At 41.8% G+C, this 144,179-nt stretch overlaps 1 protein-coding gene and 1 pseudogene across 1 annotated transcript; one reads left to right on the top strand and one right to left on the bottom strand.

Moving 5' to 3' along the window:
- Window positions 1-16,469: 16,469 nt before the first annotated feature.
- Window positions 16,470-17,777, top strand: LOC110196081 (histone-binding protein RBBP4 pseudogene; annotated as a pseudogene).
- Window positions 17,778-29,505: 11,728 nt separating this feature from the next.
- HTR4 (5-hydroxytryptamine receptor 4) lies at window positions 29,506-93,816 on the bottom strand. The gene is made up of 6 exons (XM_020969133.2): window positions 93,733-93,816; window positions 49,978-50,103; window positions 48,644-48,844; window positions 41,296-41,449; window positions 37,123-37,694; window positions 29,506-30,465 (listed from the first exon to the last, which is right to left on the bottom strand). Exons 1-6 carry the CDS (start codon window positions 93,756-93,758, stop codon window positions 30,354-30,356), a joined length of 1,191 nt encoding a protein of 396 aa, XP_020824792.1. The 5' UTR covers window positions 93,759-93,816; the 3' UTR covers window positions 29,506-30,353.
- Window positions 93,817-144,179: the final 50,363 nt, after the last annotated feature.

The following is a 144,179-nucleotide window of genomic DNA, read 5'->3' as shown; positions in this document are numbered from 1 at the left end:
GCTTGAGCCCACTTCCCCCAGATGGTATGTATTTGTGGGAGGGTGTGTCCCCAGTTTGGGGCAATTATTGTTACTAGCCACCTATTCTCACTATACTACCTTAGCAAATAGCCATTTTAAAGCTAATTAACTCTGGATAATTAATAACTGGGGCATCGAGGTGGTGCAGTGGTTCGAGTGCCAGTCCTGGAGTCAGGAAGATCTGAAATCAAATCTGAACTCAGACACTTACTAGCTATGTGACACTGAGCAAGTCACTTAACACCTGTTTGCCTCAGTTCCTCAGCTGTAAAATGGGGACACATTGGAGAAGGAAATGGCAAATGATTCTAGTATCTTTGCCAAGAAAACCCCATAGACAAAGTCCGTGAAGTTGGACACATCTGAACAACAACAACAAAAATTGATAATCAGTTGGGGGTGGTTGGAAGTTTATTAGTGACACAACTCCACAACTGAAACTAGGTAGCGTTACCTTTAAAATCTGGGAGGGGAGAAGTAGTAACCACTTTCTAGAGACTTGACCTGCCAGTGGCAATAGGAGAGTGAGCCTGGTTGTTAGGCTTACTGTGGGGGCTTTATCTAGGATAAATTTTGGGCCTTTTTCATTTGAGGGAACACAGTACAGAGATTTTCTACCCAAGACTGTTATTCTTGGACAGCCAAGAATTTGGAATCCAGCAACAAAACATTCACGTTCCTGTTCTTCTTGTTCTTCTTGTTCTTGTTCTTGTTCTTGTTCTTGTTCTTGTTCTTGTTCTTGTTCTTGTTCTTGTTCTTGTTCTTGTTCTTCTTGTTCTTGTTCTTGTTCTTCTTGTTCTTCTTGTTCTTGTTCTTCTTCTTCTTCTTCTTCTTCTTCTTCTTCTTCTTCTTCTTCTCCTTCTCCTCCTCCTCCTCCTTCTTCTTCTCCTCCTCCTTCTTCTCCTCCTTCTTCTCCTCCTTCTTCTTCTCCTTCTTCTTCTTCTTCCCCTTCATCTTCTCCTTCTTCTCCTTTTTCTTCTCCTTCTTCTTCTCCTTCTCCTTCTCCTCCTCCTCCTCCTCCTCCTCCTTCTTCTTCTCCTCCTTCTTCTCCTCCTTCTTCTCCTTCTTCTCCTCCTTCTTCTTCTCCTCCTCCTTCTTCTTCTCCTTCTTCTTCTCCTTCTTCTTCTTCTTCCCCTTCATCTTCTCCTTCTTCTCCTTTTTCTTCTCCTTCTTCTTCTCCTTCTCCTTCTCCTCCTCCTCCTCCTCCTCCTCCTTCTTCTTCTCCTCCTTCTTCTCCTCCTTCTCCTTCTTCTTCTTCTCTTCTTCTTCTTCTTCTTCTTCTTCTTCTTCTTCTTCTTCTTCTTCTTCTTCTTCTTCTCCTTCATCTTCTCCTTCTTCTCCTTTTTCTTCTCCTCCTCCTCCTCCTCCTTCTCCTCCTCCTTCTCCTTCCCCTTCTTCTTCTTGTTCTTCTTCTTCTTGTTCTTTTTTGTTTAAGACTATAGCTGTTGTATGGTCAGTTTTTCAGCATGTTTCCTTATGATTCAAATGAGTTTCTTTGTCTTAAGTGTTGCTTGTTTTAAAGCTCAAGTATTAATATCTGTAGTATTGTTGTAGTCATTTATATCAAGACCACCCAACTTCTCAGTCACATATTGCAGCTACTAGGAACAGAAAGAATTTCGCATTACAGATTTTTGCATCCCTAAAATGCTGATGATTGCCTACATAACATTATAATTGTTCATAAAAGTTCTCTGCTACCTTTGAGAACTTCGTAAAATGATGCTTGTTAAGTTGTATCACTACATATTTGGGAGTAGGCTAGAATGTTAATTTCTGTATGTATGCCACATAGAGTTTTCCCAAGAGTCTTTAGCACAAGGTACTGGGCCATAAGGTACAAGCTCATTAGGGTAAGCTAGCCAAGATTTGGTACTATGGACTTTGCCAGGCTCACTCCAGTTGATTTGCTGAGGACAGAAGATTGTAAACTCTGGGGTATACAATGTAGAATGAAAGTGGGGTGTGTCTCATACCTCCCAACCTTAATTAAATTAGCAAGATGCTCTATGTTCTGATACCTTTGTCAGATAAGAATGCCTCTTTGGCTACAGAATCAGTCAATCAAAAATGTAATCTAGGTGTGAGCGAATCCTCAAAAAATTGGGGAGAAATGTAGTGCATTAAGCTTTTGGATGAAATCAGGAAATTATTGGGATTGGTTGAAAGAATTGGACACCCCTGCTACCTCAGATGTGCATAGAGAGTGTATCCCAGACTTTTTTTTTGAGGGAAGGTTTTTTAGCAATCGTTCCTGCTATACTACCTTAGGGATTCAGACAGGATGAAGCCAAGTTTCAGGAGCACCTTGAGGAGGCAGGTTCCTTGCACTTGTACCAAAGAGCTTGGAGAGGGGATTGGCAGCGAGCCCAGAGGGACTATTACATTCACTTTCTCTGCCCCCAGGCCCCTCTCTTGAAGACCAGAGGACACCTTTGTGAACTTTGAAAGGTCAGAAGACGTAGCCTTCCTTGTGTGTTGGTAGCAGTGTCTCTTGAAGATTAATGTCTCAGGCCAATTTCTGAATTGGGATGTGTGGGTCACACCAAGGACAGACTAGACCCACCAAGGAAAGACAACTTTGAGACTCTGCAAGGGCACTGACCCGGGATGTCCAGCAGATTTAAGGGGAACTTAATGGGGACTTCTGTGAAGGGGGAACAAGGACTCCAATCTGATAAGAAGCTGGAAGAGACTCCTTTGCCACATGAGCCCGCTAGACTTGGGGCTACTTCCTCCTTGGACTCTATACATGTGCTTTCTGATCTCGAGCCCAATCTCCCCTGCTACCTCAGATGTGCATAGAGAGTGTATCCCAGACTTTTTTTTTTGAGGGAAGGTTTTTTAGCAATCGTTCCTGCTATACTACCTTAGCAAACATCACTTTGTGGAAGCTAATTGATATCAACCGGTTGGTCAATTTTGGGGAGCACACAGGATGGGTGCTTATACGCAACAGTACTGAAAAACCAATGCTAACCTCTCAGAGTCCCTAGAGCATTGAGAAGGAAAGTATTCAGCTGCCCTTTGGGGGCCCAAGATGCCAGTGCTAGTGGGAATTGGAAGAGTGAGTCTAGAAGGGATGTGTGTGTATATGTATGTTTATGTATGTGTGTATGTATACATGTATACATTGATACAAAGGTTCTCTATGGAGTCATACTTCTAAGAAAGCTATAGCTTTTAACCTTTCCTGAACCCCCATTACTCCAGGTGACCATACCTTTAATAATCAGACAGTAGCCTATGTATATGTACACATATATACACATGTGTGTATATATACACATGTGTGTACACACATATTATGTTATATATGTATACATTCACATTGTGTATGTGCACTTATCTATATGCATACACATGCATGCACAAAGTAATGTATTTGCATATATACATGTGTGTATATTTATGTATATATATGCACATGTATGGACACTATACACATGTAGATGCATATATGTGCATTGTGACATTCAAGATTGATTTTTAATTCTATTTTGGTTAAAACAATCAAGCTAGATTTAATATTCCCTCTTTACCCTTATAAGTTTTTTCATTTAATCTCAGGTCACCTGGGTCATGATTTTAGCCCTGGGTCTTGTATCTCCCTCCCTTCTCTTTTGACGTGTACCCTTACTCTAGTAACTTCACCCCTCACCCACATTCCAGAGAAACTTGCTTAACCTCAAGGTCAAGCCAATGCAATCCAAGCTGTTGTGTCAACTCCCAAATTCCCTGCATCCCGTATCTTGTTTGTGGCTCGGGGGGGGGGGGGGTTTCAGATAGGGAGGTCCAAATGTTACAACATCAAGCTCATGTGAAAGATGTTTACTTTCTAGCCAATCGGAAGACACACTGATGCTGCTCAAGATTTTGCTCTGTAATCTTGTCGATCTCTGTAAGAGGCCTTAGCCCTCATTCGAGGTCCTTGGTCATTGAGAGTCCATTGATCCCATTTATTGGCAGTTGCTAGCCTTACTAATAAATGGATCATCCTCAGAATTTTGTTTCTCAGAATTACTCTCATGACAGTATTAAACATGTATATGCGCATGTACATATACATACATCACCTCTGGACTCACTCTAGACAAAATATTAGATCTAGGGAGAACCTTGGAATCTTAGGAGGTATCTAATTCAATTCTCTAATTTTCAGATGAGAAAAATGGAGTCAACATATGAAATGATATGAAAAATTAGGTGTATTAGGAAGATTTATATATAAACTAATGCAGAACGAAGTAAACAGTATTAACAAAATAATGTTGCGTATTAACCACAATAATGTAAATAAAAACAAAAGTAAAATATGTCAGAATTCTGATCAATGCCATAGTCAGTTTTGATTTCAGAGTACTGTCAATGAGGCATGCCCCCTTCCTCCTATCAGAAAGGTGCTGGACTATAGAGGCAGAGCAAAGTTTATGCTGTCAGCTATGCCCAGTGTATTGGTTTGTTTTATTTGATTCTTGCTATAAGGGAGTTTATGTAGGGGTTAAGGTGGGTGATATTGTTGAGAAGTGACAATAATAAAAATATTTATATTTTTAAAGTAATAAAGAAAATGAAACCGAGAGAGGTAAAACGAATTTGTTTTCCATCATGCAGAGAATCAGCAGGCAGCTGAAAGTTTAAGATTGGACCTAGAAAAGAAATGTTGGTGGTGTTGATCTAGAATGGAGATGTGTCTTGGTTAAAGTGACAGATGAAGTTGTGAGATTTGTTGGGATCTCCGAGAAGCTAGTCTATGTATGGAAACGTGGAAGGCTGAGGAGGGGACCTTGGGAAAACATTTCAGGGACATATGGCGAGAAGAGGAGATAACAAATGAAAAAAAGAAAAGACAATCAGAAGTGAGGAGAGAGCCAGAAGAAAGAAATGTCAGAGAAGGGAAAGAGAATCCAGAAAGAAATGGGGGAGCCAGTAGAATCAAAGTGTGCAGGAAAGGCAAGGGTGAGGTCTGAAAAAAAAAAGTTACCAAATTAAGCTATCAAAGGTCATTAGTGACTTTCCTGAATGAGTGAGAAAATGAATAAATGAGAAAGTGTGAGTGTATTTCTTATTTATCCTATATATGGCATGTTTGTATGTGTTTTGTTTACATGTCTTCTCCGTTAGATTGTAAGCTTCTGAGGGCAAGGACTGGTTTTTGGCTTTTTGTATCCCCAGTGCTTAGCATAGTGCCTGGCATGTAATAGGTGCTTAATACATATTTATTGATCGAGCGAATAAATGAGAATGAATAAGTGAATGAATGAATGATTGTATGAATGAACATTACTTCTTCTTCCCTGAGATTCTTTCATCTTTGTTGATATATGTATCTATTCCCATTTTTCCTCTACTCAATTTAAAAAACAAAAAGCAAAAAACAAATTTTCTTCTATATTTATTTGTTCATTAGTTAAACAGTATGGAAACTTTCAGGGGAGAAAATCATATGGAAACTCTCCCCATGGTGCTCGAGAGAGAAGGCGCATTGACGTGTTTGCTTGATGCATTTATTTATGCTAGAATTGAAAGCCTCTGTGAGCACATTTTTCTTTGATGTCTACACAGGGCTTTTGCCACATGCCCGAGTAGGTCAAAACGAAGAGAAATGGGCTGCACATCACTCTGGGATCCCCTCTCCCTGCAGTGAAGAATTGTCACACCCTGGGAAATCTGAATTGTAGGTGCTCAGAGCAGGAAGGAACCTCCCAGGTTATCTAGTTCCAACCCAAATCTAAAGCCAAATCCTCCTAGATAGAGACGTATGTCATTGACAGACTCTAAAGGTCAGAAGAACAAAGAAATTAACACTTGTATGTCTTCTTTTACATTAGGTCCTGCATATTTCCATTGAAGTCCTGCTCTAATTCCTCCCTATGTTGTAGGGATGACCTTAGACTCTCAAAGACTGTGCCAATGGAATGAAAACACTGTCAAGTTGTACCGTGCTGGAAAGGCATGCATTGGCCCAGGTGTCTGCATGTTTTCTAAGGTACAACTAAGTGTGGAGACGCTCGTCACCTCAAGGGCAACCATCTAGGATGGACTTTGCAAGTCATAGCACCTCATGGAAACATTTACTGGGGCGTAAAGGGGCTGTGACCTGTGTTGGTGGAAGCGTAGGTTGCTTTCAAAGAATGGTAGATCTCTGGGGTGTTGAAATTGAAATAAGATCTTTTCCCTGTCCACTTGGCATGCCTGTTTGTAGATTTTGTAGACCTATGCAAATGTAAGTTAGTAGTAGCAGCAATAGCAGGGGCTAAATTAAACTTTTTCGGTTCAGTTACTTCCTATTGTAGCACCCTCTCTGGACTACTTGGCACTCACAGACATGTGTGTTTGGGCCCTGGGGGACAATTGCTCACAGCTTCCAAAGGTTCTCTGTGGATTTGCACTCCTGAAGCTATAGCTATTAACCTTTCTGTCTTCACTGCCCCCCCCACCAGGTGACAATATCTTTAATAACTATTAAGTAGAAACAATTGGCTCAAAACCCTAGACATTTACTAAGATGAAATGTAAGGATAGTAGCTACGAAACATTCTCTTAGAACAGGGGTATGCTTGCATACAAATACTCCTAACATTTGTGAGAAAATTGGTTATATACAGTGCACTGGTAGTGAGGGACACTCGTACAGATAATAATAACAATAATAATAATAATAAAATCTATATAGCACTTTAAGATTTGCAAAGCACTTTGTAAATATCTCATTTATCTTATTATTTCATCTATATTATACAAATATCATCTCATATTAACCTACAACAACCCTGGGAGGGAGGTGCTATTATTAGCCCCATTTTACAGATGAGGAAATTGAGGCTGAGAGAGGTTAAGTGACTTGCTCAGGGTCACATAGCTAGTAAGTATCTGAAGCTGGATTTGAACTCAGGTCTTCTGGATTCTTGGTTCAATGTTTTATCAACAGTGCCAGCTAGTTGTCTAGCACTTGGGACTAAGGCGACTCATGCCTTCAGTATTGCAAGGTCCCCATGTCCTTTCTTATTTCATGGTATCTTTATGCTATGCCCGTCTGGGCACAGTCACTCAGCTGTGTTCCCTGGGTCTGCCCCTCTCTGCAACTCAACTCAACTTCCAGGACAAGTTCTCTTTTAAATAAAAATTGAACTCTCTTCTTTGCTGCCAGAGGCTTTGTTCCTTGAAGCTACTTCCTGCCTTCAAGTACACTGCTTTTCTATGTCCGTCTGGAGGATATGTATCCCTGCTCCCTGTCTTGAACTGTTCAATGCTCTGAACTATATGACTGCCGGATGGGCATGTAACTTTATTGCAGTATGCCATGGCCAGGAAGAGGGAGAAGAGGAAATATCCCTGTCTCTGCGATCCTCTGGCAGAGGTGCGGGAGTCCCAGCTCCAGCTCTGCTCCCCAACTAGAATTCCTAGCACTGTTCTCTCCAGGGCTTCACAGGCTTACTTTATAAAAGACCTCCAGGGGCGGGGTCAATTTTCACCCCACCAATGACCAGTTTCCCTTCCAATTCAATCAGAGTGAAGGGATAACAGGGTATCATTGTATTTCACTAGCATATCAATACTACCTGGTTCTATTGGCCATGCATAGCTAGGTGGTGCAGTGGATAGAGAGCAAGGCCTAGAGTCAGGAAGACCTGAATTCAGATCTGACCTCAGACACTTAATAGCTGCATGACCCCGGGCAGGTCACTTAACCTCTCTCAGCCTCAGTTTCCTCATCTGTACAAAGAGCTGGAAAGGGAAGTGGCAAGCCAATCCAGTATTTTTGCCAAGAAAACCCCAAAAAGGGTCACACAGAGTGGGACACAACTGGGAAAAAAAATCAGTAACTCTATCTGCTGTCTGCCCGTTACCTTCTGTGATCAGCACTTGGCACGGTGCCTGGCATATAGTAGGCACTTAACAAATGTTTATTGATTAATTGATCCATCAATTAGGTGACAGGTAGGGTAAGGAGGGCACGATATCCTCACTCTTTACCGTCCCTCCTTTTTTTTTTTTTTAAGTGACTTGCCCAGAGTCTCACAGCCAGTGAGTGTTATGTGTCTGAGGCCGCATTTGAACTCAGGTCCTCCTGACTTCAGGACCAGTGCTCTATCCACTGTGCCACCTAGCTGCCCCCTACCCTCCCTTTCTTCCCCTTACCTGTCACTCTCTGCCTAAACTATAAAGAATTGAGATAATTTGGTATTGGGAAAAGAGCAATGAATTGGGAGTCAGAAGAGCTGGGTTCAAATTCCAGGTCTGCATCTCATTACCTGTGTGACTGTGAGCAAGTCACTCTCCCTTAGTTTCCCCATCTGTAAAATGGAGGATTTTGACTCGACTGCTTCTAAATTCCTTTCAGCTCTAAATCGCATGAAACTTACTAGAACGATGTCAGTGTTTCACTCAGTTATTATTGGTGCACTCCTGGGAGATGCAGAAATGTGTCTCTGCCTAAAGCATTAGGATGTTAGTGCATTCTTTTCTATCTGGCATTACTCTGACATTTCAAAAAAAATACATGTGATTTCATCAGCGTACGGGTTCCCTCCACTGAGACAAACAGTAGCCCCCTCTTCTAATAACCACCGATCCCATTTCTAGAGCAAAACACTTTCTTCCTAATATCCCTGAGAAGGAGATGATACAATTATTCTTATCTCTATTTTACATGTCAGTAAACTGAGCACTAGAGCTGGAAGAGGGTCAGGACCTTTGGTTTCGTCAGGATGGGAAAATCAGTCCCTAGAAGGAAATTCCCCCTGCCAAGGCTGAGCAGTATCTGTTTGGCCACTTAGAGTCTTGGGAAGCTGCCAGGAAGCATGGAGATGCTAAATGACTTGTCCGTGGTTATATATCCCATGATGCTCACAGCTGACCTTGAACTGAGCTCTTCCTGACTTGGAAGCTAGTTCTCGGTCCATTGCCTCAGAAACTGGAAAGGTGGATTTACTTGGGGCCATGCAGTTGACAAAAGTGAGAGCTGAGAGTTTTCTCTGTTGCCCTTTGACTCTTGAGTTAGTGCTCCTTCCCTCGTGCCATTCTGTCTCTAATAGAAGACTGCTTTGTGACAATACCTTGATGGGGAGACAGGGAAGCTATAGCCTAATAGCAGTTTATTGTTTAAGGGCCTACACCACCTGATAACCACCCAAAGATCTCAGGACCCAGATTCATGAAGGTATTGACCATTTAAGATACTGGAAGAAGCAGCATGGCCGCAATGTTGATTCTATCCAATTAGAAGAAGTATGCAAATATAAATGTTCTGCCACCAAAAGAACTCTTCTCCGTTGTTACTGACCATGTGCTGCCCTCTCTTTAGTTTCACAATGAGGAAACTGAGTTAAATGATTTGCACAAGTCACACAGCTAGTAAATATCTGAGGCTGAATTTGAACTTAGGTCTTCTGGCCTCTAGGCCTGTCACTCTATCCACTGCACCATCTAGCTGCCCTCTTTCTACCTACCCATACTACTAAACATATCATTTAATTGAAGGGTCTAACAAACCAAATTTTAAAAAAGATCTCCCATGGCAGCCTAAGCAATTTACTTCCCAGATGACACCAGATCTTTTCCTGATTCTGCAGCTGCGAGGGTCCTCTCCACCAAAATCACCTTTTATCTATTTTCTATCTCTAGATGCACTCGTGGTCTTTCTGATGGAATGCAAGGCCCTTGAGGGCAAGGACTGTTTGACTTTGGTTTTTGTATCCTGTGTATTAGGCACTTAATAAATGTTTGTCAGTTGTTTGTTTGATTGATTGAGATATGAAGCCCTTGCCCAGGGAAACTTCGGAACTCAGTGAGATGCTATGTTCTATATACTACGAAGAATAGGTTAGGAGTCAGAAGACCTGGTTTCCAACTCTAACTCTCCTACTTACTATTAGTGTGACTTTGAATAAGTCACCTCTCTGAGCCATGATTTCTCTCTCTTTCTTTCTTTCTTTCTTTCTTTCTTTCTTTCTTTCTTTCTTTCTTTCTCTCTCTCTCTCTTTCTCTCTCTCTCTCTCTCTCTCTCTCTTCTCTCTCTCTCTCTCTCTCTCTCTCTCTCTTCCTTTCTTTCTTCCTTTCTTTCTTTCCTTTTCTTTGTCTATAAAATGAGGGCATTGGAATAGATTATCTCTGTAGTTGCTTTGTTGTTATTATTCAGTCATGTCTGACTCTTTGTGATGCCATTTGGAGTTTTCTTGGCAAAGATGCCAATTCCTTCTCCAGCTTATTTCACAGATGAGGAAACCGAAGCAAACAAATTTAAGTGACTTGCCCAGGGTCACACAGCTAGTAAGTGCCCGAGGCCAGATTTGAACTTGGGAAGATGTTTTCTGTGCACCATGGCACCACCTAGTGGTCCTCATGGTTGCTTACGATATGTTATGATGGGGAAAATAGTAGATTTGGAATCATAAGAGCTCCAGACCCAATCGATGCCCCCGCTCTTCCACTAACTAGCTGTGGTGACCCCAGGAAAGGGAAGAGGAGAAAGGGAAGAGAAGGAATAAATGCATTTACATAGCACCTGCCTTGCGTCAGGGCAGCTAGGTGACATAGTAGATAGAATGCCTAGCCCTGGAATGAGGAACATTGGAGTTCAAATCCAGCCTCAGATACTTTCTAGCTGTGTGACCCTGGGCAAGTCAATTCACCCTGTTTGCCTCAGTTTCCTGATATGTAAAATGAGCTGGAGAAGGAAATAGCAAACTACTGTAGTATTTTTGCCAAGAAAATCCCAAATGGGGTCATGAAGAGTTAGACTCAACTAACTGAGGGGAAGAAAAAAGTACTATATGTCAGGAACTGACACTTTTTCCCCCCTAAACAAATATTATCTTCTTTGGTCCTCACAATAATCCTGGAAGGGAAGTATCTTATTATCCCCATCTTACACATGAGGAAACTGAGGAAAAAATAGAGGTTAAGTGGCTTCCCCAGTCTCACACAGCTCATGTCTGAGACTGGATTTGAACTCAGGTCTTCCTGTCTCCAGGCCCAGCATTCTATCAACTGCTCTGAAGTCATTTAATTTCTCTGGGCTTTGCATCTCTCATTCGTAAAAACAAATAAATAAATAAATGAACAGAAAGGGAGGAGGTGGACTAAATGATCTCTAAGGTCCCTCCCCTTACTCAAAAGAGCAAGAGGATATTCTTCAAACATTTCTGACATTTCCCCCTGTGCTCTTAAGCTCGCTGAGGATGAGCAGCACAGACCTTGGAAGCCAGAGGTACGCAGAAAGACAGTTGGCGCGTGGACAGACACAGGAAGCAGCAAGTGACTACAGAAAGGCTTACGGAGCAGGCCGCGATTACACAGGAGCAGGTCTGCTGCAGAGGAGCACGAAGAACGTGGAGGCAGAGGGGCAGCCACTGAGAGGGCATCAGGGAGGACAGGGAAGCAGCCAAGGAGGAGCAGACGCGGTCCCAGAGGAAGGGCGGGAGGACGGGAGAAAAACACACACGCTCAGGGACGTTCGTGGGACACGCCATCTGGAAGTGATGGTGTGCAGACCTACCAGAGCTGGAAGAGGACTTAGGGTTACACAGGGAGAGAGAAGCAAAGGTACAATGGGATGACCGATGCGTTTGAGGCCAAGGACTAGGGTTTGAATCTCATCTTTGCCTCACACTACATAACCCTGGGTAAGTGACTAGAAGTAGGAAGGGATCTTAGAAATCAGCCAGTTCAATGCCCTGATTTTACTGGTGACGAAATCAGGCCCAGAGAAGGGAATTAGCTTTCCTCAGAAAATATAATAACATTAGAAGTAATAGAGCGGCTAGGTGGCACAGTGAATAGAGCAACCTGCCTAGAATAAGGAAGACCTGAGTTTGAATCTGTCCTCAGACACTTACTATAGCTGTGTGACCCTGGGCAAGTCACTTAACCTCATTTACCTCAGTTTCTTTATCTGTAAAATGAGCTGGAGAAGGAAATGACAAACCACTTCAGTGTCATTGCCAAGAAGACCCCCAATGGGGTCACAAAGAGTCAGACATCACTGAAACACTTGAACAACGACAATCTTAACTGATGTCCTTTCGTGACATTAAAAGGAATGCTCTTCACACAGCTCTTTGAGGTTTACAAAGCAATATATATGCACACACATGTATATACATATACACAAACACACATACATACATACATATATATATATATATATATATATATATATATATATATATATATATCCCTTTGGTCCTCAGAAAAGCCATGTGAATTGGCAGTATTATAATCCCCATTTTATAAATGAAAAAACTAAGTCAGAGAGAGATGAAGACAGTGAGTCATTGAGCCAGAAGTTAAACCCAGGCCCTCTGACTCCCAATCCAGAGATCTTTCTGATCCACTCCATTACCTTCTTGAGCTGCAGTTTCCTTCTCACCTGTAAAATGGATCTGATCCTAACACTTGCATTGTCTACCTGTCATAAAGAGAATGCTTTGTCGACTCTAAAAAGCTAAAGAAGTGTGAGCTGTTATTAAGCAAATAAATATGTGTGTTTGCATCCCTATCACCTAGCACATGGTAGGCATTTGACAAAATATTCATTCATTTAGTCAGTCAGTCACCCATCCATAAATCCTGTCCCCATCTCCTGTGTGATCTTGAGCAAGCAGCCCAGTCGGCCTGGGTCTCAGTTTCATCTGTTAAAATGAGGGAGGTCATACTACTTGGCTTTTATGTTCCCTTTAAGGAATGATTGTATGATTCTAGGTTACTTACTCTCCCTGGGTCTTACCTTCTTTACCAGTAAGTGAGGAAGGGTCGGACAAGATGATGTCTGAGGTCCTTTCCAGCTCTAACTCTCTGATGCTATGATCCTATGTTGAGTTAATTTCTTTTACAACCATTTAGAAGGAAGGAAGGATTATGAAAGTTAGAGTTGAAAAAACCCTGAACTTGGGAGTGAGAAGGTATGGTGTTTGTTTTTTAGCTCTGACACCTGCTACATGTACATCTGCGGGCAAGTCCTTTTACCTCAGACCCTCAGCTTCCTGCTCTGAAGAAATCATCCCTGCACTACCCATCTCACAAGAGGGGTTCAAATGAGGTATGCATGGGAAGATCTTTGTCAAGTGCTATTGAAATTTGAGCTTTTTATTATCTTTCTCATGAGTCAGCCTGTTTACCAAATATCCTGGGGCCTTCATTTATGACTTCCACTGTGATGATCCACTCACTAGACAAGGGGGCCAAAGAGGTTTTATGATTTCATCCCAGATAAATATTGACTTTGTCCCAAGACACTGTCCCACCCTGAAGTGTTAAAGTTTGGGTATTCATGTCACAGCCAGAGTGAGGGAATGAACCTAAGATGAAAGTCTCTAGGCTGCCTGTACTTGTTTCAAATTCTCCAGATGTGGCTGTTGATCCAGTGTTCCTATGCCACTGCCCAGATGCTCACTTGGCACCCTTACCACAATGGCATAATGAACCATTCATGCTTCTGGCTGTGTGTCCTCAGTTGGGGGACTCATCCATCTCCCAGTCAGCCAAGTTGCCTTCTTCGCCATCTGTCGGGGCCCAGGTGGTGGCAGAATTCTCTAAAGAAGTTCTTTTCCTGCCATCTTTAATTCAGAAGTAAAGTACCAGCCTCAACACAGGCCTTCAAATGTCTAAGGAGTTTGGGGATGGGAACGGTGGGAGGGGAGAGACAGAATGTCAGACCTGGAAGAGACTTTAAAACATAGAAAATTGAATGTTGAAAGAAGTCTTAGAACATAGAAGGCAAAATATTAGCACTGGAAGGGACCTTAGGACATAGAATATCAAGGATACCAGAGATTCTTCAGAACATAGAAGATAGAATATTAGCACTAGAGGAGATCTTAGAAAACAACTGGTCCAATATTATCATTCTAGAAAATGCACCGAAGCCCAGAAAAGGTGACTTGTACAACTCACTGTGTGTCCTTGGGCAAATTACTTCTCCCTCTCTATGCCCTAATTTCTTCATCTTTAAGATCAGTGATCTCTAAGGTGAACTATGGCTTTGATATTCTGTGGCACTATAATTCTTTCAACAAATATTTAGCAAGTGCCTATTAGAAGCATATACCATTAGAGCTGGAAGGGACCTTTGAGATCATTTACTCCAACTTCATCATGTATTTATTCACTTTAAATTTTTATTGACATTTTTTGTTTTTTACAACATCTTTATTTCCAGGTGTATCTCTTCCTCCTCCCCTCTCCAGTGATCCATTCTTGTAAGAAAGAATGGAAAAAAAAGAGTAAAAAAAGCTCAACAATACTATCACAATTCAGTCTGATATGCAGTGTTCCATACCTACACTCCTCCATCTGTTCAAAAAAGGTAGGGGAGTATGTTTTCTCCTTTCTGCATCGGGGTCATTATATAATGTTTGATCATTATAATTACACAGAATTCAGTTTCAGGGTTTTATTGGTACCTTTTATTTTAACCTCATTTAACAAAGAGGAAACTGAGGCTCAATGAGAGGATAGGTTAATGTGATGAGATAGATGAATTACATTCTTCACTGGACAGGGAAAAAATTGAGTTTCAGAGGAATGGAGTGACTTCCCTAGATGGCTTAACACAACACATTATGGAGCCGTGTCTTAAAGCCAGGACTTCCTACCTGACAGCTAGCTTTCCTTCCCCTTTCCCAGTCTGCTGTGGAGAACAGCATTTTGGGTCTTCCTCTGGTTAGTGGTTCTTTTACTGGGATGCAGGAAGCTTATTCACAGCATTAGGAGGGAATGGTTCACACTCCCCCTACAGCCTGTGAGGGGAAGACAGCCATGAATTTCCACTCCACTCAAGGAAATGAAGGGAATGAGGCAAGGAGCAGGCTGAGTGAGAGTGTGAGTGTTGGCTGAGAGCCTCCTCCTTGGCAAATATCTAATAGGAATTATTGACAGGAGACAATATGTTTTAATGATTCCTGGACTAATCCAGGGGCCAGGGAGTAGAATGCAATTAGTCAGCTCCACTAATACATTCACCATGAGCAAAGGCTCACCCAAATCAGATTATAAGATCCCAACCAAGCTATCCTGATAGTGTCTGCTTTTTTAACCAAGACTCCAGACCAATGAAAAGGACCATTCATTCTGCTTTTCTAGGCTCTCTCTCAAGAACATACATATGTGTTGGGAAATATCTTCCTCTGTCTGGCAGGGCTGTCTCTGCAGACTAGTGTTCTGAGGCTCTGTTGGGTTCTTCATGGAAAGCCAGTGGGTGAAACAACAAAAGCAGTGGGCTTTAGAATCAGGAGGCCCAAGTTTGAGTTCTGGTTTCACCACTGTGTGACCATGGGCAAATAATTTCCTTTCCTTGAGACTTTGTTTTCTCATCAATGAAATGGGGATAATAATACTTATTTATACTACCTACTTCACAGAGCTGTTGCTTTGAATGATCTAATGGACATATAAGCACTTTATAAGCAATTAGAAAACTATATAAACATCAGCTAGCATTACCCTTTATAATGTTAACACTAGATGTCCCTGGGTTCTTAAAGCGAAGCCAGATAAACAAAAATTGGCATGTTCTATTGAGTTGGAAAGATTGAATATAGGTTCAGCTGTACAGTGCATGAATGTGGACTGAGAACCAGCCTGGAAAAGTGCTGAAAGCTTCATACCCAGACAGCTGGCTGGCGGGCAATAAATGGCTCCAGCAATTTGAAAAACCCCAACAAAACCCAACATTTACTAAGGCATGAAGGGGTATGACCTATAGGAGTGGAAAGGATATCCACACCAATGGAATTATGACTCTTTGGAAGTACTGTATTACTGTCATTGTTATCAATGAGAGATAAGGTGATAGTGCATAGTGAACATGGGCTTGCAGTCAGGATGACCCCAGTTCAACTCTTTCTTCTGACACATGTGGACTGCATGCTCCTGGGTAATTTGCTTAACTTCTCAGTACACCAGGCAACTGTCTAAGACTCACAAGTCACAGAGAAGGTATAGATTTGTACAGGGAGGGGAAATTCTTTACTAGTAAATCCATATGCTGATGAAATTACATCTCTGGTCCATATTTGATAATAATACCATCCCCTCTAGGACCTAGTGCATAAACACTGGCACTCAAGGAGAGGGCACTGTTTTCTTTCTTAAGTTCTTCCCTTGATAGTAAACACACATGTAGCCTCAGGGGCAACACTCAGACAAGAAACTAATTTGTCTAGCTTGGACCTAGCTCTCATCTGCGGCCCCCCAGCTCAGTCCACTTCCCTAGTTCCCTCTGTGCCTTACACAGGATGGATTCAGACTAGTGGCACTGACCTCACTCTTTCAGGACATGAGAACAGGACATGTCTCCTCATCAGTACTGTAGAGGCTGATCCAGAAAGACACATAAACACATAAAGTACTACTTTTTCTCTCTGGACCTTGGCTTCCTCCTTTGTTAAATGTTGACCTTCACTGTGCTGCAACCCTGAAAGCCCCCGGCCCTCCACCTGTCATTCCATCTATCAGCTTCTCCTCTCGCCATGGCCAACAAGGAAGCAGCCTTTGATGATGCTGTATAAGAGTGAGCGATCAACAAAGAGTATGAAATATGAGAAAAAATGCTCGTTTTCTGTGCAACTTAGTGATGACCCATGCCCTAGAGTGGCTCATCCTGACTGCACAGTGGCTTCCAGATGTAACCAGACCTGAAGGGAAAGATTTCAGTATTCATTGACTTAGTCCTGGGTACACACATATTAGATGAGCAGAGCCATCTTGTGATAGCCAGTGTGCAACTGCCCAGTGCTGATGCTCAATTTGATGCCTCTCACTATGACAGTGAGAAAGGAGAATTTGGAGGCTTTGGCTCAGTTAGTGGGGAAATTGACATTGAAATCGATTAACCGTGAAGGTGGAGTGAGCAAGGCCCATTATATGCCCTAGAATCCTTGCATCAGTTCGACAAAGACTTTATCCAGTGATGTCCTTGTTTTTGACTACACCACACAACCTTCAAAACCAGACCCTTCTGGGGAGTCTAACCCAGACTTGCATCTCCGTGGACATCAAAAGGAGGGCTGTGGACTGTTGTGGAACCCAAATCTCAGTGGACACTCACTTAGTGCATCAGATGCTCATGCCATCTGCTTGTGGGACATTAGTGAAGTTCCAAAGAAAGGTAAAGGAGTAGATGCATATTCACTGGACACACAGCAGTAGTCAAAGATGTTTCTTGGCACCTGCTCAATGAATCTGTCTTTGGATCAGTTGCTGATGATCAGAAGCTTATGATCTGTAACACACTGTCAAATAATACTTCTAAACCAAGAGACTCAGTGGATGGTCACACTGCTGAAGGAAATTGTTTCCCTTTTAATTCTTATAATGAGTTCATTTGTGCCACAGGATCAGCTGATAAGACAGTTGCCTTGTGGGATCTTAGAAATCTGAAACTGAAGTTGCTTTCCTTTGAGTCACATAATGATGAAATATTCCAGGTTCAATGCTCTCCCCACAGTGAAACTATCTTTGCTTCCAGTGGCACTGACCTCAGCCTAAATATCTGGGACTTGAGTAAAACTGGAGAAGAGCAGTCCCCTGAAGATGCAGAAGACGGGCCATGAGAATTATTGTTTATTTGTGGTGGTCACACTGCCAAGTTATCTGATTTCTTCTGGAACCCCGATGAACTTTTGGTCATTTGTTCTGTATCAGAAAACAATATCATGCAAGTCTGGCAGATGGCTGAGAAGATATACAATAATGAAGACCCTGAAGGAAGTGTGAATCCAGCTAGACATGTCTGCACTATTGTTGATTTTTAGACTCTGCTTTCTTCTCAACCTGAGATTGATTTAACTCTGGTTTTGAGACAGTCTTTTTTTTTTTTTTGTCTGGACATTCTTCTATAGGCACCTGTTAACCCAGAGAGTGAATGATTTCTAACTATTAACTGTGGTGGGGCTTGACTCAGCAAAGCCACAGGCCCTTTAATTTTTTTTCGAAAAACTTTTTATGAGCAAATCCAGCTCTAAAATCTGATTTAGACACAAGAAATGGACCATGGGTGTTTTAATTTTTCTCCCTGTGCTATAATTGCAAGTTTTCCAGCCTAATTTAAGTAAAATTAGAATGGGGTAGGATTTATATGCAAGTGAGGAGTCTGAGCCACTGAGGTATTAGCATTGTAAGGTATCTGATCTGTTTCCCTTGTTGATAGAGATCCAAAGACTACAATTGGCATGGCTAACCTTCTAGGGTACAGATCATCCCTGCTGTAGACTGGCCTCCCCCTGCCAGTTTCCTCTGTAACCAGTCAAAATTCCTTATTAATTTTTTTTTGTTTTAATGTTTTTTTTTTCTTTCCTAGTAACTGTTTACTCCCTCCTTCCACTTCTCATTTGGTGGGGTAATTGTTATTCTCAAAGAGATTGGCTCATCTGGTGAAATGTGAACTGTATCTTTGTTTACCTCATGTAGTTTTGCTTGCTAGTATATTTCTTGAGCTATATTTTTATATTATTTCTTTCCTTTCTGTGAATTTTTTTTTAACTTGGAATATAGGACAATAGTTATTACGGGAAAAAAAGGGTTTTTTCAATATGTGAAAAACATAGTTTTTTTCATACTGTGTTGTAAGGTCCTGTCCTGCTCTGGCATTCTCTGATCCTATTGCCTAAGAAATATATGTTACTAGTATTACCTGATTCAGCCTTCGTTGCCAGTGACCTTGGGATCGCTCAGCAATGGGTGGAAAATGCAGTTCCTCCAACCGTTGCTACTTCTTCCCTCATAGCCAAAAGGAGCTATCCGTGCATTACAAACTTGGGCATGTTTGTAGGCAGTAGGGAATGAGCTAGCAGACAGGGAGAAATTGAAAATAAGTGATAGAGCAGGGATGACAGAGGGGACGATCTGTTGGAGGAGATGGGATGGAATAAGATCGCATGAACAATTAGAAGGTTTGGCCTTAAAAAGGAATAAGACCACTTCATCATGTGATACAGGGGCACCAGGCACTGTACCAACAAGCATTTATTTATATGCAAGGCAATGGAAAGGAATGTGTTATAAAAACAACAGGTGTTAATCAAACTTAAAAATACAGAAATAAATTACACACACACCACACACACACACACACACACACCCCTATACATATATATTCCCTTCCAGTTCCTACATTCTGTATTCTAAGGTGCCACCCAGTTCTGACATTCTCTGATCCTATTGCCTCTGAAACAAGTGTTACTAACATCACCTGGTTCAGCATTCATTCCCAGTGATCTAGAATCTAGATGCTCAGCAGGGGGTGGAAAATCTACTTCTTCCAACCATTGCTTCTGCTCCCTCCCTCATAACTAAAAGGGGCTGCCCATGTATTACAGGCCAAAGCTAAAGGCAGATGGACCTGTTGCTTCATGACATTACAAAGGCAGCAATTTTCAACAGCCAAAGAGATAGCACCTGCTCCAGCCAGCGTGCAGGTGGGTAGGCTGCCATAGTGTTCCATGAGAATAGATGTAAAGAGTCCCCATCAGACCTACTTTTCTCATCAGCTGGCACTCAGCCCACACAAACACCATACAAACAGTAAGGGAAAGGTTTCCCAACAACATAAAGGAGTTTTGAAGTTACATTTCGTGAGGATCAGAGAGTTATGGAATATTAGAGCTATAGGGGACCCAGGAATATAGGATAGAGGATTTGGAAGGAACCTTATGATAGAGAATCTTGAATGTTGGAGCTAGAAGAAGAGTGGCAGGGTTGGAAGAGACCTGAGGATACAGAATGTCAGAGTGAAAATCTGAGAACATAGAACTTAGACTTAGAGTTTTTTCTAGTCCAACCCTATCAGTGTAGAGAAGGAAACTGAGGCTCTTAGAAAGGAAGTGACTTGCTCAAGATCATTCAGCTTGGTTATCTCTGAGCTCAAACTAGAACACAGGTGTCTGATGATTGGGTGTTCTCTTTTCCCATTCTAGAATGTTACAGCTTTTGTTGTTGTTGTTTTTTAGCTGAAAACATTTTTGCATTGTAGATGCATATTAGAAAACTTTAAGGATTTCCATATCTGTGAAATCACATTGCAAAGCTGTTAATTATACTTGGGTGGGGGTGGGGGTGGGAGATTAAGGGGGCGGAGATGCCAAAACTTAAAATGCAGTGAGATCACAACTGTCTTTGCGAGAACATATGCTTGATCACAAATATTGGCACAGCCGGTCCAAGAAACTGACAGGCAGAATCATTTAGAAAGCAGTGGGCTCTTAGTGAAAGAGCAATGGGTTTGGAGTTAGAAGATGTGGATTCGAAATTAGACTCTACTCCTTACTTACGGGAACATCTCTAAGCCAGAGTTTCCCCATCTGTAAAATAAAGATGTTGGATTATGATCTCTATAGTTCCTTCAGACTATGAAAACCATGGTGGGGGGGGGAGGGGAAATCCTCTATATCTTAAACTTTTTATTTTTTTATTAATTGCTACTTCTTTACAGGGGTAGGAATAATTAATGCTTCTTTATCTGGTAATGCTTTCCCACTCCTCTCATTTGTTCTTCGGAACAGCCCTTAGACATATAAATGACGGCACAGTGAACATTGTAGGCACTTAATAAATATTGATTGATTGAATATATCATCCCCTTTGTAGAAAGGAGGCTTTGAGGCAAGAAGGGAAATGACCTGCTTAGGGCCATGCAGCAAGTGAGTGACACAATGGGGTGCTAAAAAGAGGGTCTTCTGTCTCCTTGTCCAATGTTGTTTTTACTATAGCCTGTTGCTTCTCTTAAAATATTCACATGAGTTCTGAAAGGCTTATTCCTCAAGGAACTGTTTAGTTCATACGTACCCAGAAAGGGGAGAATGTAAGAAGGCTTGGTGATAAATCATGAAAATGAGAATTCATAATTATGTGAAAAAAAATCAGGTAAGAAACATTATTTCCTCCTTGCACTGGTCATGAAGATAAATGATGCTAGAACATGGCATCTTATAAAAATCAGATTAGGAGCATGTGACCCATGCTATTATTTAAACAGAGATTCTTCTTATTGAAGGAAAGATAGGATCAAGAAGTTAGTTATTCAAATAAAAATGTCTTACCCCTAAGAGAGAAGAGGGATTTAGATAGGAGAGATAGAAAAGTGATGTAAAATGGAGAGAGACTGAGAGCTGGAAAGAGCCTTAGAACAAAGAATGTTAGCTAGAGAGCACCTGATCTGGAAGGGTCCTTAAAATACAGAACATAGAATGAGAGATCCAGAAGGGACGTTAGAAAGTAAAATATTGGAGTTGTAAGGAACCTCAAAAATTATCTATCTTAATTTACAGTGGAACAGACTGAGGCTCAGAGGTGGGAACCAATGTGCTCAGAGGCAAACACAGAAAGTGTGGGAGATGAGACTTTTGCCTGGTCTAGAAGTTAGAGTGGCCTACACGGTTCTTTGCTGAACTACATTTATTCCAATGTGGAATCACCATGTCTTAAGAATAAAAACCTTCCCTTGAACAAGTCTATCAATAAAGAATTCCTTCAGGACTCCTTAGAAAGAACTCATAGATGCCCAAGAGAGAACGAGAAATGAGAGGGTTTTAGTATTAATAGTAACAACAGTGATAAATAAAATGAGCTGACTAGGTGCCAGACACTGCTAAGTACTTTACAATTATTACTCCATTTGTTGTCACAACCCTGGGAGGTAGGTATCCTCACTATGCTCATTTTACAAATAAGGAAACTGAAGTAAATAGCAATTAAGGAACTTGCCCAAGGTCACACAGCTAGTAAGTGAAGCCAGATTTGAACTCGGGTCTTCCTGACTCCAGGCATAATGCCGATTGAGATCTTTCATTGGAAAGCCTCTAATCCACATGTTCTACCCACTGGCTGTGCCTCTTTTGCTGGGGGTGAGTTTTCCTTCAAAATGTCAAAGATTTGTGATTTCATCAGTGGCAGTCGTTCATCCTTCATTTTTGAAGAGGACTGATGACATCACTGGTGATGTCTTGACTTGTGCGTGAATTGGATTTAAGTGAGGCAGAGTTACACAGAGTCATCAGCCTCACTCTCTCTTCCAGAGTGGCCAAAGGTCCAGTGGTAAAACAAAAGTCACGATGACCGGCAATGTCCCGGCATGCAGTGGATGACCTTGGGATCTTCGATACCTAACCAAGCTTTAAACACCACCTTTATGGCCATTGGAACACATTGTCCTCATCTGCCCATTCCACAGGAGTAAGACTTCACATGCTTGAGATAGACATCCCCCTAGCTCACCTACAGGTTTGAGGCCTACCAGTTGCCCTTAACCTGGTTTAGCCTGCCTGCCAAGATGGCTTTACCAAGGGGTGGCCACTGTAGATGCTATTGCTTCTTGGAACAACATCAGTGGTAGTACTCCTTCCACTGATGTATATTGCAACTCCTCCATTTCTTAGGGGACAGACTCTGTTTTGGTCAATAAAATCATCAAAGGGTAACTAGCCTTCTGGTGTTGAGCATCTCTACACTTCATTAGACTAGTACTTGGACAATGGACAACCAGTCTGTCACTCATCTTGAAGCCTTTCCAGCTCAGAAGAGCTCAAATGTACCTCCACAGGTACAGCCTTCCAACACCCAGTGTTGTTACCTCCAGGTTGCCACAGGGCATCCTAGGTGGTCGTCAGTGAAGGCCTGTCAGTATCACTAGAGAGAAATATCTGGAAGTTGGAGATGATTTCACATATAGACCTGGGAATTCATAGAATTTCAAGCTGGAAGGGACTCCAGAGATTGTCCAATCCAACCCTTATATTGGATATATGAAGAAGTGAAGGTCCCAAAAGGAAAAATGACTTGTCCAAAGTCCCTCACATAGCAGAGTCATGATTTGAACTCATATTCTGAATACAAATCCAGTGTTCTTTCTACTAGGCTAATCCTATCAGAAGAAGATAGGGCTCAGTATACCCTTGACTGAAGAAGAGTATTCCTTCCAAGGGGACATGCTCTTTCTAGATGTGATCACAAAGACTGAGCAGTCTTAGGCATGAGTTTTAGCAAGGTCATACAGAGACAATTTTTATTAGTAGTTGCTCCCAGTACACTGACATCTCAGATTACCTCACGTCCACCATATTTTCTCCTGCCACCGGCAAGTCAGTGTAGATGAATGGAGCTCCAGTGCAAATCCTTGTTGTTTTCCAAATCCAAAAGTAGGAGCTACCTACTTTGAATCAGTGCCAGAAGCACTTATTGACCCAGGTGAAAATACATATATGCACACACACACACACACACACACACACACACACACACACACACACTCTCACTCACACAAACAGAAAGCCAAATATATTCACAATGATTCTGATGATGAGGATTATGACCAGGGGTATGCCAGTCTGAACAGGCTCAGAGAGCTAATTGTTAAAATTTCAATTTGAGCGTTTACACCCTGGACACTGACAAATGCTGCAGATCAGGACTGGATTTATTATTTTATTGATTGTCTAGACTTAAGAAGGTGACAGAGAAAATGTTACTAAAATGCAGATTAAGTTTAAAAATATCTCCTGAATACATTCTTTGTAGTTCTCAGAGAGCCAGTTGTTAAACATTTACTAATAAACTTCTGAATTAATAGGTCACATTTCTATAGAATTTTAAGCTTTACCAAATGTTTTCCTGGCAAGTGGAATGGGGAGGAAGAGAATAAGTGATACTTTCTCAAACTTAGAGTTAAGGAACTTGAGGCTTAGTGAGAGGAGAGGCCTTGATCACACTCACACAAGAAGTGTCAGAGCTGGGGCTCAACCCCACATCTTCTGAGTGCAAACTTTGGTGTGACCGTGTGTGTTGTGTACGTCGATCCGAAATCTGCATCCCTGTAATTCTTTTCCCTCCCCTTTAATGGGACTCCCCTGGAACCACACAAGTCTGTTTCATCATCCATCGGGCAATCCTTCTGATATGAGGAGACGGCGGTCAAGTTTCTCCTGGGTCTTTTGTTTAATGACTTCAGAATTCAGAAGCTAACTTATTTTATTGTGGTGGAAAGCTGAGGCACAGAGAGGTTCAATGATTTACTCAAGGAGACCCAGAGAGTCAGGAGCAGAGATTAGACTAGAACATGGGGATTCTTTTCATCCTTCTTTAGCTTTCCTCTCACTTGCAGGTTCTAAAACTCCAGTTTTCCTTTAGAGGTGTTTGGTGAAATATTTCTTAGCATAGACACCAAGAAGGACAGACCTTCAGGCTGACAGAAGGAGATAGGGGAGCCACTAATACACAAACAAATGAGTAAGTGTCTCCTTGGAGTCAAGCGGCCCAAAGAGCTAGAGAGAGGGTTACAATTTATTCTCTTTAAATTTCTTAATGTATTGGGATTGACAGAAACTGGGGGGGGGGTGGTTCATATGTGAGAACTGCTTATGGGCATTTCTAAAACTAGAAAACCTATTCAAAATATCCGTTCTAATTATCTAACACGTCATGCTCAGGAAACATAGCTGGCCTTATATTAATTAAAGAATTATTTATAAACAGTGTAATTAATTTAGAGCAGTTCACTTCATCTCAGCAGTTCCTCTTAACAGAGGGGCATCCGCATTCCTGATAGACAGGGACAACAGGAACCAGAGAGATGAATAAGAGGGGACTAGTGGTTAATTTCTTAGGAGAGTTTCATGAATGATCTCAGAAAGCAATTCACTTTAGCTATCCCTCATCCTCACTTTTCTCTGTAAAATGAAGTCGTTGGGCTTGCTTATCCCAAAGGTTCCTTCTGTATTCCAGAGTCCCTTCTTGCTCTGACATTCTAAGTTCTAAGGACCTTCCCAGTATGATAAAATATATGTTGTGTTCTACAGTCTCTTCCAACTCATATGGCCTAAGATCCTCTCTAGCTCTGAAGGTCCATATTCTAAGCTCTGCTAGCCTAATGTTCTTTGTTCTAAGAGCCTTTCTAATTACAACATTCCATTATTCACCTGTGACTCTCCTTTTCTGAGAAGACATGGGCGCCCATCTGGTCTCCTGATGCAACGATTTGCACTGGGGCCCCATTAATCTGCATTGACTTGCTGGTGGCAGGAGAAAACCTGGAGAACTTTCTTAAGTCTAGACGATCAACAAAATACTAACTTAGCCCATACTTGGTCTTGTTGGGCACCCAGGTAACTGAGTAAGCTATCCCTCCAGAGATGCCCAGCCTTGGGGTCAGAGACACATGGGCTTAAGTCCTGCCTCTGAAATATGCCAGCTACGTGACCACGGATGACAATTTAACATTCTGAGACTAGAAGTTAAACAGGAGTTACTCCCTCTAAATTAGTGTAGAAAGTTTCCACACAGAGAAGTCCAACCACTCTGATGAAATCAGAAGCCTAGATAGCAGGACCACCCTCCCTCCCCCAAATAAAAAAGGCATACTCATGCAGATAGAAAACAAGCACAAACCTTAACCCTCTCCTCCTTCTTGCCCTTTGTCAGGGTGCTTGATTAGAGGAGAAATTGGCTATGACCTGTTAGAGTCACAGTGGTTCCCAGGGCCTTCTCTAATGCCAGCTTCCTAAAATCTCACTGCTTGGTGCAGGAATCACAGGACAGGGAAAACCGAAGCTCATGTTGCTGGACTCTTGTGATTTGTGCTGGCTTCCCTAATCAGTGTGTGATCTCCTTGAGAGGAAAAACTACGTTGATTTTCCATTTGTATCCCTAGTGCTTAGCACAGTTCTTGACCCATAAGAAGTGCTTAATTAATGCTTTTTCTTTTATTCCTCCTACTTGAGTCAGTTGGCAGGTAACAGCTCCTACGGGGCTCAAACTATTTAAAAGTCTATTACAATTCTTAATGCGGCCCTCTAGAGAGATGCCAATTACCTTTCCAGGATGGGAGTTTCTTGACAATCGCTGTCAAAGGGACAGGCATTTGAGTATTATAACATTTGTTGCTCTCTCCCACTCCCCCTACTGGCATGCCTAAAGAGCCAGGCTTGGGCCAGAGATCTCTTTGGGGAGGCATCAAGATGGGCCTTCCCTTCAATGTTTCTTCCATAGCTTTTCTCTTTCAAGATGCCTCCCTCCTCCCTCAGCAGAGGATCGTAACAGATACTTCACTGAAAAAACCCCCAGAGACTGTTTGTTATGAATTTCTTCTCCCTGGCTTCATATTTCAAATCACCTCATCACTGCCTCTATTCCAGTCTGATGAAGAGGTGATCTTGCACCTTGTAGCTACTGATCCCTCTGTCTGTATCCCTGATCCCCTTCCCTCTCATCTCCTCTGGTAGCCTACCCCTGAGATTATCATCTCTTTCTCCCTAATATTCAGCCTCTCCTTGTCTACTAGCTCCTTAACTACTGCTTATAGACATGCCCAGATTTTCTCCCTCCTTAAAAACACCTTCGCGTGATCTGAGTCCCTGAAGTTATCATCCTGTACCTCTTCTTCCTTTCACGTTTTTTAACACCAGCTCCCTCTATTTTCTTATCTCAGTCTCTTCTTAGACCTTTGTAACCTGGCTTATGACCTCATCACTCAACTGAAATTGCTCTCTCCAGGGTTACCAATGAGCTCTTAATAGCCAAATCCTGTGGCCATTTCTCAGTCCTCATCCCTTCTGACCTCCGCAGCATTTAATACTGTTGCCCATCCCCTCCTCCTAGACTGCCTTCATTCTCCTGGCTTTTGGTTACCTTCTGGACTGTCTGGATGCTTCTTCCAGTCTTGTTTCTAGGATCATCATCCTTGTCCCACCTTCTTTACATAAGTCTCTCTCTCTCTCTCTCTCTCTCTCTCTCTCTCTCTCTCTCTCTCTCTCTCTCTCACACACACACACACACACACACACACACACACACACACCCACACACACTTTCTTGGTAGTCCCATCAGCTTGCACAGGTTCAGTGATTCCTTCCATACATATGACTTACAGATATATATGTCCAGACTCAATCTTTCCCTTAAACTCTAATCCCACATAACCAACTGCCTACTGGACATCTCTAACTGGATATCCCAGAGACATCTTAACCTCATTGTGTCCAAAGCAGAAGTCATTGTCTTTTCCTCCAATCTTATCCCTCCTCCCGACTTCTCTTTTTCACATGAGGATACCACCATACTTCTATAGAGTTTATTATCTTTTTTCTCAAACTCATCTGTCATCTTAATTTCTCTTCTTCTGTTAAGGACACCACCAGTCTTCTAGTCACTCAGGTGCATAACCTTGGAGTCATTCCTGACACTTCCCTCCCCTCCCCCATCCAATCAGTTGCCAAGATTTTTCAGGTCTACCTCCACGGTATATCTCTCATTCATCCCCTTCTCTCTTCTCACATGGTCAACCCCCTAGGTCAGGCCCTTATTACCTCTCCTCCAGACTATTATGAGAACTTTCTATTTGGCTTCCTAACTCATCTTATCTTTCTTTAATCCGTTCTCAATAAGGCTACCAAACTAATAGTTTTAAAGCACTGATCTGATCATGTCATTCTCTTGCTTCTAGGATGAAATACAAAATCATCTTTGGCTTTTAAAGGTCTTCATTCTATGGTACCAGGCTACCTTCCTAGCAATGCTACCTATTATTCTTTTTCACAGACACCACACTAGACTGTTAACCATTCCCCATACATGATGTTTTATCTCCTGTGTCCATGTCTTTTCACAGGCTAAGCACCATGCCTGGAACCTTTCCTTGGCTCCACCTCACAGAATTCCAAAGTTCCTTCAAAGCTCAGCTCATGTACCATTCCCTACAAGTGCCTAATACCTTACCACAAAGAGAGTCAGTCAGGTGTCTCAGCAGATAGACAGCTGGATTTGGAATCAGGAAGACCTGAATTCAAATACTAGGTTGTGATTTGGGGCAACCTCTTAACCTCTCTGTGCCTCAGTTTCCTCATCTCTAAAATGAGGTTCATAAGAGCACCTACCTCTCTGGGCTGTTGTGATGATCAAATGAATGCTATTTATAAAGTGCTTTGAAAACCAGACAGCATTATATAAATGCTAGTTACTATTTGCTTAGAAATTACTGTGTGTGTGTGTGTGTGTGTGTGTGTGTGCGTTAACCAGACCTGTGATTTTAATGTTACATACAAAGTGAGAAAAATCCTTTTACTAATGAAGATTAGGACCTTCTCTGCAACTTAGAATCTTATAGATTTGTCCACAGGACCAAGGTGTAAAGGGGCTTACCAGGGTCACAGTCAGTATTCAGCAAAGAAAAGACTTGAATCCAGGTCGTCTTTACTATGATGCCAGCTCTCCATCTATCACTAAATTTAGCCTCTCTCTTTGTGCCACACACACACACACACACACACACACACACACACACACACACACACACACACACACGTATATGCACACATTTACACACATGCATGTATGTATACATATATGTATGTATGTAGTTCTGTGAAAACCCTTTTTCGCCCCAGTTGAATGTGAGCTCATTGAAATCAAGGAGTGTTTTATTTTTCTCAGGTCCTATCATATAGTAGAAGCATAAGGAATACTTTTTGAATTTAATTACATTTTCTGAGAGGGAGTTTATCATTTCTGAAAAAAGTTCACTCCTCTCCTGGACAACTGTTTTCTGGAAGTTTCTTCCTTACATTAAGCCCAAATCCGCCCTTTTAGCGACTTAAACAATTGCCTTCCAGTTCTGCCCTCTAGGGCTAAGCAGAACAAGTTGAATACATGTTTCACACGACCATCTTTCAGATAGAGGCAGTGTGGTACAGAGGAAAGAGTTCTGGACTTGGAGGCCAATGACCTGGATTCAGGCACTGCTCTGACACTTGGTAGCTGAGTGACCTTTCAGCAAGGCTCTTGGATCTTCCAAGCCTCATTTTACTTAGCTGAAAGGGGTGGGGGAAGGGAGGGAGGGAAGGAGGTGAGGAGGGAAGGAAGGAGAAGGGAGGGAAGGAGTGGGGAGAAGGGAGGGAGGAAGAAAAGAGAGTTAAGACTAAATGATCTTTGTGATCCCTTCCAGCTTCCATGTTTCATTATTTGGGGAATTATTTGAAGACATTTCCCCCTTGTGTCTTCTCTTTTCTAGGAGAGTCCCCAGTTTCTTCACCTGATCCTCATTTGGCCTGGTTTTCAGTCTTCTTACCACCCTGGTTGTCTTACACTAGCCATAGTTAGTACCCTTCCACTCCTTCACTTTCTTCTCCCCCCTTCTCTCCCTTTCTTTTCCCCCTCCCCTGACTCTACCTCCACAATCAAACACAACACTAGTAGCAAAAGAAGGGGGCATCATGGTACAGTAGAAAGAGCCTGGCCCTAGAGTCAGAAGACCACCTGTGACACTTCCTGCCTGTGTGACCTTAGGTGAAGTGCATGGGCCTCAGTCTTCTGCTCTGTAAAATGAGGAGGCTGGCTTAGAGGGCCTCCGAGGATCCTTCCAGCCCTCGGTCTATGATTCTGAGAAAGGCAGCCACCACATGAATCAATGCATTTGGCATCTTTCCATCACTGGTCAGAAAGAGAAATCACGTCCAGAATACTGGACATTTTAAGATCAAAGACCAGAAGAGTGACAGACTTCCCACCCCAAAGGCTCAGGCAAAGGAGACCTGAGGCATTTCAGTTCCCTACCCGTAGCAAGTGTAAGGGAGAAGAGAGAAACTCTCCCATGGTTGCTTTATTTTGCCTTTGTGGGGCTACAGGAGAGAGACATATTGAGAAACAATCACAACAACTAGAGAAGCAAAAGAAAACAACAACCCCCCCCAACTACAACTTTAAAAAGCCAGAAAACACTAATGCAGAAGACCTGAGGGAAGAGAGACAACAGGTCTGCTTGCACGAATGTCACTGAACGTCAGACAGCCAAAAATCGTGCATGACATTTGGATGGTCTCTCGTGTTCCCCTTCGGACCGAAGCTTCTGTCGAGGCTGTGGCTGCTCCTGAAAATTGGGTTCGCTTTGTCTATTCACAGTTCCAGCCAGAATTGCTCCTCAGAATGTTTTCCAGGGAGATGGAGCCAGCCTGTGACTTTCTTGGAGGAAGTTAGCAGCCTCTGAAGATGAACAGAGCCCAAACTGTCCTCTGAAGGAGGAAGCAGTGCATGCCATTCTCATGAAGTGGAATCTGATCAGATCTTCCTCTGAAGAAGGAATCAGCAACCCGAGCTGCCCTTTGGTTTCGCTGGCCTCACAGCACAAACAACTGAGGACTCAAAGGACGTTTAGTCAGCAGGTGCTTTTTGCCACAGGAAGCAAAGAAAGAGCAGGCAGAGCCCTTTCCTGGTGTCTACCAGACCACAGGGAGTTTAGACTCCTTTCCGATGTCCTGGGCTGCCTGGGCATTCACGCCACATCGCCTCTTTGGTAGGCAAGTGTCCAACCCCCAGGACTCCCCCAATAGTTCTGGGGGCTCCTGATGCTTGGTCATCGGCTGTGACTCTCCGAACAGTGGGGAACCTTGATCGACTCTGGGGGATGGCTGGCCGCCAGATGCATTGTTTCGTTAGAGCGATGGTGTTCTCTCTCTCTCTCTTCCCTTAAAAAATGTCAAAAACAATTTTTAAGGAAAGTAAAAGGTTCTCTCTCTCTCTACCAGAAAAAGAAAAGCTATTACAAGCATAACAATCCCATCCCATTTGTATAATAATGAAAGCCTCACAATGATTATGCAAGCATTCCCAGTCCTAATAGCTCCCATTTTCATAGCCCTTTAAGGTAGCTAGTACAAGCATTATCTCCTATTTTTAAAAGAGTAAACTAAGGCTCAGAAACTCTTGACCTAGGTCACATAGTGCTTTACAGCTAGTTAACCAATGGTTTCTATAGCTTACCTGAAACCTGGCAGTGCTATACAGGGGGGTAGGATAGGGATTATTATCTCTACTTTGCTAAATGAGAACACTCCATGGGAGAAAGGACTAGCTGAAGGCCACACAGCGCCACTACCACAGCAGTGGGGTCATGACTCAAACCAGCTCTTTTGACAGCTGATTCAGCATTCTTTTCAAGTGCCCACACTGAACCTGATTAGGAATGAATACCCACCTTTGGGGCTTTTTGAAAAGTTGTGTGACTTTTCCATACAAGGCAGAGGGTGGTATCCACTTCCTAGAATCATAGAATTTTAGAGTTGGAAAAGACCTTAGAATATAGAACACAGATATTAGAGCTGGAAGAGACCTTAGAGGTCATCTGGTCCAACTTCCTTAAGTGGGCTATTCATAGATTTCTTCCACTAATGGTTTACTCTTGCTAGCTCATTTGTGGCATCAGACCCTAAGTCCACCAAACCCAGGGCTGGTACCCTCACCCTTTTGATGATATCTCTCTTCTCTTCCCATAAGCCTTTGGCCCTCAGGCCTGAACTGGGAAAGAAAAAGCCAGAGATCCAAACGTACCAACCAGCAGTTCTGTGCCCCTCACTAGAGGCACCTGCTCATAATTAATGGAAAGAGTGGGAGGGAGGGAGGCCAGTGTTAGAATGAATTAATAATTCTTCCCAAAGCTGTTCTGTCTAGTCTGTCACTACTCAGATCTTATATCCTTAGCATCTTACAATCTTCAAGCTGGATGGCAGTCATAGAATCTTATACCTTGAAGGATAACTAGAACGGTGGTGTCAATCTCAAATAGAAGTAGGGGGTCACTAGTCCATTTATAAAGGTCCCTACAGGCTGCGTATTGACTTAATTTTAAAATGTAATGTCATCTATGTTGTATTTTATTTTTTTATTTATTTTGTCAAGTATTTCCCAATGATATTTTAATCTGGTTAGGTAGCACGAGGGAGTGGCCTTTGACAATCCACCCCTGAACAAGAAACCTCTTTAAAACATTCACAACAAGTGGTTATCCAGCGTCTACAGGAAAATCTTTGATGGTGGGGACCTTGCCACTTCTTGAGGCAGCCCAGTCCACTTTTGGACGGTTCTTTTGGATATGGCACTATATGCTTACAAAGTACTTTATATTATCTCATGAGGTCTTGGCATTACCCCCTATCAGGTAGGTACTATGCTCCCAATCTTTCAAATGAGGAAACTGAGGCACAAAGTAAGAGAGTGATTTTGGTTATTTTGACCTATGAGTTTATTGATATAGGGAACTCCCAGATGAGGGAACTCTCTCTACCAATGCAGGTTACAACCTTTTGCGCAACTTATATTCTTAGAGAACTGCCACGAGGCAGAAGTGTCAAACACATGGTAGGCAGCATGCAACCTGAATCAGATTAAAATGTAATTGGTAAATATTTGATAAAATAAATAAAAATACAATAAGACATAGATAATAGGTACTTGTGTTTTTCTAAATCAACATGTGGTCAGCAGGGATCCATTTTGATTTGAGTTTAACATCACTGGCCTAGAGCACTGACAAAATGATTTGACAATCACTTGGCCGATATGTGTCAGAGTCAGGATTTGAACCCCAGGTTTTCCTTATTCTCAGGCCCATTGGGAGTAAATTCAAACAAATGCTATGTCTGAAAACGAAAACAAGCAAGAACCACCATGTAATACTGGAGGTTGGCTATTTACTAGAGAGATCATGGGACACGTGATCCTGGTAAACCTTGGGGACCTTCTAAACCTTAGCCTTCAGGCCTCCCTAAAAAGGAGGAATCAATTATGAACAAAAGAATGTCAAGGAACAATGTCAAGGAGCAAAGAATGACTAGGTGATCTTTGTCTTTGTACCCCGTTCCTAGCACAGCACCTGGCACACAGCAAATGCTTTATAAATACTTGTTGAATGAATAAAATGAATGAATGATGCAATAAATGCTTATTGCATTGGATTGATAATTAATGTGAAATTAGCTTCAAACTCAGTCATGGTAGCATGTGTATCATGAGGAAGCATGGCAGATGGGGAATAATGAACAAGGAAAGTTGAGCAAGTGATTGATTATTCAGTTCTCAGACAGCCTTGCCCCAGGCAGAAGGTCCTCTGACCAGCCAATACAAGCATTATCTTCTAATTGGCAGGGCCATCTAAGAGATGGGGGCATCAAACTGCCTTCACTTGATGGTACTCCTAGAATTCTAGACTCTTTGAGCTAGCTAAGACCTCAGAAGTCTTCTAATTCAAGATGTACATGAACAGGAATCCTTTCTACAGCATAATAATTCACATTTCTATGACATTTTAAGCTTTACAAAACACTTTCCTTACAATAACCCCATGAAGTAAGAAATGCCAGTGTTATTATTTCCATTTTATAGATGAGTAAATTGAGACTCAGAGAAGCAAAGTAATTTGTCAGGGTCACACAGCTAGCAAGTGTTTGGAGACAGGACCCAAACTCAGGTCTTTTCACTCCTAGTACAGTGCTCTGTACACCACGTCAGACTGCCTTTCACTACGTCACACTCCCCCGAAGTGATGATCCAGTCTTCCCTTCAAGTGTCCTACAGAAGCAGCTGCCCATTCCACTTTGGGACAGCTCAGAAGGATTGTTTGGAACAGTCTCCTCAATCAAGCTGAAATCTGCTTCCTGTTCACATGTCCCCTTTGCTCCTGGTTCTTCACTCTCTGAGGTCAAACAGAGCAAGTCTAATCTCTCTTGCCCCTGGGAGCCCCGTGGATAGCTGTGGCTGTTGTCATGTTGCCCTCCAAGGCTTTTCTTCTCCAGCCCATCATCACCTGATTCCTTCCACTTCCGTCCTAGTTGTCCTGATAAGCTCCAGTTTGTCAAGGTCTCTCCTGGAATGTGGTGCTCAGAATTGAGGATAATACTCTAGATGGGGATGTACCTCCTGGGATCATGGTTCCTCCACTAGTCTTTTGGAACATTCATCTACTTCTATAGCTTCAGTTGCTTATAACTTACTGCTCCACACCTCCATAATAATGATAACAGTCCGCATTTATATAGTGTATTAAGGTTTAGAAAGTTTCACATATATATACACATATATAAACACACACACATACATATATGTATATATATATATATATATATATATGTATGTCAATGTAAATTATATGTATGTAAAATCTCATTTGAGCCTCACAGCATGCCTGCTCAGCAGGTGCTATTATTATCCTCATTTGACAAATGAGGAAACTGGAACTAAGAGAATTTAAGTCACTTGTCCACGGCCATTCAGTGAATAACTTTTGGAGGCGTGACTTGAACTCAGGTCTTTTTGACTCCAAGTCCCTCACTCAAGCCAATATGCCAAATTGCCCCGGTATCTAGCCAAAGGAGCAGGTAGGTGATACAAAGGACAGTGGGGTGGCACAGTGGATAGAACACTGGACCTGGAATCAGGAAGACGTGAGTACAAATCTGGCCTCAGACATTACCAGCTGTGTGACCCTGGGCAACTCACTTAAACTCTGTTTACCTCAGTTTCCTCATCTGCAAAATAAGCTGGAGTAGGAAATGGCAAATCACTCTAGTATCTTTGCTAAGGAAACCTCAAAAAGGTCATGAAGAGTTGGATATAGCTGAAAACAACTAAACAAAAAATCTAGCCAAACTCTAACCCCTCACTTCCACCTGTCTACAAAATATCTTCACTTGGATATCCCATCACCTCTAATCCAATGTGCCTCCAAAATTAACTCAACATTTTCTCTCCCAAATTAACTTTTACATTTCCTTCAAAATGTCTTGAGGATTCACCCCTTCTAATCTTGCAAACAGCTACCACCCTCATCCAGGTCCTTACCACCTCCTCTCTAGACAACTGCAACGGCCTCTGGGCTGGGGATTCCTGACATTTTAAGTAGCATGGGTCCCTTGGGCAGTCTGGCAGAGCCTCTGGATGCTTTCTCAGGATAATGTTTAATTGCATAAAGTAAAATACGTACAATTACGAAAAACTGTCAAAATGCAGTTATTACCATTATTTTTTTTAACAAAAGGTTATGGGCCCTGGGTTAAAAACTCCTGCTCTAGTCATCTCCCTGACTCCAGTCTCGGCTTCTCTGGACCAATCTTCCTTTCATACTTTCCCATCATACCTCTGCACAAGAATACATAATGGCTCCTTGTATCAGTTACTATGTCATGCATTCATTCTTCTGTCATTCAAGGCCTTCCCTAATCTGTTCCTGCCTAAGTTATCTGAACTTACTGCTCAGGACCCCCCAGCATGAATTTTTTTCTCCAGTCTATGTGATTTCCTTAATATACCCAACTCCTGTCTCCCCTTGCTGTTATGCTTTTTCATGGCCTCAGTTCACATTTCTCTTGGCTGGCTGGGATGCAGTCCCTCCTCCTCTCTATCAGTCAAAATACTACTTATCACAAGGCTGGATGACTTCCTGTCCAGAATGTTGCTGAGAGGATTCCTATTCATGTAAGGCTGGATCAGATGCCCTCTTAGGTCCCTCCAGCTCTGATTTGGTGACTCTGTAATTCTTGAGCTAACTTAATCCTGCCTTCTCCAGGAAGTCTCCAGTGTGCGGTGATCTCTTCCCTTTCTGAATTCCTTTGGCACCTAGAATGCATACCCTAGAATCATGTATTCATTTCGTATACATAAGTTCCCAACTACACTATATGCTTTTCCAGGGATGGGGCTGAGCCTTCTACTTCTCTTGTGTCCATCTCCTTCCCCCCACCTTAGTGGCTGCCTTAGATTTGGGCACATAGGCAAAAAGGGACACAAGAGGACATCCAGTCCAACGCCCTCCATCTTACAGGGGAAGAAGCCAAGGCTGAGAGGGGCTACACGACTGGCCTGAAATCACACAGGCAGAGCCAGACTGAGATTCCAAGTCCAACAACTCCAGATCTAAGGCACTTGACACAGTCCTGCACTGTCCCCCTTCTTTTGTCTTGCTTAATTCTTGCTTGATTGGGTTTTCCTAGAGCCTGTCTCAGTTAGAATCAGAGAGGGGATAGACCATTAGTCCAGAAAAAGTCTTTCTTAAAGCAAAGAGCACAGAATGTCAGACCTAGGAAGGGACTTTGAAATCATCTACTCCAGGCCCTGCACCTTATAGATAGGAAGGACAAGTCCCTAAGAAAGCTGCTCCTGTTTGCAGTCTGTCCCAGACGTAGAACAAGAATTCAAACCTTTTGACTTCCAGTCCAACAAAGTAAGAACGGGTTGATTCATGAAATCATTCTTGAAACCTGCCAGATGAAGGCCAAGACTCAGAAAAAGATGTCCCACAAAGCATCAGGAGATACCACGAAGCTCATTCTTAGGCAGCACCTGTCGTCTGGAACCAAGAGGACCTTAGGGAGCACCAGAATCACCAATTTTTGGCCTTGAAGGGACACTCAAGAACCAGCAGGTCCAATTCCCCTTATCATACACATGGGAAAACCCAGGTCCGGATGGAAAGTGACTGATCCAAGGTTACTAGTAAGTTAATGATAGAACTGAGACTGAAACTCAGCTCCTCTGACTCCTTTGAGAGACAGTATCTGCCTCCTCCTCCTCCTCCTCCTCCTCCTCCTCCTCCTCCTCCTCCTCCTCCTGCTTTTTGTTCTTCTTACCCCTCAGCCTGCCCTTGGAGACTGGGTTGCTAAATGAAGGTGATGAGAAATAGGTATCAGAAAACACCTGATCCAGTCCCATTGAGTTGGGAAGAGGTCAGTTAGTCAAATTGGTGCCAAGGAAGATATTCACCGCACTGTTAATAGCCAGTATGTGGGGGTTTAATGTATTTGCTTTGGAAGGAAGTTGTGCCCCTTCTGTCTCTGGGAAGGGGGAGATGGTACATTCAACGCCCTGCCGCAATTCTATCCAGCGACTCTATAGTTGTGATGAGAAATGTTCCTTTGTGGAAAAAGTTGGGGGATTTTCCTCCCTTTCATAGGATTCTGTGGTGTAATGGATAAGGTGCTAGACTTAGAGTCAGGAAGACCTGGGTTTGAGTCGCTCTTCCTACAGCCAATAGTTGTGTGGCCTTACCTCAATTTCTTCATCTGTAAAATAAGAGGAAGTTGGACTTAATGGCCTCTTAGGTCCCTCCCAGACCTAAACCTGTGATCCTTTGAAAACCTGCAAGCTGAAAGGGACATTAGAGGTCATATAGTTCAACCCCCTCCCTATATACATTAGAAAACAAACCCACGAAAAGGAAGTGACTTACCCAAGGCCACACAGATAATAAGTAGAGAGCCAAGATTCAAACCTAGATGTTTTGACTCCAAATCCTATGATTTCTCTACTGCACCATGCTGCTTTTCTGAGTAGGCTGTGCCACCCTCGTCACTCACCTTAGCACATGCGTGGACCCATTGACGGTAGTGGTAGAACAGGGAACTGTCTGACCCAGGATAGAAGGTCTCCGATAACGTTCCTCATCACAGCACAGAATGATGAGGAAAGCTCGACGAAATGCCTTGTTCAGGAAAGCATAGAGAAAAGGGTTGAGGCCTGAGTTAATGTAGCCAAGCCAAAGGAAGGTGGTCCAAAGCTGGGCAGGGACGCTATAGCCCACAAAAGGGTCGATGATGTTGGTGACAAAAAATGGGGCCCAGCAGAGGCAGAAGCAGCCCATGATGATGCACAGGGTCTTGGCGGCCTTGGTCTCTGTCTTCATGCGATGATGAGTGCTGTGTTGATCGGGGGGCTCTCGGCGACCCTCTGTGGGAGCGCCGGCCCTCTGCAGGACCCGGATCTGGAGGGCATGCTCCTTGGCAGTGACGTAGATGCGGTAGTAGGCCAAGACCATCAGAATAAAAGGGATGTAGAAGGCCACCACAGAGCATGTGATGGCATAGGGCTTGTTGACCATGAAGATGCAGTAGGTGGAGTTCGAGTCCTGGTCAAACTGTCTCTTCTCTATCTGGAAGAAGGGAACAGAAAAGATGGGTTTGCCATTACAACTTTGGGAAGAAAATAACACGTGGTGCCTGGGTATTTGACTGTAGATTCAGTGTGGTGAATAGTAACATTGGACTTAGAGTCAGAAGACTTGGTTCAACTCCCAGCTCTGACACTTCACAGCTACTTGACTGGAGTAAGGAATTTCACCTCCCTGGGCCTCAGTTTCCTCATCTATACAATGAGCAGGTTGGACTAGAGGCTATCCGAGCCCTTTACACCTCTAAATGCTATAATCTGTGATTGCTGTTTCTTCATATCTAAGGTTAGAAGAGGCAACCAAGGTCTCAGGAGACTTCACGGAGGCTCAGCCTCATGTTTTATATCATCCAAGTCACAATACTAAAGAAAAGCTTGACAGCATCACAGAAAGAGCCCGGAATTAAGAGCCAAGAAACCCAAACTCTCTTTTCCAGCTTGGCCATCATCTCCTGTGACCTTGAGCAAGCAATTTCCCCTCTCTAAATCCCAGTTTTCCAGTGCATAAAATGGGAATGTCAGCGTATAAGCATTCTTACTTCAAAGGCAGCCGGTGGCACCGTGGCTAGATTACTGGGCGTGGAATTAGGAAGACCTGAATTCAAATATGGCCTCAGTCACTTGGTAGCTGTGTGGTCCTGGGCAAGTCACTTAATCTCTTTTGCCTCAGTCTCCTCAACTATAAAATGGGGATAATAATAGCACCTCGCAGAATTGTTGAAAGGATCAAATGAGATATTTGTAAAAGGACTTAGAACAGTGCCTGGCACATAATAGATACCATATAAATGTTTGTTCCCTTTCCTTCTCCCTTCCCTCAAAAGAGCTGTGAAGATCAAATGAGAAAATGGATGTAAACTGTTGGCTAACCATAAATTATTTTATAAATGTGAGCTGTTATTATTGATATTATTATTGTCATCTGCCCACAAATTTTCCTCTGAAGCCTCACTCTGGTGTGGCATTGACCCTAGGCTCTTGAAGACCAAGTCAGCAGAGCGCAATCCCTGGAATGCCTCATTATAGACAGACTTTGAGCATTGGCCTGGCAAAGAGCTGGATGATGGTCATTTGAAGACCAACCAGAGTATAGAAAGACTTCCTCTTAGAAAGCTGGTCACCAGGAACAAGTCCTTTGGGTCATAATAATTCATGAAAAATATATAAGATAGAAGGGATCAGAATGTGGGTTTGTAGGAGTGCTCACACTAGTAAAATCACAGCTCCTTGAAAGCATTAAAGCATTAATATTTTCTTCAAAATTGTGCAAGGAGGTCATTTCATGGGAAACGGGTTCCCAATGGCTATTAAGCACCTTGATGATGGGTTACATGCAGGACTTGGAAAGTCATTTACTCTTTTTTCATTTTGAACTCCAGATAGGAAAGAATCAGGGTGCAAATAGACTGTGGCAGGCTATAATGAATCACATTCATTAAGATAGGATTTAATACAGAAGAGTGTGAAGCCATACTACTGAGTTTAAAAGAATGACAACAATCACCACTAGGATAGGATTGGGGACAATATGGCTAAACACCACTTTCTGTGAAAAGGACCTTCCAGTCTTTGTAGATTACAGACTTAAAAAGTGAGTCACTAGCACGGTATGGCAGCTGTGGATGTTAATGTAATCTCAGGCTGCGTTGAGCTGATGTTCAGAATGAGGGAAGTGATAGTCAGTGGTGCGATCTGGCCAGACTGCAGCTGAAGCTCTGAGTATCACTTCCAGATACCACACTTTATGAAGGACAACAATAAACTGGAGCTCATCTAGAGGGCGGAAGCATTGGGCAACTCAGCCATATGTGCATCAGTTGATAGAACCACGGCCATTTAGCCTAGAGAAGGGAGTGTTTTGGTAACATTTGCTCCCTGTCTTTCAGTATATTAAGGTGTGTCATATAGAAGAGGGATTAGACTCATTCTATTTGGCCTCAGAGGGAAAAACTAGGAGAAAAGGACAAAAATTGGCCAGAAAGAGATTTTGATTTTATATAAAATAAATCTTATTATTAGAGCCATCCTCCAATGGTGGAATGGACAACTTCCAGATTTAGTAAATTCTGTCACTGGGAGGTTTCAAGTGGAAGTTGGATGACCTCTTTTCAGGGATGTCACCGAGGATCCTTGTTAGGTGATGGGTTGGGCTCAATGTCCTCCGAGGTCCCTTCTCATTTGGAATCCCTGCACTCTATTTTAGGGTTTTTTGGAGAGCATTCCCTCTTGCATGCCTCAAGAGGTGAGAGTTTGGAGATGCGAGGATTAGAAACTAAGCATCAGTTGGTGGGCTACAGGCAGGGGTTTGTTTTTCTGTTTGTTTGTTTGTTTGCCGTTCTTTGTATCTCCAGTACTTTGCTTAGTGCCTGGGACATAGTAGGCACTTTCTGACCTGATTTGAAAAGTCTTTCTTAGAAAAGCGTCAAGGAGTTCTGTGTTTGACTTGAAATCTATCAACCCACAACTAATGTGTGACCACTTCTCTCGCTAACAAAGAGATTCTGTTGATGGATTCTGAACATCACAGTAAGTATATCTAAAAATCCCTAAAACGTTAGAGCTGCAGGGTCCTAGAATATAGAATACAGAATGTCAGAACTGGAGAAGACTTTCAAATAGAGAATATCAGAGGTGAAAAGGGTTTTAAAACATATAACACAGAAGACTAAAGAAGAAAGGGATCTTAGTGGCTGTAGAATCCGATCCCCTTATTTTACATCCCAAGATGAGGATTTGGGAGGCTGGCTGGATGGCATGGAGCACCAGCCCTGGAGTCAGGAGGACCTGAGTTCAAATCTGGACACACACACTTACTAGTTATGTGACCCTGGGCAAACCACACAGTGAGAAGATGGGACTTATTGGAAAAGATCCTGATGTTGGGAAAGATTGAAGGCTAAAGGAAAACAGGATGGCAGAGGATGAGATGGATAGATAGTATCATGGAAACAATGAACATGAATTTGGCCAGACTTCGAGAGATAGTGAAGGATAGAAGGGCCTAACATGCTATATGGTCCATGGGGTTGCAAAGAGTTGGACACAACTAAACAACAAACATAGGAACGGGGAAAGTGACGTGCTAAGAGCCACACAAAGTTAGTGACAACAGTAGGACTAGAACCCAAAATTCCTGATTCTTATGTTTTCTCCCATATCTACCAACTATTCATGGGCACTTGGGCAAAATCATCTAACCCTTCTGGGCCTCTGTTTCCTCATTTGTTAAATGTTCAACCAGATAGTCTCTATATTCCCTTCTAATTCTGAACTCATGATCCTACTACTTATTCATGGCAGGAAATATGGACAGACAAGGTAAAGTAGGACAAAAACCTCTTGGGGCAAATAGCATTGAATTCCTGGACACATTGACTTTATAATACTCTAAGTGAACAGAATGTGTGTGGTAATGATCAGGCCCTACTCAGGAATGATACTCAGAAACACACATCGACTCTCTGAATTTATATTAGCATAAACCTGAGAAAGTCTCACAGATCATTTCAATTAATTGGCTTACAATCACAGTCTGGCACAAAGTTCATTGCAAATCAAGCTGCTAGAGACTGCATGGTACTCACCAAGTCTATTATGCCAATGTTATTCCAGCGTTGCATTATGGGGAGGAAAGAAATAAACATGGGGATTACCCAACAGCCTCCGAGCATCAGGGTAATGCGTAGTGGGGTCATCTTGTTCCTATAGACCAAAGGCTGGCAGCAGATGGCATAGTACCTACAGGGAGGGAATGAAGGTGGGGGGAAGGGGATTGGCACAATGGGAGGTAAAGAAAAGACAGGGAAATATAAATAAAGGAGAGGAAAAGATGAAAAGGGGAGAAAAGAGAAACAGACAGATTATCTTAGGATAATCATAGGATTTTAGAGAAGGAAGGTATTTCGGAACATAAAACATGAGAGCTAGGAAGGACTATAGAGATCATTGAGACTAATTCCATTATTTTATGAAAAGTGGGAGCTGAGGGACATGGGATTTTTATCCAAAGGCTCATGGAATCTTAGAGTTGGAAGGGAACTCAAAGGACATTTGGTTCAATCAGCACGTGAGTGGGAATTCTTTGTACAACTTCCTTAGGAACTGGGCACCCAGTCTGTCCTTGAAGACCTCTAATGATGGGGAAACTCCTAATGGCATACCCCATTCCACTGGACAGCTGGACAGCTCTGGCTGTTAGGAAGTTCTTCTTTATCTTGAGTTGAGGTCTTCCCCCTTACATCTCCCCACTTCCACTGCCCTTAGTTCAGTCCTTTGAAGCCAAGTGGAAGCAAGTTTATTTAATCTCTCTTCACTCAGCAATTCTTCAGGTACTGAGAGACAGTCATCATAGCTTCTATTCTCCAAGAGAAACATTCCTGTTTCCTTCAACTGATCCTCACAGGTTGTGGCTTCAAGTCTTCTCAGTATTCCCATCATGCTCCCTGGAAGGAGAGCTAGCTTGGGATCTGAGAAAGTCTAAAGACCTCAGAGATCATCTAGTTCAAGGTTATTAACCTGGGGGCTGTGAATTTGCTTTTAAAAATATTTTGATAAGTGTATTGCAATGTAGTTGGTTTTGTTTACAATTCTATAATTTTGACTTATGCATTTAAAAACATTATTCTGTGGAGTCCATAAAATTCATCAGACTGGCAAAGAGGTCCAGGCACAAAAAAGATTAAGGACCTCTGATCTAGTCCAACTCCCTCATCTTATATATGAAAGAACCAAGCCCCAGTTAAGTGACTCCCAAGGTCACATAGGTGGCAATAACAGAGCCAGGATTCACATTCAGATCACCTGACTCCAAACCCATAGTCCATTCCACTCTATTGTACTGCCTAGCCTGGTCCTTCCTAAAATGCAGCAACCTGAGTTGAACTCAGTCTTGCAGATGAGGTTGGACTTTGGTTGAGGACACTGAGAGCAATCATCTTTCTCGCTCTGGAACAGACAATGAACTTGGCCCTACAACTCACTACAACTAGCTACCAAGACTTGTTTCCTCTAACTGGCAAGATCCTGCTGGAGTTTCAAGTTAGTTTTCTATGGAAATTTTAGAAACAGATGCAGGGAGATATTAAATGGTCCTATTCTTGATCATCTCTTGTCATGTAAAAATTCGCCCCTTTAGATGAGTCATCTCAGTCTTTTTGCCACCTCCTCCTTTTTCCCTTTTCTCAAAGCATAACTAACATAACAAAGCCAACATTCTTTTGGGTGGTGGGGGAGATCGAGGGAGTAGGAGGGAGAGGCCATGTGAAAAAAGAGGGTCAACCTGTGAGGTGACATTTCTGATGAGATAAATTAATCTTTGGAGACTGCATAGCTCATGGACAAGAATCATCTGGGAAGAAGGAGAACAGGGAAGAGTTACCTGGCCCATCTGATATTCATTCTTCATTGACTAGGGATAGAGCAAAGGATTTTCAATCATTCAATACAAGGCATGGCAGAGAACTGGGATTTTAGAAAGCTACAGTGTTAATTTTTGCTCTTAATAGAGAAAAAAAGAGGTTTGAGGATCAGGTCACAGGGGAAAAGGGATGCAATTAGCCTGGTTAAGTAACGGTTAATGTCCCTTAGGCAACTGGCTGGGTCATATGTTCAGGCCCAAGGAAAACCAGGTAGATTTTAAATCCCTACTTATAGGTTTCCCTTTGGCCTCTGCTCAGCCCAATCTCCTACACCCTTTTTCAGGCATGGCCACAGTGCTGTACATGCCCAAATGGATGCCCTTGGCCAGCTAATCCCATATGGCACCAGAAGTGGTACATTCCAAGGTCTTGTAGCCTTGGACCTTAGTACACAGAATATAGACCGTCAGTGATAGGAAGAACTTTGGAATATAGATTATACAATGTCAGAGCTGAGGTGAGAAACCCTTAGAAGGTAAAATGCTGGAGCAGGAAGGAGATCTTAGAACATAGAATGTTCACTTTCAGTGCTGAGAAGTACCTTAGGACGTGGGACATAGAAAATTAGAATTGGAAGGGGCATTGGACTACAGACACAGAATGTCAGAGCCCAATAAATATATAGGTGAAATTGGCTCTGCAATGTCTGTGTGGGTTTGGCAATATTCTTTCATCTGAGTGGACAACATCCATCCTCCCTGTCTATAAAACTGAGGGAGGAGAACATTGGACCAAATGGAGGTTTTAATAACTGCAAGTTTAATTAAGTCAGAGGTGAAATATGGCATTTAAAATAAAATCTTCAATGACATTAATGGGAGTGCAGTGGGCAGAACAAAGGAAGTGATAATTCTCTCCACCTCTGCCCCCATCAGGCCACATCTGGAGGATGGATGACCTCTTAGATTTACCCCTTTTAAGAATAACCTTGACAAGCTGGCATGGGTCCAGAGGAAGCCATCTAGGACAGAGAGGGGATTTGTAACCATGCTGTACAAGGACTAGTTAAATGAACTAGAGATTTTGAGTCTGGGGCGAAAAAGAAAAGACAGAAACTGATGATCGTTGCTTGTAAGTATTTAAAGTGACAACACATGGGAGAGACAGTGGACTTGTTTTGCTTAGTGCAGAGAACATACCGAAAAGAAATTGGTGGGAGACTGAGGGGGGCAGATTTTGGTTAAAGAGTACAAGGTCCCGCTGCTGTCAAATAATCCTTTAGACTGCAAGCTCTTTGAGGGCAGGTGCTACCTTTCTTTTTATTTATTGCATCCCCAGCACTTAGCACAGTGCCTGGCACATAGTAGATGCTTAATGAATGTTTACTAGATTATTGGATTGGAAAAAAGTAGCAGACCTGGAGTGAGACCTCTAGCATTGTGACTAAATTTGGTATTCTTTTTACTAAGCTGTATTACCTCTCTTCAACTGTTCATTTTAAGTTAGTGCCATTGTATAATACCTCAATGTATTTAGAATAATAGAACTATAAAATGGTCAGATTTGAGAAGGACCTTAAAGCATATTATCATCAATGATGAGAAGAATGAGATAATACCAAGAATGACTCACATTTATGTAGTATTTTAAAGTTTGTGAAGTGGTTTACATGTATTGTCAAATTTAATCAAGCCTTGCCTGACCAGGAACCCTTTCTACATGGTCCCCTGGAGGGGTCATCCAGCCTCCAAGGGACTTCCACTTCTAGCATCAGAAGATGGGGGAGGAGATTTGTTCTCTTATTGTGATGCACAGCATCTTGGAAATCTGTGCCATAAGAGCTAAAAGCAACTTTAGCATGTACAGAATAAAATGTCTGAGCTAAAAGAGACCTTAGAGATCATCTAATGCAATCCTTTAATCTCACAGAGAAGGAAGTTAAGTCCCAGAAATGGGAAGAGACCTATCTCTTGATATATAATGAGTAAAAAAAAAAAAGTTTCGGTATGTGTGAGTTTGATCAGAATAGCCTCAAAGGAGTTTCAAGGAGCTCCAACCCTGAAGGGATGATTTTGGCCTGAGTATATGTATGAGGGGTGGGTAGGTAATGGCATAGGCAGTGAGAGATAGATGGTGGACCAAGGTTGGTCCCATTTGGCATTCAGCTAGAAGACTGCATCCCGTCATATTAAGGTTCTATTTTTAACTTTCCATCATGAGAGATCTTCCAATGGATGCTTGAAAACCATCTGCCCAGGATACTTTAGGCAGAGCTGGGGAACCTGTAGCCTCGAGGCCACATGTGGCCTTCTACGTCCTTGATGCAGCCTTTTGACTGAGTGCACGTGCTACAGAACAAACCTTTCTATTAAGGGGATTTGTTCTGTGAAGTTTGGATTCAGTCAAAGGGCCACACTTGAGGACCTTGAGAGCCATGTGTGGCCATGAGGCTGCAGGGTCCCCACCCCTGCTTTAGAGGGAATTCATGCTTAGGTGTGGGTTGAACTAGGTAGTCCCGGAAGTCCCTTCCAGCTCAGAGATGCTATGATTCTGCAACTAACTCTGACTCTACCACTCACTGCCCTTTGCCTCAGGGAGCCTCAGTCTCCCCATCTGTAAAATGTGGATACTAATGCTTACCCTTCTTTCTTCACAGGGACATTGGGATGAAAGTATATCAGTCATAGCATTCTGACTCTAAATTCAGTGTTCTTTTTAGGCACAAGAACTGAGGTCCCTTCTAACTCAGAAATGCTGTAATAGTAGTGCTAGAAAAATGTCAGCTACTATTCAGCTTTTCTAGGACATCTGGTCCTAACCCCATTCAATTTGACTTCTTAGCCACTACATTTCCAAAGAGAAGTGAATCATCAGGATAGTCAGTCCTTTAGTCAGTCAACAAGGATTTAATAAGGGCCTATTCAGTGCCAGAGACTGTATTAAGAGCTGCCTAGAAAAATAGAGTGTGTGTTGCTTGGCATAAGGCACTCACCGTGCACTTTGATCTGACCAGAAACTGAGCAGTGCAACCAAAATACTCTGAACTGAATCAGCAGATCCGAGTGGTCGACGCGACACAGGACAAAGCATTAGCTCTAGTGAGACACATTGGGTCCAAAACTCGACTTGATCAGCTTGGAGGACTCTGCTCACTTTGAAGCTCCTTTCTGTCACTGAGTCCTATGAGCTGAGGTCCTGGTTCTGCTGCTTGCTAAATACGCTAAGTTGGGGGAGTCTTTTAGGCTCTCAGAGTTTCAGTCTCCTCATCTGCAATTCTAGGGTGACATCATTTGCTCTACTTCTCTCTCAAATGGGTTTTGTGGGGAGAAAATTAGATAATTTCAAAGCATTTTAAGTGCAAACTATTATTAATATCTATTTTCCAAACATTGCCTTCCAATGTAGGAAATAGATCTTAAAAATTAACTTTTCAAGTACAAAAAGGGAGAAATAGCTAGTCAACAGCACATGTGAAAAGGACCTAGGGTTCTTAGTGGACCACAAGGTTAATACACATCAGGGCTGTGATATCGCAGGTTAAAAAAAGCTGACATGACATATGGCTGTACTAATGTTCTGGTCAGGAGAGTTGCCCTGTTCCTTCAACTTATCCTTATATGGCATGGTATTGAATCCCCTTCCATTGTGGTCACCCCCTCTGGATACTGTTCAACTTGTCAGCATCCTTCTTGAAATGTGTGTGCAGAACTGTGTGTGTACAATAACCACTTTGGGAGTTAAGCTTAAAAAGGGAAGGGAATAAACATTTACATAATACCTGCTATGTGCCAGGCACTGTGCTAAGTGCTTTTTGAATAAATATTATCTCATTTGATCTTTACAACAACTTTGCAACATAGGTCCAATTATTATCCTCATTTTATAATCGAGGAAATTGAGGCACAGAGATTAAATGACTTGTCCAGGGTCATATTGCTAGTAAGTGTCTGAGGCTGGATTTGAACTCAGGACTTCTGTCTCTAGGCCACATGCTCTATCTACTTTGACACCAGCTACCTCTGGATATTCTGTTTAAAATCATATTTAAAAAAAAAACCCAAGCAAAGCAAAACTCTCTTCTTACTCTCTGCATATCTAGAGAAAATTCTCTTCCCCTTCTGTGCCTCCATTTCCTCCCTGTGAAAAGACAGAGGATAACAGGACTATAATAGTTAATTTTCATGTAGAACTTAAAATATACAATTTTATTGATCCCCATAATAACACTTTGAGGTAAGTGCTATTATATTCCATTTTACAGATGAAGAAGCTGGGGTTCAGAGATGCTAAGTGATTTATCTAGGGTCACACAGCTGGTAAGTATCTGAAACAGGGATTGATTTCAGATCTTATAGGATCACTGATTTAGAGCTAAAAGAGACCTTAGAGGTCCATGAGTCTAGCCCCCTCATTTTACAGATGAAGAAACTGAGGCACAGAGAGGTTAAGTAACTTATCCAAGGTCACATAGTTACTAAGTATCCGAGATAGAGTTTGAACCCATTTCTTCCTGATTCCAAGTCAAGCGCTCTATCTCCTTTACAATTTTGCCGCTTATCTCTTCCCTAGTCCTGGACACTTTGCTTCCCTTAAGATGGTCTAAAATCACGTTGGCATTTTCTTTCAACATCTCAATAAAGTCATTACTGTACCTACTTTTCTCCAAATTAAATATTCCCATTTCCTGCTTGGCTTTGAGTTTCTTTGCCATCTTGGTCCTTTCTCATCCTAGTCACTAATGCAGCTTTTCAGCATTTTTCCTAAAACGCATCATCCAAATGAACAATGTCATTCCTCTTCCAACATTAAAATGCATAAGCTCATGATAAATATTCCTTAATAGAATCATAGGCTTTGGAGATGTTCCTTATTAGGCTCTTAGACTTCCCTCATTTGCATAACTAGACCTTAGAGATCTACTCTAGCCCAGTAAATTTACAGACAGATAAGGAAACAGGTTCAGAGAAGGACCGATGCCTTTCTCAAGTTTACTCAATAAATAAATGACAGACACAGGATTAGAACAGTGACTCTGAGTTCACACCAGTGCTCTTTCCACTATACCTGGATACTTTCTTCTGATACAGGGGGATGCCAGGGGAGAGCTAAAGAAACAATATTTAAGAATTTCACATTTACTTACACTATTACATTCGATAGTATGATAACTTTATATGTCTTTTGCAGTACAAATGATAGCCCTACAGAGTATGAGTAGAGGGCTGTTCGTGAGCTTCTATGACCAGAAACCCATCATCCCCTATTGGTGAGTCCTCTGGTGACAAGCCTCTGAACTTCGCTAGCTCGGTGTGTGGTAGACAGAACCACGGTGGGTCACTGGGTACCAACCCCAAGCTTTCTAAGCCCAGGCAGATTTGCCAGAATTTGTGGTAGATACACTGACATAACTTTTAGGGTCCTCTCCACACCATGAAGAAGCATTGCTAGAGGTGTGCACGCTGACATCTCAAGAGTCAAGATAGCTGAATCGGAGGAATCAAGGAATCCCGATTCAAAGGTTCCATAGAACAGGAACAGGCTCAGAGGGTGGCTCTATACATGAACCTATTCTTACCTGTCTAGTGAAATGCAGCACAGGTGGAATATTGAGGCTGTGGTGAGTAGAACATCTAGAGATGTTCGGACCAGGCAAAACATCTCGCCATAAATCCAGACATCTTGGACCAGCTCGATGGCACCGAAGGGCATGACCAGCACAGAGACAAGCAAATCCGCAAAGGCCAGGGAGACAATGAAATAATTTGTTTTGATTTTCCTGCGATGGGGGACAAAAGAAAGAATACTCTGTTTCATGGTTCAGTTTGGAAACCAAGGCACTGAGGAAGTTGTTGCAGGTTCGAGAAAGCCAGTCGTATTCAGGTCAACTCATAGGCTCACAGTGTGGCAGAGTTGGAAGAGACCTCATAGAGACTATCCAGTCCAGCTTCCGGGAAGGAAAATGATTTATCCTAGGTCACATAGACAATTAGAAGCAGACCTTAGATTTGAAAACTGATCCTGAGCCTGAAAATCCACAGCTTTTCTACTAAACCATCAATTCCATTCGATTCAATGCAATTCAACAAGTATTTAAGTGCATTATATGTGTAAAGAGACACAAAAATGAAAAAGACATATTCCCTCTCTTCACGGAGCTTACAATCTGACAGGGAGATACGACAAAACTGGGAAGGTGGCAGAGTCCCAGAGTCTGTCTCCATAACTGGATTCTTCTGGAGACAGCAGAAGAAAACAGTAGTTGGAACACCCCTGAAGTCAGGAGAAGCCAATTCTGCTACTGAATCCCTCATTATGGCCCTCAGTTTTTTTATCTGTAAAATAAGGGAGTTGGACTGGGTGATGACAAAATTCTCTGTCAGCTTTGAGGTTCTACGTTTGGTGTCTTAAAGGCCCATTTAGGCTCTAATAGTCTATGTTCTCCAATTTCTGAAGTTAACATGAGGGACTGGGTTGAAGGACACCAGTGCAAAAGGGATAGGAGAGGAGAGTTAGCATATGGTAAAACTTTTAACTCATTATGCTAGATATTTCCCTAAAATTTTTGAAAACTTCCCATTTTCCTGATTTCAGCCTATAGAACTTCCAGTTTTGATTCCAAGTGGGGAAAATAAATCAAATCTACTACAAGGTATATTCCAACATTCTGTGTTCTAAATTCTTTTCCAGTTCTGAAATTCCACATTCTATGTTCTAAGGTTCCTTCCAGGTCTGATATTTCATGCACTTTGCTTTAATAGTCTATGTTCCAATGAGATCTTCTATCGCAATCATCTTATGAATCAGTGATTCTATAAAAATCTATAAAAATTGTGGTCTCTGGACCCCCCACCAAAGCCATCATCCCCTCAACAGGAGATCATGTGAAACAAAATACCCAAGAAGGCTCACCTGAGTTGTCTGTCCCTGCACACAGCCACCATCACCAATAGGTTTCCCAGTATGGCCATTAGGATGACTGCAGAGAGAAAGATGAGCAGTCCAATCTTCTCTGCATACCTGAAACCCTCCCCAGAACTACAAACCACAGAAAAAAGAAAAGGGTTATTGAGCACAGAAATAATTCAAAAGTAAGAAGATATATCTTCATCTTCAATTTGTTTGAAATCACCTTTATTATCATTATCACCACTGGTGCCATAACCACTACCATCATCACTACTCTCAACACCACCACCACCACCACTAGCACATTATCATTAAGATCATTGTCCCACCATCGTCATCACCATTGCTACCACCACCACCATCATTACCATCATTATTACCACCACTTGTCATCAAGACCGTTACCATCAATATCATCACCATGACTACAACCACTGACATCATTACCACCAATCATTACTGTTACTACTATCATTATCATTTTTTTCATCACAATCATATCTTTAAAATTCTGGTGATAAAAACTTTTGCAAGATATTTATAAATAAAATTTATAGAAGTGTTGGGTTATTTTTTAAAAACAGTGACAGCATTTTGAAATCTCTGAGAATTTCTTATAACTGTAAAGTATCACAATTTCATCTGCTCAAAAACCCGTCATGTCTATTCTACAGCAGTGTTCTCTTTTTTTCTTGTTGATGTTAATGTGTTTATAAGACTTTGGCCTCAAAACTGGGGAATGAAAGCTTTGTGTATACCACTGGTCTTAAAAAAAGTCAAACAGTGTGAAATTTTTAATTTTTAGTTTGAGGCCCAGTCATTTGTAAAGTGTAAGCTTTGCAAAATTCAAGATGCACCATTTTGAAGGTCAAAGCTAGCCTTCCTGATTACTCATTGAGCTCTGAGTCATATCTTGTTAGTTACCAAAAACATTCAGTAGACATTATTTATAGAGAGCAGTCCATATTATCATTCAATTTTTTAAAAAGGATGATGTTCTCATAGGAAATTCAGAACCATTTTGTCCTATTAGACGTGGAAAATTTCACTATAGGACTGGTTAAAAGAATTGGGGATATTTAGCCTGGGAAGAGAAGACCAGTGGGGTCAAGTATGTGTAGAGCTATCAGGTGGAAGAATGATCAAATTTGTTCTAATTGGCTCTAAAAGGCAGAACTAGGAGTCTTGATGGAAGATAAAGGCAGATAGATAGTTAGCACAAGGGAGAAAATCCTAAGTATTGGATCTATCCCAAATTGGAATAGGCTGACTCAGGAGGCAATGAGTTCGTCACCACCTTCCTCATCACTCACATGAGGGGATAAGTTAGATGACCACTTTTCAGAGATGTCGTGGAAGAGATTCTGCTTCAGTCATGGGGTGGATTAAGTGGACACCACCAAATTTCCTTCCCACCTTGAGATCTGTTATTTCATCATCATCCCCAAAACATATTTATCATAGAGCCACAACATGCCAGGCCTCAGGTTATGTCCTAGCGATAACAAAGAGGTATAAGCATGCTCTTTGCCCTTAAGGAACTTATGGTCTATTAGCTAAATAACCCCCTTCCCCCCACAGACACACACATAAAGAAATTATTTGCATTACAGGGAAGTCTTTCCAAAGGACTAGATGAGAAGTGCAAAAGATAAGGAGAAAACAATTTCTGTGGGCTGGGGTAGAGTTGATATTTCCAGGAAATCTTCCTTGGGGAGGCAGGCATTGTAGTGTATAAAGTTATTCAAGAGCAGAGGAAGGATAAGGGTGCTCCAGGCAAGGAGAAATGTGTGAATAAAGGATTGGAGGTGAGAAAGGTTGTGGTATGTCATGAGAATGCATAAACACATTTTATTGGAAGACTGCCATTCATGTAGAGGTGTAATGGGAGAAAAGGTGTCACAGGCTTGGCACTGGATTGTAGAGGGCCTTGACCAACAAAACACGGAATTTATACTCTGGCAGAATATGGGGGCTGGTAAGGGTTTCTGAGCGGGGGGGTGGCATGGTCAGAGCTGCTCGTCAAGAATGTGACTCTAACAAGGAAAGCAAGAGAAATTGGAAGGGGAGAGACTGGAAATAAGGATACAGGTAAGAAGGCTGTTTCAGTAGTTCAGGTAAGAGGCAATGGAGTATTTGACTCAAGGGATAGTTATGGAGCTGCACCAAGAGCCTTGTATTAGAAACCAGGAGACCCAGGCTCTAGCGCTAGTGAAGTAGCTAGGTAGTACAGTAGAGTGAGCACTAGGCCTGGAGTTGGAAACACTTGAATTCAAATTCAGCCTTAGACACTTATTGGCTGTATGACCTTTGGCAAGTCACTTAACCTCTATTTCCCTCAGTTTTCTCTATTGTAAAATGAGAGTAATAGTAGCACCAATGTCGAAGGGTTGTTGTGAGGATCAAATGAGATAATAGTTGTAAAGCTTGTGCCCGGTACATAATATGTTGTTCACTCTTTGTGACCGCATTTGGGTTTTCTTGGCAAAGATACTAGAGTTATTTGCTATTTCCTTATACAGCTCTTTTTACCAGATGAGGAAACTGAGGCAAACAGCGTTAAGAGACTTGTCCAGATTTACACAGTTAGGAAGTCTCCGAGGCCAGATTTGAACTCAGGAATTCCAGGCTACAGGCCTGTTGCTCTATGCACTGTCACCTTGTTTCCCGTGGCACATAACATAGACATAATAATAATAATAAATAAGCATAATAAATGCTTTTTCCCTTCCCTTTCCTCTAGTCCTGGCCCTGGCTCTAACTTGCTGTGACTTGGAGGCATGGTAAGCCACCTATCCTCTCTAGTTTTCAGGTTCTCCCTCTTAAAAATAAAGACTTTAGACTAAATAGTCTTTAAGGTTCCTTACCACAGCAACAATCTTAAGTTCTATGTTCTAAGGGTTCTTCTAGCTATCACATTCTATGTTGCATATTCTCAGGCCCCTTCCAGCTCATTGTTGTATGTTCTAAGGTTCCTTCCAGTGCTAGCATTTTCTGTTTTTTATTCTATAGCTCTCTTCTAGATCTGGCATTCTATATTTTTTTATTCCAACTTGCTATCCAGCTCTGACATCCTATGTTCTGTTTAATATTTTATTTTCCCCCAATTACATGTAAAAACAATTTTTAACATTCATTTTTAAAACTTTGAATTCCAAATTCTCCCCCTTCTTCCTTCCCTACCCCCTTCATTGAGAAGGCAAGCAACTCAATATAGGTTATACATGTGTAATTATGCAAAACATATTTCCATGTTAGTCAAGAAAACAGACAAAAAAACTCAAGAAAAATGAAGAAGGTTAAGAAAAAGTATGCTTCAAACTGTATTCATACACCATCAGTTCTTTCTCTGGGGATGGATAGCATTTTTCATCATAAGTCCTTCAGAGTTGTCTTGGATCATTATATTGCTGAGAATATCTAAGTCATTCACAGCTGATCATCTTACAATATTGCTGTCACTTTACACACAGGGCATGTTACTTTTCATCAGTTTCTTGTAAGTCTCTCCAGGTTTTTCTGAGAGCTTCTTGCTCATCATTTCTTATAGCACAATAATATTGCATCACAGGGGCTGCTAGGTGGTACAGTGGATAGAGCACCGGCCCCGAAGTCAGGAGGGCCTGAGTTCAAATCCGGTCTCAGACCAAATACTTGATACTTACTAGCTGTGTGACCCTGGGCAAGTCACTTAACCCCAGTTGCCTAAAAATACAAACAAAACAAAACAAAAAAACCGAAAGTAATATTGCGTCACAATCACATACCACAGTTTGTTCAACCACTCCCCAATTGATGGGTATCCCCTCAATGTCCAATTCCCTGCCACCAGAAAAGAACTGCTATAAATATTTTTGTATATACAAGTCCTTCTACTTTTTGCTTTTTTATCTCTTTTTGAATGCAGACCTAATAGTGGTATTGCTAGGTCAAAGGGTATGTATGATTTTATAGCCCTTTGGGCATAGTTCCAAATTGCTCTACAGAATGGCTGAATCAGGTCACAACTCCACCAACAATGCATTAACACCTGATTTTCCCCACATCCTCTCCAACATCTTTTATTTTCCTTTTCTGACATCCTATATTCTGTGGCACCTTCTGGCTCTATGATTGTAAACATTACCAGGAATGGCAAGGAAGGCACAGATGGAGTTACAACATTCTTATGTCCTGGGTTGGAAAAGAACATTGCTATGTCCTGGTTTGGTCACCAGGAAGCAAGCTGACTTAAGTTCCTATGTTGGTAGATGTAATGATAAGAGCAGTGGGCTTAAATTCCTGTTCTGAAGTGCCAGCTGAACTATTAATGAGCCTGTGGGATGAGTAAGTCACAACCTCTCTGAGTTAACAGTTCCATTTTCAGCACCTTCTGGACCCAATAATTTCTTATATTTCATCCCTGACAGGGTTGTTGTAAGAATCAAATGGGATAATTGAGAGGAAAGGGATTTGTTACCATAAACCACTACACGAATGTGCCATTATTACCAATAACAATGAAATGGAAGAGACACACAGAGGAACAGCAGATCTCCCAGGGCTATTTCCCCAGTGGTGAAAATACTATGTCCCAGGCACAAGCTTTACAAATATTATCTCATTTGATCCTCCCAACAGCCCTTCAAGGTTGGTGCCATTATTAATCTCATTTTACAGTTGGGGAAACTGAGGCAAGTGGAAGTGGCTTTCTAACACTTCCTCCTTTCAAAGCAATCAGGTATGCAATTACCACAGAGTGGAACCAGACCAGAACACCAAACCAGGAGCCCTGCTTTCTTTTAGTTTTATTTATTGGCCTTAGAAAGCCCTAATGTGGGAGGGCGGCTAGTGACCTTGTCAGGGCTACTGGCAGTAGCTGCTCCCTCTTCACACCTGTATTTCTGCTACTTTTCTTCCCTGATTTCGGTAAGACTTTCAAGATGCACATTGACATGCTAAAGCAGGCCTGGAGAAGGAGGCTTCTCTCATTCTCAGTGGGAATCCCAGACATCTTCAGCAGCACCTTAGGTATGAAGAGACTCATTGCTGCCCTGCTGTCTTCAAATAAGGAAAGAACTGCCTTGAACTCTGTTGGGCATTCATGTCTTCAGTGCTAGAGTGTAGTTATTTCAAATACAGGAGGTCAGAGTTCAATTTCAAGGTTCATTTGGGAAATGTCAATTAGGAGCTAGAAATAGCAAAACTCGGAACCCTGAGCAACCGATAAAATTTCCTCATAGGAAGAACTCGTTAATTAAGCAGATCTGTCTATCGAACTGAAGACAAGTGCAACGGAGACAATTAAGGCAGATGAGCAACTGCACATGCAGAAACAGAGCAAAGCCCCTTGGCAAACCCCCTGGCCTCTTGGAGAACATTGTCAACTGCTATCTTAGGTTTTTCCTTTAGTTAGAGAGCTCTGCTTTCCTTGGAATTTCTTTCTTAGCTGCAAAATTAAGTAATTTCTTTCTCTTAAACTCCTATGGATTCAATTATTTAGAAGTCATAGAGTAATAGATTTAGATCTGGAAGGGACCTTAGAGGTCATCATGTCTATCCCCTCATTTTATAGATGGGGGATCTGAAGTTCAGAGAAGTTAAAATGATTTGTATGAGGTCCCACATCTTGTAAATATCTAAGGTGGGATATGAACCCAGGTCTTCCTGACTCCAAGTCCAGAACACTAATTGTCATAGATTTTAAAAGCAGAAGGGGCTCTTTATTTTACAGAGAAGAAAATGAGAGCCCAAGAGGAGAAGTGACTTCCCCACAGGAGGGAAGCAATGGAGCCAGGGCTGGAGCCTTGGTGTCTGATTCCAAATCCAGAGCCCTTTCCAGAATGTCCCCCACAAGGGGAGACTCAGACATCAGCGTTGGGAGGGGCCTATTCCTGAGAAGCAATATTCTACAAAATACCTACCCAGAATATACTTGAAACACATTCAGTGACAAAGAGTTCCCCACCCATAAAGGTGGCTACTTCCACTTTGGGACAACTGTGTGTTAAGTGTTGCTGTTAAGTAGCAAGTTGAATACTGAAGCTTCTGCCAGTGTTGCACATTCTGGCCTCCCAGAGAACTAGAACAAGCACGGTGGCCTTCTGAGAACTTGAAGGCAGAGAACAGGTACAACAACTCTGATACTGTTTTCTTTAAGCGTGGCTTCTAGTCTTCTTTTCATCCAGATCTCTTTCTTTGGCATATGCTACAGTTTGTCAATATCCTTCTTAACATGCAACACCTAGAATAGAACATGATACTCTAGATCTCAGATATGGTCTAATTAGGGTAGATGGGGAAGAAGGGAAATAAGCATTTATTAAGCACTTACTGTATGCTGAGCGTTTTGCACGTACTATCTCATTTGACCCTCATGACAACTCTGGAGGAGAAGGTACTATTATTATTATCATTCCCATTTTACAAATGAGGAGACAGGCACACAAAGGGGTTTTCTTGAGAAAGATACTGCAGTGGTTTGTCAGTTCCTTCTCCAGCTCATTTTATAGATGAGAAAACTGAGGCAAAGAGAGGTCAAGTGACTAGCCTAGGGTCATACAGCTAGTAAGTGTCTGATCTAGATTTGAACTCAAGTCTTGTAGACACAAGACCTTGTCTTTTATCTCTGTGCCTTATCCTAGGTGCCTGTCCAGGCAAACAAAACAATCCCACCTCTCAGTCTAGACCAGGGGTGGGGAACTTAGGGCCTTGGATTTAGATTCAATCAAAGGGCTGCACTTGAGGACCGAGAGAGCCACACGTGGCCTTGCGGCCAAAGGTTCCCCACCCTGGTCTAGACACTCTGCTTCTATTGATTTAGCCTAAGATGGCATTCACTTTTTGATGCTACCATCAGAAGAAGGCCTCTAGCACCCGGTGGATTCTCCATGTGGAGAATTTGCAGAAAGACGCGGACCAGCACCGCGCAGGAATTGGAAAATGTCAGTGGGCTGCAATACGGCTTTCGTAGCAGGAGGGAGCATGTGCCCCCACCTTGACCAGCATCTTTCCCCAGGCCCTGGAGACAGCCCAGGACTCTGAGCCCAAGATCCTTGATCTGCCATTCTGGGAAGTAGCCCCCATGGAGTTGGAGTCTGGCAGTCATGCCCTCAGGGACTACAGCTGCAGCCCCCAAGACCCAGAAAAGAAAGTTCTTGTCACAGGCAAATGGTTCAACATCAGAAATTAGTGTGATTTTATCAGTGGGAGTGCTATTGAAGATGATTCATTAACATCTGCTTTGCCTCTGTACCCCCAGGACCAGAGGGCCTTTCCATCACACTTGCAGCTATAACTTGCCATATATGTTGCCTCTACCACTGGTGAGCAGCTACATAGTTCAGTAGATAGAGCACTGGGCCCAGAGTCTGGAAGACCTGAATTCAAATCTAGTCTTGTATGCTTACTAGCTGTGTGACCCTGGGCAAGTCACTTAACCCTATTTGTCTCAGTTTCCTCATCTGTAAAATAAGCCTGAGAAGGAAATGGCAAACCACCCCAGTGTCTTTGCCAACCAAACCGCAGCTTCTGAAATGACTGAGCAACCTCCAGTAAACTGGGGACTTCTTGAAAGCAGAGACTTTTCTGTCTGTGTCCTCAGCTAAGTGCAGTGCTCTGCATACAGAGAGTGCTTAATAAAAGTGTCATTCATTCATTCAGTTTGCCCTGATAAAAGAACTGATCAAATCTACGAGATCACAAACCAAGAAAGAAAGGATGCTGATATTGAAGTGTGTCACCCACTGACATGCACTAAAATCTCCATGCACTGGAAGTCTTTTTCATGAATCCTTTTCACTCAAATGCATGTCTAGATACAACTCTCACATCTTGGACTTGTGCAATTGACTTTTTGAACCCAAGTACAAGACTCTACTTTATCGCTATTAAACTTCATCTTGTTCTCTGTGGTCCCATTCCTGTTGAAATGTTCAAAGCTTTATGCTCTGTTGTGTAAGCTGTTTTCTGCCCCTCCTCAAATTGCTTCTCATTTGTTTGGACCTCATTTTAGACTCCTCTTCTAAGGACAAAGGTCCAGTTACATTCCCACACCTATTCAGCACTTCTAATTGTCAAAATCCCATGTGAGGAGACAGGGGCAATAATCTTCATCAGAGAACACTTGTTTTCTGAGACTAATAAATGAATTCAATTCAATTCAACAAAATTCTTCTTCTATTGCTTTATTACAACATGGAGGCAATTCTGGTTTTTCAGAAACCAGAAGAATTCTCTTTATAATAATGATAATAATAGTGTTTATATAGTGCCCATTATGTGGTAGTTGTTTTACAATCTCATTTGATTCTTACAACAACCCTGTGAGGTAGATGCTATTATGACTTCCATTTTATATATGAGGAAACTGGCAAACAGAGGTTAAGTGACTTGCCTAGGGTCACATTGCTAGTATCTGAGGCCAGATTTGAACTTAGGTCTTCCTGACTCCAGGCCCAGAGCTCTAGCTACTGCAGCACCTGCCAGAAGAACACTGAAAAAGGCCTCAATTGTGGGTCCCAGGGACAGACTGTGTCTATCTACCATCCAAGAATGGGCCTAGCTACATTCTCAGAGGCTCATCAATAATCAGTTTAGTCTTTAGATGATGACTCTTTTAAAAAATATAAAAGGAATTCAACATTTTACTTTCAAAACTGTGATGCTTGTCTGTATTCTTTCTCATTTTTCTTCTGTTCATTTAAAAAATTTCAATGATACTCTTTTCTATCTTTTCTTTCTGGGAATTCAACACCATCACTAGTGTTAAAACAGGTTAAAATATAAAATAACCCCTGGTCCTGTGTAGTCTGCTTTAGCTTCCATAGCAATAGTGGTGGGGTAGAGAAAAAAGGAAACATAAGGGGTTAAGAATAAGTTTTTATACAATCTGCAACCATTATTTAAAATTCTAGTACTATAGATATGCTATATTTGCCCAACAAACAATGAGTTAATATACTACTGGTGGAACTGAACCACATCCATATGGACATTCTAACTGTAAATAAAACTAGATGGAATAAAGACTTGCAACTAAATGAAAGGATGGCTCACAGGTTTTCCTTAAAGAGAAAAATAAAGTAAATGGAGACAGCTTCATCAGGTGTCCAATGGCAACTAGAAACATCATTCGATGTGTTACTTGGCCATCTTTCCTTGCAGGGCTTATGATAAGCATAAGCCAAAAGACTGCTATGAAGAAAAAAAATGCAGCTTATGTGCTTACATCTGTTACAGAAAATTAAGTTCTAATATAAGACCTTTGAAATCATGGCAAAATATATTTTGATCCTCAATGACCTCAGTATGAAAATAGGCATTGGGTAGGCTGGAAAATATGTTTCAGATGAAGTAAAAGAGGCAAACTGGATGTGGACTGCTCAGTGTCATACATAGTTTCTTAAATAGGAAAGGTGGAAGATGGCAGATAATGGTGAACACAAAACATCACACACTAAGGGATAAAAAGAAGAGAAAATGATCTTATTTCAACAGATAAGAAATGAATGGTTATCAACATGAGATTCAGTTCTGAATGTATGGGAAGTCAGGTTATCACCTTTTTAGAGTAAGATAAAAAATCAACATTAGAGTAGAAAAAAAGATGATAAAAGTGAGACATTGCATACAATTCCAGAAGCTCCAACTTGATCTGTTTTAATTTAATTCAATTTTTAAAAACTACTAACTCATTATATACAAGGCACTTTGCTAGGCATTGAAAATACAAAGAAGAAAATGAAATAGTTATTTCCCTCAGTCGGTTCACATTCTATTGGAATAAGCAATTGTCACAATAAGGAGGCCAAAATAGCCCAGAAAGTACCTAAGCCAGCAGACACTTGATCTCCTTGCAGAGTGGAAAAACATTGCAGTTAACGGCAAGAATATAGAAGCTCTTTTGCCAAACATTGCAGTGGAGGACAACAGATTATACATTGTTTTTCCTCACAAGACACTGAAATGCAACAGTGGGGAAATGAGTCTATGGAAAGTTTGTATGAGACTCAGCTAAGACACATCATCCAAATCATTTATGGATGAATCTAGGATGAGGACAGTGCATAGATATGAAGTAGAATAGATTGGCCAGTGTTTAGATAGCGATGTGCTCTTACGATGAGAGGAACAGTAGATCCACCTCATCTGGATTCTACATAGCTCAGCATCTAATGTGCTATATGAGTAAATGGAAATGGCATCTAAGAAGATGAAGTTGGGAAGAGCAGCTGGTTCTATGTGATCAAATACACATGGAAGAAATCCATATGGGAAGCAACCCAATTTTAGGGACAGTAAAGGATCAATTTTCAAAATTTCTAAAAGAGGGGGAGATTTCCTTTCATTTATTTTTTTTAATTCTGAATTTCACAAATGCTCCAAATATGAGCATCTCCATACACAAAGTAGAACAACAACAACAACAAAAGAGAATTATTTGCAAAACTATGACTATTATACATAGGCTACTTTTTAAAAAGTATAAAAGGAATCGAATATGCTACTATCAAGATTGCCCTGCTTGTGTCTGTAGTTCCTTCTGAATTTCCTTCTGTTCATTTAAAAATGCTTTAATGATATTCTTTTCTGTATTTTCTTTTTGGGGATTCAACACTATCACTAGCTACCCTTTTGAGGTCCCACCACCCCACACGTGAAAAAGAAAACCACATTCCTTGTAACTATTAAGCATGGTCAAACAAAACAAACCCACACATTTTACGTGTCATATATATTCTAATATATTCTATATATTTTCTTTATACATTCTATCTATCTGTCTTTCACTTTGATTTGATCATCTCTCTGTCAGCAGGTGGGTAGTATGTTTTGTCTTTGGTCATCTGGAGTCAAGTTTGGTCATTGCACTGATCGGAATTCTTAAATCTTCCAAAGTTGTTTTTCTTTACAATGTTGTTTTTATAGTATGAATTGTTCTCCTTGCTCTGCTACCTTCAGCCTGCATCAGCTCATGCAAATCTTCCCAAGTTTCTCTGGAACCATCACTTTTATTATTTCTTATGGTATAATAATATTACACAATCAATATTACATTAATATACCATAATTTGTCTAGCATTCCCCAAATGGTGGACATTCTCTTTGTTTGCAGACCTTTTTTTATAATAAAAAGAGTTGATATAAGTATTTTTGTACATATGAGTCTTCTTCAAAGAGGAAGCTATCAAAAGAATGAAAAAGATCACAGATGGTATTATTACCAAAAATAAAAATAAAAAGGGCAACCAAGAAGACATTAGTGGCTACTAATCCATATGCCTTATTCTCATTTCTATAAAATTTTAATATGAATGGTCTACACACATGTCCAATAGCATCCTTGATGAAAATATGAAAAGAGAATGGCTAGGCTTTTATTTATTTTTTTGCCAATTTTTGTTTACAGCATAAAACTGACTAAGAAGTGTAAGGAATATAAAATCTCACTGTTTTATTGTCTACTGATTACCCTCTTTCCAAAAAAAAAGTATTTCACATGGTAGAGCAAAACATATCCCTAAAAGATCTTCTCAAACAAGGTATTCCCATACATATGTTACGACCATATAATGTTTCTTGATAGATGCAACCAGAATTTTGTTCAACAATCCTCTGATTGTCATTATGAAGCAAAGGGGGCATATGTTTACCAAAGGTGACTACTCCTGTCATAGAGAATGTACTTTGGAAAAATTCTCCAACCATTCCCATTTGCAGATGTTATTGTGTTAACTACATCCATCCTGGAATTTGTAGTAAGGTCCTTGAAAAGTTCCACAGCTACTGAAAGAAAAGCAGCCTGGAAATCTACAATAGAAAATCCAAGTTGGTGAAGAGTTCGTCTTGTCCATATTATAACAAGTATTTAGATGGCTTAGTCTATCACTAACTATAACTTGTTTGAGAATTGTTGATACACAATGAGCAAGGCTCAGAAATAGTTTGGAGGAGAGAGAATTCTATTACACTTGAGGAATTCATGGTTTTCAACAATCCCAAGCTTCTCCATGCTGCAAAAAGCTATTTTTAACATCCATAGTCTCCTGGAGATGCTATCTATATGGCTACAAATCAAAGACCACTTTGGTCTCTGAAGAATCAGAATTGCAATTGACCTTAGAGAACAATGGAAAATCTCATGGTGGGTACAGATAGTCTGCAACAATTACCAGCAATGTTTTTGCATGGATTAAAAAGCATTGCATGGCTTAAAAGCCATTATTTGAGAGCATAGGGAAGAATGTGGGCTGGTCTTGTATTAAGAGCAAAGGATAACAAAGAGATTGAATGCTACCCTGGCATCCATGAAATATTTAAAGACCTAAATGAAGGCTTCTGGTACATTGGGTTGATGCTCTATGCAGGGGTCATGGAATGATATGCACAAGAATCTTAGAGGTTGAGAAGTCAGAGGTATGTTATAATCAACACTGGTAAATCAATTACCCACATTCAAGAGATTATGTCAGGCCCAGGGTACCACACTGGTAGAGGGGGACGTAGGAAAAAGAAAAATGACATAGTCCCCTCAGGACATTTGGAATTTATAATGTATTAATGGCAATGAGACAAGATACAAATAACATAATACAAAATAGCAGTGGTAAATGCATAGGATACTGAGTTTATAGAACAGAGTTCAATTCCAGCTATGGAATTGGGGAAAGCCTCTTGTAGAAGGCAGCATTTGAATTGGACTTTGAAGATAGGTGGAAATTCAACAGGTGAAAACAGAAGTCAAGGGCATGAAAATGAAATTATGGAGGAATACAAGTGGAACATGTATTTGGCTGAAAGTGTGACGCTTGTAAAGCACACTGCAGTGGGGTCTAATAAAGTTGGAAAGGTGGAGTGAGAATGGCAGTGGGAAGAAGAAGATACATTAAGGAGTAGGGAGCCATGAGAGTTTTCTGAGAAGGGGAATGGCCTGCTCAGAGTGATAGGATGCCAGAGTTGGAAGAGTCTCTAGTGAATAGAACATAGAATATTAGATATGGGAGGCACCTCATTTTACTGAAAAGGAAGCTGAGGACCAAAGGGAGAAAGGGACTCCCCCAAAATGAGACACCACAGAAAACTGTGTGATTCCACTGCCCCACAGTAAGGTAGCTAAAATAGATAGGACTGTTTGGAAGAGAAGAAAAGGTTTGGTAAGGCTTATATATGCCAAGTTTGCTTGTTAGAAACATGACGCAGCAACAGAAGACAAAGGAATAGAGGCAAAGACATGAACTAGAGAAAGGAAACCCAAAATAAGACTTCAAAGGCAAGTAATGGGTCTGACTGCTTGCCACAGAATAACCTTAAAAGCAGCTGGAGAGAGCAGGGATGTGGTGATCAAAGACTCAGAGACTTGGGGCTGAAATAAACACTGCTCAAATCAAGCTAGGGAAGGTATCCAGTTAGAAAACTGGGTCCGTGTAGTAGTGATGCAGGGACTCATTTGAGGGAGATCTGGGGAAGGATGAGAGCACTTTTTGGGAAGCGTTGCTACCTGTGCTGAGTCACTCAGCCTCTCGTGAGCAAAATGAAGGGGGCTGTGCTAGGTGACCTTTAAGGTCCTTTGACCTCTAAATCTAAGGTTCTGTGGTCCTAAAACTGTATAATAGAGTACACATAAAGCATTATAGTCATTCAATCATTCATCAGTCACCTACTGTAAATAGAACCCTATGCTAGGGACTGAGAGAGGTGCAAGGTTTGGAGAAGATAATAGTTTCCATGCTTATTGAGTCTGATAAGTGACAAATACAATATTCAACATAGATGTTGCATATTGTTAGGTGCACTGGAGAGGTGTAAAGAGCCATATGAGGTCCCATGAGATGAGGTGTCAAGGACTAAGCCCGCAAGTGGTAGAATTTGAGTGGAAAGTTAAAGGATGGATAGAAACTCCAGAGGAAATGTGGTAAGGAAGGGCATTCCAGGTACAGGGAACAATGGGACCAGACACAGAGGGAGAAATCCCAGGGAATGATCAGGGGTTGAAGATAAAACTCTGTGTCTTTTTTTTTCTTCAATGTAGAATGTGTGAAGGTGAGTGATATAAGACTGAAGAGTCAGGCTGACACCAGGTGCTTTAGGACTTAGAATAGTGGGTAAAAGAGTTTGAACTTTACTTGTTGGGAAATAGGGAGCCATGTTAAAGGCTTGGAGCACATGACATGAAGGAGTCGAGTCTGGCTGTAGTATGGGATTGGAGAGGGGGAGGAATGGCAGCAGATTATAGAGGGCGTTGAATACAAGACAAAGGAGTTATATACAACATATCATATTATTGTTATCATTATCATTATCATCATCATTTGTATTCTGTGGTGAAAACCCAGCATGGTTCTCTTCCTCTGCCTGCACAGCTGAGCCTACTCAATGCTTGGGGTCAAGTACAGATCCAGCCCTATCCTCCACTTATGTAGAGCCTGGACTGGATATATAATCACTTAAAAAAAATCAGAGCCTGCCTACTGGCCACTCAGCTGATGGCATCTTTATCTCCTCCTGCCTCTGTGAGTGAGGAACACTATAGGAAATAGGAAAGTTTCCAGCTCTCAGAAACTCAAGGCAGCAGCTGGTAGCAGGAGAAGGTGGTGGCTTCTCCTTAAGCTGCTATTCTCAGCATCACAACTTAGACCAGAATCTTGAGATTATAACCCTCCTTCTTAGAATCATGGTACCTGGAAGACAAATTGGGCCTTGACGGCTAAGTAGCCCAGCCTACACTGTGGCAAGATTCTTCTCTCTAGTATCCCTCACATGTGGTCATATGGTCTCTGTTAAAACACCTTTGTAATGGGGGAACTTATTTCCCTGCTTTGCCTTTCATTGTAGTCTCCCTTGTTCCAAGAGTTGTCCTGGTATCATGGGAAAAACATTGGCCTTGAAGTCAAGATATCAGCTGTGATTACCTTACTGTGTCACCCTGTCCAAATCATACCTCCCCACCCTGTCTGAAGTTTGTCAAGGGAAAATGAGAGATCGCTCTAGATGCAATATGAGGTCCTTCCTAGGGCTGCAGTTTAGTGCTTCCTATAGCAATGTGGTCAGAATAGAAAGGGAGCAGTGATCACCAGGAGACAAGATGGGCTTGCCAAGAATAAATATGTTGGACCAATTTCCTTCTCAGTCAGGCTTAGTGGACTGGAGGTTTGGGGGCAGGTTCAGGGGAACACCAAAAATGTAGATGTCTGGATTTCAGCAAGGAATCTGATTATCCTTTCCAAGATGGAAAGAGGCAGGCTGACTTCAAGCCTACTCCATCAACGCGTCCTGGGGCTAGAGCTGCGTCAGCCTGGAGCATAATCGCTCTGCTAGAGTGACTGACTGGCCTTTTGGTTTCTCAGTCCTCTTGTGCCTTCAGCCTCCTTTGCCAATTTGTGTCTGTAACTTCTTTGTAACTTTATGTAACTAATTACTGTTTATGCTCCCTGAGCAGGCTGTGCAGGGATCTAGCTGTGGGAGAGGGATAATGGTCTCTTAATGAAGCCTTTGAAGCAACACAGACAAGTAGAATTGAGGGCAGAGAAGATCTCAGGGCTCTGCTTCCTGCCTCTTGGAGGAGGAGGCTCTTCTGTTCCAAAGACCTGGGAAGAACACTTACCCACAATTCCAGGCTCTGAAAATGGGAGTGGAAGACATTCTTTGAGGGCCTGAAGCCCTCCTTAGCTAGAAGATCACCAACAGAGTAGCTATTGCAACCTATACCTTACTCTCTGCCAAGTCCTTCACTGACTCTACTTGTGCAGTTTGCAAGGGGGGAGGGCAGTTGACATGACTGATGTTGGAGCCCCATCTTTCTCTTTCCCCTTCATGGTGTTTGCTATTAGCCCTTGACCCCCTACTAGCCTCCCAACTCAGGGATACTTTTAAGATGACAGGTAGAGTATGGTAGAAAGGTTTTGGAATCAGATCATAGCAGCAAAGGATTCAGAGCTGGAAGGGGCCTTAGATCTAGTCTAGTACACTCATTTTACAGATGACAAAACTGAGGCACAGAGAGGCTAAATGACTGCCCAAGGTAACACAAGTTTCTAAGGAGAGCTGAAATTTGAACCCAGAACCTGACTCCAAATCCATTTGATCTGAAGAGGAATTCTGGTTCCTCCTCCCAACTCACCCAATTGTGTGACCAGGGACAAGTCCACTTTCTGAGACTCAGTTTCTCATTTTTAAAATTTGGATAATAGCCTCTGTCACTGCTTGCCTCATGAAGCTGTTGTGAAAGATCAAATGATGCTAACTGAATGCCGGGCAACATGGCGTGGTAGAAGTTAGTGTAATATAAAGGAAAGACCTTGGAACTTGAATCATGTATTCCAGAGTTCGGGTATCTGCATTGGCGTGTATTAGCTGGGTCAATAAAGACAAATTATTTCAAATGATGCCTTGGTTTTGTCATCTCCCTTATTTCCTTCTTTATTTCTTTTCCTCTCTCTCTCTCTCTCTCTCTCTCTCTCTCTCTCTCTCTCTCTCTCTCTCTCTCTCTCTCTCTCTCTCCTTTTACCGCTCTCTCCCACCCTCCCTCCCTCTTCCCCTTCCTTCCTTCCTTCCTTCCTTCCTTCCTTCCTTACTTACTTCCTTCCTTCCTTCCTTCCTTCCCACCAGTACTCATCATCACCACACATTTTGAGGACCAGAAGTGTGAATCCATTTGAACAAGGTCACACAGCTAATATCAGACAAGGAACCTAGGTCTTCAGTTTCCATCACTCTAGTTTTATTTGACTTGAGATATAACAAGCCCCTGTCCATTATTCCACATCTAGCATATACTATATATATATATATATATATATGTGTGTGTGTGTTTGTGTGTGTGTGTGTGTGTATATGTGTGTATATGTGTGTGTATATATGTATATGTGTGTATATATATACGTACAGTATTTCTCCATAGGAGAGTAACAATAGCTCTAATTTACATATTGCTTTATAGTTTACAAAGGTTTTTCTCTCAGTCACACGGTGAAGGAAATAGGACAAATACTATTATTCCCATTTTACAGATGAAATAGTCCCAGGGATTTGAAATGCCTTGTCCAAGATCATACAATAAATACCAGAACCAAGGCTCAGCCTCAGGCCCTCAGATTGCAGGTGCCAGGCTCTTTGATGCAAACACTCTGTTCTGTCTCTGAGTGCCACAGCCTTGGGTATAGCAAGCTCTCAGTCCCATCATTTAGTTCTCCCTTACAGGAAGTCTGTGTTTGGGATCTGAGGCCTTACAGACCCTAACTGAAGATTCACATGCAGATATCTCCAGGTGGTGGTGAGGGGGTGGGGAATGCACCAGACATTCCTCATGGGTTCTTCCATAGGTTTGACAGCTAGGCCAGAAAAATACAAAAAGCCCCAGATGGAGCATCACCAGTCCCCCAGGCTCATTCCCACTGTCTCCCAAAGGCTGTAATAGCACCAAAGGTCAGCCAATTGAACATCTGTATCAGGCTCCCCTGCAATATATCTGGCAGGCTGGCATTTCCCTAAGGGAAATATAACAATCTTTCACTTTGCCCCAGTTGTTACCAATAGTTCCAGCTAAATAGAGGCATCTCAGGAAGAAATTTGCTATGCACCTTTGCATTCTTTTCCACCCCGAGCCCCACTACTATTTTTTCTGACAATAGAATCACCAAGCATCAGCACTTCCTGAATATATAATCCTGGGCCTCAGTTTCCTCATCAGGAAAATGAAGATAATAATGCTTAGACAACCCAGCTCATCAAGTTGTAGAGAGGAATGTGTTTCATAAACCAGAAACATAATAAATGTGAACTATTAGGATACGAGGTGTGACATTCGGGAAGACCTGGTAAATTTCGGTTGGGGGGCTTCCTTCCCTATAGCCTTGGAGAAATGCCAAATCAGCTCTTTCTTTTGTCAGCCCCCGAGGCAGAACAAATGCCTTTGTCTTCCCTCAAGGTATAGCTATGATTTCTTTTTCCAGCCTCCTTTTTCTTCTCCCCTTTAGGCATTACAGAACAATTAGTGCTGGAAAGGATCTTATAACCTAGAACGCTAATGGTCAAAAGGGACCTTCGAGATCACTGAGCCCAACTTCTTCATATTACAGGGGAAGAAACTGAGGTTTTCAGAGATAAAGAACTTGCCCAGAGTCTTACTTAGGAAGTGAAATGCCCCAAACACGGACCAAAAGCTTCTGTATCCAGGTCCTCCACTTCTTCCACCACACCACACACACACACACACACACACACACACACACACACACTGCTTCCCTTTCTATTTTTACTGATATATAATCAAAGAACAAGACTTTCCCGGGATCTCGAAGCAAACATAGCAATTCTGCTGCTGTTGCTGGGCAACCAGTGGCTCAATGAATGAATGAATTGCAGGAAGAAATCCAGGGAGCAGGTGAGTGATGGTGTTACAGGAACTACAGAGGATGCTTTCCACAGGGGTTAGGGGTTTTTGAGTCACCAGTCCCAGATGGCACTATAGCGAGAAGATACAGTCATTTGATCAGCTGGTGGATTTTCTCTAAAACCCACTGAAATCCTCTTCCTTGGGAATTCTGGGTTTTCTGTGTCCATTGACTCAAAAGTAACAACTGGGACCAAATGGCCTCCATTTCTCAGGTAAGACGTGAATGTCTCTCACATATATCCCCTTCCTTCCACTCTTATGGCCATCACCCTATGAACACTCCAATCAACTTTTGCCTAGAGTATTGTAATAACCCCCTAATTAGTTTACCTGTCTCCTATCTCCTCATTGCAATCCATCTTCCACACCGATGTAGGAGCATTCTTTCTAATACTCAAGCTCAATCTCATCACTCCCCTGCTCAAAGACTGTCAGTGGCTCCCTGTTGTCTATAGAGCAAACACAAACTCCTCAGCTTCTCATTCAAGTCCCTTCACAGTCTATACCCAGTTTACCTTTGCAGCTTTTTCTCCCCCACATGCACTCAATGCTCCAGCCAATCTGGATGACTCATTGTGTTCTTGCCTCTGTGCCTAGAATACAGACAGCCATATTTTGAGTCATCATCCTTAGCCTGGCAATGGAGCTCTTCCACAATCTGGCATCATCCTCCCCTTCTGCTCATAGCTTCTACTACTCCCCCTCAGGTACTCTTCATTACAATTATGAAGCTCAAGTAAGGTGATAGGAATCAAAGAATAAGAGAATCATGTCTCCTCAGAAATGGAAGGGAACTGAAATATAGAAGTGTACATTTAGAGCTTGAAAGGACCTGAAAAGTTATCAAGTTCAATGTCTTTATTTCATGGATGAGGAGAGCGGAATACACAGAGGTTAAGTGATTTATATGGGGTCACAGAGCTAGCAAGGGTGGAAGGCAGGGTCTTCTTAACTCCATGACACCTAATAAAAAATGTACCTGGGTAAGAGTCTCCTCTACATTGTCTCTGACATGAGGCATCCAGGCTTCACTGGAAGGCCTCCAATAACTGGGAGTTCTCTATTTCCTGAGGCAGGCTATTGTACTTTTGGATAGCTCTAAGAGTCTTTGGAAACCATAAATCACCTCAGAAATATGAACTACTATTGCTATTAGTATTAAACATTTCATTATTTATTCTCATAGTGTACATATATTTCACCTATTAATTATGATGCTATTGTTGTTTATATTTTATTAGTAACCTTATAAATAATAATAATGTGCAAATGCAGCCAAATTAATGAGGCTTAGAAAAACTACAGGCACAAATGTTCCCAGGATGGAAATTGTGCTATAGCAATTTGGATGAAAATGTCTCTCCTGACCCAGCAAGCTCATTTGGGCTGAGCAAGGCCTTCATCTGCATTCACAAAAGAGTAGAAGCCTGAGTAATTGGCCATTATGAAAAAGGAAATTGTCTGTATTGGAACCTTGCCACTGCCAAAGTCATACGTGCAGAATTGTTGTAGGTCCCGACAAAGGCCCCAGGAACTCCCACAGGAGCTCAGCAGAGGTCATTGGAAACTCTCATAGCTTGCCTTCCATTCCATTCTATTTATTAAATACCCACCATGTGTCAGACACAGCGCTAGGTATACAGAAACAGAAACAAAAGGAGAGAGAATCTCTGTCCTCAAGAAACTCACATTCTACTGGGGAATTCCAATATGTAAACAATTAATTATATACAGAATTATATATAGATTATATAATTTGAGGGCAAGAGACAGATAGAGGAGATAGGGGCAGGGAGAAAGAGAAAGAGAGAGAGAGAGAGAGAGAGAGAGAGAGAGAGAGAGAGAGAGAGAGAGAGAGAGAGAGAGAGAGAGAGAGAGAAAGAGGAGAAAAATAGAGGGAAGAGAAAAACAGAGACAGACACTGAGAGAAAAAGACAGAAGAGACCAAGAGAGAGACACAGACACACCGAATGTGGGGAGAGAGAGGAAAGGCAGCGGTGAGGAGGAGGCAGAACCCGAGAACGTGGAACAGCCTGTGCAAAGTCCCAGAAGTAAGAGATGTTGATATGGACTTTGGGGAATACCAAGTAAGTCAGGTAGAGTACATGAAGGGGAGTAATGAGTAACAAATAAAGCAGGGAATATAGGATGGAGCTAGACTGTGAAGGGCTTCAGATGCAAGCTGGAGCATCTAGGTGAGTGGGTATTGCTAGAATTGTTGTTTCTCCACTCATGTCTGCCTCTGGTACATCCTTTTGGCATGGAGGTGACCCTGAGTTCTCAAAGGATGTATCAGCGGGAAAAAACTCTGACCAGTCCCATTTAGTTGGAAAGGCTATGAGCACAGACTTGGCAATGGGCTATGTGCCTGTCATTTGAGAGCCAGCCTACTTAAGAGCAGAGAGGCTCATCCCCAGAGGGTTGCCCTCCAGAGGATGGATGTTTTTGTCCACAGCTGCTTATGACACCATTTAAAATAGCTCGGAGAGGGTTGTGATCTCTGTGGATGGGAAAAGGACCCGCCAGATTTAATTGAAGCATTACAATGTCAGACAGTGTTGGTTTTGCTTAAATAATTTTCTTTGTTACAGAGGAGGGCTCAGAGAAAGGTTGCCGTTTAGAGGGGGGGGAAGGAAAAAGGGGGAGAAATAGGAAAGGAGGGAGGAAGCAAGAAAGAAGGAAAGGAGAAAGGAAAGGAAGAAGAGAAAGACATAAAAATGAAATAAATAAAAACAAAGAATAAAGAAAATGAGATATTGCATTACATCAGGAGGAGGAAAGAAATTAGTGACAAAGGAAACCCTTTCAGATAACTAGTAAATCAATTCCAGAGTTGCAAAGACAACTCATACTTGAACAGGAATTCTCTTTAAAAAACCTGATAAATTCTTGAACAGGAATTCTCTGGCTTCTTATATGTTCCCCCAAATGACAGGGAACTTACTGCCTTCCAAGCCAGCTCTTTCTACTTTGGGATAGTTTCAATTATTTAGGAGGTTCATCCATAAATTTTGCCATAAACTGGTTCTCTGTAAGTGCCACTCATTACTCCTATCTCTGCCTCTGGAATCAAGCAGAAAGGGCTTAAATTATCTAGTCTTCCTTCTTCTAGTCTCTTCTGAACACGTTACCAGATTTCCTTAAGCATAGATCCAGTATTACTCCTCCTCTGCTCAAAACACTTCAGTGGCTTCCTATTACCCATCAAGTTTATTGCCTATCAGTGTTTGCCGTACATGCAACTGCCCCTTCCCCCCCCCACATTCAATGTGGCACCACCATATTATGTCCATGCCTATCTGACACTGCTCCCCTGTACCTTGTCTGTGCTCCAGCCAAACAACACTACTCAGTGTCACTCAGAAATGTTCTCGCCTCTCTCACCTCCATATCATTGCTTCCCTAATCCTTATGTACTCTTCTGCCTCTTCTATTCTCTCTTCCATCTCTCCCCTCATCCTTTAAAGCCTAACTGAAATGTCACTTCCTCCAGGAAGTCTTCGCTGACTGCCCAAATAAATAATAATCTTCCCTTCCTCAGAGTTCATATAGTACCTAGCTTGCATCTCTCTGATTTTCATGCATTATACTGTATTACAGGTTTTTTTGTTTGTGGTGGTGCGGAGCCCTGGATAAAGCACTAGACTTGGAGCCAGGAAGACTTGAGTAAGTTCAAATTCCCCCCTAGCACTGGCTGGACCCCGATGATCAAGTCTCTTTCCTTTTCTGAGTCACGTTTTCTTCCTCTGTAAAATGAGAAGAGTAGACCTGTAGTGACCACCTCACAGTGTTACTGTGAGATTCCAATAAAGCAATGAATGTAATATACTTTGCAAACCTGAAAGTTCTCTGTAAATGCAAGCTAGTATCGTCATCATCACTATTTTAGACTATCAGTTCCCCAAAGGCAGGGGCCAGTTTATTTGTCTTTGTTACTTCATAATGCTAAGTACAAGGGTGCCCACCCAGAAGGTGCTTAATAAATGTTGGGTGGGTTTGAATATGTTGAAAACTATACCAGGTAACCAAAGGGAGTTGAGGAATCTGCTTCTGGGGGAATCTTTAACCACAGAGCATCTTATTTCTCTTGCATGACTTAGGCATTCGTCTTCAGGGGAGGTCACAAAAATAAGGAAAGTTAAGGGTGCAATGGATAAAATTCTGGGCTTAGAATCAGGAAGACCAGAGTTCAAATGTAGCCTCAGACACTTACTCACTGTGTGATCCTCGGAAAGTCACTTAACCTCTATTTGCTTCAGTTTCCTCAACTGTAAAATGGGGAGATCAATAGTACCTACCTCTGAGGATTCTCTTGAGAATCAAATGCAATGATATCTGTAAAAAGTTCTTAGTACAGCTCCTGGCACTTAATAAATGTCTGTTTCCTTTCTTCTTCTGTCCTGGCAGATCAGGCTTACATTTAGTTCTGAAAGGAAATGCACCAGTTGGAGCCCACCCAGAGGAGGGTGACTAGGATGGTAAGAAGACCAGAAACCATGCTACATAAATGTCAGCTAAAGAAAGGAGGGATGTTAAGCCAAGAGAAAGAGAGACTTAAGCGGGAACATGTCCCGAAACATTTGAAAAACTATAATTAAAAGAGCTATGAGAATTACCCTGCTTGGTCCCAGAATAACCAGGAACAATGACTGAAAGTCACAGGGAAGTGTGTGTTCAGTTCAATGTAAGCAGTAACTTCCTGACAATGAGCCCTCTCTGACAATGGAAAAGGCTATCTTATGAGTCAATGACTTTTTTGTTCCTGGAGAAGTCAAGTAGAGATTGGACAATTACTCATCAAGGATATCCAATATAGGGGCAGCTAGGTGGAGCAGAGGATAGAGTACTGGCCCTGGAGTCAGGAGGACCTGAGTTCAAATCTGGCCTCAGACACATAACACTCACTAGCTGTGTGACTCTGGGCAAGTCACTTAACCCCAATTGCCTCACTTCAAAAAAAAAAACAGAAATGCAATATAGAAGATTTCTTCACTCAGTAGAGAATTAGACAAAATGACCTTTAAGGACCCTCTCAGTTCTATGATTTTACTGTAAACCAGATAGTGTTTCAAGTAATTATTTTCCTTGGAGGAGGTGGGGGAAATGATAAAGAGATTGTTGTTAATTTTCTTTCAACATATTTTAACAGCCTTTAAGACTACTTGGTAGCTTCTATTTACTTGATGAACTGAGCAGTAGGTTCTGCAGAATAGTCTTTAGAAGGGACCAAAGGTAAGTTCTAATCAGTAGAGAAGTGATGAATGGGAAAAAATAGCACTTCTATTCTTTTGGACCCATCTGCTATTCCAATTCTGGAGCTAGGAAAGATCATTCCCTGTGAAATCTGGACCTCAGCTGAAGTAAAGATCCAGTACGACCACCCCTGGGTACTTATGGAAGAGTGTTCCTCCTTATGTTTCCACTCTTATTTCATATTAGTCCCCTTCTGGCACTCTCCATTCCAGTTAAGATGACCCGCTAGCGGTTCTCCATAGACGACGTTGCATTTCCCTCCTCTGCCTTTACACGGGTGGACTTCAATGCCTGTATTGTACTCCTGTCTCATCCTGCTTCATAGCAAACCTACCTTTCCTCAAAGCACATCTCAAGAACCACTTCTTTCCCTGATACCCTTAGTAGTTAGGGCTCTATCTCTTTGGGAATGACTTAATTGTACTTTTTATATACTTTGTGTTTACTTATGGACAGTCACCTCCACAGCAGAATGCAAGGAGGAATGGCTCCATGTTTTCCTTTGTGGCCCTAGTAACTAGCACATTGCAGCACTGAATAGTTGTTGAATGGAATTGAATCAAATAGTGCCACACACATGCCAGTATCCATCACATCGAATCCACTGAATAAGCTCCTGATTATCACACGAATGACAATGTGCATCTAATGCAGGTGGGAGTCGATTGGACAATGTAGTGGTCAGAAGGTGGATGGCACATGCTTTTGCCAAAGGCAAGTTAGACCGATCCTGGCTTCAATAACCAATAAGAGGCTCCTAGAAAGCCGAGAGGAAATATCCAGCAGTAGGTGTGGTACCAGGACAACAAACATCAAAGAAACCCATGAAATACAACTAAGTTCCCTTGGAGGCATTTAAATAATTAAATCTATTAGCTGTAGAGTCAGTCTATGTAGTTCAAGAGTTCCAGAGAAGTACAAGTAGGAGCAGTTGTGTGGCGTGTGATTCCTGTGTTTTCCTGAGGACAGGAAATGGGGGACAAGGGAGGGAGACTTCCTTCTTCCACCACTCCATCACTCATGGCTCTTTGAAATAGAGGTAGCTGATCAGAAATTTGAGAGTTAATATACCCAAGAGAATTTGAGGCATGGCTGAGGAGACAAAGGCACACCTTTTCCAGGTAGATATGGACAGAGAGAGGCATTCACTTGAAGCCAGAATTAGCTGAAAGGGACATGGCAGTAAAGAAGAGAGCTGACCTTAGTTTCCAGGGAAAAGCAGCTCTGATAATGACAAGTCAAGCTGCAAAGAAGAATAGACCCAGGGAACCTAACTGATCAAACCACTCAGCAGAGATGTGTCTTGGGGATAGCTTCTTGAGGATTCCATGAGAAAGCCTTCCCTTTTCATTGGCATGAGTTGCCTTGTTCACATGTGTTCCCATGCTTCCCTCTCATCATGCTCTAAATTTGTGCTGATTCTTCCAATGGACTCCATGTGTATTTTTGGGATGGTGTGATTCAAGCTTATGGAGGAAGAGGAGATGAAGGGAATATTTTATGGCTACCAGTCTTACTATACCATTTTAGTAAATGACTTTGCTTTGAGTTAATTGTCTGTCAGCTAACTGTTAACAGGAAGCCCAGTGGTAGGGATCCTGAGGTATAGTTTAAGGCTTGAAAACACAGGATACCCTAGAAGATAGCCATGGAAATAGTTGCTCTGTTGATGCAGGAGATCCAATCTGCAAATGCTTGAGTGCCAAATTAGTAGAGTAGTCCAGAGAGGGTGCTACATGTAAAATTAAAGTATTAAATTAGATGATCTATAAAGTTCCTCTCAATTCAAAGATCTATGATCCTATAAGACATTATACGTCATGTGTTCTAATTCCACTCTGACATTCTTAGCTTGGAAGTCTCCTCCTGTCCTGATATTCTATGATTCTAAGTTTTCTAATTATATTCCCTAATCACCAGCAACTCTTTGCCTCTCAGAAATAACCCATTTTGGTCTAATTAGGAAATGCAAATGATTTTCATCCCCTAGTTCATCAACATTTTTCCAATGTCCAGATCTATTTTCCGGTTTGATTTGGTTTGCTTCTACTAGGGGAACATAATAGAGAATCCTGGATATGGCAACAGGAAGGATTTTGTTTTGTATCCTTCCTCAGAAACTTATTATTTGGGTGGCCAAGGGTAAGGTACTTAAATTCTCTGAGTCTCAGGTTATCTGTAAAATGGAGATAATAATACCTAGCTTATTGGTATGTTAATGAAAGTTAGCTTAATACTTTGTGAACCTTAAAATATTATATAGTTATATATTTCTACAAAGGAAATGTATACTTGAAAGGCACTTTCTATAAAGGCAATTTGTACTTGAAAGGATCATAGATCTTGAGCTGGAGGAAAAAGAGGCTCTCTAATCCAATCCCTTTGTTTTACAAATAAGTAAACTGAGGCCCAGCAAACTTAAGCAACTTGTTCATGTATCACAGAGAATAACCATTAAAGGCAGAATTTGAACCGAGATCCCCGGACCCTAGGTTCTATGCTCTTTCTATTGGGCTATGACAAAATGTGGCCTAGAGGAAATCAGGCTGGAGATCTGCGTTTGAGTCTCCATTTTGCCATTAGTTGTCATGTGGTCTTAGGCAAATCAGTTGTCCTCTTGGTACCTCAGTTTCTCCATCTGTACAATGTATAGGAAAATACTTGCACTAAATCCCTTACATGCTGTTGTAATGATCATGTGAGACAATGGATATTAGATGCTCCTCCAAAGTGCCTTTGTGAATGGGAATCCCTATTTGTTAAAAATTGATTTTGTGACTCAGGGCTGGCATCGTGGATAAAAGAGCTGAGGGAGAATGCAGGGGACTTGGGAGGATTGCAGGTCCTGGTTCTGTCTTGCTGTGTGACCATAAACAAGTCAGTTCTCCGCTTGGGACTTCAATTTCTTTAGCCATGAAACTAGAGTCTCATTAGCTCTTGGTTGAATTTATTGTTCACTAACTGAATAGTCACCATGTTATCAGTCAGGCAGTGGGATCTAAGCATTACTCTCATTTCCATTTCTAAAGCAACACCGAAATAACCTTTTGTCTCTGTGCCCACTGACTTTCTCCTAAACTTAATAGAACTCTTGAGAAAGATTTTCTGTAAAATACTTGTCTAGCCCAACGAGGCACACTGGTGCAGGGTCAGAGGGGCCAACTGATCCATGCCCTTCTCAGTCTTCTCAGGGGGAGAAAGCGAGAGAGGGGAAGATGAAGAAGGATGGATTTAAGTTCAGAAGGAAAAGAACGAGGAGGGCTTGGGTAAGATATAAGAGATAGAAATGACAGAGATTGAGAACAGAACACAGACTGAGAACTGGAAGGGCTCCTAGAACACAGAGTATCAGAATTGGAGGGGACTTTAGAACTTAGAACATAAAATGACGTGGGTGTTGGGAAGGACCCTAGAACAGTGAATGCTTATGATAAAGCACCTACCTGGGGAATGCACTACACTAATCGCTGAGGGTGATATAAAGATAAGTGAGGTATAGACCACTCTCAAGGAACTCTAATTTGTTGTTGTTTAGCTGTTTCAATCGTGTCCAACTTCATGACCCCATTTGGGGTTATCTTGGCAAAGGGACTGGAGTAGTTCATTATTTTCTTATGGGACAGCAAATCTGTACACAATACTACCAACTATAATGTGATGAATGCAGGAAAGAGGTATAGAATGTTATGTTCAAGCAGGCCTGATCAGATGATCAGCACACTGACAAAGTTCAGAGATTCCTAGATTGTCAGAGCTGGAAGGGAGCTTAAAAACAACCTAGTCCAAGTCTTTCCTTTTACAAATGAAGAAACAAATCATCAAAAATGACACCTCCCTTATGCAGTAGCCAGAAGAAGCTTTAGTCAAGTAATTGATCAATCAATTAATCAAACAAGCATTTAAGCAGCAACTTTTGCAAGGCACCATGCTAGGCACTGCAGGGGCAAAGACAAAAACGAAACAGTCCCTTCCCTCAAGGAACTTTTATTATATTTGGAGAGAAAATATGTACATGAGAATGAACACAATATAAACAAAATAAATAAAACCTAATTTTGGGAGGGAGACACTAAGAGCTGAGGCAATTAGTAAAAGCAGTGGCATTTGAGCAAAGCTTTGAGGGAACTAAGAATTTCAAAGAGAGGATGGGAAGAAATGCATCCAAGATGTGGGACCTCTTGTAGAAAGATGGAATGGGAGCAGGAGATAGAAGGGCATTCATGAAAATCACTGAGAAGGTTAGTTTGGATTGTAGAGTGTATGAAGGAGAGTAATGAGGAATGAGTTTGGAAAAGCATATTGGAATGGAGCCAGGTGGTGGAGACCTTTAAATGCCAAACAAAGGCATTTTTATCTGGTCCTGGAGGTTTTAGGGAACTACTGGAACTTACTGAGCAGGCAAGTGGCGCAGCCATTCCTATTCTTCAGGAAGGTTTGGTAGCTTTGTGGAAGGTGGATGGAGAGGGGACAGACTTGAAGAAAGGAGAGCAATTAGGAAGTCATTGCCATAGTCTACGTTTGAGATGGAAGAGCCTTACTCAGTGTATGAATGGGTGAGTGGAGAGAAGAGACTGGATATGAGAAATGTTGTGACAGTTGAGTCACCAAGATATGGTGACTGATAGGTGGGATGAAAGACAGTGAAGAATGGAAAATGATTCTGCAGTGGTGAACCTGGGTTGCTAGGGAGAATGGTGGTACTCTCAAAAGAAATAGGGAACTCCAGAAGAGATGTGGATTTTAGAAAAAGATGGTGATATTCGAAATGTCTACTAAGAAGCTGGTGATATGGCACTGGGTCTCAGGACACTTTGGCTAGACGTTATAGATCATGGATTCATCTTTAGGGAGATAATAGAACCCATAGGAACTGATAAGTTCACTAAGAGAATGGATTGAGGAGAGAGAAGGGAAAAGGGCCCAGTCAAGAACCTTGGGCTTCAGGATATGAATGGTGATCTAGCAAAGGAGATCAGTCAGATTGGTAGGAAGAGAACCAAGAGTGAACAGTGTTGCAAATTCCCAGGGTAGAAAGAAAATTCTGCTGAGTGAAGTGAGCAGAGCCAGGAGAGCATTGTACATAGTAATAGCAACATTGTATGATGATCAACTTTGATTGATTTAGCTCTTCTCAGGAATACAATGATCTAAGACAATTCCAAGACTCATGAGGGAAAATGCTATCCACAACCAGAGAAAGAACTATGGAGTTTTAATGCACATTGAAGCATACTATTTTCACTTTATTTTTATTTTTTGTTTTTTCTTTCTTATGGTTTTCCCCTTTTGCTCTGATTCTTCTTTCACAGCATGACTAATTTGGAAATATGTTTAATATTATTGTACATGTAAAACCTATATCAGATTGCTTGCCATCTTGGGGAGGGGGAAAGGGAGGGGGGGAGGGAGAAAAATATTTTGGAACTTAAAACCTTAGAAAAGTGAATGTTGAAAACTATCTTTACATGTAATAATGTACATGTAAATAAATACTGGTAAGTGAAAAAAAAGAAAGAACATTATGGAGGAAAGGCTATTTGTGGTGTCAGATGTTGCAGAGAGATTAAGAAGAATGAGTATTGAAAAGAGCCATCGGTTTAGACAGTGTATAGATGACCTGTCACTTTGGATAGAACAGTTTCAGTTGAATGATGGAGTCAGATGTTAGGCTGCAATGGACTGAAAAAGGAGTAAGAGGAGAGGAAGTGGAGGAAAAGGGTGTAGGCAGCTTTTCCTAAGAAAGGGAGAAAAGATATGGGAAATAAATAGTTTGAGAGGATGGTAGGGTCAAGTGAGGGGTTTTTTGAGGATGGGTGAGATGTGAAAATGTTTGTAGGTAGCAGGGAACGAACCCATATAAAGTGAGAGGTTAATTAATTAATTAATGATGTGAGGGAGGGAGGGTTTGATCATGGGGGTAATATTTCACGGGACAGGGGAAGAATTAGAGCCAAGGGTACACATAGAGGGGTTGGCCTTGGAAAAGGGAAGGGACACACCTTTATCAGAGACTAGAATAAGAGATGATGTCAAAGGGGTTTTAGGATGTAGTGTATGAGAGAAAAGGGAGCTCACAGAAGATGACCTCTATCTTTTTAGTAAAGTACAAGGTCCTACATGGGTTGGGGAGAAATGGTGTGCAAGATGTGAAGAGAGAAGGTTTACAATAGGATATGAACAGGTGATAAGCAATTAGTAAGAGAAGAGTAAAAGGATTGCCATCACACAGTGAGAGCCCAGTTAAGATTAGATAACATATATCTGTAATGTCTCAATCAGATTTCCTCTAACTACACTTAGCAGCTTGTGTGTAGCAGGGGAGGAGGCAGATGGTGGGAATATTATAGGCATGAGCAGAGATAGACAAGGGGACAAATGATTTTGAGAGAAGGGAGCATAGCATTGTACTGGTTCCACTACTGGGTCAAGGTTGTGAAGGGAGGAAAAGATGTTCTGGTGGGGAATGTGCAGCCTCGAGGCCACTTGTGGCCCTCTAGGTCCTCAAGTGTGGCCCTTTGACTGAATCCAAACTTCTGTGTTTGTTCTGTGTTGTTCAGTGAAGGGTTTGAGGACACATGTGGCCTTGAGGTTGCAGGTTCCTTACCCCTGGCTCTGGGGTAAGTACTGAGGGGTGGAGGGATTGGATATTATGATGAGGATGAAGAATATAGGTTTAGGAAGACTGAGGCATAAGGAGAGAAAGGATGATAGGTAACAGTCTGATAAATGAACTCAGAATTATTGATCATGAAAATGGAATACTTGTGCAAGATGCTAAAATTAAGGGTTAGGTAGAATTAGGGTTAGCCTACATGAGGCTATATTGTAGTAAAGATGTAAGTCAGACAGGATGAAGAGATTAAAAAATTTGAAGGTTAGTGTCTGAAGGAGCATTAACACAAATGGCAAAGTTCCCTATTATGGAGCCAGGGGTTGAAGGGGAGAGGTAGGCACTGAATTAAATACTGATTTTGAGAAAGGAGACATAATATGCTCATGGTCTAGATAAGGTGCTATGTCTGGGTAAACTAAACCTCCAAGCAAAAGAGATGGCTGAGTAATGGTAGCAATCAGAAGGTGTGGGAATGGCATTGCAGAGCCAGGAATGTGTGATCTACCTCTCTGAAACCCACAGGTCAGAAGAATATAAGAGAAGGCACAACTTGTAGAAAGAATGTTCAGTGTCTTCTGGGTGGAACCAGGTCTCTGAGTGCCAGAAAATGTAAAGCTCAGAGAAAGAAGAGATCTAATATGAAAAAAAGTATTAAGAGTAGAATATTGGTTAAGAATAGAATAGGGCACAATGGAAGAGTTGGACAAAGATGGATTGGGGCATGGAAGAAGAAGGCTGAAGTGGGTGGGGATGAGAAAATGATGGCAGTGGCAGGGAAGGGGGTGGTTTTTGATAAAGCAGCCAGGAATTCAGTAGTACTGGAATTGGAAGATTAAGAAGTGGGAGTTTGGTAGCAATCAGGGTTGTAGTATTATATGAAATATTCCACTTATTTGGGGGTACTTAGTTTTAAAGAAGGGCATTAGCAAGTTATGGTTTGTCCAACACAGGATGGCCAAAATGGTGAGGGCAGTGTATGAAATTGGGGATATTTAATCTAAAGAAGAGAAAAATTAGTGGGGACATGAATGCTGTCCTCAAATATTTGAAGGGCTGTCATGTGGAAGACATTTCCCAAATAATAATAATGATAACAACAATTAGAATCTACATAGTGCTTTAAGGTTTGCAAACTGCCTTGCAAATATTTGCTCACTTGATCCTCATAACAACTGTGGAAGTGGGTGCTATTAGTATTTCCATTTCATAGATAGGGAAACTGAGGCAGACAGAAGATAAATGACTTGCCTAGGGTCATGCAGCTAGTAAGGTCTGAGGCTGGATTTGAACTCAGGCTTTCCTAATTCCAAGTCCAAAAAGCCATATCCACTGTACCAACTTTTGGGCACTACCTAGCAACATAGTAGATATTCTAATAAATCAAATATCAAACAATATTTTTAGGGGAAAGGGATTAGATTTGCCCCGCTTAGCCCTAGAGGATGGAATAGAGAAAAATGGAAGAAACCACTACAGGCAACTTTTAATTCAATATAAGGAAAACCTTTCTCCCAATTATATCTATCCCAAAGTGAAATGGGCAGACTCAGAAGATAATGAGTGCCTTCTCATGGAAGGGGCTTAAATGGAAGCTGGATAGATTCTTTAAATCATAGCTTTAAATCTGGAAGAACCCTCAGAGATTTTCTCTTCCACCCCTTTATTTTAACGTATGAGGAAACTGAGGCACATGAAGTTAAGTAGTTTGCCCAAGGTCACACAGGAAGCAAGCAATAGAAGATGGATTTGAACTCGGATCTTCTAATTTCAAATCCAGGGCTCTTTCCACTGCACAACACCTTGTCAGGAGTGTTATAGAGCAGATTCCTGATCAGGTGCCAGTGGCACCAAATGCTTTTTGCTGCTCCTTCTCGCCCTGAGACTTGATGGTTCTGTGATGTGATCAAGGCAGGAAGTCCAGTGCTTCATATGCTAACTGTTTATATGGTGGGGGACATTTCGGGGAGGGGATAGTCATAGTTAGGCCTTTGATGATGGTGGAAAAAAACATAGACTGACTCAAAATGGCACCCATCCCTGGCCACAGGCCAGAGTAGAGCTGTTCAAATTGCTTTTGAGCTTACCTGCTTAGAGAGCTCCCCATTAGAAAGACACAAAAGTTTTGATGGTGACGGGGACCAATATGCTACGGCCAGGGGGAGCTGTAATATCCCAAAGCTACTTCACAATCCACACCCAGCAAAAGAAGTAATTAGATTCCAATTCGGCTTCCTTCCATAAGCATTCATCAAGTGGACCTAGTACAGTGGCTGGAACATTGGCTTTTTTGATAAATATGAGTGGATCGTGTGCAGGTGCTGTCCTTGGTCCTGTGGCATGAGGGACTATAAAACATTGTGTAGTTGTGGTTTGTCCTTCTTTCTCAAGGAGGGTGATGACATGACTTGCAATGGAATTGGGTTTGACGGAGGGTGGGCTGTGCAAAGTCACCAGACTTACTTTTTCCTCCAAAGCCATCTGGGTTCAGTGGCCAGATATAGATCAGGGTGGCTAGAGATGTCCCATAATGCAGTGGGAGACTTTGGCCTTTTTAAACTGAGGTCTTTTTGAGTTCTCACGTTAAGTAAGGCAACACCCTTGAAATGAATAGGCCTGTTTAAGAAGTGAGTCAAGGGATGGCCTCAATAGAAAGTAAAGAAACAAGCATTTATTAAATTTCTACTAAGCACCAGGTGCTGTGCTAAGCACTTTAAAAATACTATCTTAACTTACAACAACCTTGGGAGGTAGATATTATTATCCTCATCAGTCAAAGAAACTGAGGCAGGCAGAGATCAAGTGACTTGCCCAGGATCACACAGCCAGTCAGTGTCTAAGCTTGGATTTGAACTGTCTTTCTAACTCCAGGACTAGCACTCTATCCACAGCATCATGGTATCTGCCTTTATGGAGCTCACAGTTGGCATAGGACATAGAAAAAAACACAAAAAAATTGTAGTGCAAAATTGAACACGGTAAGTTGATCATAGGATTTAGAGCTGGAAGGAAACTTACAGATGACCATTCTATAGAAAAAGCCAGAGAGGTTAAGTGATTTGCTCAGGGTTATAAAAATAGAAAGTAGCATACTGGAGTTGATTGTAAGTCCAGTGTTCTCTCAGCATAGCATTCTGCCAAAGACAAGTATAAATAATGGATTATTCCAAGTCCTGGGAAAGGACAATCACTTCTAAATGGAGGGATCCTCTGTGTGTGTGTGTGTGTGTGTGTGTGTGTGTGTGTGTGTGTGTATGATTTTAGAAGGGAGGGGATACATTCTAGGTATGGAGAACAGTGGAAACAGAGATGAGGAGTCAGAAAACTGTAGGATGTATATAGAGATCATAGGATCATAGATTTAAAGCTCTAAGGGAACTTTAAAGTCCTCTAATACAACATCATACAAATGTAAGCAAACTAAACTGAGGGCTAAGGATTTAAGTGACTTGTCCAAGGTCACACAGGTAGTATGTGACTGAGTCAGTATTTGAAGTGAGTTTCTCTGACTCCAGACACAGGACTTTCCCAGTAAAGGATCCAATCTGGCTGGAGAACAGAAAATGTGAAGAGGAATAGTGAAGGCTGAATTAGAGTCTTAAAGACCAGGCTGAAGAGTCTGAACTTCATCCTGTAGGTAATAGGAAACCACTGAAAGAAAAGAAATCTGGCAGTATGTATCAGGTGGATTGGAGGTGAGAGAATGGGAAGGACATGCATTTAGGAGACTGGAGAAGAGGATATTGTAATAAAATCCAGGTAAAAGGTAATGACATCCTAGATCAGGGTGGTGGCTGTAGGGGCAGAGAAAAGGACATGAGCATAAAAGCAGTTGTGGAGATAGAATTGAAGGCACTTGGCAATCACTTCCAATTATGTTCTGGTCTGAGCAAGGAACAATGTCATCTGTGGGTTCCTGAGAGAGGGGCTGGAGAAGGGAAACATCTGATGTGGGATGAATGCTAGCTGAGGGCCAGGACAAGAAGATCAAAGCCAAAAGAAGGGGGCAGAGAAGATACACACAGAGAAATAGAAAGAAGAAAAAGAGACAGCCACCTAAGAGAGCTGAAGATGGCTCTGGGCAACCTCTATGACCAAACACAAAAATCCTCCACAAAATCTTATGGGCATTGAGATGATTAATAAGTATTTAGTCCTGTCAGAAAACAATGTTGCTTTCTTCTTCCTTCTGTTTTCCTTCCCTGCACCATTGATCTTCTCCCCTCCATCTCTTCCAGTACCTTCCAGCAATCATCTATGAGGTTCAACTTCCACTGTTGGTGCTTCCTGTGTTACTCTGGACAAATCATTTGCTCTCACTGGGTCTTGGTTTCCTTATTTGTAAAATGATGGGATGGACTAGGACTAGATGGTCTCTGAGGTCCCTCCCAGCTCTAAATCCTTTATTCTATAATTTCATACATCTTCAGCTTCTTCTTCCTTCTTCCTTCCTTGATTCCTTCCTATCTATCTACAAACATGCTCAGGTCAACCCAGTCCTTAACAATAGCTTTCTCTTGATTCTTCTAGTCCATCCAGAGAGTGAACTATTTCTTTTCTCCCCTTCATTACTAAACTTCTTTTAAAAAGTTGCTAATAACTGATGTCTCCAATTCCTCAGTGTCTTCTCTTCCTTCAGCTCCTTGTACCCTGCTTTCTTCGATCTTTGCCATTTTACTAGAACTTCTTCCTCAAGATCTATGATAACTTAATCAACAAGCATTTATGAAGTGACAACTATGTGTCAAGCACTGTTCTAGGCACTGGGGATATAAATAAAATACTGTACATGACAGTTCCTGCCCTCAAGGAGCTTGCATTCTAAATCCATTGGCCTTAATAGCCTCTTTGCATCTTCCGACATTTTTGACCGCTCCCTCTAACTGTATATTGTCTTCTCTCCTTCCTGAACTTCAGAGACATCGTCTCATTTTACTGCTCTGCTCTCTTATTTCTCTGATTCCTCCCTTTCTTCCCAGACTTTCAGTGTGGGAGCTCCTTGAGGGTCTCTTTCTAGTCTTCTTCTCCTTTCTATCTCTACTTGTTACTTCTAGCCTTCTTTTCTTTAAGCATCTGATTGGTTTCTCTGTCCTTGGTCACTCCTCACTCCAGTTTATCACTCAGTTTTCAGTCTGAGCTTCCATGGCACCTCTCTAGTCAATAAACTTCAGTGGCTCTCTAGAACCTCCAGGATCAAATATAAAATTTTCTGGCATTCAAAGCCCTTCACAACTTGGCCCCTTCCTGCCTTTCCAGTCTTGTGCCTTACCTCCTTCCTCCCTCCCCATACTCTGTGATCCAGTGACAACAGCCTCTTGCTCCTGGAACAACATGCTGTACTTCCCAGCTCTAGCTAATTGCATTGGCTGTCCCTCATGCCAAGAATACTCTCTCATTTTCATCTTTTGGTTTCCTTGAGTCATTATTTTTCAGTTGTGCCTGACCCTTCATGACCCCATTTGGAGTTTTCTTGGCAAAGATATTGAAGTAGCTTGCCATTTCATTCACCACCTCATTTTACAGATGAGAAAACTGAGGCAAACAGTGGTAAGTGACTTATCCAGGGGCACACAGCTAGTAAGTGTCTGAGGTTGGATTTGAATTCAGCAACAGGAGTCTTCCTGACTCTAAGGCTGGTGCTCTAACCACTGAACCACTGATCTCCCCCTTAGTTTCCTTGGCTTCCTCCAATTTCTAGTTAAAATCCCACCTTCCGCAAGAAGACTTTCCCAGTCCCTTTTAAGGCAAATGCCTATCATCTGTTAACCGTCTCCAATTTATCTTGTCTGTATCTTATTTGTTTGTAATTGCTGGAATGTTGTCTCTTCCCTCCCCCTCCCCCCCAAGAATATAGGATCCTTGAGAGCAGGACTGTCCTTTGCCTTTCTTTGACTCCCCAGTGCTTAACACACTGTCGGGCACATAGTAGGTGCTTAATATATGCTTGTTGACTTTACTTAGCCATTTCCACGGTTCCATGACTACACAGCTGACTTCCAAATCTAAAAGTGATGTCCTGACCTCTCCTCTGAGTTCTGTACCTGCCTCTTCGTGATTACTAGAGCACCTGCACCCACACCTGAACCTGATCATCCCATTAGTACCTCAAATTTACTGAGCTCATTATTGTTCATCCTAAACTGTCTTGATCCTCCTTCTGACTGCCTAATTATTTTCTTCCTTATCACCACCCATCAGCTCATTGTAGTGGAATGAGCACTAGCCTGAGTCATAAGACCCAGGACCAAATCTCATCTCCAAAGCTTCCCAGTTACTCAATTTGGGGAGAACCACTTATCCTTACTGGTTGTAAAAAGACAGCATTAGGCAAGGTGATCTCTATGGTCCTCTCCATTTCCCAATCTATGATCCTAGTATCGTATGACTTCTGAACTCCTTTGCAGCCCTAAATCTTATGATCCTGTAGGATTTATGGACGTGCAGATTTGGGGATGGCGATGACCATAAACTTACAAAACATAAACTCTCATGTTCCTTCCAACTCTAGGTCTATAATTCTTTATTTGACTCTTCCCCGTCCCTCACCTCTCCCATCTAATTACCTAACAAATCCTTTTGATTTCATGGTATCCATCCCATTTAAAATGGATGATTCTAAAGAGAATCTTTTCCTATCAGTCTTAGATGATCAATAAATATATTTAAGAGTTTTATTCATCATAATCTTAGGCATCGGAGATGGATACCTGCAGCCAACATCTAGATGAGGTACCAGCAACCTTTCCAAAGATGTTGCACTAAGGTTCTGAGCCCTATTTTTCTGACATAAGAGGGTTGGCGGGCTATCACTAAGTGAATTACTTAGATTTCTTGGGAGAGAAGGAGCTGAGGAAGGGCCAGTGATAGATGGCTTTAAGTATGAATAAGAGAAGACAGTCACTATTAAGTATGATTAAAGGGCACTAGAGAGTTTTTCCAAACCCTTAAAAAATTGCTCACATATTCTTTATTTGACATATTTCCTGACATTCTATTAATTAGAACTTCAGTTGCGTTAGTTAGCACACTTTTGAAAAGAATGTAGATATTTCCAGGCTAGCTTTCATTTTAATTCAAAAAACATTTATTAAGTGAGGCATCTATTTGCTAGTCACTGATGATATAAAGTCAAAATAAAACAGCTCCTGCCTCCAGAAGCTTATACTTTTCTAGGAGATATATCATGTACACAAATAAGTAAGTGGACACTGTATACAGAAAAATGAAGTAAGAGTAAGAGGGGTACCACACTAAGCCTTAGGGAGATCAGGGAAAGGCTCACGTGGAAAAGGGCATCTGAATTAAGGGAAGTCAGGAATTCTATGGTGTGGAGGTGAGCAGGGCATATATTTCAAACAAAAAAAGACCATGAGCAAAAATGGAATGGGAGCAGAACATGGAAAACCACATATAGGGAGTAGTAAACAGATTAGTGATCAGCTAGGTGGCACAGTGGATAGAGTACTGGCCCTGGAGTCAGGAAGACCTGAGTTCAAATCTGGCCTCAGAGACTTACTAGCTGTGTGACTCTGGACAAATCACTTAACCCTGTTTGCCTCAGTGTCCTCTGTAAAATGAGCTGGAGAAGGAAATGGTAAACCACTCCAGTATGTTTGCCAAGAAAACTCCAAACGGGGTCATGGAAAGTAGGACTGAAAAATGACTCAACACAGTTAGGCTAGTAGGAAGTAGAGTAATAGAAGCAGCTAGACAGTGCAGTGGGTAGGGTGCTGGACCTGGAGTTAGGAAGACCTGAGTTCAAATCCAGCCTTAGACACTGCCTAATTATATAACCCTAGGCAAGTCACTTACCTGTCTCAGTGTCCTCATTTGTAAAATGGGGATAAGAATAGCCCCTACTTTACAGTGTTGTCATAAGCAACATAAGATATTTGTAAAGTGCTTTGCAAATCTTAAAGCACAGTATCAATGCTATATTATTATTATTAAATTAGACTGGAAAGATAAATAGGACTAGATTGTGGAGGGCTTTAAATGCCAGAATGTGAAGTTTGTATTTTATATGGGAGGCAGTAGGGAGTCATTGATGATTTATGAACAGAGGAAGTGGCTTGATCAGATCCATGGTTTATGAATGTCAATTTCAGCAGCTATGGGAAGGACAGGTTGTAGAGGAGAGAGACTAGAAGGAAGGAAACCATTTGGACACTGTTGCAATAGCCCAGGCAAAGAGTGAAAAAAGTCTGAATAAAGATAGAGGTTGTGGGAGTGCAGAGAAGGGAGGAAATGAACAGATGTTGTGGAGGCTGAATTGACAAAGCCCAACACCTCAGAATAAATTAGAGAAGGTGTAGTGGGAAAAGGATTGGATTTGGAATCAAAGACCCTGGGTTTGAATTCCTGTTCTGCTTCTTTATCTGTGTGACATTAGGAAACTCTGGCCCTCAGTTTCCTAACCTGCAGAATGAAGGCATAGGCCCAGATGATCTCAAAGTTCCCTTCATGCTCTAAATCTAATTTTCTATGATCTTCTCTTTGCTAGTCCTACTGCTCTCACCCTAACAGGCTCTCATTACCGCCTACCTGGACTATTGCAATTAAGCCTCCTAACAAGCCTTCCCACCTCCACTTTCTCCCCCTGACAATCCATCCTTCCCACTACTGTCAGAAGAATCTTCCTTATGTATAGAAATGGGACTCAGCAATGATCAAGACGTTCCTCTGCTCACAAGTCTTCGGTGGCTCTTTATTGCCAACCAAAAAACATGCAGTCTCTTGGGCCTGGCATTCAAAGCTCTGTCTACTATAGTAATAGTCCCCAAACAGGTCACAGTATTGAGGTCACATTCTCTGTTATGGAAATAATAGAAAATATTATAGGTCTCTTTCTTTTATAAAAAACCTGTAATATGATATAATAAAATGATATAAAATTATATAATGCAATATAATATAATATAAAATAATATTGTAAGCCTCTTTTGATTCCAAACTCTGGTCAACAAGAAGTCAAAGGAACTGAATCAGGAAGGGATAGCTTTGTCTTTATTAACAGGACAAGACTTTTTTGATTGTTAACTGAGTCCTTTGCTATCAAACCTTGGAATGTAGATAAGGTCACTTCACCTCATCCTCAGTGGGAGGAGCAGAGAAACATCCTTTAGTCCTAACAAGAAGGCACATGGCAAGTACTGTGTGACCTCGTTTTTATTGGAGGGAATTTGTAGGGCTTTATACAGGTCAGATAGAGTCTCTACCTTTAACCTTGCTTTAAAAAATTCTCTCTCTATTCCTTTCTATTCAGACATGAAAAAGACCTGTAGCAGGCTTTGGGAGCTGCTCTGAATTAGCTCTCTCCTTTTCTGAAGGACAGGTCATTGGGAAGCTTAGAAGACCTCTCACTATAGAGGTGGCAGAAGCTAATTGAAGGCAGTGGTTTTGGAATGTAGAGGAGTAACCAGAAATCTTTTGCCTTCCGTCTCTGTCTCTGTCTCTGTCCCTGTCTCTCTCTCTTTTTCTCTGTCTCTACTAGGAGTTGGGAATTTCATGTCCAGGCAGACACTATTGATTCAATAACACGCATTGGTACCCTGCAGTCTTCTTTCCAGAAATCATTGTGTCATCTTTTTAGGATTATGGTTAAGGATTCTACTTTTGTTTCATAGGAGTCATTGTTCATAGAGGTATGTGTTTATTACTGAGCTAATAGTTTCCCTTTAAAGTCTACGACCTTGGTAATATCTTCATTAGAGTGTTAATTATTTTCTCTGTGCTGATAATTCCAATTAATTTTTTTCTTTCTCTTGAGCAAAATCGTGCATAAAGTTGGTGGTTTTTAGCTTTCCCAGACACGTACCTGTCCACCATCTAGATTCCCAAACTTCCAGTCCCAAAGAAATCGGCAGTGCAGACTACTAGATAATGTCTCCCTCCTGCACTAATACTCATCCTGTTGAACAAATCAAATTATAAACAAATTTCTATGTGTAGTGAATGTCTTTTTTTAAACATATGATTATATTTATATATTATTCTACAGCCTTGGAAGTGTGATGGAGTCAGGAAGGGGTACAATTTATTCTGTGATCACACTAACATTTCAGTGCGACATGGAATCACAGAACAAACACCATCAGCGTAAAAGGGCAGAGCCTCAGGCAAGCAGATTGCTTCAGGTAGTTGTATTCAGACAGACATGGTCTCCCTCATAGTGTACCTCCTAACTGCCATAAGAAACACTAATTTGAAGTATCTGCTCCAGCTCTCAGCTTCTCATTCCTGTCTCGATGCTTTGAATCTATTAGTCTCAAGAAACTCTGGTTCCTGCCTGGGCCTGGCCACTCATCTATAAGAGGTGGCACTATACAGTGGATTTGCTAATCCCGGAATCTGAATTTGAATCCTCTGTGAAACTTGCAGTGTAACCATTAACAAGTCATTCAGTCTTCACATCTGTTTCCTCACATGTAAAATGAGGGTTGCAATTCATCCCTTCCTTTCATCACAGGGTGGTTGTGAGCAAAGTGTTTTGTAAACCTTAGTGTACTATGTATGTGTATGTGTCATGATTATTAATACATGACATGTTAACACATAATAGCATAATACCTTTGAAGGCACTGGTGCAATGGAAAGATCCTTGGGGTGGATTAAATCCTATTCTGAGAATTTGAGAAGGGAAAGAGGAAGGTGGAGAAAAGGAAGATGTAGTGTAAAATGATGCCAGAAGGGAGTGGAAGTTACTATGTCTCAAACCTGGGGTCTGAAAAGATAGACAAGCATGGGGGGGGGGAGCAGAAGAACATTGCTCACATTAAAGTGACAAAGGAAGGTTGAAAACAAAAACACAGTTTTGTATAATAGTAGAACAAACTCAGTAGGGAACAAGTGGAGATGGGAGGCCACATTAGAGGGAAAATAATGCCCAGGAACAGTCAGAAGTAAAACAAACATCCTGATTCTGACGGGGGAATTAAAAGGAGGGGGGAAAAAGGATTAATATAGGGGGTGCTTTATGTTGTCTGTTAGATAATTGAGAAATGAATGAACCAATTGTGTTATATGAATGTAATGGAATATTATTATTTGGTAAGAATAAGAATTCTTATTCTGTAAGAGGGATCATTATTCTTTAAGAAATGATGAAACAGACAATTGTAGAGACTCCCAGGCAGTATAAGCTGAAGCAAAGTAAAATGGGAAGATCTAGGAAAACATTTCATACAAGGACAGCACCATTATAAAGAAAAACAACTTTGGAAGACTTAAAAGACTGGTTAAGGCAGTATGGTCAGTCAAGTTTCCAGAGGTCACATGACAAAGCATATTATCTACTTTCAGACAAGGAGGTGATGGACACACAGCACAGAAACATACATTTTAAGACATGACTCATGTGTGGATTTGTTTTGCTTAACTATGCTATTTGTAAAAGGGCTGTTACTTTCTTTCTCTTGGTTTTTAATTTGGTAGAGGGAAGTTCAGAAGGGGGTTAGCAATAGTAATGCCAAGTAAAAGAAGACCATGGAAATTTTTTTAAATGCCCAGAGAAAGATGAAAGTGCAGAAGAAAGCACATGAAAGGAGGACAGTTGCAAAAGTAAAGTGTAGAATTTATTATGTACTTTAAAAAAAAAATCAAGCAGTATGGAATGGAGAACCATGGTTTAATTAGAATCTGCTTCTTGTATTCTGTTGTGTGTATAAAAATGATCTTTTTTATATTAAAGTTTAGAATGAAAAAGTTTTTTTTAAATAAAGTTATGAGAGGTTGTTTTTTTTTTTAATGTCTTCCTGTAGGTTATGAGCAGTGTCCAAGAGGAGACTTTGATACACTCTAGAGGATTTTAAGAGAATGTCATTGCATGACAATAAATCACTCTGGCGATTGAAGAATGGTATTATATAGGTGTGAATATGTGTGGGTGGAGTCAAGTTAGAAAACCAAGAGAGAGGATGGTGACAAAGTTTTGAAACATTACAACTTAGAAGAGACTTTAAGAGATCACACTGGAAAGGTTTAGAACCTATAAATCACAGCTAAGGCAGTCTGTGAATAGTTGCTTGCCTGGAATACCCCACCTATTCAAGGTAATTCAGCACCAATGGAAAAAATTGCTATTATAATAGGAAAGTGCAAAACCAAGCTACAGAAAACATATCTTCCCTCCCCACCACCAACCCATTTCTTGTCACAATTTCATGTTGAAGGAAAGGAGGGCATAAGGAAACAAGCATTTATGTAGGGCTTATTATGTGCTAGGCACTTTTTACAAAGATTATCTCATATGATCCTCACAACAATTCTTCAAGGTAGATGCTGTCATTATTCTCATTTTACATTTGAGGAAACTGAGGCATACAGAGGTTAAGTGACTTGTCCAGGGTCACACAGTTAGTAAATGTCTGAGACTAGGTTTGAATTCCGGTCTTCCTGACTACAGGTCCAGCTCTCTATCCACTGTGCTACCAGCTTCCTCTAACAGAGGAAATAAAGAAAACAAAACAGAACAACTTTAATTCCCTTAGTCTTAGGAGAATATGGGGCCATATGACTTGTGCATCTATAGCTCCAAAAATGCAACTTTGATTATTTGCCAAAGCCCATCCAGGCAGATGTGTAACTCATTTACTGACAACGCCTCTTCCATGAAACAATACAATCCTCTTTATTTAAGAAGTGAGTGAGTATGTCTGGAATTCTTTATGAAGGGTGTTTTAATTCCTACCCGAAGTTTGGAGACAGTCTACAAAAATCTTAGAACATTGATGCCCAAGATTTTAAAGGATGCACTGCCTTTTTGGAAACAACAAACATCTAAGGAAACATGAGACTGCCAACCAGCTCCTGGATGGGTGCATCAAAAAGCAAAAGAAAGATTTATAACCACTTCAACTGACTTGGGGGGGCTTTGCAGTGTCAATGCTTATGATTTAAAGCAGTAACTCAGTAAACAAAATTGATATTTTTTTTATACATTGGATTCATTTCTGAATATCTTCTAACCCCATCTACATCTATCAATCCATTCTTCGTAATAAAAAACAAAAGAGAGGGAAAAAAACAGTCTGGCAAAGACAACCAAAATGTAAATAGATGTCTGGTACTATCTTTAATATTCCACACCCATAGCCCCCCACTACTGAAAAGAAATGACAGAGAGGTACTTTCTGAACTCTTCTTAAGTCAATCTTAACCATTATCATTACAGAGCATTCAGTTTCCTGTTTGGTTCTTTCCATTTACATTGTCATTACCATTGCGTACATGGTTTTCCCAGCTCTTACTTCCCTCTCAATCTATTAAGGCAGGTAAAAAGTAGTCTGCAGCAAAACTTTTACCACCAAAAGAACTAACACATTAAAATCTACAAACTGAAGCTTCATCCTTCATTTTTCTTTCTTCTTTCTTCCTACTCCTTCCCATTCTCCTCTTGTCCTCCCCCTCTCCACCCCTCACACTCTTCAGCTGTTGAAACCAGCATTAGGCGTTTTACAACACTGCAGTATGGTCTGGGTTGGGAAACATGGGCTTGGGGTATAGCAGATCTAGCAATTCATCTTACCTCACATTAATGTCAGATTCGTCCATCACAGGAAATAGGCATGGATAAGCTGGTTTTCAGTGCCCACAGAAGGTATCTGGTCCTGCAACGGAAACAAACATGATGCTTGGAGACTAAAAAGCTCTCTAGACAGAAAGGCAGTGGGTTGTATTGGAAAGAGCCTTCTTGGGCTTGGGTTCAAGTGTTGGCTTTGCTACCTAGCCAGGGTAAGAGATTCTTAGATTCCACGACCATGTGCTTTCCTCTATATAACACTCTGCCTCCCAGGAGGGGAAAGAGTCCTGAATACATAATCAGAAAAACGGAGTTTTGAGACTGACTAGCTGAATGATTTCTAATGTTTGTTTTTTTTTTTAGTTTACTTTTCTTTTATGACATACTTTACACACCTCCTGTACAATCCCAGGTCTATAACGTGCTCTAGCCAAGTCACACCCACTGAGGGTGTGCAGCCCTTTGGGGGATATTCAAATTCAGTCATTTAGGGGCCAAAGCATTCCATAATTTGAAGCTGTATAACAGTATGGGCCTTTGTTTCAGGGAGAAGCTTGGGGTTATTAAAAGTACTTTCCAGTTTCCTCCAAGGCAATGCAGTCTGCTCTCTTCCTCCTGACATCTAGAGAGCAATTAAATATTTGCGAGATACTTTACATGTGTTATCTCACTTAATCCTCACAACAATCCCATAGAATAGGTGCTAGGGTCTTTTATTACCATTTTACAAATGAGAAAACTGAGATTCAGGGAAGTTAAGTGGCTTGATCACAGTCACACAGCCAGGAGGCATCAAAGGAAGGATTGACACTCAGGTTTGTTTCATTAGAAGTTTCTATATAATCAATCAATAAAAAAAATCAACAAATATTTATTAACAGCTTTTTAAATTGGTTTGAAAAATATTTTTTTAAAAACAAGCAATTTATCCATAACTGTTAAAAAGCTATTGGGTACTACGCACCAAGAGCTAGGGATACAAGGAAGGGGAAAAAACACTCCCTGGTGCTTCATTTGTGCCTGCTGCCCCTAGGGGGTGAAATGGATGAGGGCTGAAGGGGAGTCAAGAAGACCCTGAGTTCGAATCCAACATCAGACTGGTACTAGCTTACTCTGGGCAAATCACTTAAGCTCCCTGAGCTCCAGTTTCCTCATCTGTAAAATGGAAATAATAATAGCCTCATAGGGTTATTGTGAGGATAAAATGAGATAATACTTGTAAACCATTAATTAGAAAGAACAATGGTTTGGGAGACAGAAAACCTGAGATCAAGTTCCTTATCCAGTAGTTACTATGACCTTGGCCAAGTCACTGAAATTATCTGTGCCTCAGTTTCTTCATCTTTGAAATAGTGTGAGGGTCTGATAGGTCAGACTTGATCCTATCCAAGATTTCCTCTAGCTTTTATGGTACCATACTTCTAGGACCTTCTATGGCTTTTTAGCTTTATTAATTTGGGCAAATCTCTCTGAACCTCAGTTTCCTCTGTAAAATGGGCACCATAACCTTTACATTCCATATCTTTCAGTGATGTTGTATTAAAAGTGTTTTGTAAAGGTTAAAGCATTATGAAAATATAAAAATTTACTACTATGGTTATTGCTATTATCATCCTAATTTCAACTTCATCTCCAAAGTGGGGCCAAAAATCCGGTGTCGAAATAGAGCACCAAGCCTGGAGGCTCATCTTGCTGAGTTCAGTCCAGACTCAGATACTTACTAGCTGTGTGACCCTGTGCAAGTCACTTACCCCTGTTTGCCTTAGTTTCCTAGTCTGTAAAATGAGCTAGAGAAGGAAATGGCAAATCACTCTAGTATCTCTGCCAAGAAAACCCCAAATGGGGTCATGAAGAGTCAGACAGGATTGAAATAACGGAGCAAAACTTCCCAGGAGGGCTAAAAAGCTAAAACTAAAACAATTTGTAAAGCACAAAGTGTTATGTGTAATTTTTACTAGAAATGGCAAGAGGAGAGTGAGCTTAGTTCGTGATATAAAAGGAGACCTAGAATCAGTCAATTAACTATCATTTACTGAGTACTCACTTTAGGACAGGTACTGGGTTAAGCACTAGATTACTAAAATGAAGTCAAAATAGTCCCTGGACTTGGGAGGAGGGGGCATAAGATAAGGTCACAGATTTAGATTTAGAGCTAGTTGAATCCTTACTGACTACCCACACAATTCCCTCATTTTATAGCAGAGGATCATGGGACCCAGAGGGTTTATTTAAGTGACTTGCCTAAAGTCACATAAATAAGTGGCAGAATCAGAATTTGGACTCTGGTCTTTTGTCTCTAAAAGGAATCTTGAACTGAAAACTTCATTAAGGTGCTTATCTGCTCAACCTCAATTAGCTTCAGAGGTAAACATTCCAGTCAAGTTTATAAGCCTTCCTAGGCATTTAATTTTTGTTGAATTTGCATTTATTAAGAATCTACTATTGGCAGTGGGCTGTGCTCAGGGTGAGATAAATACAAAGAAGGATACACTAGAGGGTGAGGCCAAGCTGGTGGAGGAAAGGCAGGGACCTGCCTGAGTGCTCCCAAATTCCCCTCCAAACAACTTTAAATAATGCCTTGAAATAAATTCTGGAGTAGCAGAACCCACAAAAGGATGGGGTGAAATAATCTTCCAGCCCAAGACGACTTCAAAGGTTGTCAGGAAAGGTCTATCCCATCAGAGTGAGAGTGAAGCACAGACCATACCAGGGTAGGTGGGGCCCCAGCAAACCAGGAACAGGCCCTGGCACAGCTGAATAAACAGCGACGGTGGCTGCTGCCAAAGGTCTCAGCTCACAGACAGTTAGGGGACCACAACTGGTCAGAAGGAAAACACACAGGTCTTTTTGCTGGCACCGAGTGCAGGACTCTGTTGCATTGTCCATACTCTGATCTGAGTCGTAGTCACAGGGCAAAGAGGAGCACTGGCAAATCAGAGCTTGTGGCCACAGTTCCAGGCAGAAAAGGGTTTTTGTGGTCATTCAAAGACCAGAGCACAAGCCAGGGGAGTCATGAACACATCTCTTCTTAGATCATTCTTCCTCAGAATCTAAAAGTTTACAGACCCCCAGGACTAGCTCAAAAAGCAGCCGACCAAAAAGCTGAAAGCTTGGGACAGTGTCCCCTTGACACCAGGAGCAGAGCCCAGCTTTAATATACAATTAAAAGTCATGAAATAGGCTGGGAAAATGAGCAAGAGCAACAACAAAAACAAAAAGATCCTGGCCATAGAAAGTTACCATGGTGATAAGGAAGATCAAAACACAAACTCAGAGGAAGACAACAAAATCAAAACTGCTACATTCAAAGCCTCAGAGAAAAATGTGAATTGGTCTCAGGACATGAAAGAGCTCAAAAAGGATTTTAAAAATTACATAAGAGAGGTGGAGGAAAATGGGGGAAAACATGAGAGTGATGCAAGAAAATCATGAAAAAAGAGTCAACAGCTTGGTAAAGGAGGCACAGAAAATACTATGGAAAATAACACCTTCAAAACCAGGATGAATGGTAAAAGAGGCACAAAAATCTAATGAAGAGAGGAATCCCTTAAAAAGTAGAATGGACCAAATGGAAAAACATGTACAAAAATTCATGTGAGAGAATTGGCCACATGGAAAAGGAGGTACAAAAGCTCACTTAAGAAAATAATGCCTTAAAAATTAGAATTAGGCAAGTGGAAGCTAATCACCCCATGATATATCAAGAAGCAATAAGACGAAATTGAAAGAATGAAAAAAGAGAAGAAAGTGTGAAATATCTCACTGGAAAAACAACTGATCAGGAAAATAGATTGAGGACAGATAATTTTAAAATTATACTACCTAAAAGTTACAATAAAAAAAAGAGCCTAGACACCATCTTTCAAGAAATCATGAGGGAAAACTGCCCTGATAGCCTAGAAGAAGAGAGGAAAATAGAAATTGAAAGAATCTACCAATCACCTCCTGAAAGAGATCCCCAAATGAAAACTCCCAGGAATATTATAGCCAAATTCCAGAGTTCCCAGGTCAAGGAGAAAATATTGCAAATAGCCAGAAAGGAACAATCCAAAAATTATGAAGCCACAGTCAGGATAACACAAGATTTAGCAACTTGTACGTTAAAGGATCAGAGGCTTGGAATATGATATTCTAGAGGGCAAAAGAGCTAGGATTACAACCCAGAATCACCTACCCAGCAAAACTGAGTATAATCCTTCAGGGAAAAAAATGGATACTTAATGAAATAGAGGACTCTTAAGCATTCCTGATGAAAAAAACAGAGCTGAATAGAAAATTTGACTTTCAAATGCAAGACCCAAGAGAAATGTAAAAAAGGTAAAAAGGAAAGAGAAATCATAAAGGACTCAATAAGGCTAAACTGTTTACATTCCTGCATGGGAAGATGATACTTATAACTCCTAAGAACTTTCTCATTATTAAGGCAGTTAGAAGGAATGTACATAGACAGATGGTATGGGTGTGAGTTGAATATGATGGGACAATATCTAAAAGAAAGAGGAATACGCTGGGAGAAGGGGAATGGGAAAGGTAGAATGGAGTAAATTATCTGACATAAAAGAGGCACAAAAGAACTTTTACAGTAGGGAGGGAAATGGGGGAAGGGGGGGAAACTCATGAACCTTACTCTTACTAGAATTGGCTCAAAGAAGGAATAACATACATACTCAATTGGGTATAGAAATCTATCTTGCCCTGCAGGAAAGCTGGAGGGGAGGGAGATAAAGGGGGGGGCTGATAGAAGGGAGGGAGGATTGGGGAAGGCAGCAGTCAGAAGCAAAACACTTTTGAGGACCAACGGGGTGAAAGGAAAAAGAGAGTAGAATAAGCAGGGGGGGAAAACGGGATGGAGGGAAATAACAATCATAATTGTGAAAAAAATTTTGCAGCAAGTATCTCTAATAAAGGTCTAATTTCTCAAATATATGGAGAATAGAGCCAAATTTATAAAAATAAGGGCCATTCTCCAACCAATAAATGGTAAAAGGATACGAACAGGCAGTTTTCAAACTAAGTAATCAAAGGTATCTATAGCCATATTAAAAAATGCTCTAAATCACTATTGATTAGAGAAATGCAAATCAAAACAATTCTGAGGCATCTCCTCATACCTATCAATTGGTTTACATGCCAGAAGAGGAAAATGACAAATGTTGTAGGGGATGTGGGAAAATTGAGACACTAATGTGTGGTTGATGAAGTTCTGAACTGATCTAACCATTCTGTAGAGTGTTCAGAATCATGCCAAAAGGACTATAAAATCATGCATACCCTTTGACTCAGCAATACCACTACTAGGTCTGTATCACAAAGAGATAAAAAAACAAAAAGGAAAAGGACCTTTATGTACAAAAATATTTCTAGTAGCTCTTTCCTGGTGGCAAAGAATTAGAAATTGGGGCGATGTCCATCAATTGGGGAATGGCTGAACGAGGTGTAGTATATGATTTTGATGGAAAACTACTGTGCTATAAGAAATAACAAGCAGGATGCTCTTAGAAAAACCTGGAAAGACTTATATGAACTGATGCAAAGTGAAATGAGCAGAACCAAGAGAAAATTGTACACAGAAACAGCAATATTGTACAATGATTGACTGTGAATAGCTGTGACATAGCTATTCTTAGCAATGCAATGATCTAAGACAATTCTGAAGAACTTATGATGAAAAATACTATCCATCACCAGACAAAGAATTGATGCAGTCTGAATGCAGATTGAAGAATACTTTTTTTTACTTTATTTTTCTTGGGGCTTTTTTTGTCTGTTTTCTTTCATAGCATGACTGACATGGAAATATGTTTTGCATGACTGTACATGTATAACCTATATCAAATTGATTGCCTTCTCAATGAGAGGAGGGAGGAAGGAGGGAGAGAATTTGAAACTCAAAATTTTTTAAGATGTTAAAATTGTTTTTTGTATGTAGTTGGGAAAAAATAAAATACTAAATAACTATTTTTTAAAGAAGGGTACAATAATAATAATGTAACCTGACTTTGACTACATGCACAAAGAACAAATCTTTGAATTTGGGAATGTGGTTAGCTGCCAGTAGACCAGGGCAGTCCCCACCCCCAGGTGTCTCTACTCCTTGTTGATGTGTGCCAAGTTTCTCTGCTCTCTGTGAGCATCACCAAAGCCAGGTTATGACAATAATAACTGACATCTAACACTTTAAAGTTCTTAAAGTACTTAGTAAATACAGTGTGTTCCAAAAGTCTTAAGGAAGGCTAAGTCTTTTGGAACATCCATGTTATCTTGTTGGAATCTCTTCAATAACCCTGTGAGATAAGTACCACGGTATCATTATCCCCCCACGGTATTATAGATTAGGAACCTGAGCCTTAGAGAGGTTAAATGACTTGCTCATAGCTACACAATAGAGGGATCTGAATCTTTGTTTTCCTGACTCCAAGTACAGTACGGCATCCATTATGCCAGGTTGTTGCCACAAAGCCTCTTTAGGAAGTCCTCAGGGCCTCTGATGGTGGAAAACCCCTAGGCTTCGGGTAGGTAGGGGAGGAATGGGGAAATAAGACACAGACAAAAAAAAAGCTTGAAAAAGAACAAAATAAACAATCTGAAAGGACTTTCAGTGTATGTAATTGGAAAGAATCCTTGATACGTGGACACTTCCTATGTATGTCACCCTAGGAAAGTCGTGTAGCAGGATCTCAAATTTACAGCAGGAATGGGCTTCGGGGGGCATCCACTCTCAACATTCTCTCAGTTTACAGATAAGTAAAAGGGCCAGAGAAGTGAGAAGGGATTTGCCTGAGGCTCCTCAGTTGGTAAGTAACACAGCCAGGGACATGGTCCAATGGCATCAGAGGATGCTCTTCTGTTCATTTACTGTGTGACTCTCTAGGCAGCAGTTTCCTGCTGTCTGCCAAACAAGAACACTGGCCTTGGGGCAGCTAGGTGGCGCAGTGGATAGAGCACCAGCCCTGAAGTCCTCAGACCAAACACTTGACACTTACTAGCTCTGTGACCCTGGGCAAGTCACTTAACCCCAATTGCCTTAAAAAACAAAACAAAACAAACAAACAAGCAAAAAAACCAAACACTGGCCTTGATGGTTCAAAGCTCCCTTCCAGAGCTGGCATTTTGTAATTCGAATTCTCCAAATTCACAACTCTCTCTACTCTCTCTACGTTTCCTGCGCCACCCCCCTCCACCCAGGAGCTGTTCTACACACTTAGTCCTGAGAAAAGGCTCCATATCTGTAGATTTAGGCAGACGGATTGGAGAAGAGAGCTCTTCAGATTCTACCAGACACACTTAATGTTATCTCTGAAAAACTAGACTTGCCACTGGTGTGAATATTGGAAAGAACCCTAGACTTTGGAGCAGCAGATCTGGGGGTGAAGTCTTAGTTCTTGATGGTGTACTTAGGTGATGCTGGGTATATCGCTTCCCCTAAGTCTCAGCCTTCCCATCTGGAAAATGGGGCTAATGATGCTTTTATTTCCTGAATTCCAGGGTCAACTGTATAGCTCCAATAACCTAATGGAAGTGAAAAGCGCTTTATTGCCAGTAAATATCGCACAAATGTTGCCTCTTATCATTTTCTCTGGCTGCCTCCCATACTCTGCTCTCCCCCCTCAACTCCAACTACTGGCTTCCATGTCTTCCTTTAAATCCAGCTAAAATCCCATCAACCCTCTTAATTCTAAGGCCTTCTCTCTTCTAATTATTTCCTGTTTCTCTCGTATATAGCTTGTTGGCACATATTTCTTTGAATGCTGTAACCCCTTGGAAGAGGGACTGCCTTTTATCTCTTTTTGTATCCTTAGCATAGCACAGTGCCTGGCACATGGCAGGTGCTTAATAAAAATTTATTAATTGATATTATCTTTCCAAATGGCCTTTATAGCTTTAAGGTAGCAGTTTCCAGATTCAGGAAAAATGATTTTGAGTCAAGAGTTTTTTCCTCAAGTCTTTCCACCTTCCTAGAGGTATAATGGGGGGTGGAGGAGGGGGAATGACTGACCAAGAAGGCCAAGTCCTTAGAGAAGGGGCTCTTATCCTTTTTCTGTGTCTTTGGCTCCTTTGGCAGTCTGGTGAAAGCCTGTGGACCCCATCTCAGAATAATGTTTTAAAATTCATAGAGTAAAATGCATAATATTTCAAGGGAAACCAATTATACTGAAATACAGTTATTAAAATATTAAGGGAAAAAACAAAGTTCACAGACCCCAGATTAAGAATGCTTTTTGTAGAGAAAGCTCTTATTTTCCCTTCCTTACACAGAACATGTGACAAGATTTCCTGGCCTACTTCCAATGCAACCATGTGTGAAGGCTTGGTGAGCCTACTTCTGGCCATGAGCTGGAGGGCTGGTGCTGTGTGGTAACAAGGAATCTTCTGGTTGTCCTTCTTAGGAGCCAGAAGGATTGATGACCCAGGAGAGGCTGAGCTAGAATTGAGTGTGAATACAACAGATTTCAGCTGATTTTCTCTCACTCTTTTCTCTGAAAGCTTTTGAGAAAGGATTGCTTTGAGCTTGGAGAGACGGGGAGGGAAAGGTAGGAAGAATACGCTGCTTCCTACCCTCTCCCTTACTCAGTGGTGCCTGATTTTGTGTGTGTGTGTGTGCTTATTCTTTCTAGATCGTAGGTGACTGAACTAGACTGAACTAGAGGTAGCAGCAGTAGCAATGGGGCTGGTAAAGGCGGACAGTTAAGCAACCTGCTTGACCCAGCCTAGAAGGGGACTGACGCATCAACTGGGACACCCCATCCTGCAAAGAGCCAGCTTGGCCGAGCAAGGGAAAGACCTGTCCATTAACACCACCTGACTCTGAGGCCAATTTGGTATAAAGACTCTGAAAGGGGAGAAAAGGACTCCTAGAGTCAGGCGTCTCAAGGTACCCCTCTGTCCCATACATTCCCTAACACATCTCCTTGGGGACTGTGCATGCAGAGAGTAGCGTGTACTTTCAGTATGGGAGATGTTTTCAAATATCAGTCCTTACTATACCTTCTCAGCAAATATCCCTTTTATAAAAGCAGTTGGTGCCTATTGGTTTATTGATATTGAGGAAGGTAGCGCTCATGAGCATCATTACTAGAGACCACAACCTCTAGAACCTTGAGAGGAGGGAGAAGCTAGCATACTCCCCTCTCAGACACCAACTTGCCAGTCCAGTGTGAGCTGGGAAAGTGAGCCCAGGGAAGGCATACCATGGAAGGCACATTAACATTGCGCTTCCCAGGGATTGGTCACATGGGTAACGGGGCATTAGGAGAGCTTAGGCCCCAGCTGGAGGTGCCTTCTCCTTTCCATAGTTACTTAAATTATTTATGGGGTCCCAGAGGGAGAATGTTCCTACAGTCTGATATTTTCCCACTGATAACATCTCAAAGCTGTCCGTAAAACTCTTCATACCAATATATTAACTGCAGAATTATTATTCTTATTAATAGTTCACATTTCTATAATAAAGTTCTTTCCTTATGACAACTACGTAAGTGCTATTTCCTCTATGATATAGATAAGTCACCTGATTCTCAGAGAGATTCTCAGTTGTGTTACACGCCACTAATAAGTGGCAGAACCAAGATTTGAACCCAGAACATTGAAAACATTCTTCCAACATTCTTTAAATAAATGAAGAGCGGGGACCATTCCTTGGAAAACAGGCCAACTCGCAATGGCTGCTTTAAGTTTCCAAACTGGAACTATAACAATATTTTATTAAAACTGAGATGTTACTTTAATTAATGAAAAACTACTCATTTTGAAAGAGGCGGCTCTTCCTCTGCAAAACAACTGGTCATTGACCGCAGACAAGGTCGTGGGGAAGTCATGGTGTGAAATGGTCATCCCCCAAAGCTACCCGGCCTGATGTTGCTTTAGGTTAATTTAGGTTCTCTCTGATAGAGTACTTTAAGGCTTGCAAAGAGCTTTATGCACATTCACAGGATCATGGGAGCACAGCATTCGAGGCGAAACATATCTCAGAGGCCATGCTAGTTCAACCCCTTTCTTTTATAGACAAAGAAACTGATGCCAGGGGTGGGGAACCTCGGCATTGAGGCCAGGTGTGACCTTCTAGGTCCTCAGGTGCAGCCTTTTGACTGAGTCCAAGTTTTAAAGAACAAATCCTTTTACAAAGGGGATCTGTTCTGTGAAGTTTGGATTCAGTCAAAGGGCCGCACTTGAGGACTTAGAGGGCCACATGTGGTGGACTCAAAGTTGCAGGTTCCCCACCCCTGGTAGGGAGTACAAGTGAGCTGCCCAAGGTCACACAGGTAGAAAGTAGCACAAGTCAGAAGAATCAAATGAGATACCATGTAAAAGCACTTTGCAAACCTCAATGCTTTGTACATTAATGATGGTTGTTATTATTATTGTTGTTTCATATATATATATATATGTATATATATATATATATACATATATATATATATATGTATATATATATATATATACATATATATATATACACACACACACATATATGATGTATTTTTTACCCAGGCATTGTCTTCAAATCATTCACACACAAGTCAAGACATCAGTCTCTTGGTGTCCTCTTCAAGAACTAAGGAGGAACAACAGTCATGACACCAGGCCTCATTGTTTCCTTTGAGTTTTATAACCACCCAGTGAGGGGATTATCAGCTCCATTTTATAGATAAAGAAGGTGAGGCTCTGAAAGATAAAGCGATTCCGCTTAGAGTCGCATAGTTAATAAGGGTCTGTGGAGGGGATTTAAATCAAGGTTTTCTTGCCTCCTATTCCAAGTCTCTATCCACACACCAGGCTGCCTCTTCAGACTGGGTTTGAATGGTAGTGTCCAAAGCCAGGAAAGAGCTAGTTCTGACATCCTCGGTCTTGGGTAGACCGCAGCTGGAACACTGTGTACAGTTCTGAGCGCAACATCTGAGGATCGATACTGACAATCTGGAGCCTGACCGCAGGAGGAGGGTGAGCAGGATGGGCTGGAGGCTGCTCCACACGAGAACTGGATGAAGGAATAAAAACAACACCTCAGAGTATGGGCTTTGTGATTGTGAAGCATCTTCGTATTTTGTGTCTTATTCTTGATGGCATCTCCATGAGGAAGGTAGAGCAAACATATGTTCCCCCTTTCACAGATACAGAAACTGAGGCTCTAACACGTTTGCCCGTAGCACACAGATACAAGAGGCAGAGCTGGGACTCATGCTCTGTTCTTCTAGAGCCTAGTCCCTTTCTCTTTCCACTGAAGTGGGCTGCTGCCTCCACAGGGGATGCTTGGCAAGGACTAAGACAAGATGTAAAGTAGACATGACGATAAATTCCTCATTGATCTATGCTCTGGTACTTTCTGATTCAAGGAAAGCTTGTGTAATCTTTACCTATAGATAAAATTCAGATTCCTGATCCTGGCATTCAAAGCCCTCCAATCTGACCCAATCTAACCACATCTTATATTTCCCCTTTTTACATTTTTTTCTTTTTATAGGTTGGAATCCCAGTTCTTCACCATACGACCTTGGATATGACCTTATGACCTTGGATAAAATACTTAACTTCTCCTATTTTTAATTTCTTCATCTGAAAAATTAGGAGAGTGGATTAAATGTTATCTGAGGTCCCTTCCAGCTTCAAAATTATGCTTCTGTAGCAACCCCCTGCTCCCTGTTCTTGTCTGTGCCTTTGCTTGAAAAAAGTGTTTTATAGGAAATAATGGATAGCAAGGAAATCAGCAGCAGCAACAAAAGGACCAAGAGGAATTTATGTCTTAGAGCAGAAACTTTACCTCCTGTTGCTTATTATTTACTATTGTCCTCTTTTTGAGTAAAATAGTATACAACTAAATCAGGCAAACTAATTTCCTTTCAGAGCCCAAGTCTTGTCTCCCCCCCAAAAAAGAAAACAACAACCTTGCCCTTTATCAATCATTTTCAAGGACTTCAGAAAGGTTTCTCCTTTCTCCTTTTCTGTCTTCCACCTTCAGAAACTTCAGTTTGGACTGAAGAAGGGAAAAAGTGATTTCTAGACTCTTAGGATTCTAGGATTTTTGAGATCATCCAGTCCCGACCTCTTATTTCCCAAAGGTGGGAACAAAGGTCCACACAGCATGGAATCATAAATTTAGAACTGGAAGGAACCTTAGAAACCATCAAGTCCAATACCCCTACCCCTATTTTACAGAAAAGGAGGCTGCAGCACAGACAGGTGAAGTTACTTACCCAGGGTTACACAGCTAATGATAGCTTGAAGTGCAACTTAAACCTAGATCTTCCTGACTCCAAGTGCAATGACTTCTCCAGTACACCATGTTGCCTCTCACACTCATCTGAAGTCACATATCGAGTCACTGGAAGAAACAGGAGTTGGAAAACCTAGGTCTCCTGAGTACCAGGACACCACAGCAGAGCTGCCTCGTTATCTAAGAAATCTACTGGCAGCTTGGGCTGTGGTCGTTTCATCTCCTTTGAATTTTTAGAAGTATTTTCTCGGTATCTCTGTGTTTCTCAGAACCACTTGAGCTATTTCCTACTGCCAAGTTTCACTACTGTAAAAGTCTTGTGTTTTCTTGGTTTGGGTGGTACTCTGTGGAGTGACCCATGTTCAGCCCCTCCACACCTTATTAAATACTGTGGCCAAAACCTTCAACTCCTGCTGTCCACTTCTCTGGTGACAAGCCTCTTCCCACCTGGCCAATCTGGTCCTCACCAGAACGAGCACTGGCTCTGAATTCAGAGGACTTGGTCTCAAATCCCTCATGGATTTTTCATGTGTCTATACAAGGAGAAATCATGGAAGGAAATGGGCACACACATGTAGTCTTTCCCAGCTAGACAGCAGACTCCTTGTGAACAGGAGCTGAAACCACTCTTGTCTTTGTGGCCCCAGAGCCTAGCGCGGCGTCTGACACCTACGGGGTGCTTCATAAATGCTTGTTGACTGATCAGCACCTGTATGACCCTGGTCAAGTCACTCTCCACATCTCCATTTCCTCATCAGGAACGAGAAGATTGGAGGAGATGGCCTCTGACCTTCCTTCTGCCTTTAGATCTGTGCTCTGGAAGGACATAGCTCGTCTCTACATCTGTACTCAAAACCTTTTTAGCTTGGTAAGGCCTGATGGGACTTGGGCCGCCCTTAGCACAACCTTCAAAACCCCAGGATCGCCTCCATGCCGCAGAGAACAGCACCACAGGAAGCCTTCAGTGGAAGGAAGTCATTCGTAATCAGGCTTCGTTTGAGAAATCTCTTTCCTTTCTCTCAGATTGATGGAAATTCACAGGAATGTGGATTTGGGACCTGAGCAATCATTTCGTTCAACTCCCTTCCTTTTACAGATAAGGAGACTGAGTCAGAGAGAGATTTCAATATCACACAAGTACTAGGTGGCAGAACCAAGATTTGAACCCACGTCTTTTGACTCTATCCAAATCCAGCGCTCTATCTACTACCCCATGCTGCTCTCTGTCTATTTGAAGTTCTAGGAATTGCAAGAGACAGAAGTGGCAACTGCCTTTTTATCAGGCCCCTTTCCAGATGAGTTGGTCTATCAGGACGCCTCTTTTGATTAAGTGTCACGGGCAGGTAGTGAGCCGCGTTCAGAACTGAACAGCAGGACCAGGGTAGGTTGTATCGCAGGCAGTGCTTAGGGTGATCCCAAGCCAGGCCCTGCCACAAAAGCCTCTCTTCTTGACACCAGGATTTTCTGAGGGAAGCTCTAAGGCTGGTGAATCATTTACCACCACGAGTTCCTAAAAATCACAGCTGCATAGAACCCTAAAAAAGCAGGGGAACAGAGAATGGAGGGTAGGGCAAGAACGGCTTTCCCGAAAGACGTGGCCTCGATGACGTCAAGGAAATGTAGAACTGAGAAAGGAGGCGCACTGGTCACACAGTGAGAGTGAGGGCTAACAGGCACATGGAGATCGCGAGCGCTGCTCGAATCTAAACAAAATGACAAAAAGAATCAGAGCGGTGGAAGTCCTGCAGCATGCTGCATGGACCTTTGGAGGCGTATTTATGGAAAGGCACGAACAAGGGAGAAGAAAGAACGAATGAGCTATGGTCTGCATGATGCAGGGAGTGCCCATGTCGATTGTCAGCAAGCACTTATCCAGCATTGACAAAGTGTCAGGCACGGCGCTAAAAATTCTAGGGGTGCAAAGAAAAGACGAAAACAATCCCCTCTCTCAGGGAGAGATAGTTAACACTTCATACATGATGACATCATGGATCCATGGAAATACCGAAGTATACAAATGCCATTGTTGGGGTAACAAACTGGGTACCCTTGGTGGACGTGGTCAAGGGAGAATTTGTTTTCTTCAACTGTGCTATGGATATTTGTTATAAAGACTTTTTTTTCCTTTCTTTTTTAACTGGGGAGGTAGGACAGGATGGGAGAACCACAGACCATAGCATCCCCAGGATTTTATACTATTCATATAGATTCCTACTTTGCTAAAGGTGGAAGGGACCTTAGAGAGATCATTCAGTCCAAGCTTCTGTAAAAAAAAAAAAAAAAAAAAAAAGAGGACCAAGGCACACATAAATGTAGTTAGTTAGATGGCTATTCAGTCCTCTCCCCTCAGACACCCTGCAGGGACACCCAGCTTCTTGCAGGAGAGGGGACTAACCCAGTCCTCCAACTCAATACCATGTATATGCAATCTGAGCCATATGTATTCAATGTGGAAATCTCTAAAGCAAGAGGCATAATGCATGAAGTACCAGTCCTGGAATCAAGACTATGAGATGCAAGTCTGAATTGGTAATGGGGGTTTCACACAGGAAGTTTCCCATAAAAATGTGTTCACCATGCAACCAAAAAACTCAATAACCTTAAAAAGTATTATACCAATGCAAGCTGTTATTCATTATCTTATTAGCATTCTACTTTAATGAATTAAGAAAAGAAGGCCCAATAACATCAGGGAAATGGACAGGTTCTTTTAACAGTGTGAGTTGAACAGTTAAATAATAAGAATAATGGCATATGACTTCATTTGAAAGCACTTTCCTCAATACAACGAAATGAGGCAGGAAGGGCAAGTATTATTCTCCCCATTTTTTGGAGGAGGAAACAGAGGCTTAGAAAGAGAAAATGACCTGCTCATGGTTACACAACTTGTAAGGGGTAGAGTCAGGATTCAAAATCCATTTGCCTAATGCATAATGGTAATAACAGAATTGTGGGATTTTGAGCTAAAAAGGACCATTGAGAATAAATAAAAGCTCTTTATTAGAGCAGGAATACAAAGCAATATGGATATTAGGAGATTTAAGCCAGGCCCGCAAGTCAATCTTCATGAGAAAAAAATCAAATTGTCCAAATTAGCTTTGGGGGATCTCACAGAACCCCTCATTGCGTTACTCCAAGCAGTCTTCTCAGTTCCCTGTTCACACACTCCTCTATACAAGAGCTGGTTTCCCTTCACTTCCCTTCTTAGGCTGCTTTGTAAGCCTGGGTAGCAGATCCTGTTTTCCCAAGTGCTTTCTCCTTCCTAGCTCTGCCTGGGGCTTTCCCATAGGCAGGAGTTTCCTCTGTTTGGTTTCCCTCTGTCTGATTGAAAAGCTTTCTGAAGCAGCCCAGCTTCCTAAATGCGGACACTGGGGAGAGAGGCTGGGGCACAGATAGGCCAGCTTTCCATTATGATGTGCTTGGCGCTACAGGAATACTGATTCAGTGAGGAGAAACTTTAAAAAGCATTGCTATTATTTCAAAATGGCAAAGAGCTGGGGGTTAGGGACAGGGGTTCTAGGCTGGGCTACACCACTGTGGTGCTATTTGACCTTTTGTAAGTCATTTCCCCTCTTTGGCCCTCAGTTTCCCAATCCCTCATATAAAGGGGTTGTATTAGATGATCCCTACAGTCCCTTCTGTCCCTGATATTCTGGGATTCCAGCAGCCTATGCCTCTATAGTCCATTATGAATGCAAAGAGAGCCATGCCACCTGCAGCTCATTCTCTGACTATAGATCTTATTTTAAAGGACAAAGAACAGAAATTGTTCAAATTTTCCTAATATTTCAGGCTATCCAGGAAGACAAGACTAGTCTCATGTATGGCCACTTCTCCTCCACCTTACCCCTTGTTGGCCTCTGGCCCTAATCCTCTGTGGACCAACAGAAGTTGCCTCAGGAGATGACCCCACACAGGTCATCAACCTGAGGGAAACTCCATTAACAGCAGGGTGCAAGACTCCGTAAAGAGACACTCTGCAATGATGAATATGCCCCTGATTTCACCATACAGCCTCTCATCCGGCCACCATCACGCACCCTCTAACTCCAGCCCCCACACCATTCACGTAGATTTATAGTTTGTTAGAGGAATAAGGGACCTTAGAGACCATTTAATCCATTTAAAAAACAAGGGAACGGTGGCTCCAATACACGTAGCCAATGTTACCTGGTGGTAGAGGGGGTAAAGGTGGGGGTGGGGGAGAAAACTGAGCCCCCCCCCCACATAATCATGCACAACCATTACAGGAACTAACCCTATCCCACCCCCAACCCAATAATACATATATCCAACTCGAAGCAATCAGCAGAGGTACGTACAGTGGCATACACAAATGTGTAGTGGAAAGAGCATTGGACTGGAGTTCAGCTCTAGTCCAACACTTACGTCTCACTCCTGGCTGCTCTGTGCCTCAGTTTCCCGACATGCCCAATGAGATAGTTGGGCTAGAGAATCCCTCAAGTCTCTTCCAGGGCTGATCTCACTCATCTGGGAGACAGACTCCCCCTACTCTACGCCGGCATCCTTCCGCCCCTTCCCTGCCCCACCCCATGGAAAATACGTTACCTGGCTAAGAAGAGAATGATCCCAAGGCTCCCACCCCCGCCACCTCAGTCCTCCACTCCACATACAAAGAATCCAGACTATCGAAGATAGAAGGGTTCTTAGAACACAGTTTTAGAGCTGGAGGGACCCCAAAACACAAAACGTCAGAGCCCGAAGAGATCTTGGACCACAACACAGAATGCAAGGAATAGAAAGACCTTAGACATCATGTAGCCCAAGCCCCTCATTTGATGGATGGGGAAACTGAGGTCTCGGCTTAGCCATTACCTGTTTCAGAGGGGGATCGACCTCCCAAACCACACACACACACACACACACACACACACACACACACACACACGACATCTCTCCCGCAGTGAGTTCTCTGTCCTCCACCTCCCAGTTCCCCTTCACCCCCGCGTCCTGCGACTGCAGCAGTTCCCGCACTGGCCACCGCCCCCAATCCCCAGGCCTGGCCCGGAACAGCGAGGGGAGGGGATGTGACCTCCCCTCGAAGCCCACGTGTCCCCCCGCCTCCCTCATGCTCAGGAGCTACCCCAGCCCGAGTCCAGTCCCGGGTCCAGCCCTACCGCAGCCCCGCGGGGACAGAGCACCTACCGGCTGCTGGAGGGTCCGCCCCCCACAGCCTCCTGTCCCCCAGGCGCTGCCAGGGCCCAAGACAGGCTGTGCCAACCGTCCCCCCCCCCCGAGCGGAGACCGAGAGTCTGCAGCCGATGCTGCCGCTACAGCTACCGCCGCCGTGCTGCCAGCAGCTGCCTGCGCCCCCCCACCCCACCCCCCTCCGCCCCCTCGGGTGCCAGGCGCAGAATTTACAGATCAGAACTGGAAGGGGCCTCAGACATCCGTTAGTTCAACCTCCTTATTTCACACATGGGGAAACTGAGGCCCCGAAGGGAGAAGGGACTTGCCCAAGGTCACACAGCTGGTAAGTGGCTGAGCCTATAATCGAACCCAAGGGTCCTAACTCCATGTCCTGGGTTCTTCCATGATACTACACTATCTTTAACCTCAGATCTCTCTTCTTCCTCCCCCTTTCCCCTCTGGCCCGGGTCAGACCAGTCGCTGAGGGCTCTCCCTCCTTCCCAGGGCATCTTTCTCATTCACCCTCACTCTTCTCTCCCTCTCCCACTCCCATCCCTCTCTTTCCTTCCGAACCTTACCTCTCCCCCTCCCCCCGCCCACTCCTTCCCCTCTTCTTTCCCTCTCCCCTCTCCACTGCCCAGTCCCTGGACCCAATGCTCACAGCGGGTCGGTCTGGTTAGGTGCCTTCCCACAGTTCCCAGTGAGCTGATGCCGCCTCACCGCCCCCATCCATCCCTCCCTTCCTCCATGGTCCACTCATTCTCTGCTCACCTCGGATCCCCACTGAGCATGGTCCTTCTTCAGAGCTGGGATCCCCCCTCGCCAATCTCGAGAGGTAGGAGTTCCTGGGTCTTTTCAGCTGTAAGGAAAAGAGGCTTCAATTTGGAGCGATAAGATCTGGGTTAGAGTCAGGACAGCGTAGTTGAAGTAGACTATGCTGGAAATCTTAGTAACATTGGATTTGAGGGCTTCTAGTCCAACCTCCTTGTGTTTTTGCAGATGAGAAAGCTGAAGCCTAGAAAGGACAAGTGATTTGCCCAAGGGCACACGGGTTGTAAAAGTCAGAGCTGTGATTTAAACCAAGGTCTTGGGACTTTCGGTTCAGTGTGCTTTCTCCTACTCTTTGCTGATTACTGGACCTTAAGAATTTAGAGTTGGAATAGACCATCGAGATCAAAGGCATGGATGTTTATTAGCTGTGTGACCCTGGGCAAGTCCTTTGATTTCTCTGGACATGAATTTCCCTATCTGTAAAATTAAGGGGTTTAACAAAGTGATCAATAAGGATCTACCCTTTTGGAATACTCAGAGAGTCTCTGAGGACTCAGAAAGGTAGGGATGCCTTGAAGACCAGGAATAAATAACTCTGATGGCTGCAGTCCAGGCAGAATTCTCTTTCAAAGAGAGTGCACTTGTAGCCCTCTTATCCCAAGGTGCGGCTGTGGCAGCCCGCAGACTGCCCTCCTTTCCTACCATTTTATAGATTTTATAGATTTTATAGATTATAGATTCACACTTCCTAGTGTGAAACAGTGGGGAAAATCTTGAGTTGGGGGTCACAAATGCTCACAGATTTTTCATCTGCTTGCAAAAGGTTTTCTTTGAGCCTTGCCTACTGTCCTCAGCAGCATCTGAATTCCTCCCCTCCTCTTCCCCACCCCCACCCCCACCCCCAATCAGTCTACTAGTCCCAGGATAGAAGAATTGGAAAACTATCTGCTTCCTCCCATTAAAAAAAAAGTTTTCAGAATGGTCTCTTCTAAATCAAATTAAGTTTTGAATTAGGGGTAATGGGCTTCTTTCTTTCCTTCTTTCTTCCCCTCTTAGAGTGGGCTAAATCTGCAGTGGACACCCCAGGAGGCAAGGAGGAAGCTATGTGGGGGTAGGAGGGTGGGGAGATGGAGGTAGCTCTGGCCTAAGAGGCAGGGAAATTGAGCTTGGTATTGGCTCCCATAATAATTTGCTTTTTGAAAATGAGGCCATTGCACTAAATCTTGAGGGTCCCTTCTCTATGAGATCTTGTGGTTTTAGCTCTGATTCTTCCAGTAAATAGCTGTGTGACCTTGAGCAAGTCACTTCTCCTGAACCATACTTCCTTCTCTATAAAAGGAAATCGGACTAGATGATCTCTAAAGTCCCTTCAAACTCAGAAAGTCTGTGATTCTATGAAGTGACATTGTTCTGGGTACAGCAATGCAGCCTAAAAAAATAATTTTCTTTATTCAGAGGTTGCTGTGGCTGGGTGAAGGTTTGATAAGAGCAGTTCGAAGAGCTGTGAATAACGGTTACTTCTGAAGAGCTAATGAGTATGTCAAAGCATAGAGATAACAGGTAGCAACTGGCTTTGATGGCACAGCCCAGATGAACAGTGAGATGTCACAGGAGCTGTCTGACATAATGAATGCTATCATTTCAGAATCCACTGAACTTATTTCTCTCCTATTTCTTTTCCCTATTGTTCCCTCTTTCCTGATCATCATCTTGTTTCTGTTTCTGGGTTCAAGTCCTACTACTTGTCATTTGTGTGACCTTGGTCATGTCCCTTTCCCACTCTGACCCTCAGGTTCTTTATCTAGAATAATAGTAATCCTGGTATTTAGATACTACCTTAGTTTTTTGTTAATTTTATTTATCTTTTATTTTTATATAATCTTTTCTAAATATGTCCCTTGCATCCTTTACCCAACAAGTCAGCCCTTGGAACAAAGAATGAAAGAGAAAGGAAAAAAAATGGTTCATCAAGACGAACCAAGCCACCAACCGGTCTGACAGAATAGGCATTTTGGACACTTATAGTCCCACCCACCTCACCCACCTCTGCAAAGATAGGAGGGAGCTGTGTTTTCTCATCTCTTCTATGGCAAACTAGATGGTGCTCTATGCCATCACAGAGCACTCAGACCTGCAGCCAGGAAGACCTGAATTTGAATACTGCTTCAGATACTTCCTAGCTGAATGACTATGAGCAAGTCATTTCACCTCTCTCAGCCTCAGTTTCCCTGGTCAGTAAAATGGAGATAATCATAGCGCCAACCTCACAAGGCTCTGAGGGTAAAGGAAAATAATATTTGTAAAGTGCTTCATAGATCTTCAAGTGCTGGGTAACTGCCTGCTACTATCGCACGGAAATAATTTTCTTCTTTGTTGTTGTTCTTCCATTTGCATTGTTACAGTCATGTGTATTGTTTTCCTGATTCTGTTAATTTCACATGGCATCAATTCATGTAAATATTCTCATACTTCTTTGACTTCTTCGTATTTGATATTTCTTATGGTTCAGTAATTCTGTCACATTCACCTTCAACTCTTTCCTAACCATAGCACCATAGAATTATAGATTTGGATCTTGAAAGAATGTCAGAGGCTATCTAGTTCAAATTCTTCATTTTACAGATAAGGAAACTGAGGCAAATGGAGGTTGTGATTTTGTTCAAGGTCATACAAGGATCAAGTTTCAGGTCTAGAATTTGAACTGGGGCTAGGACTATGAGTATCTACTTTTCTTCTGCAACTTTACCACCATAAAGAATTGCTGTTATGAATATTTGGGTGTATACAGGAACTTTCTTTCTGTCGTTGACCTTCTCGGTATATATACCTTGCCATGGGATCTCTGGGTCAAAGGATATGGACATTTTAAATACCTGCCTTCATTGAGGAGCAAGTGAAGACATAGAGGCAAACTAGAGAAACAGGAGATGTTATTCTTATTTCTTCTAGTTTAGAGAAGTGAAGATCTGCCTAGAAAGCTCCTGCCAAATGGGAACTAGTGAATTTTCACATTGTGATGTTGATGATGCCCAGGAATCAGAGAGATGGGATGGGCTTGGCCCAGCCGGATGGAACGTCTCTGGGATTCCTGCCCCTCCTCCTGGTACCAGCTCACTCTGGCTAGTAAACAACCTTACATTTATATAAGCACTTCATAGTTTTTAAAATGCTTTCCTCAAAATGGTCCTGTGATGTGGGCAATGCAAGTGTTATTAGCTTCAGCTTAAAGATAAGTCATAGCTCCCATTTCCCCAGCATTTTTCAATTCAATAAACATTTATTAATTGCCTCCTATATGCCAGGCACTGCACTAAAAGGTGAGACACTATATAGTCCTACAAGCACTTAGCAGATTTTTCAGTAGAATTTTTCAATTACTAAGCATTTATTTTCTTTTTTGAGATAAAAAAAAACAAAACTCTTTAGACAAATATGCATAGTCAAGCAAAACAAATTCCCACGTTGGCCATGCCCCCCAATGTGTCTCATTCTACATTTCATGTTCATTATTTCTTTGTCAGAAGGTAAGTAGCATTCAGCACTTGTTTTTGTTTTGGTTGGTTTTTGGTGAGGCAATTGGGGTTAAGTGACTTGCCCAGGGTCACACAGCTAGTAAGTGTCATGTGCCTGAGGCCAGATTTGAACTCGGGTTCTCCTGGCTCCAAGGCCAGAGCTCTATCTACTGGGCCACTGAGCTGCCCCATCGCCTAATTGTTTTTAAAGTGTTTTCCTCACAACAACCCTGACTGTGCCAGAGAGGTTAAGAGAATCACTGTCCCTATTTTATAAGTTGAAAAACTAAGGTCCAGTGAGGGGAAGTGACTTGTTAAGAGTCACACAGTTTGTATATAATTAATTCAGTGACTGGAAACAGGTCTCCTGACTATGTCCAGCATTCTTTCCACTATAAGATGTTCTCCAACAGTCAGTGGTGGGTGACTCTGTCCAGCACTTCCTGCTCTCTGAGGACTGGTTCATAGCCAGGACCCAGAAGAAGCATCAGAGGATGGAGCCTAGGTACCAATGGATCCCAGGCACCAAGGAAAATCCAGGCACCTGGGCTCTGAGCACCTGGCACCTAGAAGAGGCATGGGGCTTCAACCCAGACAGTCTTTTTCCAAAAGTTCCTAAATGTCTCCTTTAGCACAGTATTGGGGTACTTGGGTATATGTCATGTCAAAAGCCATAGAAATCTCTTTATGTTAGGAGTCTGTCATGCTCTCCAGTGCCTTTGATTAATTTCACCCTACCTAAAAACCCCAGAACAACCAGTTTGGCTCAATATGCCCTTAGTTCACTGAACTTCACCTGCCCTTTGACCTATCTATCCCACCACAGCTGGGACTTAGGCAAAATAGAGATGTCATAGGAAGAGCACTGAATTTGGAGTGAGAAGACCTGGGTTTTAACCCTAGCTTTTCCATGTATTAGCTGAGTGTCTTTGGACAAGTCACCGTGGAGCTCAGGTTCCTCATTTTTAAGGACCCTTAGAACTTCAAACTCTTCAGTCCTGTGATTTTTGTGATACTCCGAGGAGCAATGCCTGGAAGTTGCAGAGAGGTAGATTTCAACTCAATTAAAGGGGAAAAGTGTAACAGGCCTCTTTCAAAGTGCAGTGGGACATCTTGGGAGGTGGTGAACTTCTCATGGTCGAGAGTCTTTGAGGGGAGACCACATACCAGTTGTCAAGGAAACCGAGGGGAGGGTGCCTGTTCAGGTATGGGTTGGACTAGAGTCCTCGGAAGTTCCTTCCAACTCTGAGATTCTTTGAAACCATATCTATCTATCCTTGCTTTGCCTTCTTCATAATCATCAAATGAATCATATGATTGTAAAGCACTATACAAATGGGAACTATTGTGAATATAATTATTCCTAATAACAAATGAAACTGGGCTTTACCTCAGATGCTTCTTCCCCCAGGAACCAACCCCATCATTCTGCATCTCTGAAATATGGTGGGAGAGGCATAGGGAGAAGGGATTGTAAGGTCCATAATAGTGAAGACTGTGTCTTATTTAAACTTTCTATTTCTTCCAGGGCTTAGCACGGTGCTTTGCCCACTTTGTAATTGAATTGATTTGCTCAACCTTTCTCCAAGCTTTGAGGGACATCAGGAATCCAGTAAAAGATCAAACCTCAGATGCATCTGTAGAGCCCTGTTCAGATACCTTGGCCCAGGTTATCTCCATGGAGACCTTTGCAGCCATTTGGGGATGGGGGAGAGGTGTGCTAGGAAGAAAGGTGTTGGTAATGTGAAGATACTGAATTCCTCGGGAAGTGATGAGGACATCCAGTCAGTTAACATCTGTAAAGCACTTTGCAAACCTTGAAGCATTATGAAATGTTAGCTGTTATTATCTGGCAGGGCATTAAGATTATGATTGAACAGGGAAGATAGTAATAAGGACTAGAAGTACCATGGGGGGGGGCCCTACTGCCTAAGCATGAGGTCAGGCTGGGGACTCGGGGAAAGAGGTTGCAGGGTGGTGTGGTGCAGTGGGAAGAATACTAACTCCCATCAGAGGACCAGAGTTCAAATCCTGACTCTGTTACTTTCTACTTATGTGACATCCCTGTCTGAAAAGTGAGGGATTTAATCAAATGAGCTCTAGGATCTCTTGCAGCTCTAAACGCTATGAGTAGACAGAAGCCATGGTGTGGGTAGAGAGGTATGATAGTAGGACAGAGCAGAAACAAAGTAATTTCTAATAATCTGATGTCTATTTTCCTTTTGCTATTTGTGTGGAAGCAATTACATCTGGCCCTCTGCAGAGGTTTTCAAGAGGAGACTGGTCAGCGGCCTTATCCTTATGATCCTATGTGTACTTCTTTTGAGAATCCATCTCATTTCCTCCAGCCACCATCAATGGGATGCAAGAAACCCCCTGGCAAAAGGATCTTGTTCACCATTTGGTCAGAGATGATTACAGCTGAAGCTGAGTGACCCTTGAAAGACAAACTGGCATTGTGCCATCCCACTGAAAAACAAATCAACCAACCTCTCTAGGTCTGATCTACAAAATAAGTCATTTGGACTGGATAACATCTGTGATCCCTTACCACTCTAACAGTCCGTGGCTTAAGATCCCATGCAGCTCTCACATTCTGTATTCAGTGTTGTGAGGTTCCTTCTAGATCCAAGATCCTATGGATTAATAATTCCATTCCAATAATTCCCTTGGTCTTTCCTATCTATAACTTAGGACACTTTGCTGACTAAGCCAAGTCTTCTGTCACACTCTCTAATTAACAGCAAACTGCCAAGTGAACTAATGGAAGCTAGCAGTGCCCACGATGGGGCCAGGCCATTTTATCTCAGAAAGCCATCAAGATTTTTCTTAAGCACATCAAATTTTGGGTGCCTTCGCTCTAAAATGGTACAGGTGTGAGACAGTGCAGGCAAGACAGTGAGAGAGGACAGAAGGAGAAGGAATAAGAGGAAGACATCAAGGATGTAAATTGACTTTAGGATCCAGATTGCTAAAGAAAATTCACAGTTCTCCTGAATTCACATGTTTCAGGCTGTATACCCTCCAGACAGGGAATAGAGAAGGTCTTCGGTGTACCGTGGTGGAAAGAGCATTGCTTTTGGAGTCACAAGGCCTGGCTGTGAAGCCTGACTCTGCTGCTTTCTCTCCATATGACCTCAGAGAGTAAATTCTCTCTCTGGGTCTCAGTTTCCTCAGCTGTTAAATGGGGGTGGGGGTAGATTTTGACTAATGTCTCTTCCATCTCTAAGGCTATGAATCTAAGGTAAATTTTAAGCAGAGCAGGTTTTAATATCACTTAAAAATTAAAGAAACCAAACTGTGAAAACTTTTCCTGAAGGAAATTCAGGGCTACAAAACTGTCAGTGATAAGTGAATTCACATAATTGTGAAGCTTACTTATCTACAAGGGATTCTTGGTTTGAATCTTTGAATTTCTCAAGTGGAAGGGATCTCAAGGAACATTCAAACTAACCTGTACTTGAATGACTGTTCTGCGGAATCTGAGTAATTGACGAAGATACATTGAGTCTATTAGAACATCTGCTATTGACAGGTCTGATCCATGGGAAGATCCATGTTATTTGCTAGGAATAGAGTAGTTGCTCAGATATAGACTACTAGAACACAAGACAGAGGATAGCCCTTAAGAAATGTCCACGTCCAACCTTGTCTTTTTTTTAAAGAAGCTTTATGAAGTATTTTTTGTATAGATAGCACATTTTCTTCCTTTCTTTTTTTTTGGGGGGGGGTAATTGGGGTTAAGTGACCTACCCAGGGTCACATAGCTAGTAAGTGTCAAGTGTTTGGTCTGAGACCAGATTTGAACTCAGGTCCTCCTGACTTCAGTGCCAATGCTGTATCCACTGCGCCACCTAGCTCCCCCCAAAGTTGTCTCTTGACAGAGTTTAAGAAGGAGTGTCGAATGGAGGCCAGAACTTGGTCACATTCACTCTGTCAATCAACCAACAGGCATTTATTAAGTGTTTACTATGTTCCAAGCACTGTGCTAGTCACTGAGACGCTAATAAAGAATGAAACAATGTTTACTCTCAATGAGCATTCTATTACATTCTATTGGAGGGAGACAGTATGTACATACATAACTATATACAAAATAAGTATATTCCCTTTTTCCTTCCCTTGCTCCTTTCACCCTTCTTCCTTCCCTCCCTTCCTTCTTTTCTTCCCCTATCATTCTTCTTCTCTTTCCTTCCTTTTCTGTAATGTTTTATGGTTCATGAAGTGCTTCCTTCACATCACCCTTGTGGTATAGGAAGTGCTTGTCCTCATTTTACAGATGAGGAAACTGAGGCTCAGAAAGGGAAAATGACTTGCTTAAGAACATACAAAAAATGTCAGTCAGGACTTTAATCACATTCAGTTGGGGGTGGGGATGGGCTAGATTATCTCTGAGGTTCCTTCCAGCTATAGATCTATCATCTCCATGATCCCTTTAAATAAGGGGAAGCCCATTACTTCCATAACCTACCCACTCTACTTTGTGGTAAGTCTAATTTTTTCAGGAAGTTTTTTCTTGCATCAAGAGGAAATCTACTTCCACAACTTCTGCCGGTTGGTTCTAGTTCAGCGTTCAAGGGTCTAGAAGAACTAATCTGATCCCTCTTCTGTGATGACAGCCCTTCAAAGGCTTGAAGAGAGCTATCTTGTCACTCTTGCGTCTTCACTTTTCCAAGCTAAACACCCACTTCCTTCAAATGATCGTTGTGTGGGGTGATCAAAGCCTTTCATTATCCTGTTTGTTCTCTGAATGCTTTCCAGATTATCAGTGTCTTTCCTAAATGTGGTGCTCAGAAATGAATACGTTGCAAATGTGGTTTGACCAAGGCACAGCACCCTGTCACTCTTTTCAGTATGGATATTTTGCCTATGATAGTATCCACATCCCCATAAAGGATGGCCATATTGTAAAATTGAGTGTGAGATTAGCTAAAACTCCCAAATATTTTTGAAAGAGAATTGCTGTCAAAACATACCTCTCTGACCTCGTACTTGTGAACCTGATTTTTTTTAACCCAAGAATAAGACTTTAGATTCTGCCCAACATTTAAACTTGTCAAGATCTTTTTATATTCTGACTCTGTAATATAAGATGAGCTATCCCTCCCAACTTGGTGTCATCTGCAAATCTGATATGCGTGACATCTATGCAGATCGTTGATAAAAATGTTGAGCCAAACAGAGCCCTGAACAGATCTCTAAGGCATTTCATTCAAGACCTACCTCATTCCAAATGAACACTGAACCATTCCATAAGAATTATTTGTTGAATTCTGCCAGGCACACCTTTGGTTGATTATTTTACCGTCTTGTTCACAAGGACAGCATTGGGAACTTGTGAAATACTGTGCTTTTCTGTAGGTAAACTCAACATACTGCATCGCTGTGGTTTTCCACTCCAGTTACCATGCTGGCCATTTGTGAACACTTTCTTTTTCTAGAAGTTCACTAATCATCCCCTTCATGAATTTTGCCAGGAATCACAGTCAAACTCTCCAAATCGCAGTTTGCAGCAACTCTCTCCATTTAAAAAAAATAGAGGTGTTTGCCCTTCTCTGGTGCTGTTGCTCCTTTCCTCTTCCTGTCTTTCAAAGACGATTGCCTTCCTCAACAATCACAATGGCTAGCTCTTTCAGTGTCCTAAGATAAGGTTCATCTGAGCCTGGTGACTGGAATCCATCAGTCATTCAATGAATAAACATTTATCAGATGCCTGCTATGTTCCAGGCACTGTGTTAAGCGCTGAGGATACAAAAAGAGCCAAAAGACCATCCCTGCCCTCAAGGAGCTTGCAATATACAACTATGGGCAACATATGTCATTTAGTTGTCTTTTAACTTATCTTGGGCTTCAACTCCCTATTAGCCATTTTTATTCTGTTCTTCCCCATCCAAAGTTTATTCTCTTTGAGAAGAACTGCAAAGGCAGCAGGATACAGTGGAAAGTGAACTGGCATCAGAGCCAGGGGACCTGGGTTCAAATTCCATTTCTCCTACATACTACCTGTGTGACCTTAGACAAGTTACTGAACTTCCCAGGACCTTGTTTTCATCATCTGTAAACTAAGAGAGTTGGAGAAGGTGACCTTTGAGGTTCCTTCCAGTTCTAAAATTATTATCCTATGAATGGTTTTGCCCCCACTCTTACTTCAATTATTATCATCCCATGCAAACCAAGTTATAGATTCATAAATTGTTAGTACTAGAAGGGACCTCAGACTTCATCTGGTTCAGTCCCCTCTCTTGATAGATGAGGAAACTGCGGCACAGAAAGGTTAAATGACTTGTCCAAGGTCACACAGGTAGTGAGTGTTAGTGCTAGGTTTTGAAGATTTTCCAACTCAAAAATCTAGTATCTTTTCTACCAAACTATACTTTCTTGGTCTTATTCTTTCTTTGAGCCTCTCTTTTACCCAATATAGGGTTTTTTTTTAAATTATCCTTTTGTTGAATCCTCTACTATTCTAGAATGTAGAGCAGCAAGAGTCCTTAAAGATTGTCTAAATCAACTCCTTTATTTTATAGATGAGGTAATTAAGGCATAAGGCAGCTAGGTGGCTCAGTGGATAGAGTGCCTGCCCTAGAGTCAGAAGGACTTGAGTTCAAATCATACTACCTATGCGACCCTGGGCAAGTCACTTAACCTGGCTTGCTTCAGTTTCCTCATCTGTAAAATGAGCTGGAGAAGGAAATGACAAACCACTCCAGGATCCCTGCCAAGAAAACCCCAAGTTGGGTCGCAGAGAGTTGAACATGACTGAAATGACTAAAGCACAGTCACTATAGCACAGAGAGGGGAAGTGAGCTGCCTAGTTCATCACACAGGCAACAAATAACAAAGCTTGCGTTTGACTCCAGGGCCCTTGATTCAAATCTGGACCTCATCTGCCAGACTTTGCTTCCTTTCCCAGGGTAAGCCCAGTGTACTAGAGGCCTTCCCCTGGTTCTTTTAATGTGTATGGAGCACCAGTGTACCTGAGAGGTACTTTTTCTATTACCTCAAGAGCAGCCAAGGTTAAAGGCTAGGAAAACTGGCCCTGGCATATAAATGAAAATGGACTTTCTGACAAAATTCCCAAATCTGATGATGAACCCTCTTCTGGCATCCTCTCCTTCTGATCACCAGTCAGAAAGAGCTGGAAGAGGTGGAGGTAAATCCCAATTCATGAAGTATTTCTATGAATTAATGAATGGCTCAGGGTTCTTGAGAGAAGTGAAGACTCGCTTGACATTTAAGGCTAATGCATGGAGCAACTATACCAATGGTGGGGAACCTGTGGCCTCGAGGTTCTGGGCCTCTAGGTCCTTGGGTGCAGCCTTTTGACTGAGTCCAAGTTTTACAGAACAAACCCTTTCATTAAGGAGATTTGTTCTGTGAAGTTTGGATTCAGTCAAAGGGCTACACCTGAGGACCTAGAGGGCCACGTGTGGACTCAAAGCTCAGGTTCCCCACCCCTGGACTGTACTATAGTGGATAGAGAGTTGGGTTTGGAGTGAAGACCTGGATTCTAGTCCACATCCTCCCACTCCCCAGACGCTAGCTGTGTGAACCTGGACAAGTCACTTAACTTCTCAGTTCCCTCATGTGTAAAATGAGAATAATAATAATAATAATAATAATAATAATAATAATAATAATAATAATAACAACAACAATAATAATAATAGTATTCAACAGTCTTCACAGGATTGTTGAATATTGAATGAGATAGTGCATGCAAAGCATTTTTCAAACTTTAAAGCACTATGTGAATATGAGTTTTAATTAGTATTAATGCTTTCCAACTTTAATTGTGCCATGGACTGGTATAATATCTACATTCTTTACCAGGGACTACTCTAGGCTCTGTGGCATCAGTTGCATTGTTGGAAGTTTGAGGGGCAGAGACCAGAGGCTAGGGGTGGGAGCAGTATTTGTCAGTCAGTTAGGTTTGTAGATTTTAAGAAGGACCTTTCCAGAAAGAAGCAGCAACACAAAGGAGAGCTATGAACTTAAAAAAGAAAACCAGGTTATATATAATCAAGATCTGTGGGTTCACATACAATTCTTTTTTTCTCCTCTACTACATATATGCAAATGCCCATTTTATTGGGTGTGTAACTTCAGAATAAAAAAGAAATAAAGTGAGGACCTTTGGTAATAGAAGTTTCATGGATAGATAAATGCTTGCTACAAACCCCTACTTCTGACATCATGTGTTTTAAGCTCTGACATGCTATATTTAAAAATCCCTTCAATTCTAGCATTCTGCATGCTGAGATCTACAGCTCTTGATGTCAATGACTTTCATGACATAGAGGGTCTAGTTATACTTCAGGGAATTCCCTTACTCATCCTACTACATAATTTCTTCCTCCTCTCACTGCTAAGGAAACCTAGAAGCTTATACACCTGCTACCCAACAGCGTACTGAGACAAACTCCACACTTGCAAGTGATAGCAGTCTCTGCTGGAGAAGCGTAGTCCAGAATCTAGTGATATCCATCCAGCTGTCTGCAAGCTCCATTTAGACAATCCATGTGGATATACACAGCTTACATGGGCTCACACACCTCTTCTACAATCGTACAGTGAAAGTTTTATTGGAAGGAGGAAGAGGACAAAATAGACCCATAAATAAACAAGCTTCATCCCAAAGATCCCTGAATGCAAATCCCCCCAATTCACTTACAGTCTTGAACATGAGGGCTCCCCAGGCAGAGGCAACCCCCATATACAACATCCTGTCCCCCTCAGCTGTGCCTCTTTTCTGGGGGGTGGAAGCGGGGGAGCCTTCTTTGTCCTCTTTCCCTAACATTGTGCAGCTCTTCATTGTTCTCTCTCCTCCCTCATTCCAGTTTCTTAGGCTGGGTGATAAGACTCTAGGCTTCTCCAGTCTTTCAGTGCCATCTCCCCCAGACCAAGATGAGGGCACACTTTTGGAGTCTTCTCTCAGGGTGTTACCACCAGCCTCTCCCAGGCTCTTTTTTTCCCCTCAATCAAAGGTTTCTACCAATTGCCAGCCTTTGAGGTTATGCCTTGGGAGGAAAGTACTCAGTTACTCAAATGAGAAAAGGAGGGGGGAGGGGGAAACATCTAAGAACCTCTCAAAATGCACCTACCCTGGGAGGAGCCTTGCTTGGGGTGCCTCTGTTTCCCTTTAGAGTAACTGAAGGATGAGCTGAGAAGAAGAGAAGGGCGGGGAGTAATTGGATATTGCATTTGCATAACAGAAGGGAAGGAAGGTCAACTCAGGGTTAAAAAATGGAAGCTAAAGGCACCAAAGACAAAGTTGGCCGAGGAAGGATGGGGCGATGGAACCCTGGGCTAGGAATCAGGAGGAGGTTTGAGTTTAAATTCCAGCCTTGTCCTTGAACAGAGTTGTGTGAATTGGGGTCAGTTCCTTCCCGCCTTTGGACATCAAGTTCTTCATTGGTAGAATGAGGGTGTGGGACTAGGACTCGGTGGTGTCAAACCCAAATAGAAATGGGGCTATCCCTGTGAGCACATGGTGATTTAGATGATCACATATTAACATTACCTATATTTTATTGTATTTCTATTTTGTTAAATATTTCCCAATTACATTTCCATCTGGTTTGGAGTCGTGTGATACTTTTTTGTCCCTTTTAGGTGAGGCAATCAGGGTTAAATGACTCACCCATGGTCACATAGCTAGTAAGTGTCAAGTGTCTGAGGCTGGATTTGAGCTCAGGTCCTCGTGACTCCAAGGCCAGAGCTCTATCCACTGCACCATCTAGCTGCCCCTTGCCTGATACTTTTGATTGTCATGTTTGAAACCTCTAGACTAAGTGAGCTCTGAGGACTCTTCCAGCTCTGACATTTGTGTCTGTTCTAAAGACCCTCCCAACTCTGAAAGCTCCAAGAACCTGGAAGCTCTGAGGGCCAGCCCTGCTCAGTAGTAGCGTGCCAGGAAGGAGGTAGGGGAAGGAGAGGCGGTGAAGTAGGGAGCATTCCTATGCTGCCAAGGGCAGGACTGACCATGGCTTTGCTCTGGACGGCCGTCTCAGGGGAGGAACTACTTAGCTGATTACAGCTCCCTTGCCTGCTCCGCTTGGCCTCTGAACATGAGCCTGAGGCTGCTGCTGATCCTGCTTCTTCCTTTTCATCCTAGCCATATTCCCAGAAAGGAAGAAGAAGTGGAACTGAGCAAGGTGGGAAGGTGGGCCCTGTGCTCTTCTGGCCTCCCAGGTAGTAATAAAGCCATAAACTGTGCCAATTTTACAGCCTTGGTCTCTGATCTCCTGCCAGCAGGCAGACTGGGCTATAAAAACGTCCAGGAGGATGAGGTGAGAACGAACAGGGCAGTGTGGTGCGGGGAAAAGAGCACAAGGCCTGGGATTAGGTGCAATGGAGGGGGAGAGGGGCATGCGTCACGAGACCTGGGATCTGGTTTGAATCAGAAGATCTGAGTCCAGAACCTAGATTTACCACTTACTACCTTTGTGACCTTGAGTTTCCTCATCTATAAAATGTCTTTTCCTCTGCTTTCCACTAATTTTCTGTATGACCTTGGTCAATTTATTTGACTTCACTGGGCTTCTTTTTCAATTAAATTCAATAAACATATAGTAAACACTTATTATGGATAGCTAGGTGGCGTAGTAGATAGAACGCTGGGCCTGGAGTCAAGAAGACTCATCTTCATGAATTCAAATCTGGCCTCAGACACTTACTAGACCTTGGGCAAGTCACTTAACCCTGTTTGCCTCAGTTTCTTCATCTGTAAAATGAGTTGGAGAAGAAAATGGCAAGCCACTCCAGAATCTCTGCTAAGAAAACCAAACACCAAATGGGGTCATGAAGAGTTGGACATGACTGAAAAATGGCTGAACATCAAATCACGTATTATTTGCTGAATAATGAGAAGGTTGGGCTAGAATAAGAAAGGATTTCTCTCTCTTCATTTCTAGCTGTGCCATTCTATGCTCCATATTATGAGGTCCCTTCTGGCTCTGATGTTCTATGGTCTCTATTCTAAGGGTCTTTTGAGCTCTGATATTCTGGATTTTAAAGATTAGGATTTCTTCTAGCTCTGACATATCCATAGCCCAATCTAGAAATCTAGGAATAACACATATTCTCTTTGTTACATCCATGAGGCACATGTAGGGGGTACAAAAATCCTTCCTTTGCTCTCCCTCTCAAATTCCCCATGGTCCTGAGCAGCTCATTTCCTTTACATTGCCTCTGGGACTATATGAAGCCAGCTGATGTGGGCTGGGGAGCGATGGCTGGAGCACGTCCAGTTGTACACAGCCACCAGTCTCATCCGGATCTATACCAGCCCACTCTGTCCAGGCCTCCTTTGAGGAATGAGTCAAAGATGACTGTGGGTGTAGAACACTGCAAATAAAGTCACATGTTTCTGATATATTGGCTAATTTTGCTGAACTGTTTTACTTTTCTTCTCTTTTTTATTCTTTGTTAGAAAGTTTGAAACTCAGGGAAGGGTTTTGTGTGCGTGTAAGGGTTACACTGGGAAATGTAGATGATGTAAAATATCAATAGAAATTTTTTTTTAAAGAAAAGAAATGATGCTTGAGACCTTTGGATGTTGAACGAGTAGTATGGTAAGTATATAGATAGAAGAGAATAGGTTGAAAGACAGCCTAGCTGAATGCCCTTATTTAGAGATGGAGAGAGAGAAGGGACTTTAGGGATTGCCTAGTCCAATCCCCCTCATTTTATGTTGGGAAACTGAGGCAGGTATCACATGTATGCTGGAGTTGGAATCAAAGAACCTGGGTTCAAATCCTAACTCTGCCACTCACTACCTGTGTGACTTTGGACACATCAGTTAAGCTTTCTAGGCATCTCTTCACTCATCTATAGAATGAGGAGCTTGGACTGGGTGATCTCTGAGATCTTTTCTACCTCCAGTCTAAGATCCCATGATCTGATGGGGTCAGAAGGGTGAATCAATCAATCAACAGATAAACTTTTATTAAGGGCCTACTATGTAACAGGCCCTGTGCTAGGTCCTGGAAGTGGCTGACCAAGTGTTGATCGACTCATTCTTACAGTAAGTAGCTGTACAGTCCTACTAGTACCTACTAGGTCTTCTGACTCTTTAAGCCACGATGCCTTTAACATAGTACCCAGTACAAATGAAGTCAGAGATGTAGAAGAGAATCAGGATAGTTTAATGTCGGTATGATGAGGAAGAAAAAAAGTGTGAAGATGGAGAAAAGGTGGAGAGGGGAGAGGAGAGAAAGGAAAAGAGAAGAACGAGAAGGGGAGCAGCTACCTGTTCAAACACTGCTGAGAGGCCAGGAAAGATGACTCCCAAGAAACATCTTCCAGAGTGCTTGGAGGTTTGCAAAGCTTCAAAGCCAAAGCAAACAAACATTCTTGTGTTTTCTCATAATTCTTATTGCCATTTCAAAGGTGATGGACTTGAAGGTCAGAGAGAAGAGAGAAGCCACTTACCCGTGGCCACAGAGCTGGGTAATGTTAGAACTGTGATTTAAACCCAGGTTTCCTGTTCTTGTCCATAAGGCAGTTAGGAGGTCATTGATGACCTTGAAGACAGCAGCTTGAGTAGCGATGGCAGATGAAGAGTGAGTGTTAGGGGGACAGCTAGGTGGCACAGTAGATAGAGCACCGGCTGTGGAGTCAGGAGGACCTGAGTTCAAATCCAGGCTCATGACACTTACTAGATGTGTGACCCTGAGCAAGTAATTTAACCCTAACTGCCTCAAAAAAAAAAGAAACAGAGTGAGTGTTAGGAAAGCGAAGACAACATTGCTGTGTAGACTCTGTAACTACCAACCAGGTGTATCCATTTGTCAATGTCCTTAAAATAGGAATCTAATTTTGATTAGAGTATTCCAGAAGTGAGGCACAGGACAGCAGGCCTATGACTTCACTCATTTTGTAATTACATTATTCCTTATTTTCATAAAGTGTAATATCTCATTAGTTTTTTGGGTTACTATATCACACTATTGATATTTAGCATAAGAAGAAATACTATGAGAAATAATGTGGCATAGTAGATACAAAGCCAGTCTCAGAGTCAAGAAGATCTGGGTTCAAGCCCTGCCTTTAATTCAAACTGACTGTGTGACCTTAAGGAAGTCATTTGACCTCAGTGACCCAGGAAAATCTTTACCACTATAAGTTACAGAGCAGGTAGTGACCTACATTAGTAGAGAGAGTTTCCTCCAGAAAAGTTCCCTTATCAAGTCTAGGAGGAAAATATATACATACATATATATATATATATATATATATATATATATATATATGTATATATACATATATATATATATGTATATATACATATATATATACACACACATACATGTACACATATATACACATAGAATAATACCATATTGATCTTAATATGGTCTCTATTTTCAAAATGAATTCTCTTTGAAAGAAATGTCTGTATCTATTATCTATCTGTGCAACTGTCTGTCTGCCTAGCTATTTGTCTATCTGTATATCCATGTCTGATTATTTGTTTGTATATCTATCTCTCTGTTCATCTATTTATCTCTCTGTATTTCTTTCTGTCTAATATCTATCTTTCTATCTATATTATGTATCTATGTCTTCCTGTATCTATCAGTCCATCTGCCTATCTATGCATCCAACTAGCCTACCTATTTTTATATCTCTCTATCCATCTATGTATCTACCTGTTTATCTTCTATCTATCAATCTATCTATCTATCTATCTATCTATCTATCTATCTATCTATCCATCACTGTGACCTTGGGGAAGTCATGACCTTTCTGTATTTCAATTTATTCAAATGTAAAATGAGTGGTTTGATCTCAGAGATCTCTATAAGGGTCGTTTTGGGTCTCTAATATTCTATGATTCTCTGGATAAGAAGATAAGATAGATTATGCTGAAAAAAGTCACCTTGGTCAAGATCACATTCCAGTTTGACACAAAGTAGATGTCAGAGAAAGTGCACCATCATATGACCAGCAGTGTATAGAGTGGGACGTTGTTTCTGAGTAGTTTCAGTCATATCCAGCTCTTCGGGACACAAACTGGGGTTTTCTTGGCAAATATACAGGAGTGGTTTGCCATTTCCTTCTCTAGCTTATTTTACAGATGAGTAAACTGAGGCAACTAGGGTTAAGTGACTTGCTCAGGGTCACACAGTTAGTAAGTGTCTGAGGGTGTATTTGAACTCAAGTCTTTCTGAGTCCAGGTCCAGCACTCTATCCACTGCACCACCTAGCTGGCCCAGAGTGGGAGGCATCATGCTATAAAGGGAAGCTTCCTGAATTTGCAGTCAGAAGACCTGATGCCAAGTCCTGGTTCATCTACTTTCTGCCTGTAGGTTTTTGTTTCTCTTTGTCTAGGTCTTCTCATCTATCAGTTGATGATAATGTTATCTGGTCTGCCTTTTCTCCAGGGCTCTTGTGAAGATTAAATAAAATTAAGAATGTGAAGTATTATTTGGATTGTAAAGCAATCGATCAACAAATAAACATATATTAAGTGTCCACTACGTGCCACACACTGTGCTAAGCAGCTGGGGTACAAAAAGAGGCAAAGATAGTTTTTGCCCCGAAGGAGCTTACATCCAAATGGGAGAGACAACACACTAACAAATCTGTACGAAGTGAGCTGTATTCAGGATAAATAGGAAATAATTAACAGAGGCAAGGTAAGGCACGAGAATTAGGAGAGGTTGGGGAAAGCTTCCAGGAAACGATGGGATTTTAGTTGGAACTTAATGGAACCCCGGGAAGTTAGGAGGTGGAGTGAAGAAAAGATAGCATTCCAGGCTTGGGGGGCAACCAGAAAAAAAGGTCCAGAGATGAGAAATGGAGTGTCTTCTTCATAGAAATGCCAGGAGGCCAGTGTCATTGGATTGAAGAGTATCTGGTGGGAATTAAGGTATGAGAAGACTGGAAAGATAGGAGGGGGCTAGTTTATGAAGGTCTTTGAATATCAAACAAAGGATTTTGTATTTGATTCTTGAGGCAATAGGGAGCCCCTGGAGTTTATTGGGAGGGGGTAATATTATCAGACCTGCACTTTAGGAAAATCACTTTGGTGGCTGAATGGAGCATGTATTGGAGTGGAGAGAGACCTGAGACAGGCAGATCCATCCACAAGCTATTGTCTATAATACAATAGTATATAATAGTATGTAATATTCTAGGTGTGAGGTGGTGAAGGCCTGCACTAGAGTGGTTACAGTGTTACAGGAGAGAAGGGGGTGTGTTGGAGAGATACTGCAAAGGTAAAATCTACAGGAATTGGTAACAGATTGCATAATGGGGGTGAAAGATAGGGAGGAATCCAGGATAACTCCCAGGCTGCAAACCTGAAGGACTGGGAGGATGGTGTTGCCCTCTGTAGTAAAAAAAAAAGGGGTGTGTGTATGGCAGGTGTGAGAAGGGAGTTAGAGGGAAAGATAGTGAGTTCTATTTTGGACATGATGAGTTAAAGATGTCTACTGGACATCCAGTTTGAGGTGTCTAAAAGACAGTTGGAGATGCAAGATTGAAGGTCAGAAGAGTTTGAGGTAGGACAGGTAGATTTGAGAATCATCAGGATGGAGATGGCAATTAAATCCATGGGAGCCGATGAGATCACCAAGTAGTATAGAGGGAGAAGAGAAGAGGGCCCAGAACTTTGAGGAACAGCTGTGAATAGAGAGAATGATCTGGAACAAGAGGAGTGCTCAGTTGGTAGGACGAGAAGTAGGAGAGAGTAATGTCTCATAAAGCCTAGAGAGAAGAGAATATCAGGGAGGAGAAAGTGATCAACACTGTCAAGGGCTGCAAAGAGGTCAAGGAGAATGGGAATTCAGAAAAGGCAACTAAGAGATTATTAATGACTTCAGAGAGAGCAGTTTTGGTGGAATGGTAGGGTCAGAAGTCAGATTGTAATGGGTTAAGAAGAGAGTGATAGGAGAGAAAGTGGAGGCACTTATTGTAAATGGTCTTTTCAAGAAGTTTAACTACAAATGGCAGAAAAGACACAGGATGATAGTGGGGATGGAAGAATCACGTGACTATAAATGTGAGTTTTTAAGAGGAAAAAAAACTAACAAAAAAACACATTTTATTCCAAATATTTCTGATACATTTTATCTGACAGATTGCTCCCCATTGATGGAAGAAATTGTATGGAACTAAAAATAATTATTAAGCAGAGATGTTTACAACAAACTGATAGAAATCATGTTTTGGAATCAAATTGGATAATTCAGGCTAGAACATATTTTTTCTTTTGATTTTTATGTGACTGAATAACTGATTTGGCATCATTGTGGATCAAGGCAACCAAATTTCAGCTCAGCCAATGTGGGAGGTTAGAAAGGAGGGAAGTGGGAGGAGCTGGGAATAACAATAAGGAGAGAAGTGAGACAGAGGAGAGAATAAAAGGGAAAGAGGTGGGAGGAAACAGTAAGGGAGAGAAGATAAAAGGCAAAAGAAAACAGAAGAAGAAAATGGTGGAAAGTGTTGCAGAAAGTGTGAAAAATTCAGAAGGAGAAGATGTGGGGTTGAATCACACTTCCAGGACACATTGCCTGTGTGACCATGGGCAAGTCACAACCACTAGGGGCCTGAATTTCTTCCTCTGTGAAGGAATGGATTATTATCATAATGCCTGTAGTATCTAACTCTTAAGTGAGTTATGGTGATAAAGTGAGATTACAAATAGTAAGCATTTTGTAAATCTGTGTGACCTTGGGAAGATTACATGAATATCAATTATTTTTATCTGTATAATGAAGGATTTGGACTACATGTCTTTAACGTCCTTTTTAGCTGCAAATTCTATTATTCTAATCCCTTCTAGCTGTGAATTCTATGATTCTAGGACCATGAGTCAGGAAGGGAGAGAGAAAATGAACTTAGGTATAGCAATGGGGACTTTGAGGTAGTAGTGGTAAATCCTTTAAGCTCAGGAGAATGATCCGAGCTGGGAGTATAAATTTATGCTTTCTCCATTCATTTATAGCACCCAGACACATTTTTTAGAACTCATATTGATCCCCCAGATAAGACTTTCCTAGGTTCAAGATATCTGGTGGGTAGATATTGGCATCTAGATATTTGCATCTGCTCAGAGACAAAGCATGTATATGGGCGGGAGAATTCAGTTAATTAAGAGCAGAGATGTTTAGTAAAATAGCAGAATAAGAAAAGCAGAAAGGAAACATTTTCCCAACAAACCTCTTACGCACCATACCACAAATACACACACCATCAGTGGCAAGAATGGAAAAACGTGGAGCATGGAGGGGCACACATATTGTGAACATGCACGTCCAGAGATGCTTGTAGAGGGACAACTGGTGCATTTGACAATGGGTCGGTTTGAGGTGGCCCCCCAAAAAATCCCAATAATAATAGACCCAAATGACTCCTTGACAGAGCCCTAGAAGCACAGAGTCACCTTAGTAAACTGAATTGGCAATTACAAGGGATTTCTAATCCTAAATTACATTGAGGCTTCTGACGGAGACCTTACTTCTGGTGAGCCGGAAACCACGGTTGAAAAATGAACAATCTTTTCAGCTCTAGGTAGCTCAAGAGGAGCTGGAGCAACACCTTGTATGGGACACACCCGACAGCCACATGCCCAGCAGAGAACCAAGCTGAGCAGAAACATGAGATGGCATCACCAGAAGACGTAGGCAGCTGTAACATCAAAAGCATGTTTGGGTTTGCCACACAATTAACCTGATTTAGCACAGGAGCTAATCCCAGGAGGCAGTCCTTGTTTTCCTCCTGACTAGCTGCATTCCCACCTTTAAAATGTATTTGTGGCTCCAGCAACATGCCTTCTTTATACCTTCATTCATTTGTTGAATATTTTTCAAGTATCTGCTCTATGCAAGGCCTTACACTAAACTCTGAAAAGGCCTGGCCTCAAAGAACTTTTACATGGATGATAAGACACATACACAAATATGTGACGTAAAGTAGGATATAATTGTCACCATAAAAGAGGTATTAAAAAAAAGGACTGTTGGATTCCAGAAAAAGGAGAGGTCATCAATCAGTTGGTAAATCAACAAGCATTTATTTACAGTCTGCTCTGTGACAGGCAGAAGACCTGTCACATGTGAAAGTATGACTGGACATAGCAGGTTTGAGGAGAGGACAAAGACGAAGATGAAACTGTCACTCCCTTTTGGGAGCTTGTTTTCTATTACTTCCTGATGGAGTAAATCATTAGCCTCCAGGCCACATTTGTAGCCATGACAGTGGATGAATTCTTAGGAGCATGAAGAAAAAGTGAAATTCAACTGGTCCTGATGGGGAAGACTAGTCATAGTGGTGAAGGAACTAGGCAGTGTGGAAAGAATGGATCCTGTTAATTTTGCAACTCCAATATTTCTTGAATCCATTCCCTCTTTTAACCCTCCATTGCAACCCCTTTCCACCCCCCAGTTTGGAACTTCATCTCTTCTCACTTAGACTGTTCTAATTCCTCCTAACAAGCATTCCTGCCTCCAATTCCCAACTAATCTTCCTAATGCAGTGCTCTGACCGCATCCCCTTTCTAATTCAAAAACCCTCATCCATTGCTTAAGTATTATCTACTAAAAAGCAGTGAGATCATGAAAGAGAGGTAGTAACAGGAAGTAGCAGAGAGGCAGATTTTAACTCTGTGTTAGCAAAAGCATCCTAACTACTAGAGCTACCTCAAAGTGGGATGGATTGCCGTAGGAGGAAATGAGCCCCCTACCACTGGAAGTCTTTAAGCAGAGGTTGAATGATTCCTTTTGGGGTACTTCAGTATTGTTTAGATACAGGTTAGACTAGATAATTTCCAATTCTGAGATTATGCGCTTCTTCGAAAGCATTAACTGGCCGTCAAGGCTGTCCACAGTCTGGTTCCAACCTACCTTGTCAGCTCATCTCATGTTCTACCCCTCCACATACTCTATGTTCCCACTAAACTTACAGTTACATACCCTTTGCTCCTATTCTGCTAATTTTATTAACTTGTGTTAACAGAGTTGTGCCTTTTTTAATATTGACCCCCTTGCTTGAAATGGATTTCTCCTCCCTGACTACCTTCGTCCTTTGAATTTCCTCCCATCTTTCTTTCTTTCTTTCTTTCTTTCTTTCTTTCTTTCTTTCTTTCTTTCTTTCTTTCTTTCTTTCTTTCTTTCTTTCTTTCTCTCTCTCTCTCTCTCTCTCTCTCTCTCTCTCTCTCTCTCTCTCTCTCTCTCTCTCTTTCTTTTTCTTTCTTAATTGGGGTTAAGTGATTTGCTGAGGGTCACACAGCTAGTAAGTGTCAAGTGTTTGGTCTGAGGCCGGATTTGAACTCAGGTCCTCCTGACTTCAGGGCCGGTGCTCTATCCACCACCACGACACCTAGCTGCCACCTAGCTGCCCCCTCTTCCCATCTTTCAAGGCCCAACTTTTCAGCTTCCTCCACGAAGCTTTCCTGTGCCCTCTCCCTCTTCATACCTCCCCCCACTCCCTAAGGTTTCCCTCTTCTTCCTCTAATTTCTCCTACTCCTTTGCCTGAGCTACCTTTGGTCTTTTTCTCTCTCTCATATACCATAATTATTTGTATCCCTATCCTTTCCTCACCCATTTCCTATTAGGTTGTGAAATTCTTGAGGACAGGGACTTGAATTTAGTAGGTGCATAATAAATATTTGTTGAATTAAATTAAGTATGGAGAGGTCTATAAGTCTGGTTGAGTGACCATTGTTGTATTTGACACAAACTTAGTTAGTTAAAGCTGAATCATTTTCAGGAGAAAAGAGATCAATTCAAGTGTTTCTGATGTACCAGAAACTCTTAAAGAAGCAGGAGTAAAATAATGTTGATTTGAGTATGAGGTCTGTGATTTCATTCAGGTTGATGAGGATGGGAGGAGGTTCAGCTGAGACTCTGAGAACAGTCAGAACCTGACACTAAATGAGGAGGCAGGGGGGTGGAGTGGAGACAGGAATGCACTTGCCATCAGGAGACCAGGGTTCAAGTCACAGCTCTGCCATACAGGGTCACCAGGGATGCTATTTAATTTTCTTAAACCTTCATCTTCTACTCTGAAAACGGACTACTATCCCTTGTTACCTACCTCACAAAGAGATGGTGGAAGCTCTTTTTAAACCTCAAAGCGCTATAGCTATGTGGTTTATGGTAAAATTAATTGCCATATTTGTAAGAGCATGACTCTGGAGTCAGAGGACCTGAGTTCAAATTCTGCCCTTAATTTGTTGTTGTTGTTGAGTTGAGTCCAATTCCTGGTGGCTCCATGGACCACAGCATACCAGACCCTTCTATCCTCTGCTGTCTCTCAAAGTCTGTCCACATTTGTGTTTGTTGTTTCCATGATACCATCTATCTATCACATCCTCTTCATCCTTTTGCCTTCAACCTTTCCCAGCATCAGGGTTTTTTTCCAATGAGTCCCATTTTCTCATTATGTGGCCAAAGCATTTAAGCTTCAGCTTCAGTAGTTCACCCTCCAATGAATAGTCTGAGTTAATTTCTTTAATTATTGACTGATTTGATCTCCTTCCTGTCCAAGGGACTCTCAAAAGTCTTCTCCAGCACCATAATTAGAAGGTATCAGTTCTGTGACACTCAGCTTTCCTTATAGTCCAACTCTCACAGCCATACACTGCTACTGGAAAAAAACCATAGCTTTGACTATGTGGACCTTTGTCGGCAAAGTGATGTCTCTGCTTTTTAGTATGCTGTCCAGATTTGCCGTAGCTCTCCTTTCAAGAAGCAAGCATCTTCTCATTTCATGGCTGCAGTCTCAGTCTGAAGTGATCTTTGAGCCCAAGAATATAAAATCTGACACTGTTCCATTTCTTCTCCCTCTATTTTCCAGGAAGTGGTGGGACCAGTTGCCAAGATCTTAGTGGGTTTTTTCTGTCAAGCTTCAAGCCAGCTTTTATACTCTCCTCTTTCACCCTAATCAAGAAGCTTCTTAATTCTTCTTCATTTTCTGCCTTCAAAATGGTATCATCCACATATCTGAGATTGATATTTCTCCCCGCAATCTTAATTTCAGCTTTTGATTTATCCAGCCTGGCATTTTATGTAATGTACTCTGCATATACATTAAATAAATAAGGTGGCAATATACAGCCTTGTTGTACTCCTTTTCCAATCTTGAACCAGTCATTTGTTCCATGTCCCTGCTTCAAATACTTAGTGTATCTTAGAAAAAATCTCTTAACCTCCTTCATTCTCTGTTAACTCACGTGTAAAATGAGGGTAATTGACCTCAAGAAGAGGTCCCTCCCTCTTCTAGATTTATGATTCTATGATCCTATGAAACCCTGTGAAATAACCCTTTGAGCTCATTAACTTCGTGAAGTGTCCCTCCTGGGTTAATGAATCTGACTTGGGAACCACAAATGTTTCCTCGAAGGTTTCTCTAACTCAGCAAGTTCTACACTCTAGGTTTGAAAGCTAGTTTCTGTACTTCCAATTCAAAAAGAAGGGTGAGTAGTTTCACATCCCTTAGAGATGCTGGCAGTGCTACTCTTTTCCACCTGGCATGGTTAAGATGGTCATAAAAGGTAAAAGGTTCCCAGCAATCCATAAATGAATGGATGTGTTCCCCATAGATCGAAGCAAATGTATTTTCAGCCATTCTTCGGTAAATCAGTGAACGCACAGAATTACAAACTCTAGGCGTTATTCTACCACTGGCTCTCATGACCTGGGTTCAAATACGGATTCTGACACCTGCTACTTGGGTATCCTTGGGCATGTCATCTCAACTCCCACGGCCTCAGCTTCTTTCTGTGTAAAAAGAGGAATTTGGGATAGATGACTTCCCCAGTTCCTTGCAGCATCAGATCTCTGGTCCTATGATATACTCTTTAGATCGTCAATATCTTTCCTAAAACATGGCACCAAAAACTGAAAATAATATTCAAGATATGATCTGACTAGAGCCAGCACAAGTCAGTAAGTGTTTATTAATTACGTACTTTGTGATAGGTAATGCATTAAGTGGTATGGATGAGAAGAAAGGATGCTTAAAAAAACCCCAACAGTCTCTTCTTTCAAAGAGCTCATGTTCTAACGAGGGAGACAACACAAATAACTATGCACGTACAGTGAAAACTGAAGGTGATCTGGGAGGGAAGGAGCTGAAGGGGAGATGGGGCACGAAAGGCCTCTGGCAGAAAGTGGCATTTGAGATGAGTCTTGAAGGAAGCCAGGGAATTCAAGAGTTAAAGGTAATGAGGGAGAACATGCCAAGCATGAAGGAGAGACGACAAAAAGGGACAGAGTCAGGAGACAGAATGTCATATGCGAAGAACAGCAGAGAGGAGTATAACGGGATCATAGGTTATACAGAAAGGAGTAAAGTGTAAGGAGGCTGGAAAAGTAGGAAGAGGTCTGGGTGCAAAAGACTTTACATTTGACCCCAGAGTCAATTGGGAGCCATTGGAGTTTCCCGAGTTGGGGGTGACATGGTTGGGTCCAGACTTTCTGTCGTCTTCTTAGTTCTCAGAAGTTAGGTATGTTAATATAGCTAAGATCATATTAGATAAAACTAGAATTGACTTAAGGAAAAAGTCTCCTGGGAGTTCTAGCTATCCAAAATGTAATGGGCTGCCTTGGGAGATAGGAGGACCCTCTCTTACTCTAGGTTTTCAGGTTTTCAGGTAAAGGTTGGTAAAGACTTGTTAGGTATTTGTAGGGGATTCTTATTAAGATTAGGGTTGGACCACATGGTCTTTGAGGGCCATTTCAACACTGAAATTCTACGATTCTCATCCCTTGAAGGTAGGGACTGTTTCATTTCTATCTTCTCTCCTCACCCAGATCCTGGCACATAGTAAATACTTAATAAATACTTGATGAATGAGTGAATATAGAGCTTTCAGCCCTCTAATCCTCCCCAGATTTTTTTCAGGTGAATTTCCATCTAGTTATGCCTTCTTGATCTTAAGCTTAAGAAGATGATTTTTGGACCTACTTTTACATTTTTCTCTATGATATTCAGCCCAATATCAACAAGTCAACAAACATTTACTAAGCAATTATCATGTGCCAGGCACAATGTTAAGCACTGAGAATACAAAGAAAAGGAAAAAAAAAGCAGTCTCTACCTTCAAGGAGCTTGCCTTCTAATTGGAAAAGAGACACATGAAAGGAATCTGAAGGAGGGAAGGGGAGCATGGAGAGAGAGTTGCAGTGGAGAAAATAAAGATACTTCACCTGTGGAGATATGGTAGAGAAATCTGGAGTACAGCCTGGTGAGAAATGAAGACATGGTTGACCTAAGCACCCTCCTTAAATGGAGGTTCTGGGAGGACCCATCCAATCCAAGGGAAGGACTCAGGGTGGGGGGTACTTCCAAGGTGGGAGTTACAAGACAGGAATGATCTTCTAGGGTGAAGTGGTTTCTGGGGAGTGGCAGACAAATCAATATTCTAGCCTATTGAGTTTTTTTTTTTTTAGATTCTGACATCTAAAATGTTGACTATCACTTACAGCTTTGTCATATGCAAATTTGTCAAGTATGCTGCTAGGGCCTTTTCTCAACAGAACAGATGAAAACATTCAACAGCACACAGCCCGGCGCAGATGCTAGTAGTCTTCTTGACACTGATGTTGACCCACTGATAATATTCTTTGAATCCAGGCACTCCATCCATTCTAAATCCACCTAACGATACTATTGTCTAGCCTTTATCTCTCAGTCTTGTATACAGGATGATACTTGGCACATTGCATCCATGTTCCTTCTTTCAAGTTGAACTGACTAAATTCTGTAGAATAACTCTGTTAGTCTTTTGCAATGCCATGATTTAGTTGCTTTGTTGTTACCATCCACTCATTTTCTCTCCCCATGATATCCATGTTTTTTTTTTCCTGGCTGGACTAGAATTTGGATTTGAATTCTATGTCCTGAGGTCTCTTCAAGTTCTGACATCCTATGTTCTGTTTTCCGAGACCCCTGCTGACTGTGACATTCTATGTCCTATGTTTTCTCTCCCATTCTGATAGTGTGTCATTTTTTATTTTGTTGTTGTTCCAATGTCCTATGTCCTGAGGCCCCTTCCAGCTCTGCCATTCTGTGTTCTATGACCTTACGTTTTATGTTCAAAGGTTGTTCCCAGCTTGGATTTCCTATGTTCTAATCCACAAAGTCCTTCACAACTTTAAAATCCTATGATCTTTTTGTCTATAGCCCTTTCCATCTCTAATGTCCCATGATTTTGCTGGCTCCAGCAAATAGAAACCGAATCTGAAAGAGAATTCTCAGTGCGTGGCTACAGACTGCCTTGTTCCCCATTTTCATGTGCTGATCCCCAAGAAGAGGGAAGAGAAGTCCCTCTCCAGGTTCCCATGGGAACAGAAATAAATGCCATAGCAATTAGAGGAGAAATGAATGCACTAAAAATATCATTTTACAAAGTCAATGAATGTCACAGCTGAAAACAGTCAGGTTGCATCTGCTGCCCTCTGTCTCAAGTAGGGAAATAAATGGAAAAATCCATAAAAAGACATTTCTTTGTTATCTGAAGATCTTTCTTTGAAATCATTGTAACACCTTATGTGTTTTCCCATGATCAATGTCATGAGCCCTTAATGTTCTTAGAATGAAGTGGAGAGTAGAAAGCAAAAGTTAAGCAAGTGTTAAGAGGAAATAAATGTATAATAAAAAAAGTGCCCTGCTTTGAGAATTTGGAGACCTGGGTTCTGTCCTTGTCTTTATTACCAATTCATTCCAGTGACCTTAGACAAGTTATTTCTCCTCTGTTTCCTCATTTATATACTGAAAGGGTTGGACTAGATGAGTAGCAGCATGATACAGTGAAAAGACCGTTGGCTTTTCAGTCAAAAGAGCTGAGTTCAAATTCCCTGCTCCTAAGGATCACTGGCAAGTCACCTAATCTCCCTGAGTTTCAGCTTCCTCATCTATAAAATGAAAAGTTTGGACTAGATGGCCTATGATGTCCTTTCTAGTTTTAAATCATGATTCCATGATATCTAAAGTCCCTTCTAATTCTAAATATTATAGTCTGGGGACCCACATTTCACTCATTAATTTAATGGACATGTATTGAGTGAATACAACATATATGGTCTCCTTCTGAGCTCTCTGGGAGACACAAAAATGGATGAGGCAAGATTCTTTCCCTTGGAGTACTTATAATCTAGAAGAGGACATAGCCTAGGGACAAGAAGTATATCCAAAAAATAATTATTAATAATCGATTTCAACTTGGAAAGTATTCAGAAGAGTGTGTCAGGAATGCGTCTTTGGCTCTATTATTACCAATTATTCAGGTGAAGGCATAGATGGCTGTTTGTCAAATTTGCAGATTATATTCAATTCAAACATTCCTAAACTTCTTATATACAGAAGACACTTTAGTAGATGCTGGAGTTACAAGGACAAAAACAAAACATTTTCTAAGCTTCGAAACTTTGTATTTTACTGTGGGATGCAACGTGTATGCTACTGAGTAGAGTGCTGGATTTGGGGTCAGAGGATCTGAGTTAGAATTCTGGCTTTCTGTTCTCCAAGATTCGTGGTCAAAGGATATGAGTAAATAGTCCTGAAAAGAATTGCGAACTATTAACAACTACGTAAAAGAATGCTCTGAAACATGAACAATAAGAGAAATGCATATCAAAACTACCCTGAAGTTTTGTCTCACACCCAACAGATTGGTGAAGATGTCAAGAGATGGGAATAGCCAACGTGGGAGAGCTTGTGGAAAGACAAGCACACGAATGCGTTGCTGGCGGAGCTGCAAATCGGTTCAGTCATTCTATGAAGCAGTTTGGTATTATGCAAATAGTTGTTATTGTTGAGTTGTTTTTAGTTGTGCTTGAGTCTTTGTGGCTCCATTTGGGGTCTTCTTGGCAAAGATACTGGAGTGGTTGGCCTTTTCCTTCTCCAGCTCATTTTATAGATGAGGAAACTGAGGTAAACAGGGTTAAGTGACTTGCACAGGGTAACATAGCTAGTAAGCATGTGAGGCCAGATTTCAACTCAGGAAGATGAGTCTTCTTGACTCTAGGCCTGACACTCTATCTATTGCACCACCTTACTATCCCTATGCAAATATAGTGACCAAAATTTTCATGCCTTTTGTACCAATGAATCTGAATGTTGAGCAAAGAACCCCAAGGAGGTCATTGAGAAAAAGAAAAGTTCCATATACAATAAAATATTTGTAGCAGCATTTTTTTGTGGTAGCAAAGAACTGGAAACACAGTTGATGCCCATTATTTGGGGAGTGGCTAAACGAATGACATAGTCTGGGAATGCTATGGAATATGATTATGCTATGAGAAATGGTAACTGTAGTGAATGCAAAGAAGTATGGAAAGATTTATATGAACTGATGAAAAGAGAAGTAAGCAGAACTAGGAGAACAGCACCCTGATGACTGCAATGCAAATGGAAAGAAAAACTATAGGAAAATGTGGAAACTGAATGTGAGGAAATTATAATGATTAAGCTTGGCCCCAAGGAAGACATTGGAGAAGTCGTCTTCTCCTTTCTGGAGGTGAAGGTCCACATATGTAGAACATTGTATAACATCAGACTTTGGTTTTATTCAATATTAAAAATTTGTTATAAGCAGTGGCTCACTGGGAAGGGATAGGAAGAGAAATACAGGGGGGAATATAGGTAATATAAAGACAAAGCTGTTATTAACATCCATTTTAAATTTTAAAAAATTATTCTGACTTTGTCAGTGTTTAACCTTGGGCAAGTGACTTCATCTCTACGCATCTCAGTTTCCTTATTTGTATAATTAGGGGGTTTGACTAGATGACTTGTAAGATCCCTTCTACGTCTAAATCTATGATGTTTTTTGTCCTGTTTATACGGAAAAGTAAGTATAATGTCTAGGCAGTTAGGTGGTGCAGTGCATAGAGTGCCAGGCCTAGAGTCACGAAGACTCCTTTTCCTAAGTTCAAATCTAGCTTCAGAAACTTACTAACCGTGTGACCCTGAGCAAGTCATCTAACCCTGCGTGATTCACTTTCCTCATCTGTAAAATGAATTGTAGAAGGAATGGCAGGCCACTCCAGTGTCTTTGCCAAGAAAATCACAAATTGGGTCACGAAGAGTCTGAAAGGACTGAAAGGACTGAATAACAGAATAGCAAGCATAATATGTCAGCAGTGTGACATGATATCCAAAAACAAAAACAAAAACTAATCTTCTCTTCACCCACAGTAAGACAGAAGCACAGAGGAAGCTAGGTGATGCAGAGGAGAGGGCACTGGTCCTGGAGTCAGAAATTCAAATCTGACCTCAGTCACTTACCAGCTGTGTGACCCTGGGCAAGTCACTTACCCCAATTGGGAGAGAGAGAGAGAGAAAGAGAGACAGAGACAGAGAGACAGAGAGAGAGAGAGAGAAAGAGACAGAGAGAGAGACAGAGACAGAGACAGAAAGAGAGGGAGAGAGAGAGGGAGAGAGATGCAATGTCCCACTGTACTCTGCTCTGGTTAGACTAAACCTGGGAGACTATGTTCACTTCTGAATGGGACATTTTAGGAAAGTCATTGACAAAACAGGATGCGTTCAGAGGCCACGATCAGTTTGCCAGGTATACATGTAAGGAGAATCTGAAGGACTCAGGAATGGTCTTCCTGGAGAATAGAAGGAAGGCTGGGGTGGGATATGACATGTGCCTTTAAGTACATGAAGGTCTACCACGTGGGAAGAGAATTAGGCTTATTCTGCTTGGCCCCAGAAAATAGAGAGGTAAATTGCAGTTCAATAAGAGAAAAAAAACAACTTAAGGACTCTCTGGAAGATATCAAGTGGAAACCAGATGTCTATTTTAATAGACTCTGAAGAAAGAGATTCTTATTCATGTATAGACTGAATTATAGCCAGGCCTCTTCCAGATCTAGGATTCTGGGATTCTATAACAAGGCCATGCATATGGAAATCCCTCCATTAACCGATCACTTGGGGACAAAGTATTCTCTGAGACCACTGGCCTAAGGACCTTGTTTCCTTAGCACAGGGTTGGTGGTGGCTGGAAATTTATGACTTCTCCTGGATTCCATTTGGGATCTGTGTCCTTGCCTTGTCACTAGGCCAGGTGAGATGGCAGTGGCTTTCGAGGCCAAAAACAGGAGAAAAGGAGAGTGGTGCACCTTAGGCTGCACCAGGGGAGGGAAATCTTTTCCCTGGACATACCCCTGTATGTGATTTCTATATCTGAGCACAAAGTTTTTCCTACAGGGAAGGTGGTCATGAGAATTGATCTTATTCGTGACTAGGGGGTCTCCCTATAAGATGTCATGTACTTAGGTAGCAAAGGGTACCCACTCATTGTACAGCAGAAAGATTACTGAATTTGAAGTCCAAAAATTGCCTTATTTAAAACTCTTAATCTGTCTGTGCCTCAGTTTCTTCATCTGAAAATGGGCAGAGTGGACTGACAGAAAGAACATGTATATAGAGAGTCTTAGAACTTGTTTTGAATAATTTTCTGCCACCTTTTAACTGTGTGACCCAGCTCAAGTCACTTAACTTCTATGAGCCTCAGTTTCCTTTTCTGTAAAATGAAAGGATTAGATTAAATGATCTCTAAGTTCCCTTATAGCTCTAGATTCTCCACAGCTTTTCATGTGTTTGGAAACAAGACTCCCTGTCATGAGGTCTTAGGTGAGGAATGTTGTCCAGACAAGAGAAGACACAGTGGGGCATGATAACTGTCTTCAAGCATCTCAAAGGACAGTTATGGGGAAATGAAATTAAACTTGTCCTGCATGGCTTAAGAAAGTGAAACTAGAAGCAATGAGTATAAGTTGTAGAGAGGCAAATTTCAGCTTACTGTAAGGGAAACAAAAATCAATCGATGAGAACTGTCCTTGAT

Source organism: Phascolarctos cinereus, unplaced genomic scaffold, assembly GCF_003287225.1.
Source record: "Phascolarctos cinereus isolate Bilbo 61053 unplaced genomic scaffold, phaCin_HiC Scaffold_2;HRSCAF=192, whole genome shotgun sequence".
NCBI classification, from domain to species: domain Eukaryota; kingdom Metazoa; phylum Chordata; class Mammalia; order Diprotodontia; family Phascolarctidae; genus Phascolarctos; species Phascolarctos cinereus.
Note: the sequence above shows the minus strand (reverse complement) of the source record. Positions and strands in the feature narration are given on the sequence as shown.

What these genes read in the sequence shown, in the direction of transcription:
- HTR4 (XM_020969133.2), bottom strand. Translation starts at nt 93,758, where the DNA reads ATGGACGAATCTGACATTAATGTGAG. An exon ending in TGCAGGGACAGACAACTCAG is followed by an intron (nt 48,845 to 49,977) that starts GTGAGCCTTCTT and finishes CCCCCATCGCAG; the next exon opens with GAAAATCAAAACAAATTATT. An exon ending in GGGTCCACGCATGTGCTAAG is followed by an intron (nt 30,466 to 37,122) that starts GTGAGTGACGAG and finishes ACATTTTTTAAG; the next exon opens with GGAAGAGAGAGAGAGAGAAC.